General features: G+C 41.6%; 3 protein-coding genes across 4 annotated transcripts in view; all 3 read left to right on the top strand.

Moving 5' to 3' along the window:
• Window positions 1–3530, top strand: part of RAB39A (RAB39A, member RAS oncogene family) — a 23362-nt gene extending 19832 nt beyond the window's left edge. The window contains exon 2 of the mRNA XM_034758841.1: window positions 1–3530. This exon is cut by the window's left edge and continues 286 nt beyond it. Coding sequence (XP_034614732.1) covers window positions 1–141 — 141 coding nt within the window. The 3' untranslated portion in view covers window positions 142–3530.
• A 35295-nt stretch (window positions 3531–38825) lies between these two features.
• CUL5 (cullin 5) lies at window positions 38826–114271 on the top strand. Of its 2 annotated transcripts, none has more exons than XM_034758840.1 (19): window positions 38826–39105; window positions 63815–63924; window positions 68745–68844; window positions 70530–70706; window positions 73554–73695; window positions 74201–74346; window positions 76030–76110; window positions 77768–77861; window positions 81291–81421; window positions 85992–86099; window positions 86935–86999; window positions 92054–92186; window positions 92709–92840; window positions 95609–95732; window positions 95952–96127; window positions 96273–96434; window positions 97210–97328; window positions 98477–98600; window positions 114088–114271. In XM_034758840.1, exons 1-19 carry the CDS (start codon window positions 39082–39084, stop codon window positions 114091–114093), a joined length of 2154 nt encoding a protein of 717 aa, XP_034614731.1. In that variant the 5' UTR covers window positions 38826–39081; the 3' UTR covers window positions 114094–114271. The 2 variants fall into 2 exon arrangements, with proteins under 2 accessions (XP_034614731.1, XP_034614730.1); XM_034758839.1 differs by lacking the exon at window positions 114088–114271 and adding an exon at window positions 102565–104240 and having other exon boundaries at window positions 38827–39105.
• Window positions 114272–127743: 13472 nt separating this feature from the next.
• Window positions 127744–144179, top strand: part of ACAT1 (acetyl-CoA acetyltransferase 1) — a 26529-nt gene continuing 10093 nt past the window's right edge. The window contains exons 1-8 of the mRNA XM_034758838.1: window positions 127744–127875; window positions 131466–131513; window positions 133124–133241; window positions 133966–134061; window positions 134345–134445; window positions 137117–137260; window positions 139919–140069; window positions 141076–141171. Coding sequence (XP_034614729.1) covers window positions 127828–127875; window positions 131466–131513; window positions 133124–133241; window positions 133966–134061; window positions 134345–134445; window positions 137117–137260; window positions 139919–140069; window positions 141076–141171 — 802 coding nt within the window. The 5' untranslated portion in view covers window positions 127744–127827. The remainder of the gene's footprint in view (window positions 127876–131465; window positions 131514–133123; window positions 133242–133965; window positions 134062–134344; window positions 134446–137116; window positions 137261–139918; window positions 140070–141075; window positions 141172–144179) is intronic.

Here is a 144179-nt window from a genome sequence, read left to right as displayed (position 1 = left end):
ACCCGAGACATATATGAACTTGTAAAGAAAGGAGAAATTTCTATACAGGATGGATGGGAAGGTGTTAAAAGTGGCTTTGTTCCAAATGTTGTCCATTCATCAGAGGAGGCTGTAAAGCCTAGAAGACAATGCATCTGCTAAATTCATAGAATGCCAAAGAGCATATCAGGTGTTCAGAGAGTGATACCAACATAAATAACATCATTCTGAAGACATAATAGATCATGATGTAGTTGAATCACCAAATGATAATTCGTTTTTGTATCATTTTGTCTAATTCATAACTTCATAAAATTTAAAGTGCTTTTTTCCCCACAATACAATAACTTTGAGCAGTCTTCAAGAAAATAAATTCGATATTGCTTAAGGAAAAATATGTGCTAAGTAGCAAGATGTTGAGAAAGTGCAATAATCATCATGGTAGCGTCCTTTATGGGCTTTGGATTTTGAACAGAGTTTAAAATCAAGCTCTTGTATATAGGCTAAGTGCTGATAAGCTCGTTGCTCCAGTTCATCCTGCCTCCGTTTGGGATAAAAAGTATTATAACTTGTACTTTTTTTATTGTGATTCTTCATTCATGAAGAATGGATTTGCTAAAAGACAGCTAAGATTTAGAGCACTGTAGAATTTCATAATATAAATCACTTTGAAGAAAGCAAACTGAAAGATTGCTCCATCAGCAAACACTTTTGTTATGACTGTGAATACAAGCCTTATTAAAGAAAAAGAATGTATTTGAGAAGACTAATATATTTATATACTAAAACAGGGAATAGAAGAAATGAAGTTTAGTATGAAATATTTTCTGAATCACCAGTGTAACTAGATGTAATGCAAGAAATGGTATAGCTGTTATTCTAGATGCATAGAAAATAGATTTTCCAACTACTAGAAGCTAGATACCAAGAAGGTAATTTAAAATTTGTAAAATGTAAAATTTTTGTTCAAAATAGGAGTTGCTTTAGGCAAGTATGATGATTATATATTTTAAGGAATCAGTTTACACTTCTGAGCTATAATAATTAATTCATCCATGAAAATATTTATCACAGTTGATAACCTAATATTTATTGGGCCAGATCCTCAGCTGGGATACTTGGCGTAAAGTTACACCAATTACACAAGCTGAAGATCTTGCCCACTAACTTTAAAGAATAATTCTGATTCTGTCTAGAAGTAAAATTCAAGAAAATATTTAGGGCTGTGTCCTCAGGGGACTCCTGCCCTGAATATGGAGAAAATAGGGATTGGTTTATTCTCAGCCACTCTTTGTCAATTGTGGTCCACAGAATAAAAGGTTCTGAGAATCTAGCAGTTAGGAATTGGCATGTTGGAAGGGGAGGGAGTCCATAAGAGGATTTCACTCTTAAGAGGTAGACATAGAATGAAAAAGGTTGGAGGATTCCTGTTCTCAGAAAACAAACACTGAATCTTAAACTACGAAATTTGACCCAGCAAGTCTGCTGCATTTTAACTGACCTTGGGCCCACCTTCCTGACTACCTATGGGCATAACACATACTTGCTTTGTGAAGAATATTCCCTTATGTGTCACTAATATGCCAAGTAACCCGATGTCACTTGTATCTTGGCGGCAAAACAGATGGATGGCTCACACTTGATGAGTGTTCACCTCTGAATCAACTGCACTAAAAATCCCTTGACTTCAAATGGCATTGAACTGAACTCTTCAAGGGCCTGATTCTTATTTATATTAAGGCCCCTTTATACTGGCAGAGTGATATAAAGGGAGCTTAGTATAAATGGGAATCTGGCCCTAAGATTCTAGTGCCATAATATAGCAGTTAACATAAATCTGCTGTGTGCCATGAACCAACCTATTCCTGTGTATTACATGCTGCTAGAGGCAAGGGGCCTGATTCTCCACTGACTTTCACCTTTTAGAGCTTGTCTATACAAACACTTAGTTTACAGCTAGCCGGGGTGGTGCAGCACATTAAGGGCATGTCTACACTGCACAGAAAACCCCATGGCATCGAGTCTCAGAGCCCAGGTCAACTGACTTGGGCTCGTGGGATTCAGGCTGCAGGGCTAAAAATAGCAGCCTAGACATTTGGACTGGTGCCATGCCTCCCACTTTTTAACATGGGTGTAGTTTTGGGGGGCAGGGTTGGCCTTGGGTTTACAGTTTGGGGGGGCAATACTGCCACCAAGCGCAGCCCCTGCCAGCACCACTCCGCACCTGCAGGAGGCTTGCAGTTTGGGGGGGCAATGCCGCTCCCTGCTACCCAAAATATGACCATGTTAAAATGGGAGAGTGCATATCCCCCTGGTTCTGGCATCACCCTCCCACTGTTACAAAGGTTCCAGGGCCCTTGCTTATAGGTCTCAAAATATTTCCTCATAGCTTATAAGGGAGACAGCATAGTCCAATGGCTAAAGCATCAGATTGAGAGTCAGAAGACGTGAATTCTGACTCATTGTGTAACCATGGGCAAGTCACTTAAGCTCTATGCTTCAGTTTCCTCATCTCTAAAATAGGAATGATAATTCTTACTCACCTTTGCAAAGCCATTGAGATGTAGCACGACTATAAACACATGGGGGCAGGGACCCTTTTACCTGTGTGATTGTACAGCACCTGTCACAATGGAGCCTGGAGACTATGGCTTCTACCACAATGCAAATAATAGTTACACAGATGAAAAGAGCTATATAAGTGCTAAGTATTATTATTTTAAGTCTACATTTAATTGCAGGCATCCACAGGCCAAAGTTGTTCATTTGTAAAAAAGATTCCTGAACCCTCTGGAGCCACCACACTTTTCTTTCTATGTGGAAGATTTTGGGTGTGGAAACATTGGGGAAATATGCACAGACGAATGAAACAATCAGCTGAATACAGCCTTAATGATCTCTATTGGGAATGTTGTAGTCTTCAATTAATTATGATGGGAGGAATGATTTAACCAGATTGGACTGTGTGAGGAATTGCCATAGCCAATAAAACCAGAAAGGATTTGCAATGCATTTTAAAGTACTGTGCACATATTCATCTTATTTGTAGCACCTATAACTGTAGAGTAATGTGTAAATTCAAACATTGCATATCTAGATAACATTAAAATGATACAGTACTGTCTCACTACACACGTTTAATAGAAGTCTCTGCTGTATAGCTGACTTGATGAAATGTATGAACTTGCTTTTATATGTTTTGCAGTGCAATATAGAAGTAACAGCTTGAGCACGTTGTAGATATCTGATTATATCTTAATGCACCTTAATTCTTTTTTCAAGAAAGTTTAAAGATAATCACTTGAAACTAATAGTGGAGCTTAATATTGTTCTTTATAGATCATTTTGCCTGCCAAATTAAAACATAGAAATGGTAGCGGGAAAAATAATCCTTTACAATTAAATATTTGTTCTGAAGTATTTTATGTATGGTAAGTCCCATTTATGGATAAGTAGAATCCTAAAAACAAGTCTGTCTGCATTTGGATTCCAGTGTCCACTAATGCAGTGGTTCTCAACCAGGGGTATGCAGAGGTCTTCCAGGGGGTACATCAACTCATCTAAATACTTGCCTAGTTTTAGAACAGGCTACATAAAAAGCACTAATGAAGTCAGTAGAAATTAAAATTTCATACGGACAATGACTTGTTTATACTGCTCTGTATACTATAGACTGAAATGTAAGTACAATATTTATATTCCAATCATTTTATTTTATAATATGGGAAAAATGAGAAAGTAAGCAATTGTTCAGTAATAGTTTGCTGTTACACTTTTGTATTTTTAAGTCTGATTTTGTAAGCAAGTAGTTTTTAAAGTGAGGTGAAACTTGAGGTATACAAGACAAATCAGACTCCTGAAAGGGGTACAGTAGTCTGGAAAGGTTGAGAGCCACTGATCTAAAAAATTCTGGCATCCAAAACTTTGGTTTGTGTCCCGCCACTGCAATTTTAAAAATGTAATTAGAGCTTTAAGATGTTTGAAAATTTGCTAGTGAAGAAAAATAATCTTGCTCTGCTCACTGAAATGCTTTACGCAGTAGAGTTCTCCAGATAGCTGTGGCTTACAATGTGCCCTAAGTGGCAGCACATAGCTTAGGAACAGATCAGAGAATGAATTGTGACTCAAATTTAGTCAGTTTCTCCCCTGCTCCCCAATCCTCTGAGAGGGAGGGCAGTATATCAGGTAGCCTCTTTTCCTGATGCAGCTTGCTCCCCACTGTGCATCCAGCCAGCCACTCTGGCTGGCAGGTGGAGAGAACAGAGCCTGGGCTCCTCTCACTCTCCACTTCTTGCCATCCTTGCTCTCCCACAGGAGCTGGAGCCATGGCCTAAGCAGCCCTTATTCAGCCATGTAGGGAAGAAGGGGGTGGAGGGGCAGGGCTTAGTCCCCTGCGTGTAAGAGCTGTGGCAATCTAGCCAAAATGTTTTAAAATATTTTTCAAAACCACCTAGGACAATTGTTAATAGTTAAGACTCTTCTTGCTGGTTTTGCAGAGACAATCTTTTAAATAATTTCATGGAATGCTGTTCCCAAAACAAAATATTTGAATGTAGTAATATTTACAGCAATTCCTAATTACCAAAAGAACCACAAGTTAACACCACAGTAGTCTGACAGTAATAATTATGAATTTCAAAGGAACAGGTACTATCCTTTATGGAATTGAGTCTACACATATTCATTTCAGAGACTGTGTACTACAAAATAATAAAGGTTGTAACCAAATTATTTGTATAATTATATAAACCACTTTAAAAGAATTAGTTGCTATGATTTGCACAACAAAATAAAGAGATTATGAATGTGCTAGAAGAAAAATCTGATTGCTTGTCAGTGATTCTTTTTTATTTATTTATGTATTTATATTGCAATAACACCTTGAGTCCTAGTCATGGACCTGGCTAACAGGATAAGGAATAGTGTGGCCAATTTCTGAATGTATTTAGAAATAGGAGTATTTGTGTTGAATGCCACATTCAGCTGTCCATCCACTTAGGAGGAAAAAAACTTCCAAAAGCATATCTCATTGGCATACCGACACGTTCTATTGGCTGGCTCCCAATTCTTAAACTTTAAAAGTGTGGCTCTCTGAAAAATGACTCTATAAATATGGCATCCTCTTACTCAGCAGTTCTTTCCTCAGCACTATGGCGCTAACCCATCTAAAACAGAGCGTTAAATTCTATTTTGTGCGCATCAACAACAGAATTGTTTACTCAATTACAATTGCTGCGCAAATCTGGTGAAGGCAGCGAGGTTGCAAAAATGTCACTGGGGCCATAATACGAAGACGATATTACACAGGTGTAATTGAGAACATAATTTGGCCCACAGTACATTTATTACTGGTGACAAAACAGGAGAAGGAAAATACCTAAGCTGACTCTCAGATTCCAGGTTCCTTTTGCGGGGCAGGGATGGGAGTTAGAAAAACCTCCTTTTTACATAGAAACTAGGCACATTTGATGTGGAACCACTGAGACCACAGGTGCCGACTTTCTAATGTGCCAGGGGGTGCTCGATCCCAGCCCTGCCCCCACTCTACGGCTTCCCCCAAGGCCCCACCCTGCCTCTTCCCACCCCCATGCCGCCCCTGCCCCATAGGCATGGGAACTAGGGTTGCGGGGGGTGCTGCAGCACCCCCAGGCTCCCAACTGCCAGCCCCTTACCCGGGGCTCAGCTGCCGCCCCGCACCCAGGGTCCCGGCTGCCAGCCCCACACCCAGAGCTCTGAGGGCACCCCGTGCCTGGGAATCTGCTGCCGCCCTGCACCCAGGGCTTTGCTCCCGGCCTCAGTTCTGGGGGGCCAAGAGGGGGTGGATGGGGTAAGGGGGCTGGCTTTCAGCACCTCCACTATTAAAAATGTTTCAGTGCCACTGCCCTGCCTCCTCCCCCAAGCACACCCTGCCCTCTCTCCCCTCCTGCATGCCGCAGAACAGCTGATTGCGGCGCGAGGCACTGGGAGGGAGGGAGAGGCGCTGATCTGGGGGCTGCCGGTGGGTGCTCAGCACCCACTATTTTTTTCCTGTAGGTGCTCCAGCGCTGGCGCACCCACAGAGTCGGCGCCGATGACTGAGACACAATGAACATATTGCTCCACACAGCCATCTTTTTCATCAAAATATTTTTGTTACAGGCACAAGGGAACAGTGAAATCAAAATCTCACAGGAATAAAATATGCTGTAATACTCACTTATAGGACCACGGGGATTTATTGGAATACTGGAAATACCAACTCCAGCACACACAAGCAGGACTCAACTTCCTGCTAAACCAGGTCAGCTACAACAACATAACATATCACACAACAACTACACACTAAGATAAAGATACAGCACAATCTAGTGGTGGAGGTACTGCCTACACTAATCATTACAACTTTCCCCTCTCTAGTTAAATAAGAATTCCAGTGAATCTCCCCCCACCCCACACACAAGTTTCCTATTGGTCTGTCTGCTCAAGTCCTATATTCAGTCAATGAACCATCACTAGTAGTTGGATCTAGATTATCAGCAAGTGCAGGAGTCATGTCCTTTTGGTCAGTCCTATCCATTGTGTCTGCTGAACTCTGCAGTGTGTTGAGATCCCAAGGACAGCCTGGCAATTCTTCCTCCACAACTGGTCTCCTGCCAGGAGCCACAGGAACCTGCTAGGGTACTTCCAAATCGTCTTCTGCATCCCTCTGGGATGGTGGTTGAGCATCCTCAGTGTTTGCCCTCCCCTTTCTGTCAATGAATCTGTCCACCAGTTCTCAATGTGCTACAAAGGGATGAGCTTTTCCTTCTAGTATTATCAGCAAGGATAAGTTGTTTACGTTTTTTTAATTACCATGCAAGGTCCCAGCCAAAAAGGAGTACATTTGGGATATTTTCCAGTTGTGTAGCCACACCTTCTCTCCTTCCTGGATGGGCACATGATTCTCCTCTTTCCTGACTCCTGTGTTTCCTGCTTATCTGTACCTCCACCATCTGGAATGCTGTCCTCAGGTCACTGATATAAGACTCCACTGCAGGGGCATACAGAGGCTTTTGGGAGCCCAGGGCAAAACCTGAAACTGAGCCCCCCACCCTTCAAAAAAATACCATGGAGACAAATGAGTTTAAGAAGAATACTCCAAAAAACCAAGAAATCAAAGGTGCAAAAACACTGTCCCCCCCCAGAAAATGAGGTTTGGAGAGCAAGCCCACCCCACACTCACCCTGCAACAGTGGCTCCTGTGATGGGTTTCTTTGGTATTTCCCCCCTAAAAGGATGTTAAATTTAATTACATTATGGTTGCTATTATAGAGTGGTTCAGCTATGTTCACCTCTTGGACCAGCTCCTGTGCTCCACGTAGGACTAAATCAAGAGTTGCTGCTCCCCTTGTGGGTTCCAGGAATAGCTGCTCCCAGAAGCAGTCATTAATGATGTCTACACATTCTATCTCCACATCTCATTCTGAGATGACATGTACCCAGTCAATATGTGGTAGTTGAAATCACCTATTATTATTGAGTTTTCTGTTTTTGTAGCCTTTCTAATCTCCCAGAGCATTTCACAGTCACCATCACCATCCTGGTCGGGCGGTTGTATATTGCTATGGCTATACTCTTATAATTCAAGCATGGAATTTCTGTCCATAGAGATTCTATGGTATTGTTTGATTCATTTAAGATTTTTACTATATTTAACTCTACGCTTTCTATCACATATAGTGCCATTCCCCCACCAGGATGACCTATTCTGTCATTCCATTATATTTTGCAAACTGATATTACCATGTCCCATTGAGTATCATCATTCTACCAAATTTGTGTGGTGCCTATTATATCAATAATAATTATATTATTTCAGAAATAATCTAATAAAGAAGAGCGATGGATATGCAAAGTCAACAAAAGGTGTCTTCATACCCCAGTCTCATTGGTCTTCACTGACTAAGATTCTAACCAATGCTGCAGTTTACTCTCTCCATTCCCCCATTACTCACAGGATGAGAGACACTGGTCCTCACCTTGGTTATCTGGAATTGTCAGCAAACCTTGTGTAATAACTGTGATTCAAATTCCTTCCCCTGATCACTGCAGATGCAGCTTGGTGGGCCAAACTACAATACTACATGTTTCTTCATTGCAGCTGTAACTGCCTCAGTTGTTTTATCTCTCAGTAGCTGTGCCACCATAATTTGAGAAGGTGCCATACACTACCAAATACTGATTTTCAAATGGTGTTTCTTGTAACAGGCCTTTTAAGTCAAGCTGTATGCACTTCTAGGGCTCACTAGGTTGGGGTTTTTCCCCTAAAGGAGTTCTGCCTCTCCTTGCCAGTGCTTTCCTTTCTTGACAGGAAAGTATCCAGTCCTTAGCATCTGCCTCCAAGCCCAACCAAGAAAATCTGTTGGATACCAGTCTCAGTGTCTTCATAACCCAGATGGCCTGCTGCTCAGTTATCATGAAGACCCTTCCGTACCATTCTCTGAAAGATTACTGGAAAGACATTTCTGTTACCTTCCTACACCACCAAGTTGGTAGCAGGATTAATGGATAATTGCTCCTGAGCTGCGTTGAACCTCCCTAGTCTGGGTCTCCTTTGGTAGAGCTGTTGGCACATTGAACATAATTCAGAGTCCTTAGTCTGTTTTTGCCAGATGTCCTCATAAGACCAGTCTGACTCTATTCTCACTGGTCTCACCTGGCTGACAGCATCTGTAACCACATTTTGCTTTCCAGGTTTATGGTGAAGAGAGAGACAGACAGACATAAGAACATAAGAATGGCCATACTGGGGCAGACCAATGATCCATCTAGCCCAGTATCCTGTCTCCCACCAGAGACCAATGGCAGATGCTTCAGAGGGAATGAATAGAACAGGGCAATTATCAAGTGATCCATCCCCCTGTCATCCAGTCCTAGTATCTGTCAGTCAGAGGCTTAGGGACACCCAGATAATGGGGTTGCATCCCTGACCATCTTGTCTGTGAATCCATCTCCACAGGTATTCTTCTGGGTTGTGCTTGATAAGGAGCCTCTGCAGGGCACTGTGGTCTATGTTCACAGTGAATTCTGTACCTAGTAAATTGGGATGATAGGCCTCAAGGGATCCACAGTAGCCAGATACTCCAATTGTGTAGCTGAATACTTGATGTTAGTAACTGTGATGGGGATGGTCATGCCTAGTGGTTGGAACTGTGGCAGTTTTGCCTAGTGGTCTGAGCCAAGAGTCAGAGCTGGAATCGGGAGTCCAGAGTGGGGTTTGAGTGAAGCCAGAGTGAGAGCAAACCCAGAACAGGACGGGAGCAAGAGCAAGGCCAGAGCAAGACTAGGAATAGGACTGGAGCAAGCTAAGGCTTAGTGGCACCAGATGCCCCATAAGGCAGGAGAGAGTTCCAAGCCCTGGAGTGACATTGAGCAGACTGAGCTGCTGTTCTTCCTGTGAGGCTTATATACCTGCCCTGAGAGTCACCCGATCAGTTCCTAACTTGTGGATTGGCTGGAGTATAGCACAGGAGTGACATCATCTTACATTTTGTTTCCCTCTCATTTAACTTACTACCACCAAAAGCCACCTACAGAGCTCATCAATTTGTTCAAGTGCAACCTTTGAGGCATCACAGGTTACTATAAATGGGTGAGCTGGATCTAAGAAATTAAGCCCAGCATAATTTAGAAGTCCTTCCTTCAGTGACTCAAACACTTTTTAATCTTCCTCCATCCAGACAAGGCCACCCCTGGTTAGCTGCTATAACGGTGCTGCCCGCTCTGCAAATTTTTTTACAAATCTATAGAATCTGCAGAGGTCTACAAATGGCTGTACCTCCTCCCAGCTTGTAGAAACTTTAGTCCTTTATAACATTCAGTTTCTGTGGTTGGGGTTCCAACCCAATCTCACTGACTACATATCCTTGGAAGGTGATGCTGCTCCTCACAAACTGTCATTTGTTTCCTGAATGTTTAAACCCTGACTCCTTAAAAAGCTTTAGAATCCTTTCCACTCCTACCAGATGTTCTTCCCACATCATCTAAGTATGTGAGGATGTCTTGATTGCTCAAAATTTGGGTTAGATCATCTACTACCCTCTGAACATCCCTCATGCATTCATGGGTCCAAAAGGCATTCTGTGGAATTGAAACAGTCTATAGGCATTAGCGTAGCTAAGGGGGGGAGCAGGGGAAGCGTCTGCTCCCCCACTGAGCACATATCCAAAAGTGGCGCCTTAGGTGCCAACTCATGGGTGCTCCAAAATTTGGTGGGTGGGTGCAGAGCACCCACCGGCAGCTCTCTGCCCCGCCCACCAGCCCCAGCTCACCTCCGCTCTGCCTCCTCCCCTGAAGCGCCACCCGCTCTGCTTCTCTGCCCCCTCCCACTCCCCCCGCGAATCAGCTGTTCGTGCGGGAAGCCTGGGGTGGAGAAGCAAGCGGCGGTGCGCTCAGGCCCAGGGAGGCAGAGGCGGAGCAGAGGTGAGCCCCAAGCGAAAAAAAAAAAGCAAAGGGGCGCAACTGGAGGAGCGAGGCAAGGATGCGGCCGCAGGAGCCAAGGGGGGTGTGGCACGTCCGGAGGCAGGGCCAGCTCCAGACACCAGCCCACCAAGCATGTGCTTGGGGCGGCACCTGGATGGGGGAGGCGCAGCGCTCCGGCCCGAGAGCGGGGCCATGACTGGGCTCGCCGCCCTCCTCCGGCGCTTTGGCCGCCAGGATGAGCGGAGCCGCAGCGGGCTCGCCACCCTTCCCCCTGGAACCAGGGAGGGGGCACTTTTTTTATGTGTTTGCTCCCCCTGCTCTTAGAACCTGGCTACACCACTGCCTATAGGGTGTCACAGAGACAATTTGTCACTACAACCTGATACGCTAGTGGAATCTGATGGGGGGTGCCTCACAAGAGCACTCCCTTTCTTAAGCACAATCTGATGTTACCCCCAATCATCTCTCCTAAACTCTTCATTATTCTTGGAGAATACACTAGCATACTGTAAGAACAGCTGTTCTAATCACTTCCTTTTGTTGCCTTCTGCAGCTTCTTCCATCAAGTCATCCCCACCCTAGTTCTTTTACTGATTGGGCCACTTCACAGCTCTTGATCTCTGGCCCCTGTGAGGTTTGAGATACCAGCTACATTGACCACTGTCCCCATGGTCTGATTTTTCATCAGCTGCATTTCCTGGGCAGTCACTTTAATTGCTCTTACACAGAACCGTTTGATCCAGCTTGAAAGAGGATTCTACTAAACAGCATTCCTGCCTGGATATTGGTAGCTTCAAATACTCCTACAGATTCACAGCAGGACCTTTATCCTTCGAGGTATTATTGCATGATGACCTGGCTTCACCACAACTTTATTCCAAGCCTCCACATGCATCTGGCATGTAAATACCTTGCAACACCAGCTACAATAGTACCATGTGAATGCTTGTTCTCACTTTCAGGTGACATTGTAATTAAGAAGTGGGCAGCATTATCTCCCGTAAATGAAAACAACTTGTTTCTCTTAGCCATTGGCCGAACAAGCAGTTGGACTGAGTGGACTTGTAGGCTCTAAAGTTTTACTTTTTTTTTTAGTGCAGTTAGGTAACAAAAAAGCCTACATTTGTAAGTTGCGATTTCATGATAAAGAGATTGCACTACAGTACTTGTATGAGGTGAATTGAAAAATACTATTTCTTTTATCAGTTTTACAGTGCAAATATTTGTAATAATAATATAAGGTGAGCAGTGTTCACTTTGTTCTGTGTTGTAATTTAAATCAATATATTTGAAAATGTAGAAAAACGTCCAAAAATATTTAATATATTTCAATTGGTATTCTACTGTTTAACAGTGCGATTAATTTTTTAATCGCAATTAATTTTTTGAGTTAATTACGTGAGTTAACTGTGATTAATTGACAGCCCTACAAATTATGCCCTCAACCATCCCTGAAAAGCTCAGGCATCTGTATTACATTTTCAAGGCCCTTGTTGGAAAAATCCCTTTTAAAAGGTGGCAGAACCCTTAAGATGCTGCAGAAATCTTTAGAGAGCTAGGGAATGATGGGAGAGACAGGCCATCTGCACAGGCCATCTGCACTGGGCCTCTTGCTTATCCCTCAGGATCTGAGAATTTTGTGGACAAGTTCTTAGGCCCCCTCCTGCTGGTTTTCCTCATAGGAGAACATTATTGGGTGCTGTATTTGGAACTTAAATATTAGAACTATGGGCCCCCTGGGAATACCTATGATAGAAACCGATTGCCATCCTAGTATATTGATGTTTAGCAAGTACTGCTAAATCAGAGAAAAGAAAAATAGAAAATTGTCAATTTTCTTTACCTAATGGTAATAAGAAAATTGCAGACCTGGCACTGCTTCAGCAGCATATTGGGAATTCCCACTTTTGGTTACAGTATTCAGAGTCAGGGAAATAGTTTAGACATTTAAAAATGTTAATTCACTTATGTAGTTATTAAAGCATATCCAATTATATTCACTTTCATAATGTGAAGAATATGGTTTTACTGGATAACATCTGAGATCATTATTTATGTTTCCTGGAAACGACCTTATAAGGATCCTTTAAAAGTGTCAGTGAATAAGAACTCTGCTTTTTCTCTTCCAAATTCTTCAGCTTTCCTACCCATCATTTAAAAGTTTTGGTCTCATTAGTGAGTGAAGCATCTTTATTTGATTCTGGAGAATTTTCAGAGATAAAACAAACATATTACTTGCCACTGTTAGTCCCCCTTTTTTCTTGCAATGCAAGCGCCTCTTAATCTTAGAACAGGCTGTGTTTTAAAACATGTTAGCAAATACATGCTTATTAATCTGTTTTAACCATCATTTAGCATCTAGTGTAGACAAAGTACAGCTGGGCGAGCTAACACATTTTAGAGGTATTAATGCCCTGTCCACATAAGTGTTTTAAAATGTGCTAGTTAAAACAGGTTAGCTAACATAATTTTAAACATAACCTATTTTCCTAGTGTAGACATTGTTAAACTGAGTAAAAAACTCAAGATCTTTATCAAGCATTCTTAAAACTACAACACCCACCTTGGGAAGTGAGGAAACAGATTGACAAAGCGAGATGGGTACTCAGAAGTCACCTACTACAGGAAAGGCCCAACAAGGAAAATAACAGAACATCACTGGCCATCACGTACAGGCCCCAGCTAAAACCTCTCAAGCACATCATCAACAATCTACAACCTATCCTGGAAAACGATCCCTCACTCTCACAGACCTTGGGAGGCAGGCCAGTCCTCGCTTACAGACAGCCCCACAACCTGAAGCAAATACTCACCAGCAACTACATACCACACCATCGAAACACTAATCCGGGAACCAATCCCTGTAACAAACCCTATTGCCTACTCTGTCCCCATATCTACTCTAGCGACATCATCATAGGACCCAACCACATCAGCCACACCATCGGGGGTTTATTTACCTGTACATCTACTAATGTGATATATGCCATCATGTGCCAGCAATGCCCCTCTGCCATGTACATTGGCCAAACTGGACAGTCTCTACGTAAAAGAATAAATGGACACAAATCAGACATCAGGAATAGTAACATACAAAAGCCAGTAGGAGAACACTTCAATCTCCCTGGACATTCAATAACAGATTTAAGAGTAGCTATCCTTCAACAAAAAAACATCAAAAACAGACTTCAAACAGAAACTGCAGAGCTACAATTCATTTGCAAACGTAACAATTAATTTGGGCTTGAACAGGGACTGGGAGTGGCTGGCTCACTACAAAAGCAATGTTCCTTCTCTTGGTATTGACACCTCTTCATCTATTATTGGGAGTGGACCACATCCACCCTGACTGAATTGGCCTTGTCAAGATTCATAGATTCATAGACATTAAGGTCAGAAGGGACCATTATGATCATCTGGTCTGACCCCCTGCATGCTGCAGGCCGCAAGACCCTTCCCTGTACTCTACCGTTGAAGTCCCCAGTCCTGTGTTTTAGTGACTTCAATCGGCTGAGACCCTCCTGCTAGTGATCCCTGCCCCATGCTGCGGAGGAAGGCGAAAAACCTCCAGAGGCTCGGCCAATCTACCCTGGAGGAAAATTCCTTCCCGACCCCAAATATGGCGATCAGTAATACCCCGAGCATATAGGCAAGAGTCTCTAGCCTGACCCTTGTTGGCCATTATGTTGTTCATGTACCATTGCTTGGTTTTCCTTGACTACTATGTTTTATCATTAAACCATTCCCTCCATAAACTTATCCAACTTAATCTTAAAACCAGACAGGTCCGTCGCCCCCACCGTTTCCCTCGGAAGGCCGTTCCAATATTTCACCCCTCTGATGGTCAGAAACCTTCGTCTAATTTCTAGCCTAAACTTCCCCCCGGCCAGTTTGTATCCATTCGTTCTCGTGTCCACATTAGTACTAAACTGGAATAATTCCTCTCCCTCCCTTGTATTAACCCCTCTGATATATTTAAAGATAGCAATCATATCCCCCCTCAGCCTTCGCTTTGTCAGACTAAACAACCCAAGCTCCTCTAATCTCTTTTCATACGACAGGTTTTCCATTCCTCTGATCATCTTAGTCGCCCTTCTCTGCACCCGTTCCAGTTTGAGTTCATCTTTTTTAAACATTGGAGACCAGAACTGCACACAGTACTCCAAATGAGGTCTCACCAGTGCCTTATACAACAGAAGCAGGACCTCCCTATCTCTACTAGATATACCTCGCCTAATACATCCCAAGACCGCACTGGTTCTTCACTTGTAAGGTAACTCCCTTCTCTTCATGTGCCAGTATATGCATCTGAAAAAGTGAGTTTTTTTACCCATGAAAGATTATGCCCAAATAAATCTGTTAGTCTTTAAGGTGTCACCAGACTCCTTGTTGTTTTGTGGATACAGATTAACACGGATACCCCTCTGATACTCATTTCTCCCAGGGGGATGGTCTTTACTTCCCACAGTGTTTCAATCCCTGATAAACAGCGGGGGTATTATTAATATGAATTTCTAGGCATTACTCCCTATAACACAGCAAAGTTGCTGCATCATCCAGACATTATGTGCGCATGTAATCGGACATTATGGAGTTCATAGCTTCCCAATGCCCCCACATTTTGAAGCAAAATGAAGAATTGTAAAATAGAAAGACTGTTCATGAGAGAGTGATTCTAAATATACATTGTGTATAGTAAATTAAGTCTAAAATGTTCCTTTAGTTTATTATAATATTTAACACTTTTCATCTACATATCTCAGAGAGTTCCACATATGTGAGTATCATTCCCTGCTTGGGGAAGAGGTTGAGAGAACAAACACCACATGACATGTTAATCATGTCATTTAATGCATACTGGAAGGCACTCAGATAATATGGTGGTGTGTGCAGTATAAGAACCTATGCAGAATACAATAGAACAGATTTTCTCAAAAAATATTTACAAACTCATATTTTAACCAGAGGGCTGTTAAAGTAACCAGATACATGTAATCGATTAACTATTTAAAGTACATGGTTGCAGTAATAGATGGAGTTTTAAAACTCCTGAGACTCATCTGATTGCTTTTTAAGGCTAAATAACATATTTGAATTACTCTCGTTACTTTTTGGTGATCTAGTCACATATATAAACAATGGTCATAGAATCAGATCACAAATTAAGGCTGGAAGGGACCTTGTAGGTCATAGAAGTTAAAGATCAAAGGGATCTATTCAATCATCTGATACCTGTCCCTGTCAGGGCAGGATTACTCCCTAAAATATATTTTCAAATGCTTTGCCTAGTATGGTTTTTAAAGGTCCAAGAGATGGACTTTCTATGGTACCACTTCCCTTGGTATCTTTCTCAGCCTATGTGACATTCTCTTGGTGTTATCTGGAACGGTGATCTGTTAGGTCACTCCAATCCTTTACTCTGGGAGCCAGCCTTACCCTGCTCTGCTGTGAGAACCCCCACTCCTGAGCTGTTCATGCATTGCCTCTGGCATGTAAGCTGCTTGGATTGTGCAACCGAATGACACTAGCCAATATCTCCAGTCTCAGATACAACCCTAGGAACCTCCGTCTTGCAGTGTCCAGTTATGCCCGCTGGACGCAGCAAACTTATATGAGTTTGTCAATTTAACAAAGAAATTGATATGCACCAGGTTTGTTATCCCAAGGGGATTCTCTGACACATTTCAAACCAAATGCACTGCTTCCGGTAGGATAAACAAACATTTATTAACTACAAAAGATAGATTTTAACAACAAGATTTTAACAACAAGTCGGATTTGGTCAAATGAAATAAAAGCAAAATGCATTCTAAGCTGATCTTAATACTTTCAGTGCCCTTACAAACTTAGATGCTTCTCACCACAGGCTGGCTGGTTGCCCTTCAGCCAGGCTCTCCCCTTTGATCAGCGCTTCAGTCACTTGGTGGTGATGTCTGTAGATGGAGATGGAAGAGAGAGGAAGAACATGGCAAACGTTTTTCCCTCTTATCATGTTCTTTATTCCCTCTTGGCTTTGCTCCCCCCGCTTCAGGGTCAGGTGAGCATTACCTCATTGTGGTCCTAAATTGTCCAAAGGAAGCAGGGTAACTCACTCAAGAGTCCAACAGATCCTTTGAGGCTGCCTAGGCCAGTGTCCTTTGTTCCTGTGAGGCTGGGCTAGATTTGTCCCATATATGCCCTGATGAAGTGTGAACTGCCCCTCTGTTCCTGGAGAGTTTTACCTGGGCTTGTTTTAAGCCATGAGGACACATTTTCAGCCTCATAACTATATACATGAAATTACAACCTACAACCTTACTATAACAACCATGCTCAGTGCATCACGAGCCTTCCAAAGACACCCGACATGACAAACTTTGCATTGGATACCACAGTCATATTATAAGGATGAACATGGGGGTGCAGGGTGTTCCACTGAGGTACAGAGTGTCGCAGCCTAATATTAGGTTGTTCAACCCAACCCATTATTTCTAATGCAGGTTACTTCCCAGACTACTACATTAATCCTGTCAGTGTTATTTTCTCAATAGTCATGATAGCCATTATGACCCAGTCTCACTGTGCCCCTCTCTATCAATGGATGCTCCACAGTGTAAGTGTTACCAGTACCTAATTTGTGCCAGGGCTTGCCAGGGCTGAGCCCCAGCACCTCTAGGCTTGGCAGTTCATAGCCCTGGCACCTCTGGGCTTGCTGCATCAGTTACATGTAAAAACATTGTGTGACAAAGTTCCTCCTCTATCTTGGTGGGTCCTGTGCTTATTGGTGGATTTTCTTGCCGCAGAGATTCGCCATGTGGGTTGGGGAACAGCCCAGAGACCTTCCCCTCTGGAAGAACCCACAGTCCAGGTCAATTGGGAGGTTTGGGGGAAACCCAGGCCCGCCCTCTACTCCGGGTTCCAGCCCAGGGCCCTGTGGACTGCAGCTGTCTATAGTGCCTCCTGTAACAGCTGCATGACAGCTACAACTCCCTGGGCTACTTCCCCAGGGACTCCTCCAAACACCTTCTTTATTCTCACCACAGGACCTTCCTCCTGGTGTCTGATAACACTTGTGCTCCTCAGTCCTAAAGCAGCGCACCCTCTCACTCTCAGCTCCTTGTACCTCTTGCTCCCAGCTCCTCACACTCGCCCCACAAACTGACGTGAGCTCCTTTTAAAACCCAGGTGCCTTGATTAGCCTGCCTTAATTGATTCTAGCAGCTTCTTCTTAATTGGTTCCAGGTGTCCTAATTAGCCTGCCTGCCTTAACTGGTTCTAGCAGGTTCCTGATTACTCTAGTGCAGTCCCTTCTCTGGTCACTCAGGAACAGAAAACTACTCATCCAGTGACCAGTATATTTGCCCTCTACCAGACTCCTGTACCCCACTGGTCTGGGTCTGTCACAATTGCTTGAAACCCAGACCTCTTTCATTACAATTTAAGCACTCTGTTTTGAACACATTCAATATGACCTATACCCATTGTTGTAAATTGGCTCTGAGTGCACCTTTTGTGTATTTTTTTCTTACCTACATTGAGATACCACTAACCTTTAGTGCATACAGTCATGATACAAAAGTAGAAGTACTCAGTTATAAGAAAGCAGACAAAACTAGATAATTATGTTTGGAGCCAATAAGCAGTAATAGATACATTTGAAAATTAATTGATTGTGAATAACTTCAATAGTCCAGCAGACTCAGAACTACACTAATCTTCAGGCTATATATTCCAGATCATGAATCTGAGAACTTGCTAGAAATAGGACATGTTGCTAAACTTTTTAAAGCAATAATGGAAGGACAATGATTTGTAAATTTAAAAAGTAAAAAATGCGATAGACATTCCTGTATGTAAAACAAATAAATCTGATGCTGGTCCTTTTGAAAACCTAATATCTGCTGTGCTGCACCTTTTCCATCTTTGCATGACATATAGCCATGCCTTCTGCAATAAAAGAGTGAGCTGTGAAACTCCTATTTCCCATTGGCTTTCAATTAAATTTATGCACCTAAGGGCCTAAGTCACTTTTGAAAATGTTACCATTAGTTATTCCAATAATACACTATGTAAAGCAAATACATAACAAAGAGCATTGAGAGTCCATCAGTGAAAAGGAGGGAAAAGAAGTCACACACTGTATTATCATAAACAATAATACTATAAATTATTTTTAAGCAAGTCACCACAGCAATCCTCTAATTTGCATTCACAGAAGAGTAAGGCGAGGTACTAAACATTTATTTTCACAGTTGTGAAAGAGAGAAATACATGTGATGCGTTAAGAACAGTGTGACGGATTGGACCCCCCCTTCCGGGGTGCCCCCTGATGTACTGGGGTCCCATTGAGCCGCCTGTTCCACCAGCCTGGACTCCCTCACCCTGTCCTGCTGCACATACACACACACACACAGGTAGGGACGCACCCAGCTGTAGAATCTCACAGTCTGAAATCAGCTCTGTGTGAGAAGACTCAGCTTGGGGAATTGCCCAGCACTCTAGTGCACACACCCTCTGGACTGCAAATCCAAAATTATATTGTCTTACGCTGTATAGAGATCTATATAGCGTAAGCTCATGGAATTCGTCCCCTCCCTCAATGTGGAGGAAGATATGCACAACTTTTTGTCCCCTCCCCTTTCCCTCCCTCCCCCCGTTATGAATTGCACAAACTGGGTTTTGGAATAAACAAAAAACAAGTTTATTAACTACAAAAGGTAAATTTTAAGTGACTATAAGAGATAAGAAACAGAACAAAGCAGATTACTGAGCAAATTAAAACAAAACACGCAAACTAAGCTTAAAACCCTCAGGAATACTGGCTACAAATAATAATTTCTCACCCTAAATGTTGTTTCAAGCAGGTTGCAGAATTTCTTGAAGGTAAACTGCACTGCTTCCAGCTTAAATCTCCAGGGATTCCTTTTACAGGCTGGCCTTTCTGACCTTTCTCACCTGGGCTCAGCCCCTGCTCCCCTCCCAGCTTAGTTCCTTTGTTTCTTTAGGAGTTTTCAGTAGTCTTCCTTCTTGGGTGGGGAGGTAGTGGAGAAAAGCCCAGATTAACTCACTCCCCAGCCTTAAATAGGATATGGCGGGACTCCTTTGTTTCCCATCCTGTGGAAAAATACCAGCATTTTAAGATGGTATCCTGTACCAGGTAACTTGATCACATGACCCTGCAGTGTCAAAGCAGCATCCCAGGAAACTTCTCAGGAAGGAAGGAGATTAGTAACTTCAAAGTCCTATTGTCCTTCCTAATGGCCCACCCCAGGCTGATTGCCTACTGTCTGGTGGGCATTCTCAAAGTACACACAGAGTTATAATTGTTATATAGTCAATATTCCTAACTTCAGATACAGAAATGATACATGCATACAAATTGGATAATAATATTCAGTAAATCATAACCTTTCCAATGATAACTCACATGACGCATCTTGCATAAAACATATCTTAGTTATGCATATTCATATCATAACAATATTTCTATGAAGAATACGGAGCGTAATGTCACAAACAGTACTAAAGATGAAGAGAGCTTGTTTCATGAACTCTTCACTTCCAGACTCCCCTACATAAAGAGCTGTGTGTATATATATTAGGGCTGTTGATTAATTGCAGTTAACTCACACGATTAACTAAAAACAATTTAAATGCAATTTAAAAAATTAATCGTGATTAATCGCAGTTTTAATCACACTGTTAAACAATAGAATTCCAATTGAAATTTATTAAATAATTTAGATGTATTTCTACATTTTCAAATATATTGATTTCAATTACAGAATACAAAGTGTACCATGCTCACTTTATATTATTATTTTTTACACATATTTGCATTGTAAAAATGATAAGAAATAGTATTTTTCAATTCACCTTATACTAGTACTGTAGTGCAATTTCTTTATCATGAAAGTGCAACTTACAAATGTAGAATTTTTTTGTTACATAACGGCACTCATAAACAAAACAACGTAAAACTTTAGTTTACAGCCTACAGTCCTACATCTTGTTCAGCCAATCACTAAGACAAACAAGTTTGTTTACATTTATGGGAGATAAGGCTGCCCGCTTCTTATTTACAATGTCACCTGAAAGTGAGAACAGGCGTTCACATGGGACTTTTGTAGCCGGCATTGTAAGGTATTTACGTGCCAGATATGCTAAACATTTGTATGCCCTATCATGCTTCCGCAACCATTCCAGAGGACATGCTTGCATGCTGATGACACTCATTAAAAAAATAATGCATTAATTAAATTTGTGACTGAACTCCTTGGGAGAGAATAGTATGTCTGCTGCTCTGTTTTACCCACATTCTGCCATATATTTCATTTATGGCAGTCTCGGATGATGACCCAGCACTTGTTGTTCATTTTAAGAACACTTTCACTGCAGATTTGACAAAACGCAAAGAAGCTACCAATGTGAGATTTCTAAAGATAGCTACAGCACTCGACCTCAGGTTTAAGAATCTGAAGTGACTTCCAAAATCTGAGAGGGATGAGGTGTGGAGCATGCTTACATAAGTCTTAAAAGAGCAACACTCCAATGTGGAAACTACAGAATCCAAACCACCAAAAAAGAAAATCAACCTTCTGCTGATGGCATCTGACTCAGATGATAAAAGTGAACATGCATTGGTCTGCACTGTTTTGGATTATTATCAAGCAGAACTCCTCATTAGGATGGATGCATGTCTTCTAAAATGGTGGATGAAGCATGAAGGGACATGTGAATCTTTAACGCATCTGGCATGTAAATATCTTGCGACGCTGGGTACAACAGTGCCATGTGAACTCCTGTTCTCTCTTTCAGGTGACATTGTAAACAAGAAGCAGGTAGCATTATCTCCTGCAAATGTAAACAAACATATTTGTCTGAGTGACTGACTGAACAAGAAGTAGGACTGAGTGGACTTGTAGGCTCTCAAGTTTTACATTGTTTTATTTCTGAATACAGTTATATTTTGTACATAATTCTACATTTGTAAATTCAACTTTCACGATAAAGAGATTGCACTACAGTACTTGTATGAGGGGAATTGAAAAATACTATTTCTTTTGTTTTTACAGTGCAAATATTTGTAATAAAAATAAATATAAAGTGAGCACTGTATACTTTGTGTTCTGTGTTGTAAGTGAAATCAATATATTTGAAAATGTATAAAACATCCAAAATATTTAACTAAATGGTATTCTATTATTGTTTAATTTTTTTTAATCGCTTGACAGCCCTAATATATATATTTATATATACAAACCAGTTTACTACACTTTCCAGCAGATAGCAATTTGCTCAGCAGCTAGCGTGGGTGAGGGACTTCGATATGAAGAGAGAGTAAAATGATTGGTGCTGCTTGGTTTAGAGACAATTTACATAAGAGAGGATATAATAGAGGTAAATAAAATGTGAAGGTAATTCTGGCACTCTAATTTACCTTTTTTCATAATGCTAGAGCAAGGGGTCATTAAATTAAATTCAAAAGTAAATACTTTAAAACTGATAACGAGAAATACTCTTTGACATAACACAATTAAACTGTGGAATTTATTCCCACAAGACATTGAGAGCAAAAGCTTAGTACAATTCACAAAAGGATTAAATATTTATATGGATAATGAGAACATCCACAGCAACATTAGCTAGGAGGAAAAAAATGTATAAGAGTGAGAAACCCTCATATTTCAGGGTATATGCCAATCACTTCTAATGACATTAGAAAAGAAGTTTCCCTATGTGGATGTCATTCCATAGTTGTCCTCTATGACATTTCTTGCATCCCCAGCTGAAGAACCTTACACTGACAACTAGAAGAGACAAGAAACAGTCCCAGATGGAATGATGGTCTGAGCCAGCATGGTCATTCTTATGTATGTTTTTGGGCCACCCTGACTGTAAATATGGAGGTCTTTCCTGGTTCTAAGGTGGTACTTCCCGTCCTCTCACAACCATAACAACCACTAACTAAAATCCTTTCCATGTATAAACCAATGTGTTCTTTTATTACAAATGTAGTGCTTTATACATATCAAACTGAAAAGTTCTTTGTACTTTGGGTAAAACCATAGTGGATGAGCAAATGAAGAAATGCATGTAGTTAATAACAGAATGTGCATAACCTTTAATCTGACCCTGTTAACCCATGGAGAATTGTGTCCACATGTCCAGAAAGAGACCTCTGGTGACTAACAAAGGATACCTGTGTGACACAGACATGCCCCTGCATACCCAGGCAGGGTACGTCTATGTCAAACCATCTTCTTGATACTACATCAAAAGGGGTCATGTGTGGTCTCTGCCGAAAGCTAAGAACTAGCTGATTGTCATGGTTATTACAAGATGTTTGTATGGGAAACAGTTTTGTCAAATGTAGAATATGAGCTGGCAAAACTATTGAAGTGAGACTTATCATCTGAGGCAAGGCAGGTTCAGCGCTAATTCAAACAACGTTAAGAACAATGGACAGCTATGGAGTCAGCACTTTGTTTAGTTTCTGGGTTTCTGGTCCAGGTAGAGAGTTGAACATTGTCAAAGAAAAAGAACCCCAGGAGGGCTCTCTGAAGGGCGGGGGGTGGGGGGACAGGACTCAGGCTATGTCTACACTACGGGGAGGATCGATTTCAGATACGCAAATTCAGCTAAGGGAATAGCATAGCTGAATTCGACGTATCTGATGCGACTTACCCTGCTGTGAGGACGGCGGCAAATCAACCGCTGTGGCTCCCCCGTCGACAGAGCTTACTCCTACCTGGGCTGGTGGAGTAAGCGCGTCGATTCGGGGATCGATTATCGCATCCCGACAAGACGTGATAAATCAATCCATGAGAGATCGATTTCTACCCGCCGATCCGGGGGGGTAGTGAAGACAAGCCCTAAGAGACAATAGTCTGTATTGGTAAAAGAGCAGAAGAAACAACAGAAGTTGTTACCCATCACAGGAGGAGACTCTCTGCCAGCAGGAATGTCTCATGGACAAGCACTGCAAGGAATAACTTTTGGGTGAGAAATACATTGTTAGACAGGAAAGTAACCTGTTGGTAAGTATAGGCTCTAGATTGCATCTTATGTTTTTCTTTTTCCTGTAACCTTATGTTTCCAAATCCTTATCCTTGCTTTTATTTGAATTGCTATCTCAAGCTCTGTTAAATAAACTTTAATCTGGTTTTACTATAGACTTGTCTAAGTAACTTGCGCTCAAGAGAGCGTTGAGCTGAGGGGAAGCCACTGAACTGGGGTGCACTGCTTCACCAGAGACAGTGAATCAGTGTATACTGCAGATGAAGATAAGGGACTGGGCACTCAAGTGTAACAAAGTGGGGTGTGTAAATTGCTAGCCTGCATAGACAGAGGGCAGGGCTTGTGGAGCCTGGAACAGAGCGCTTAAGTTGCCATTAGCTGGTAGTTGGGGAGAGTTTCTTCTGGTGGGTGCAGAGGAGTCCCTGTCCTGCTGTGAGCAAGTGGTAGTGATTCACCTGGACACCTCGGCTAGCCCAAAAAAGTGTCAGAGGCTCTTATGACAGATCTGTGTTGTAAAAACAACGCAAGACTGTCAGAAACCAAGGCGAGGCTGGTCATGCCTAGGGGTTGAAACAATGTTAGTCAGGCCTACGGGTCAGAGCCAAGGGTCAGCACTGAAATCAGAAGCCAAAAGCAGGTTTGGAACACGGCAAGTGCAGAGCTGGGAGCCAGGCTGGAGCAAGACTAGAGACAAGACTGGAGCAAAAGCTGGGCTGAGGCCTGCAGAATCTGTCACATCAGGCAGAGTAGCATTCCACCCCATGGAGCAATGTTGAGCAAACTGAGCTGCTGTTTCTAATCCTGTAAGGTATGTACCTGCTCTCAGAGTCACAAGACCAGCTCCTGACTTATGGATTGGCTGGAGCCTAACACAAGAAAGACTCATTTCCACATGTTGTTTAATTAGGCTATAATTCAGGGATGATTCATCACTTCACTAGGACAGTGTGATAAATAACAGGTACTTATCCAAATATGTTCTGTGATTGGTAAGAGATATTTGTTATTGTTTTCTGTGATTTATTAAATAATGACCCCTTGAAAGATGTTTATAACTCATTAGGAATTGCTAGTTGCCACACATGTTCTTAGTAATAATGACTGGATTAGAAATCCCTATCAGGCATGTGAACTGTGATACCATAAAAATAGTTCCATAAGTAATTACGTAAACTGAGATATCGAAAACAACACATAGTGGGATCAACTGTGGGAAATTAGCTTCTCTTCTCCCCAAAGGAATATCTTTGTCCCATACCCTATAAAAAGGAAAAGTTAGCTATGCTGAAAGTGGACAAGTTGCTATTGCTTCACCAGTTACAGAGGATTTAGTAAACTATGCCTTTCTTTCTGTATCCCATATTGTGCTACTCTCCCGTATCGTACTAATAATCTTCCATTAAATAATTCCAATTGACCCTATCTGACATCTTGTGTTACTAATATTATCATTATTAAATTCATACACAAAACATGCTGATTATGATTGCTTCTTTCCCACGGGTGCTGGTTATGTTTTGGGTTGACAAGCCAAGTATTGAATGTCATCAGATGATTGACTGCATACATGTGTTCTTTCTGTGTGCCGCACTGGCTCTGGCCAGTTAGCCCATACAGCAGGCTCCGATCGAACTGCCCAATGAGACCACAAGACCTGTTTTAGTAGTGAAAGAACTCAGTCAGGTTTATTGCCAACAAAGCACAGTCCTAGGTTCCTGGATCAATGCTTACACTAGCACATGTATGCTTGTGACGATGGACACAGCTCAGTCAGTGGCAGGACTTTCCACTGCCCCCTAGGCTGGACGAAAGGTTAAAGCAAGGTATCCCAACATTTATAGACTGAGACAAACAGCTGGGATAAATAATGTAGGTATCACCTTATGTGTTTCATGACATGTTTGTTACCTCCCCTTGATAATCCCTAGGGAGCTAGAGGGTTCCTGGCAGCTGCAGTTCCCAGCATGCCCTGAGGGAAGGAGAGGGCGGCGCGCAGGAAACTCCGTGCAAGCTGGGACCCAACATCAGGCTGTTTCTCCCTCTGGATCCCTGGGCTCTGGGGAGGGAGGGGGGCTGGTGTCTGGGCTGGGGGCGGGGGACATGGCTGCGCTCTGGTGGGGAGGGAGTGTGGGTATCTGAGCAAGTGGGGGCCCCATGGCTGGGCTTGGAGGGGGCGGAAGGTGGCAGAGAAACAGGAACTGGGTTGTCATAGGGGTTTCTTTAACTCTCTACTCCTGGGGGGAAATTTGTATGTGTCTGTATTGTTACAGACATATTTGCTGACAGGTATTTTGAAATAAATTACCAAAATAATTGAAACTGGCATGATCATCTAGTATTATTTTGACATATTTGCAGAATTTTAAAATGCTATGTGCAGAATTTTTAATTTTTTGGTGCAGAATGCCCCCAGGAATAATGTTTCAGAAAAAATATCACTATTCATCATTTTTGTCTAACCATTTTATCGTGTGCTAGGTTGGGGTGTTCTTGTGCTGGCCAGGTGGAATGTGTTACATATTCAGTATGTTTTAGCAATGCTACCTAGTGGTGCCGAGTTCGTGTACCAGACACTGACTTGCAGGCAAGCAGCTGCTTTTGCTAGGGTCTGACTGTTGCTCATAGCATAACTTTTGCTGACTTTGGTTCAGGCCTCAGGCCTTGCACCAGGCCCATGCTTCAGGTCTCTCTTTCTACTACATTCCCCCATTTTTTGTCTTTTTATGGGGAGGACGTTTACCCATCATCCCAGACAAGCATAATGCATGGACTGAAGATGACCCAGTGGACTAAACACTGTTATATGGCCACCTCACTTTATCATTCATCCATTCATGCCCCATCTGTCCCTTGGGCTGCACATTCCCTCGTACAACTGATGGACAGATTTTATTTTTTAATTGGGTTTAGTTTTTTATGGTGGGCCTGGGAATGTTAGGCCCAGGACTTTTATTGAGGAATGTAGTTTTATAATTGAGCCTTGGGGGCACATAAACTATATGTGTAGTTTATATGGGTATATATGTATAGTATGTGTGTGCACATATGACACCACCTTATATCCAAGCATGACAATCCTTTTCCAGTCTGGTGTTGTAGTCTGGCCCTTTTACTTTTGTACCACAGATAGCCACACACTCCTTTTAGGGCAATTATAGTAACCACCTGTATCATGAGTAGAGGCTGAGTGTTTTGATATACTGGGCTAGGTATTATTACAGTATAATAAAATAATAAATTATGTGTCCCATAGTGCTATGTATCTAAGAAGTAAAACAAAAATTTGGAGTAGTGACATTACAAATGAGGCCTTTACGTATAATATTTTTATAATTAGTTACTACACAGTACTGTCCATCCATATTATAGGTTACCCTTACTGCTGGTTGTCACCCTCTGGTAAACTTTTCTGGGCAGGAAACAGGAGCAGCTGGCTTCTCTGTTCCATTGGTTGCGCGGTTCTGTGATACACCAGTAGTTGACATAGATCCAGTTGTTTCTTATAGATGCTGTTTTCCAGATAATCTACAGAATAGACAGTAACCAATATATTGAATATTGCCGTGCTAGGATTTAGTATTAGTACCCAGACACTGAACGAGATGTTTTTGAATTACGTGTCTCAGTTAGGATGCAGTGTCACTGACCCCAAATTGTGACTATTACTAACAGGGAATTTGTTTACCTAATTTGTAGTTACTATGTAACTTAATTTCTTTACCAATTTCTTTTTCTTGACTTCATGTTGTTTCCTGCCATTCATTTATTGATTTTTACCTGTGTTTTGGTTAAATAGTTTAGCAATGTTATGCACATTGTAAATGTTGTACAGCAATAATACAACAATACAGCAATAATGCAGTAATACAGCAATAATACAGATGCTTTTATACAATAGCCAAATTCAAATTAAATGACAGTTTAACCTGGTCCAGCTAGTGGTTTCTAGCTGATTGCCAACTTAATTGACCATATATGGTAGACTGAGGTGTAGTTGACCAGTGTCTTATTTATAAAGCACTTCATTTTGCTTTTTTTGACTCTTGGGGATTCCTTCACTGTATACTGATGTCTTCTGGTGTCTTTGTGGTGTGATATCTTCTGGTGTCTTTGGTCTGTGGGATGCAACCTTAAACAGCTTAAGTTAGTTAACTTAATACAGTTTTTGCTTGTTTGTTTACATTTTTCTTGTTTTCAGTAACCCAAAATACACAGATTAACTTAGTTTCATTACAATATAATAGGGACCAAGTCCTTTATAACACAAGCTAAACTTTTGCAATTGTTGTATAGACATTTATTTTCACTTGAGGTGCATTACTAATATTTTATACTAAATTAGGGCTGTCAAGCGATTAAAAAAATTAATCGTGATTAATTGCACTGTTAAACAATAATAGAATACCATTTATTTAAATATTTTTGGATGTTTTCTACATTTTCAAATATATTGATTTCAATTACAACACAGAATGCAAAGTGTACAGTGCTCATTTTTTATTTAATTTTAATATAAACATTTGCACTGTAATAACCAAAGGAAATAGTATATTTCAATTAACCTAATACAAGTACTGTAGTGCAATCTCTTTATCATGAAAGTTGAACTTATAAATGTAGAATTATGTACAAAAAAAAACTGCATTCAAAAATAAAACAATGTAAAACTTTGGAGCCTACAAGTCCACGCAGTAATACTTCAGCCAATCGCTCAGACAAACAAGTTTGGTTACATTTGCAGGAAATAATGGTGCATGCTTCTTGCTTACAATGTCACTGGAAAGTGAGAACAGGCATTCTCATGGCGCTGTTGTAACCGGCGTTGCAAGATATTTACGTGCCACATGTGCTAAAGATTCATATGTTCCTTCATGCTTCTACCACCATTCCAGAGGATATGTCGCCATGCTGATGACAGGTTCTGCTTGATAACAATCCAAAGCAGAGCAGACCGATGCATGTTCATTTTCATCATCTGAGTCAGATGCCACCAGCAGAAGGTTGATTTTTTTTTTTTTGATGGTTCGGGTTCTGTAGTTTCTGCATCAGAGTATTGCTCTTTTAAGACTTCCGAAGGCATGCTCCACGTGTCATCCCTCTCAGATTTTGGACCGCAGTTCAGATTCTTAAACCTTGGGTCGAGTGCTGTAGCTATTTTTAGAAATCTCACATTGGTACCTTCTTTGCGTTTTGTCAAATCTGCAGTGACAGTGTTCGTAAATCAAACAACATGTTCTTGGTCATCATCCAAGACTGCTATAACATGAAATATATGGCAGAATGCAGGTAAAACACAGAGTAGGAGACATACAATTCTCCCCCAAGGAGTTCAGTCATAAATTTAATTAACACACTATTTTTTAACAAATATCATCAGCATGCAAGCATGTCCTCTGGAATGGTGGCTGAAGCATGAAGGGGCATACGAATGCTTAGAATATCTGGCACCTAAATACCTTGCAACGCCGGCTACAAAAGTGCTATGCGAAAGCCTGTTCTCGCTTTCAGGTGACATTGTAAATAAGAAGCAGGCAGCAGTATCTCCCATCAGTGTAAACCTGTGGTTCTCAAACTTTTATACTGGTGACCCCTTTCACGTAGCAAGCCTCAGAGTGCAACCCCCCATTTTTATATATTTAACAAAATTATAAATGCTGGAGGCAAGCGGGGCTTGGGGTGGAGGTTGACAGCTCGCGACCCCCCATGTAATAACCTCATGACCCCCTGAGGGGTCTCAACCCCCAGTTTGAGAACCCATGATGTAAACAAACTTGTTTCTCTTAGCAATTGGCTGAACAAGAAGTAGGACTGAGTTGACTTGTAGGCTCTAAAGTTTTACATTGTTTTGTTTTTGACTGCAGTTATGTAACAACAAAAAATCTACATTTGTAAGTTACACTTTCGTGATAGAGATTGCACTACAGTACTTGTATGAGGTGAATTGAAAAATGCTATTTCTTTTGTTTATCAGTTTACAGTGCAAATATTTGTAATCAAAAATAATATAAAGTGAGTACTGTACACTGTACTGTACACTGTACACATTCCGTGTTGTAATAGAAATCAATATAATTGAAAATATAGGGAAAAAATCCAAAAATATTTAATACATTTCAGTTGGCATTCGATTGTTTAACAGTGCGATTAATCGTGATTAATTTTTTTAATCGCAGTTAATTTTTTTGAGTTAATCGTCTTAGTTAACTGCGATTGACAGCTCTATACTAAATATAATGCTTGACTGCTAAAATAGATGCTCACAACCTTTTATGAGAAGATGTATTGCTTTCCCCTGTTGAGCACTGTTTTAGCAAAAAAGTTAGTAACAGAATTTTTACCCAAACTTTTTAAAGTTAATTTGCTGGTGATACCAATTCCACTTTCGTTAACTGTTTAGAAGCACAAACTTTAACAACCATTACTTCCCTTTAACATAATATAAAAGAAAAGCATATAAAAAATTAAACCAAAATGAATTTTAAATGCAAGTTTCTGCAGACACTTTGAGGGTACTACATTTTCATGACACTTTGTTGTGTTTGGCAGCCAAAGGTGGGATAACCACACATAGCAAAATTGTTATATTTTTAACATTTTTGCTATAACATTCTTATAATTATATGTATAAAATACTTGATAAAGGTGTTGTCAAGGCTGCTTCCCCACTTTGAACTTTAGGGTACAAATGTGGGGGCCTGCATGAAACTTCTAAGCTTAACTACCAGCTTAGATCTGGTCCGCTGCCACCACTCCCTGGGTAGCCTTGAGAGACTAATTCCCTTCCCTGGGTAGCCTTGAGAGACTCTTCACCAATTCCATGGTGAATACAGATCCAAACCCCTTGGATCTTAAAACAAGGAGAAATTAACCATTCCCCCTCCTCCCTTCCACCAACTCCTGGTGGATCAAGATCCAACCCCCTTGGATCTAAAAACAAGGAAAATCAGTCAGGTTCTTAAAATGAAGGCTTTTAATTAAAGAAAAAGGTAAAAATCATCTCTGTAAAATCAGAATGGAAAATAACTTTACAGGGCAATCACACTTAAAGAGCCCAGAGGACCCCCCTCTAGCCTTAGGTTCAAAGTTACAGCAAACAGAGGTAAACACCCTAGTAAAAGGTACATTTACAAGTTGAGAAAACAAAGGTAAACTAACACGCCTTGCCTGGCTGTTTACTTACAAGTTTGAAATATGAGAGATTTGTTCAGAAAGATGTGGAGAGCCTGGATTGATGTCTGGTCCCTCTTAGTCCCAAGAGCGAACAACTTACCAAAAACAAAGAGCACAAACAAAAGCCTTCCGCCCCACTCCCACCCCCAAGATTTGAAAGTATCTTGTCCCCTTATTGGTCCTTTGGGTCAGGTGTCAGCCAGGTTACCTGAGCTTCTTAACCCTTTACAGGTAAAAGGATTTTGGAGTCTCTAGCCAGGAGGGATTTTATAGTACTGTACACAGGAGAGCTGTTACCCTTCCCTTTATAGTTATGACAGGTGTAAAGAAGTTTATAAAACCCAAATAGAAGATTGGCATTTTGTTAATATTACCTTTGCCTTAATGTTGAGGTTATATGTTGGACTGACAAGCCAAGAGTTGCCAAATAGCAATGGAACAGGGCCGAGATCCTCAAAGGTATTCCTAATTCTCATTGAAATCAGTAGAGTTTAGGAGCCCAAATACCTTTGAGGATCTCGGCCAAACAGCTTTATTGAATACATACAGCCTGATTGGAGGGTGACATAAAAATGACTAAACTCCCATCAAATGTTCTGTCCCATCATGCACTCAGTAAAAAGTGGGATAAATTCTATACAGGTTGTGCATAACATGCTGATACTAAGTCCTGGTAAGGATCTTAATGCCCCAAATTTATCTCTGATGTAAATCAGTTAACGTCAATGGAATTACACCAGGGATAAATTCGGCCCAATATCTCTAGGACATTATATCCAATATTTATTTCTGTCATCTGCCAAATCTTAATTAGCTAATGTTTTGCAAATCACTTTGAAAGTGTACAGTGCTAAATATAATTCATTATTATCTTTTACATTCATGCAATATATTTGTAATTGTCAATCAATATAACACCATGTACTCATTAATAAATTATTAATCTTTTGTCACCATCATCATTTAGTAATAATCAGCTTGCAATCATTAAAACTAATAAGACAAAATTATGTCTCCTTCATTATTGATACTTATATAACTATTGAGGCAGGTACTAAATAAACAATAAACCATGATGCTTAAAGAGCTCTTCCCTTTCCAGCAAAAATACTCTATAGGCCTTATAGAAAGATCATATAGATATTGTCAAAACCATGCAGAATAAATTAAGCTTTATTTTATTTATTTATTTTTGTTATCAGCGGGAAGTACCATTATTTCTTTACCTTGCGTTTTTTTGTTTGTTCAAATACCCTTTCTTCCCTAGCTATCTTTACTCACAAAGCTTATTTCAGAACAGATCTAATGGTATGTGCTCTCTCTATGCTAACGCTTTCACTCTTGCAGCACTGGTTGAACCACACCAGTGCTAGAGCAATGGTGGGAGAATTTTTTAAAATGTTTATGCAGACAAGAGCTTGCAGGGTATTCAGACACTTCTGCAACCTGAGTGCTCTTACATTTGCCCTGCAGCATTTGATATTTTTACAGGGAATGTGTAATCACTGTAAGCTACAGTACATGTAAAAACCCTATGGAGGAAACAAACTTGTTTTATCAACACCCACCACAAAAGCTCAAGAGGACATAATGAGACAGTTCAAGCACCACCACTGCTTGTCAACCTGCATCACTAAGGGAGAGAAATAAAAAGATAAATAATAATTAGATAAATAATAATAGATGATAAATAAAAAGCAATGTATGTATCTCCTTGGTGAGTTTGTTGTAAATCATAACATTAAAAAAATCTTGCAAGTTCATCCTGTTTGAATGCTGGATAAGCAAAATTTTCAAGTCATGAAATTCTGATGAGTTGCACTGTGGTTTTGTACTACAAACTCCGTGCCAATGTTTGAGAACTGAAGTCATCGTCTGCATATCAATTTGCATTTTGGCTAAAATCCTTTCTCAAAAGCAAAAATCACTAAAAAAATCACTAATCCTCACAGTATCTCTATAAGGCCAGTGTTATTACTCCCATTTTTAAAAAAGAGGTAATTTCAATTAATAGATTCATAAAAACATAGATCCAATGACTTGACTCATGTTACCCTCTCTATCCTGAATTCTGCAAACATTTATGCAGATGCTTAACTTCAGACACATAGCTAGTCCCACTGAAGTACTTGAGGAGTGACTGGTCTAGTAAAAGAATCTGGACAGGCACCAGCCAAGCATGGACTGAAGGGAAGTATTGTGTTTGGGTTGGAGTTGCACACAGAACTTTCAAGCTATGAGAGGAACCTCTGAAAAATTAGTTATATGGAGAAGAATCTGAGCTCTGATGGAAAAAGGGACAAATCCTGAAGTCTTCGAGACTTTTGCCTGAATAAGGACATCAGAATTTTGCCTGTAGAGAACTGTACATTAAGACTTTGGTGAGAAAAGTCATGGATATGAGTCCACTTTTGCAAGCTTGAATTTTGCTGTCTTTGCAATTAATTCCCATTTTTGTTCAAAAGTCTGGGAACTGTGCATTTGTAAATAAAAATGGATTAGGATCATTTAATACTCCAGTGTCTTCTGACCACTAATTTTCTATCCTAAAAGGAATAACCCACCTCTTGGAACATAGTGCATTAGGACCCAGATCCAAAAAGAGACATGAGTGCCTAAGCTCCAAATTTAGGTGCCTAAATCCCAGTTTTAGGCTCCACTGAGATCCACAAAACCCCTGCTCGGTTGCCACTTTCCCTGTCTCCCACACCTCTCGGGTGAGTGCTTTAACTATTTTCTTCCCATCAGGAAGAAGGGGCAATTGAACCTAGGTCTCCCTCATCCCAGGTGTATGCTCTAACTAATGGGCTAAAAGTTATAATGTAGAAACCATCATCACCACCTCCTCCTTCTCCTTCCCTCCCCATCCCCATTTTGTGTGGAGTTAGGCAGACACCTGCCTATCTCTATCTCGTTCTTGCAAGAAATGCCTTAGGCGCTAAAGCTGCCTGGCTCGGTTGTTGATCACAAGCAGAGAAAGCCACCTCCCTGCAGCCCAGACTTAGGTGCCTATCTCCATGAAAGGGGCAGGGCTTAGGAAACACCCTTATTGTTGACATCTCCCATTGGGTGCTTAGGCAGCTCCTCACAGGGACGGCTCCCGGCACCAGCTGAGCAAGCAGGTGCTTGGAGCGGCCAAGGGGAAGGGGCGGCACGTCGGGCTCTTCAGCAGCAATTCGGCGGAGGGTCAAGGGCCTGCCGCCGAACGCGATCACAGCTTTTTTTTTTTTCCCCTGCCACTTGAGGCGGCAAAAACCCTGGAGCCGGCCCTGGCTCCTCACCTAGCATGCTGGCTTTTGTGCATGTAATTCTTAAGCACCTAGCGTCCCCTCAGCATACATTGTATAGGGAGCTAGGTGCCTAACTCAGGCTTTGCGAATCCCATTGTTGTTCCAGTGGTTTTCTAGACACCTAGAAGTTGGGTGCTGCAATGTTGAGCATCACAATGCCTCAGTCCCTTTGTGGATCTGGGCCTAACTAATTAATGACTATGCCACTATCTTAGTCCTGTTTCCTTTTCCACTTAATGCAGCTTTGCTAGGGCGACAGGGGATGGATCACTTGATGATTACCCGTTCTGTTCATTCCCTCTGGGGCAACTGGCACTGGCCACTGTCGGAAGACAGGATGCTGGGCTAGATAGACCTTTGGTCTGATCCAATATGGCCGTTCTTATGTACAACATATAGACTGTAAGTTTTTTTTCAGGGAGATGAAGTATAACTTGAGAGACTCCATTTTGCTTCTTCTCCCCATTTACCCCCTCTCTCCCTGAGGCCCTCCACTGCAGTGACCCTGCTTCCAGTTCAGAGAGACTGACTTCTTCTAGAGGTCCATCTAGCCCAGCATCCTGTCTTCCGACAGTGGCCAATGCCAGGTGCCCAGAGGGAATGAACAGAACAGGTAATCATCAAGTGATCCACCCCCTGTCACTAGGTGACCAGATGACAAGAATAAAATATCGGGACACATGAGGGGGGCAGCCACAGGCTCACAGCCCCCACCCCACTGGAGCCATGGGGGAAGGGGATTACACAGCTTGAGGAAGCTGGGGGTCGGTGGTGCACAGTCCTCGCTCCAGCCCACAGCCCCACTGCAAGCCGCGGGCGAAGGGCCCCAGCCATAGCCCTGCTGCTTACCTGGGGGACGGTTCCCACCCACTGGGAAGCACCTGGCAGGTTCCTCTGGCTCCTAGGATCAGCGATGGCCAGAGGGATCTCCACTCCACATGCTGCGCCTGCCACAAGCACTGGCTTCAGCTGCCATTGGCTGGACACTGTGGGGCGGGACTTACTTGGGGGCGTGAGTAGCACACAGCGCCCCAGGGTCAGGAGTAGCTGGGAGGGTCTGCGCTCTGTCCGCACCCGCAGCTCCCATTCACCGTGATGGAGCCAGCGCTTGTGGTAGGTGCAGCATGCAGAGACACCCCTTCGCAGCCGCCCCTGTGCCTAGGGGCAGCAGGATCCTGCTGCCCGCCATTTCCTGGGAGCCCCCCCCCACCAATAAGCACCGCTGGGGCCCCAGGTAAGCGCTTACCAGTGAACTCCTCCAGCCCTGAGCCAAAATATTGGGACAAATGGCATCCCGACCGTACATCAGTCGGGACACGGGACAAACAACTAAATATTGGGACAGTCCTGATTTTATCGGGATGTCTGGTCACCCTACCTGTCGCCCATTCCCAGCTTCTGCCAAACAGAGGCTAGGGACACCATCCCTGCCCATCCTAGCTAACAGCCATTGATGGACCTATCCTCCATTAATTTATCTAGTTCTTTTTTGAACCCTGTTATAGTCTTGGCCTTCACAACATCCCCTAGCAAGGAGTTCCACAGGTTAACTGTGCATTGTGTGAAAAAATACTTCCTTTTGTTTGTTTTAAACCTGCTGCCTATTAATTCCTTTAACTTCCCACAGTTTTCTTTAGTCTATCTTCTCTTGGAAAGTAACTGTAGGGGCAAATTGTGCTCCCCACACTCCACCCTTGGAGGCAGCTGTGACACTGCACGCCATGTTCTTCACAGAGATATGATTATGATATGATTATGACATAATCATAATGTATTTTATGCAAGATAAGTCATGTGAGATGTCATTAAAAAGGTTATGATTTATTGAATATGATTATCCTATTTGTATGCAATTATCATTTTTGTATCTGAAGTTAGGAATATTGACTATGTGTCTGTATTAAAAATGTGTTTACACCTGGGGAACACCCACTAGACAAAAGGCTGTCAGTCTAGATGGCTGGCTGGGAAGGACTCATTCAGGTTAATGAGCCATTAGGAGAAAACAATAGGTCTTAGAAGAAGCTTATCTCCCACCTGGGAGCTTTCCTGAGGATGCTACAGACAGCCTCCGAGTTATGTGCTGCTGTGACACTACAGGGACATGTGACTAGGTCACCTGCTGCTGGACTCCATCTTGGGATGTCGGTGTTTTTCCACTGACTGGTGTGGGAACCAAGCTTTGAAACAAAGGGTTCCCGTCATATGCAAAAGCTATTTAAGGCAAGGGAGTGACACCATCATGGTTCTTCACTGACTCTCCACCCAAAGAGACTCCTGAAAACACCTGAGGAACAAAAACTGAACTGGGGGAACTGCTGGACCCAGGCTAAAGGGATTTCAAGCTGTAAGCCAGTGCAGCTTGCCCCTTAAGAATCTACAACCTGCTTGTATCATCACTTAGGGTGAGGATTTGCTATTCATATCCGATCTATGTAGTATATTAAGCTTAATTTGCATGTTTTGTTTATTTGCTAGGTAATCTGCTTTGATCTGTTTGCTATCCCTTATAATAACTTAAAATCTATCTTTTGCAGTTAATAAACTTGTTTTTGTTTTGTCTAAAACCAGTGTGTGAGAATCATAACTCGGGGCATAAAGTTGTCGTATATTCCTCTCCACATTGAGGGAGGGAGTGAATTTCATGATCTTATACTGTATCGTTCCCTGTGCAGTGCAAGATGGTATAATTTTAGATTTACTCTCCAGAGGGGGGTGCATGCCTGAGTAGCTGGGAAATTCCTTATCTGGAGCCTTCCCATGCAGAGCTGATTACAGCGTCTGCATGTAACTGCAGCTGGGTGTGTCCCTACCTGTATGTGTGCTGGTGAAAGTGCAGGCTAGTCACAGCAGTACAGTGTAAAGGGAGCCAAGGCTGGTGGGTCAGGTGTGTTCAGTGGTACCCCAGTTCCAGGTGGCACCCTGGGGGGAACCCGTTATAGCAGCATACAAGGACATTTGCAAGACAGCTAGGGAAGGGGCTAGGCTCATGGACCCACAGCTTGAGAAATGACAAAAGGAAATACTTTGTCATCCACTGTGTAATTAGACTGTGGAAATCGTTGCCGCACAGAGTCATTGAGGCCAAGAATGTAACAAGATTCAGAAAGGGATGGGACATTTATATGGATAACAAGACATAATAACATAATAATTAATGGCAGTCGACGGGGGAGCGGCAGCAGTCGATTCGCCGCCGTCCTCACGGCCAGGTAAATTGACCTAAGATACGCGGACTTCAGCTACACTATTCACATAGCTGAAGTTGTGTATCTTAGGTTGACTCTTCCCCAGTGTAGACCTAGCCTAAGATACGCAACTGTAGTTACGCTATTCGCGTAGCTGAAGTCGAAGTATCTTAGTTCGACTTAACTGACCGTCCTCATGGCGGCGAGTCGACTGCCACAGCTCCCCCGTCGACTCCGCTTACTCCTCCTGCCGAGGTGGAGTACAGGCGTCAATTCGGGGATTGATTTATCGCGTCTAGACGAGACACAATAAATCGATCCCTGATACATCGAACACTACCCGCCGATCGGGCGAGTAGTATAGACGTACCCTTAGACATAGAAAGTTGAAGTGTAATGGTACAAACTTGGGTCTGTGACTATGTATAGTCTTTATTGCCATAAGCAATCATGCTATTAATAGGCATAGGAAACTATCCACCTCAGTTACCATATGCCTATTTATCATGTTTGCAGGAACCAGCCCTAATTCTGCAAAGATTTATACACATGCTTAACTTGGATTTCAGTGGGATGATGAATGTGCTTAAAGTTAAGCACATACATAGTTGTTTAAGATGCCTAGAAATGCCTTGGGGTACGGATTCTGTTAACTGTTCAGCATATTTACCACATTATACAGCTTCAGATACGTTTGCTGTACACATACAACTACATCACAACATTAGCAATGTCAAGTGTTCAAAAATCATGACCCCTTGGGGGGCTGAGCTGCAGGGGCCTGGGGTCTCTCTGGGGGAAGGTGGAGGGAGCTGGGGAGGGCTGCAGGGGGCTGGGGTCTCAGACCTCAACTCTATTTTCCCTCTGCAAATTTGTGTACACAGAGTCAATCATGACTAGTAATTTAAATTAAATCCACCCTGCCCACAAAAAGTTAATCCGGCCCTGCCCGGCACTGGGCTGGGCTCAGGGGGCAGGGGTCTGCCGGCATTGGATAAGGATGGGCTGGGCTGTAGGGGTCTGGGGTATCCTGGGGGTAGATGGGGGTCTGGGCTCAGGGGTCTGCCAGTGATGGATAAGGGTGGGCACTGGGCTGGGCTCAGGGGTCTGCCGGGGATGGATAAGGGTGGGCACTGGGCTGGGCTCAGGGGGCAGGGATCTGCCGGGGATGGATAAGGTGGGCACTGGGCTGTAGGAACCTGGGGTGTCCCAGGGTAGATGGGGGTCTGGGCTCAGGGGACAGGGGTCTGCCGGGGATGGATAAGGGTGGGCACTGGGCTGGGTTCAGGGGTCTGCCGGGGATGGATAAGGGTGGGCTGGGCTGTAGGGGGCTGGGGTGTCCCGGGGATAGATGGGGGTCTGGGCTCAGCGGGCAGGGCTCTGCCGGGGATGGATAAGGGTGGGCACTGGGCTGGGCTCAGGGCTCTGCCGGGGATGGATAAGGGTGGGCACTGGGCTGGGCTCAGGGCTCTGCCGGGGATGGATAAGGGTGGGCACTGGGCTGGGCTCAGGGCTCTGCCGGGGATGGATAAGGGTGGGCACTGGGCTGGGGTCTGCCGGGGGTGGATAAGGGTGGGCACTGGGCTGGGCTCAGGGGGCTGGGCTCTGCCGGGGTCGAAGGGAGTCAGGGCAGGGCGCTCCCTGCGAGGCGCCGCCCGGCCAGCAGAGGGCGCTGCAGACGGAGCCTCCCGCCCCAGCCTCTCCCCTTGGCGGCGGAGCCGGCTCCTCGGCGCCGCATCATGTGGGCCAGGCCAGCCCTTGCACGGAGCCGCGGCCGCGGCCGAGTGTCTGCTGGGTGGGCGCCGCCATGAGGCGCTGAGCGGCGGCTGCGTGGGGAGGATCGAGCCGGCCGCAGCCCCGAGTCTCCGCCCGGCCTTCTCCCGAGCGAAGCCCCGTCCGCTGCGGGGCGGGTCCGGCCGGCGGGAGCGCGGGGCCATGTGAAGCGGAGCGGCCCGGAGCCCGCGCCCGGAGCGAGGAGCCGCCGCCGGCCCCGAGGGGCCCCCGCGGGGGGAAACATGGCGACGTCTAATCTCTTAAAGGTGCGACCCGGGCCCGCTGCCCGGGCAGGGCCCGCTGGGGGGCCCGTGTCTCGGTCCGCCGGTGGCGGCGGGGCCTGGGGGCAGCTCCTGGCGGTCCCCAGGGCCCGTCGCTGCGGGGCGGGGGAGGCGGGGAGCGCGGCGGCCGGGCAGAGGAAATGTGGGGGAGCGAGGGGGCAGCCTGGAGTGGGGGAGGGGCTGGGGTGTAGGGAGAAAGGGGGGAGCAGAGGAGAAGGGGGGGACAGTGGTGACGGTGGGAGGGACAGGGGCTGTGCGGGGTCAGAGACCTGAAGGGGGAAGCATAGAAGAGCTTGTCTCTGAAGTTTTAGTGTCCAGTATGTTGTAATATTTTGGGGTTGGGGGGGAGGGCTTATAAAAACCTTCATCTTCCCCTATGCTGGTGGCTGTGTGGGCTCGAGAGACACGGATTTCTCTCCCCTGTCCCCTTCCCTCCAGTACTAAACTTCACACAGTCTAACGCCCCCGATCAGATAAATGTGGGGAAAGTATACGGTGACATATTTTAGACAGGACACTGTTTAATTCTATTCTGCATTAACAAAGAAACTCTAGACACACAGCAAATGATTTTTAGATAGAGTTTGAAATGATTGTACTGTGAGTAAGTATTGTTTGCATCACCACCATGTTCAAAATTTGAGGGGTGCAGTTTACCTGGAAGGAAAAAAACACTGAATATGTACCACTTATTTAAGCAACATTTTTTACATAATCTAGTGTTTCCATAAATTTTTGGTATATGATGATAAACATCAGTGAACATTGACATATTACTCCTGAGGGCATTCTGTGCCAAAAAATTAAAAATTCAGCCCACAATATTTTAAAATTCTGCAAGTTTTATTAATAAATAAATGCAGAGGCTCCAGCATGGCGGTGGGGAGCACGGGCCACTTGCTGCACGAAGGTGGGAGATGACCCTACAGCCCCCCTGGGACACGGACTCAGTGGTGAGGCTGTACCCGACCCTGACACAGCACAAGGCCTGGGCCTGCCCCAAAACCACCCTGGGGCCTTGCCCTTTTGTGCCAGGTGCACCAGGTGTGGGGCAAGCAGGTTCAACGAGGCAGGATCCAAGTGTGGAGGGGATCCAGGTGTGGAGTGAGAGGATTCTGTGTGAGACAATCTGGGTGTAGGCAGTTCAGTGGGGGGGGGTTTAGGTGTAGGGGGATCTGGATTCACAGAGGCTTGTTGGGGGTGGGGTTCCAGGTGCAGGGGCAATGGGACTCTGTTGGGGCTTCCAGTTGAAGGTGGTTGGGGCTCAGTGGAGGGGTCTGGGTGTGGGCTTCTCAGCAGGGGGGCCTGGGTGCTGGGGGAGTGGAGCTTAATGGGGTTGGGGTCTGGGTGCAGCTAGTTGGGGGTCAGTGGCATCGGGGTCTGGATGTGGGGACTCAGGGGGGGTAGGGCTCATCAGGGTGGGGGTTTGAATGCAGGGAGCTCTGGGGGGGTGGTCTGGGTGGGGATCTGGGTGCAGGGGGCTCCAAATGCAGGGGTTGAGCTTCAGTGGGGTGGGGTTCAGGTATGGAGGGCCAGGGGGGTTCTGGGTGTATGGAATGAGGCTTGGCGGGGGTGTCTGGGTAAGGGCGGTCTGGATGTAGGGGGTTGGCCAAATGGGACAGCAGCTCCCCGCAGCTGAGGAGCGATGGGGGCAGGAAGCAGAGGAGGATGCTGCGCTTCCTGCAGCCGGGGGAGGTTTCTGGGGATGGGTTTGACACAGCCCGAGCCACTCCTTGCAGGGGAAGAGGAAGTCCAGTCCTCATCTACCTCCAGCCCAGCCATGACTAGCAGCTGATCCCGACTCAGGGTAGGAGCCCCTGGCTGGGGTGTCCCCAGCCCTGCAGTGATTTACCTCTCTGCCAGCTGTTCAGGATACCTGAAATGATGTAACTGTGTTGCTAGAGTGGTGTGTGACTGCTCTTGCAGCTTCCCTGTCAGAAAGTCATTTTTCTTCAAGGAAGCAAAGAAATCTGCGGGAGACAAGAATTCGTGTGTGCAGAATTCCCCCAGGAGTAATAGCCCTGATCAGTTAAAATTGCAGAATTCCAAAACCACTGTGTTGCTATGAAACAAAATGCCCAAGAGGGGAAATGGGGACATAGTATGATTATTTGAAGGAGTCCTATTTCAGAATGCTAGGTCCAAACAGCCTATATATTTGGCCATGTTTTACTTCAGCACTGTGTGTGTTGTTACTTATAGTATGTTTAGGGATTTTGAATAGATTAATGTTTTCCCAAAGCAAATGTCAATTACATGGTCTTATAAACAGATGTAAGAAAGTTTAGCATCTCAGAGTTGATAGTATTTCACTTTAAATCTTCTAGAAAATAATTCCTACAATTGGGGGAGAGTGCAGTGTAAAGCCCTGATTCTGTTAGTTGTAGATTGGTAATATCTGCAAAACTGGTTTTGAAAAAGTGTTTATAATCACATGCTAAATCTACAAAGATGCAGGCTCAACACAGATGATCTAGATATAGATGCCTGGTAGATAACTTGCTGGTGTCTATAAAGCTGTTAGATAATTAAGTTAGTAGTAATTGAATGGTAGTTTGCCTTTTCCATCAGAACATCTCAAAACCCTGCACAAAGACAAATATGAACCCTTTTTACTAAAGGGGAAACTGAGATAGAGATTGATTTACAGGAAACCACACAGCAGTCCATTGAGAGAGCTGGGAGTAGAAACATTCTTGACTCCCAGTCTTGAGACTTAAAAAACTACTACACTTAAAGCATATTAACACAAAACTAAGGTTGACTGGCAGTGTCTCGTATCCTTTCAGAATATAAGATGCACCTATTCTTCAACCTTCTGAACACTCTACAATACAGAGTTCAACTTAGGCCAGGTCTACACTAGCGAGCTTACTCCGGCACAGCTGTACTGATGCAGCTGTGCTGCTGTAAGATCACTTGTGTAGCCACTCTATGCCAATGGGAAACGTAATAAAACCACCTCCGATCGGCGGTAGCTATGTTAGAGGGAGAGCATCTCCTGCTGACATAGTGCTGTCCACGCCAGCGCGTCTGTCGGTGTTTTTTTTTTTCTCACAACCCTGAGCCACTGAAGTTATACTGACAAAAGTGCTAACTAATGTAGACATAGCATAACATTTCACCCCCTTCCTTTTTGGGGGGGAGGTGGGGGTTGTGGTATGCGGGAATTGCAGAACCGCTAGCTTTGTTATCAGTCACCTCCACGTCCTGGCATTCCACTAGGCATGTCCAGAAAACAAGGGAATACGAGTTGCACCACATTCTAACCCTCTTGCATATTCTCAGTGCTCAGCAGAACCCCATATCAGTACCCATATTCACGCATTGCTCTGCATCCTTTCTGTCCTCTGTGCTGCATTGTGGCTCTGGGGAGTTCCAGCTGTTTGGTGGCCCACATCTGATACTACTGCTATACAAATAAATAATAACTGAAGGTGTTGTCCCATAGGTAATATTTAGGATTAGAAAGAAAAGGTGTTAACATTTGGCTAGTCCTTGGAGGAGGGAGAAGGCCAAGTGGTTGAGTGTAGGTCTGATTTAGGTAGCTTCTGTTCATTAAATTGTACCTTTATTGTAGTAAATACAAGACCTAAGAGTTTCCCTCTCATTCCTTGTGCACTTTCCCAGGGTTCTCTATTTGCTTGGGAAGTGAAGTGAAATGAAATATGACTTCCCCACGGAGGCAGTGGATGCCTTGACACTAGCTGAGTTGAAACCTGACTGGGTGATGTCAGTTTGGAATGGATCAATACAATAATTTGAGTCTCAGATATGCACTTTCCTTCCCCCGCAAAATGAAGAATAGTAATTTTGATATCACATGAATTTTTTTTATTGGGATGTTGTGTTTTGAAAACACTTTGCTCAAACAACCTCAAAGTTGGCCAACTAGTCCTTCCCTGGACCATGATGAGGCACAGCAAATTTCAAGGCAATCTCAATATACCTGTGGATTTTAGAGCACTTATCAAAATCAGTTTGTTTTGTAAATCAGTAAGATGGTCTCTGCCTTATCTGTAGTGGTGCTACACTCCTCTAATATAGGACTCGGATTGCAGGAGGCAGTTCTTTGTGTCTGTATTTAAATATTTCTAGAGTTCATTGCATAAAACTGGAGCAATTATGAGACTTACATGAATTGTGGTTATTTCAGAAGTATATTTGCTACTCTGTAAATGACTGCATTACAAAACGTAGTAAAGATGCTCAAACTAGTGCAGGGATCTCATACTTGCTTTCTGGAACTTTGAAGTAGAGAGAGGCCAAATACATAACAGGATTTTGAACTCCCAAAGTTCAGGCATGTTCAGATCCATGGTTTTCATTCAGATTTCACAGTATATCAATACTGTGGTCTCAGAGCCCTTGATGGTACAGGGAGCAAGAAAATATGGTCCCTGATTGTGCAATTGGATCCATGTGGACAGAACCTTGTATCTATGTAGATCAGGGGTAGGCAACCTATGGCATGCGTGCCAAAGGCGGCACACGAGCTGATTTTCAGTGGCACTCACACAGCCTGGGTCCTGGCCACCAGTCCGGTGGGCTCTGCATTTTAATTTAATTTTAAATGACGTTTCTTAAACATTTTAAAAACCTTATTTACTTTACATACAACAATAGTTTAATTCTATATTATAGACTTACAGAAAGAGATCTTCTAAAAACGTTAAAATGTATTACTGTCACGCGAAACCTTACATTAGAGTGAATAAATGAAGACTTGGCACACGACTTCTGAAAGGTTGCCGACCTCTGATGTAGATTCTCATAGGAGTGAAAGGAGCTGCATGCAGGTGTAAGTATACCCTTGCAGATTTAGTTAGGGATTGGGGCATAAGCTTAGTCCGGATTCTGTAGGAAACCTGCTATGTTTTTTCCACTTCCCCTGTTTAAATCCTGTATCTTATCCCATTTACCTCTTATTTCAACCATTCTTCTCCAACCTCTCATCCCTGGCAACCTGCAGTATACCAGCTAGTTTTGATCTCTATAACTTACAGTAAATATTTCCAGCTGCATACTCTGGGTGTCTCGTCTTGACTATTTCGTAATAGGACTTCCTTAAAATGTCAGCAAGGAATATATGCCAATTGCCGTTTTATAGTGGAGGCCTTCTTGTCGTTAACATTGCCTAACCCTCAATATCTGCTGGTAAAGCCCCATTCTTCGGCTTGTCGATAGTTGCTCGGTATTCAGTAGTAACTGCAGTGCAATCACAGCACCAATTGTGAGAGCTGCCAGACAGTAGAGGTTGGTCAAATTGCATGCTAAATTTGAAGTTGATGTGAGAGCTGGATTTAAGCATCCTTTAGGCCCCATATTTGACATCCAGGAGCTAGTACAAGACCAGCACAGTAACATACATGTTAAAAGAATTAGGAGTCCCTGTGGCACCTTAGAGACTAACAAATTTATTTGGGCATAAGCTTTCATGGGCTAAAACCCACTTCATCCAATGCATGCAGTAGAAAATACAGTAGGAAGATACAGAGAACATGAAAAAATGGGAGTTGCCGTACCAACTCTAACGAGACTAATCAATTAAGGTGGGTTATTATCAGCAGGAGAAAAAAACTTTTGTAGTGATAATCAGGATGGCCCATTTCAAACAGTTGACAAGAAGGTGTGAGTAACAGGGGGAAAATTTGCATGGAGAAATAGTTTTTAGTTTGTGTAATGTCCCATCCACTCCCAGTCTTTATTCAAGCCTAATTTAATGGTGTCCAGTTTGCAAATTAATTCCAGTTCTGCGGTTTCTCATCGGAGTCTGTTTTTTTTTTTGTTGAAGAATTGCGACTTTTAGGTCTGTAATTGAGTTTCCAGGGAGGTTGAAGTGTTCTCTGATTGGTTTTTGAATGTTATAATTTTTGACGTCTGATTTGTGTCCATTTATTCTTGTGGGTAGAGACTGTCCGGTTTGGCCAATGTACATGGCAGAGGGGCATTGCTGGCACATGATGGCCTATATCACATTAGTAGATGTGCAGGTGAACGAGCCCCTGATGGTATGGCTGATGTGATTAGGTCCTATGATGGTGTCCCTTGAATAGATACGTGGACAGAGTTGGCAATGGGCTTTGTTGCAAGGATAGGTTCCTGGGTTAGTGTTTTTGTTGTGTGGTGTGTGGTTGCTGGTGAGTATTTGCTTCATGTTGGGGAGCTGTCTGTAAGGGAGGACTGGCCTATCTCCCAAAATGTGTGAGTGAGGGATCGTCCTTCAGGATAGGTTGTAGATCCTTGATGATGTGCTGGAGAGGTTTTAGTTGGGGGCTGAAGGTGGTGTTCTGTAACTTTCTTTGTTGGGCCTGTCCTGTAGTAGGTGACTTCTGGGTACTCCTCTGGCTCTGTCAATCTGTTTCTTCACTTCAGCAAGTGGGTATTGTAGTTTTAAGAACGGTTGATAGAGATCTTGTAGGTGTTTGTCTCTGTCTGAGAGATTGGAGCAAATGCGGTTGTATCTTAGAGCTTGGCTGTACACAATGAATCGTGTGATGTGGTCTGGATGATGTGAATGACCACACAACACCATCAGGGGCTCGTTCACCTGCATATCTACCAATGTAATATATGCCATCATGTGCCAGCAATGCCCCTCTGCCATGTACATTGGCCAAACCGGACAGTCTCTACGCAAAAGAGTAAATATATCTCTTCCTATTGTATTTTCCACTGCATGCATCTGATGAAGTGGGTTTTAGCCCACGAAAGCTTATGCCCAAATAAATGTGTTAGTCTCTAAGGTGCCACAAGTACTCCTCGTTCTTTTTGCTGATACAGACGAACACAGCTATCACTCTGAAACCTGTCATACGTGTTAAAGTTAGAGACAAGGAGGGTGAGGTAATATCTTTTATTGGACCAACCTCAGTTGGTGGAAAGAACAAGCTTTTGAGCTTCACAGAGCTCTTCCTCAGATCTGTGGAAGGAAGGAAACTGAAGTGTCCAAGCTAAATACAAGGTGGGATAGATTGTTAAGCATAAAGGGTTCACACATGTTGTAGGACAGTGGTTCTCAACCTTTTTTTACCCAAGGACCCCTAAACTTAAATAGACAAATCTGCGAACCCACAATCGGAAGCGATGCGTAGAGGTGTCACATGCCCCCAAGATTTCTGCCTTCCATTTGTCCCTGCTCACTGAAGTGCTGATGTAGCAGGGCAGAGCTGTGGTGTGTCTCCTTGGCTAGCTGCTGCCTGCTCGTGGAGTCAGTGGCTGTGACGCAATCCCTTTTGATGGCAGGGGGAGAGCTCTCTTCTGCTGTGATCCTGCAATTTTTGGTTGCATCCCCCGCAACTCCCGCCCCAAACCCAGACAGGCTGGGTGGCCTGCTGAAGTGAGTCAGGAGTGGAGGTGGCACTCCCTCCCTGAGTTCTGCTACCTGGGGCTGACACCTGGTTTATTTTGTCAGAACCCCTGAAACCTGCTCGTGGACACCCCCCCCCCCCCCCACACACACAGTTGAGAACCGGTGTTGTACGAGACCACTTAAAATGAAATTGGCAACTAACACCCCTACAGTTCTAGAACAATGGACGATTAGTAGATAGCAGGGTATGTAGTAAGTAGGGCTGTGAATTAATCATGATTAACTCGCGATTAATTCAAAAAAATTAAGCGCGATTAATCACGCCTATAACAATAGAATATCAATTGAAATTTATTAAATATTTTTGGATGTTTTTCTACATTTTCAATATTGATTTAAATTACAACACAATACAAAGTGCACAGTGCTCACTTTATATTATTTTTGATTAAAAATATATACACTGTAAAAAAATAAACAAAAGGAATAGTATTTTTTTTAGTTCACCTCATACAAGTACTGAAGTGCAATTTCTTTATCGTGAAAGTACAACTTACAAATGTAGATTTTGTTTTTGGTTACATAACTGCACTCAAACGAAACTGTAAAAGTTTAGCGCCTACAAGTCTACTCAGTCCTACTTCTTATTCTACCAATCGCTAAGACAAACAAGTTTGTTTACATTGACAGGAGATACTGCTGCCTACTTCTTATTTACAATGTCACCTGAAAGTGAGAACAGGCATTTGCATCACACTTTTGTAGCTGGTGTTGCATGGTATTTACATGCCAGATATGCTAAACATTCATATGCCCCTTCCATGCTTCAGCCACCATTCCAGAGGACATGCTTCCATGCTGATGATGCTTGTTTAAAAAAAAAAAAAAAGTGTCAATTAAATTTGTGACTGTACTCCTTGGGGGGGAGAATTGTATGTCTCCTGTTCTGTTTTACCCACATTCTGCATATATTTCTTGTTATAGCAGTGTCAGATGATGACTCAGCACATGTTCGTTTTAAGAACACTTTCACAGCAGATTTGACAAAACGCAAAGAAGGTACCAATGTGAGATTTCTAAAAATAGTTACAGCACTCGACCCAAGGTTTAAGAATCTGAAGTGCCGTCCAAAATCTGAGAGGGACGAGGCGTGGAGCATGCTTTCAGAAGTCTTAAAAGAACAACGCTCTGATGCGGAAACTACAGAGCCCAAACCACCAAAAAAGAAAATCTCAACCCTCTGCTGGTGGCATCTGACTCAGATGATGAGAATAACATGCGTCAGTCCGCACTGCTTTGGATCGTTATCAAGCAGAACCTATCATAAGCATGTCCTCTGGAATGGTGCTTGAAGCATGAACGGGCATATGAATTTTTAGCATATCTGGCACGTAAATATCTTGTGATGCTGGCGACAACAGTGCCAAGCGAACACCTGTTCTCACTTTCAGGTGACACTGAACAAGAAGCGGGCAGCAGCATCTCCTGCATATGTAAACAAAACTTGTTTGTGCGATTGACTGCACAAGAAATAGGACTGAGTGGACTTGTAAGCTCTACATTTTACATGGTTTTATTTTTGAATGCAGTTTTTTTGTACATAATTCTACATTTGTAAGTTCAACTTTCATGATCGAGAGATTGCACTACAGTACTTGAATGAGGTGAGTTGAAGAATACAATTCTCTTTTTACAGTGCAAATATTTGTAATAAAAAATAACCTAAGCACTGTACACTTTGTATTCTGTTGTAATTAAAATTAGTATATTTGAAAATGTAGTAAACATCCAAAAATATATAAAATACATTGTATTCTATTGTTTAAAAGTGTGATTAATCACAATTAATTTTTTAATCGCTTGACAGCCCTAGTAGTAAGTTGTTGTAATGGGCCATGAAATCAGTCTCTCTTTTAAATCCATGGTATTTGATGTTCAGTAGTTACAAATATAAGTTTCCTTGTCTCTCTCATATCCTGGGACCAATGTGGCTACAACACTGCATGTAACATTAAAGTTAAGGAAAATGAAGTAATAAGTGTGAGGGAAATGCAGTGCTATCTACCAAAAATAACTGAGATGGGTGGGTGTGCTCTCAGTATAAAGTGTCTCATTCTCTTTTATTGTATTACAATAGTGCCTAAACCCCAACTGAAATCTAGGCCCCATTGTGCTAGACGTGATACAACATGCAGTAAGAGACAGACTTGCCCCAAAGAGGCTACTATTCAGTGTTTAAAAAACAAAACAACAACCCACTACATGAAGGCAGAGTTCAGATGCACACATGCGTGCCTGTTTGTGTGTATCTTCTAGATTAATACATAGCCTTACTTCAACAGGCAGTTTTGCATATATATACAGATAATAATGCATTATTGTAATACACATAGCTCATGCAGTGTATTGTATTTTCCTAATAAAACAAGTTATTGTTTTATATATTTAAATGGTACACAAGTAGGGTGAGAATGAGAAAAAACTGAATAATACTTTTTGTAAAACCAATACAATTCCAAAATCACAAATGGGGAAAAATAACGGTCCAGTTGTAATTTGATTTCTCATGACTAAAAACGTCTAGTTCTCTCATTCTTTTCATTTTACGTATCTCCTTTACCCATTTTTGATGCTGATAATGTGAGCATCAAAGCTTTCTGCAATCCTATTAAATTTGTTGTGTACTTCTATTTTCATTATTCCCTTTTACCTTTGCCCAAAAGGTTAGATCAAATACTTCCATCCTTAAATGTACAGGTGCTTCTCTAGTGGCTATGTGCAGCACACACACTGGTGTTGTTATCGTGCATATATGCCAGTTGCAGAACGTAAGCCTGGAGCAGTTCCAAGTTTCTAAGGCCTTGTCTACACTATGGGAGTAAGACCACTTAAGTTAAGCAACTCCAGTTACATGAATAACATAGCAGCTTAGGTCCACTTACCGCAGTGTCTACACCACGCTGAGTCAACGGGAGACACTTTCCCGTTGACTTACCTTACGCTTCTTGTTCTGGTGGAGTATTGGAGTCAATGGGAGAGTGATCTGCAGTCGATTTAGTGATTCTTCACTAGACCTGCTAAATCGATTCCCTGGTGCATCGCTTGCTGCGGCGTTGATCCCTGGTAAGTGTAGACATGCCCTTAGGCTATGGCTACAATTCAGCTTAAGATGACATAAATTAAGTCTCTGAGAGATGTGAATTAGCCACCCTGCTGAGCAACATAACTTATGCCAACTTAAGGGTGGGTGTGGACAGTGCCGTGTCTGAAGGAGAAGTTCTCCCACTGACACAGCTACCGCCACTCGCGGGGGTTGGAGTAATTAAGCTGATGGGAGAGCTCTCTACCTTAGCTTAGAGCGGCTATACGGAGAGCTTACAGCAACACAGAGTGTTTTTTTTTTTTTTTGAGGCTGAACCAAAAGCTTGATATCTGTAGTCTAAAACTAGTCTCAAGAATAATACATTATTAATACCTTCTTATTTGCACCCCATTTGCTTCCAACAACACTTTAAAGTAAGTTCATTCTACTTTTTTGCACCTTATCTGTGACCTTTCCAAGTTAATTTATTATTAAACTCTGCTCCTAGAAATATAAACTTTTGAACTATCTGAATTTTTTCACCATAAAGAAGTAAGTCCCTGTCTTCCCTAATTTTCTTCCTGCTTAAAAACATTTCCTTAGTTTTTTGCAAGTGAGAATTTAAATCTCCAATCATATCCTGACTTGAAATTCTCTAGTGATTTATTTTTGACTTTTCCACATCTACTTTTAAGTCTTCTATCCTTAGTCCATGTATTTGTATCTAGTGTTGTAGCTCTGTTGGTTTCAGAATATGAAAGACAAGGTGGATGAGGTAATATTTTATTGGACCAACTTCTGTTGGTGAGAGAGACAAGCTCTTGAGCTACACGGAGCTCTCTTTCAGGTCTGGAAAATGTACTCTGTGTCACAGCTAAATACAAGGTGGAACCGATTGTTTAACATAAGTAGATAACATATTTCAAGAGACTATTCAAGGTGAAGTGGCCCATTAACACCTCTCCAGTCATCAGGGGGTGGAAAGCTGGGGGCTGGAGTGGGGATTAGTGGGTTATAGATAGTTGTAATAAGCCATAAAGCCAGTGTTTCTATTCAGTACATGATTTTTAGTATCTACCAAAGTTATGAATTTAAGCTTCCAGGCTCATCTTTTGAAGGAGTTGTGCAGGTTTCCTTTGAGGACGAGTAAGGCTACGTTTTAGTCACAGGTACTTTTAGTAAAAGTCGTGGACTGATCACAGGCAGTAAACAAAAATTCACGGGCCGTGACCTGTCTATGACTTTACTAAAAATACCTCTGACTAAAACTGGTGTGGGGGACTCGAGAGCACCGTGGGTACTGGCGGTGGGGCTAGGGCAGGCTCGTTACCCAGCTCCTGGGAAGTGGCAGTCCCAGCTGCCCCTGCTCGGCCCCAAGCCCTAGTTCTGCAGCTCCCATTGGCTGGGAGCTGCAGGGGTGGTCCCCGGCTGCCAGCAGAGGCAGCATGTGGAGGAGCTAGGGGAGCTGAGGGAGAGGAACCTCTTCTCCTCCCCCCAGTAAGCAGTGGTCCTGAGGGTGCCCCACCAAACTCCTGCTGCTGGGGGTAGGGGGCCCCTGAGACTGCCCCAGCAGCAGCCAGTGTGACTGACCCCAGGGGCCACCCGAGCTGCTCAAGCAGCCCCGGGACCAGCTGCACTGGGCTGCTGCAGAAGTCACGGAGGTCACAGAAAGTCACGGAATCCGTGACCTCTGTAACAAACACAGCCTTAAGGACGAGGTCTGAGGTCAGATATAGAATGATCACTTCAGTGAAAAGCTTTCATCCATAGCTGATACAGTGTTTTTGTTTATCCTTTTTTTGCATGAGTTCATCCAAGAGCATAGTGATTGTCTCATTTCACGCGTGTAGTTGTTGTTGGGGCATTTAGTGCACTGGATGAGGTACACCACATAGGTATGTGTAGGACAGATATGCAGATACGTCATCTGGTTCTGCTTTGAGTTACTGGATCCTGGTTTGTGGGGATCTTGCTTCTGTTGAGGAGGTTGGGGAGTTGTTTGAAGGCCAGAAGAGGAGATTCAGGAATGTGGTCCTCATCGAGTGCGAGTTGTAGTTGTTTGATGATGCCCCATATGGGTTCCATTGTGGGGTTGTAAGTGACAATTCACATATCAAATCCTGGTAGATTTAACACAGGTTTACTTATTAGCCATGTTTCTTGCACACATATTACATTAGGCTTTTTTCCCCAATTCTTAACTGCATTATTAAATTATGCACGTTCCATCTGTAAGGATCGTTAAGACCATGTTATTTAAGATGTATTATTGCTTTAATTTAAAATCATGTGAATGCGGTCTATTGAGAGGTTGTCTATCTTTAGATATCTTTCTGCTGATTTTGCTATGATTTTAATCATTTCACGGTTTTTTTTTCCTGTCTGCAAGATTCAGTTAATTATTTCTATAATGAACGCTATAAACTGCTCTTTACTTACAAGCAGGACATCATCTCCTATTCCTTTCATATGCTCCTCCCTGACCAGAGATGTGTTCTGCTGCCCATCAATTTCTTGAGTATTTTTCTTCCTATTTTCTGCAGTGAGTACCTTTTGGTAGCCTCTACTTATGACACATACAAAAAATTAAAATAATTCTAAATATATTTCGCTAGCTTGTTTTGCTACTGCACATCCTTTATATTCTGCACTGTGCTTTCCCCCCATGATTGCTGCATTTAGGTTCTGTCCCTTCTACACCGTTCTCATAGGAATGATTTCCTCCACATTTATTACACCTTATTGTTCCCTTACAAATGGCTGCCACATGTCCAAAACTTTGACAATTATAGCAACTTACGGGGGGAGAAGGTGTTAATATATGGTCCCTTTGGGAAGGCAAGGTGAGCATCTCTCAAATAAATTATTCTTAAGGCCCTTACACAAAAAATAATCTCTCAGTGCTAACAGTCTTGCCCTGTCTCTAAAGTTTTTGGGGGGATGGAAAGTGGGGAAGATTACTGAGGAGATTGTGATACTGCCACTCTGGCACATGTGAACTTTTTTTACCCCCTTCAGTCTTATGTGTGTTATGGAGACTATGCTGGGCTTGTTGGTCTATCATTTCCTTCTGGTGATGAACAGAGATCAAATGTCTCTGCTAACTTAGGTCCATCACTGCTTTTGATCCTGTCATCGACCACAGTTGATTGTGTCAACTGTAGAACCTGGCAGAGATAGCCAGGGTAGCACTTGAGTGGCTTGGTTCTTTTCTTTTTGAGAAGAACCAGAGGATAGCATTGTGTGATGGATTATCTGTCTGGAGATCTCTCTCATAGGTGAACTCGTAGGGTTTTATTTTGTCATCTTTCCTTGTTTTGTGTCAAACTGCTGAGGTGATTTCAATTTAGTGTGCATTTACATGAACATGCTAGATGCTCAGCTCTTTCATCATCTCATTGGACCTGCATAGTAATGTTATTAGCCATTCCTCATACTATGATTGGAAATCAAATAAAATTTGTCTGCAGATACTTGCATGTTAGATGGAAGTAATACTATTTAAGTGAGGAAACAACCAGAATTAACTTCTCCAGTCACGTCTATACCTAAAATTTAGGTCAACTTAGGTCAGGGGTGTAAAAAATTGACACCTGTGAGAGACTTTAAGCTGACCAAAGTCCCGGTATAGACGCTGATAGGCCAAAGGAAGAATTCTTCCATTGACCTAGCTACTGTCTCATGTGGCAGTGAATTAACTAAGGTTATGGAAAAATCGTTTCCATCTGCACTACAGTGGCACAGCTGTGCCATTGTAGAGTCTGTAGTGTACACACCCTCCCTCTTTGAAAGGGTGAATTCCTCTGTGAATATGACTCCCAAATCCCAGAATTCCAGTTGGTTCTGGTAGGAATCCCACAATGCAGTGCAAGAAAAAACCCAGAATGCATAGGCTAGTGGTGGAACATTGCACCATGGGAAAATCTGCTCAGAATGCGGTGCGGTTATTTTGAAAAAGCACAGAGCTGTCTGGACACTAACATGGGAAGCAGTCTAAGCGGGCATCAACAAAGTGTTGTGGGTGCATATTTTGGTATAGTTATATTGGAAAAACATATACTGATAAAACTTTCCTGTGTAGACAAGACCAGACTTTTTGGGTTGGTGAACTCTTCTCTTCAGGTAGCCCAGCACTTGTCTTGGTTGCCGGTCAGAGCTTTCCCAAGCAGTATTTAGAATAAAATTGACATGATTATTAGTTTCACAACTGTATATTCTGGATAGTAACAGTAAAAATAGCTAGCCTTGACATTTTCACTTTGCTAATGCTTGTGAAATCTGGGATCTGCAGCAAAGGCATTGGAACTGTCGGTCTGCTGATTCAGTAGCCCGTACTGGATGGATTCAGATTTGGAAGATTATTTTAAGAAACTCTGAAGGCTAGAAACTTTATATAAATATAAGCTTACATCTGTCAGAAATTGTTGGCTTAGTGACCTAATCACCAAGGAACATACTGTGCTCACCACTGGCAAGTGGCTTTTCCAAGGCTTATTCTGAGGGAGGCTGGGAGCAGCCTCAAGGTTTCAGTCTTCCCTTTGCTCCCTCTTTCCTGCCCCTTGTAATGGGAGTGTCTGCTTCTGTACCCATACACTCTCCGCAGCAAGGAATTGTGTTATATTGATAGTGTCTTTCCTCAGCGCCAGCAATGAAAATTACAAAGGTCTCATGGGTTTTACTAGTGCTCAGAACCATAGGCCTAATGCTGCATTCCTCAGGCAAAACCCTTAATTCTCTCCATTTGTAGTTCTCTCTGCCTGTGGCGTACAGAATTGGGCTCTTAAATGGCAATGAAACTCAACACATTTTTGTAAACATCATTCTTTTGCTCTGGAAATTCATGACTAGTGAAAATATGGAAGACAGATGGGAAGAGGATCAAAAATAGGCTGGTGAAGAGGAAGAGTGAGGAGGACTCCCTGGCTTTTTGCAGTAGGCAGGAAACAGTAGTGTGGGAGGATAAGGTTTTTTTCCCCCCTCCTTCTAAGTATCATTGTGATGTGTGTATGGGAGGAGACACAATGTATTCGATACCTGAAGGTAAAGGGCCATGCCAGCCAGATGGATTCTGCAGCAGAATGAATCTAAGCCTTCAGCAAGGTCCTGGCATTCTGTACCGCTTGGGTGATTGGAAGTTCTGCAGAAGCTTTCTGTAAATTTAAAAAAAAATGAAGTATTGAAGAATATATATGTGACAACAAATGATACAATCAATGTAATAGCCACCCTTTATATTTAAATAAATTTCTTTATCATTTGCATTGTTCACACTCTCTTTTGCAGACTTCAGTATTAACACTTAGCTGCATTGTCGAAATAATCTGGCTATTTCTTCTGAACATTAGATACACTTATTTTTTTTTTTTTAAAAGTGGTTGTTACATTATTATTCACCACCTCAGTGAATGAATATGGGGTAGTTCATAACTCTCAGAGCTACTGTTTCAGGCTGTCTGTAGATTCAGGCAGACAATACTGCAGACTTCAGGTCACAATTTCATGATTTTTTTCACAAAACTGAGAACTGGAAATACTTATTTTAAATGAAAGCCTGGAGTGCTATTTTGCCATTCTGGAGTGCCATTCCGCAACAAGGAGTAAATTCCATTTCATCACAGAATACGGGGAGCCCTGGTTAAAGTCTGAGACTCAAGTACTCAAAAGCAGGGTCCAGAGCCATTGCTTTGGTGGGAAGCCCAGTGCTTCTCCTGGTCTCGTGCCCTACTTTCTAGCAGTTGGGAATGGAAGACAATGCTAGGCTTCTCTGTAAGGTACTGTACTGTGCTTCCAGGTAGGAGTCTCTTTCCTATTGGATTGCAACTACAGCTGTTTCTCTGTAGTGTGGATGCACTTTACGTGGATCTATGCTTGACAACCACTTGAAAAGTTCAGCCAGTACTACTTATTTGCTTACTTAGCCTAGGCAATATATTCCTTGTGTTTAAAACAACTATGTACACAATACAGCTTACCTCGGTATAAATTGTGTTGCTTGGGTGTGAATATCCCCGCCCCGAGTGATGTAAATTATACCAATCTAAGCGGTGGTGTGGTCAGCACTTCTCCCACTGACATAGCTACTGCCACTCACAGGGGCTGGAGTAATTAAGTCCATGGTAGAGAGCTCTCCCATAGACTTGGAGCGTCTGCACTAGCTAGCAGTGCTACAGCAGCACACCTGCATCGGTGGAGCTGCGCTGATGTAGCCATGTCTCTAGAAAGTAGGGCTCTCATTTTTGCTATAGGTTTGGTGTTGATTTAATCTCCTTTCCTATGAGCCAGCATGGCAGTTAAGATCTATTTTGGCCTGTATGCTAACTTTCCTCAGATGTGACAGCTGAGGATTGGTGATAGGGAGGCTGTGGAGGACCATTGTGTCCGGAATTGCCTCACCTTGTTGTGCCAGGCTTTGGGGACATGGTTCAAGGCTGATTTTATTCATTCAGGTTTTTTCTGGAGGGGGAGCGTAGGGAGATGCTTTGGGCAGAGAGCCCTTTTTGTTGATGTGTTAATTCTAATTGTATGTTACATTTAAAACTGCATTTAATTTTATATATGCTTAAAACTTACAAGATAATCATTGTTACACTTATTTATCTGATTTACATGTTCAGGTCCTAGCTATATTTCACCACACTTAGTAAAAGAAGTTATTCTTATTCATACAGCCAGGTGCAAAGCATGAGATTTTAAAGTTCAGCTGCATTTGTTTCTTATTTTCAAACAAGTCTGAACAGTTGTTTTCTCCTGCTTTAAAAAACAAACAAAAAAGTGTATTCCTATTCCTCTCTTAATCCTAATGGCTGAACAGGGTTTTCTCCACTTACCAAAACACCCACCTTTGGACTAATACCATACTTGTGAAGTTTCAGCCCAGAACTAAATCTTTTAGAACATAAGAACATAAGAAAGGCTGTACCGGGTCAGACCAAAGGTCCATCTAGCCCAGTATCTTGTCTACCGACAGTGGCCAATGCCAGGTGCCCCAGAGGGAGTGAACCTAACAGGCAATGATCAAGTAATCTCTCTCCTGCCATCCATCTCCACCCTCTGACAGACAGAGGCTAGGGACACACCATTCCTTACCCGTCCTGGCTAATAGCCATTAATGGACTTAACCACCATGAATTTATCCAGTTCTCTTTTAAACTCTGTTATAGTCCTAGCCTTCACAACCACCTCAGGTAAGGAGTTCCACAAGTTGACTGTGCGCTGCGTGAAGAAGAACTTCCTTTTATTTGTTTTAAACCTGCCTATTTTCAGGAAGTTCTAAGTGCAAACACAAGTTTATGATGGCAAATCCTACTCTATTAAACAATTGGTCTGTCAAGTCTGTTATCTTGTTGCGAGAGCAGCTGATCGGGACCAGAAATGCTAACAGAAGTTGAAATCTTGCCATAGGAACAAGAAAATATTTAAGCAGGCTACCTGTGATTGTCCAACAGACTTAAGAAAACTGAACCGAAGTAGGAAGAACCATGCGGTTCGTGATTTTCAAAGATACTATGTGGAATTCAAGAAGAGAGTTGTCCCTACTTCAGACTAGGGTGGGGCATTTGATCAGTCCAAAAATAATTGGTCAATTGATCTGACAATAATTTGACCCATGTTTGACCGATGTCAAAAACTATGAAATATTTTAAAGTTCTAATTTATTAGAACAGTAACAAAAAGGTCTCCAATGGTCTTAGTCTTAGATATACTTATGCCTAATTACAAAAAGTTACCGTATACACTCTATTATAAGCCAGTTTGTTTATAACCGACATCCCCTTCCCCCCAAGATGGATAAGTAAAAATGGAAAATTTTTATGACCCGTTCATAAGCCAACCCTATAATTCAGGGGTCAGCAAACTTTGGCTCCCGGGCCATTAGGCTAAGCCGCTGGTGGGCCGAGACGGTTTGTTTACCTCAAGTGTCCACAGGCACGGAGGTAAACCAAAGTAAACAGTGTCCCGGCATGCCAGCTGCTTACCCTGACGGGCCGGGACAGCAACTGGTGGGGAAATTTTTTTGGGGGGAGAAGCTGGGGGTCTGGGGAGTAACCTCGGTGACCACCCCCCACATGACCCGCCCCTAGCCCGGGACCCCCACACTCTCCCGATCCTATCCCTTCCCACCTTATCTGGGGAGGGCCAGGGGAGGATTTATCTGGCCTGGCTGGAGCTGCTCCAGCAGGCCAGGCCGGGCGGCGGGGCCGCAGCGTGCTCTAGCCGGCCGGGCCCAGCGGCTGCAGCCTGCCAGCCCCAGAGCTGCAGCTGCTTCAGAGGCTGGGGGGAGAGCAGGGGTGGCCAGAAGTGGAGAGACTCTGCCCTGCTTCTTCCCTTCTGACTGTGCTGCCTCTCCTTGCTCCCTCTGTTGTGGGGAGGGGCTGTGTCCCGCCTCTTACTCTCTATACCCGTTTATAAGCTGACCCCCTTCTCTGGTGCTTCCCTTTTTTACTAAAAAAAATTTGGCTTATGAACGAGTATATATGGCACTTAACTAGTTATTCTAACTCAGAAAAATATGAAACATAATGAATTTCTAAAAAATGAAAGAAAAAACTGAACAGTTACAAAACAAAAGAAATTAAACAGAAATGGAATAATACATAACAATAAAAGAAAAGTAATTTTAAAATGCACTTATGCTAGGTAGGCAACAGACCAACTCGAGATGCATCTTACTTTTCATTATCTTTTTCTTTTTTGGTTTCAGCTGCTTCATCTATATCTTTGTTGTCATCAAATTCATCCGTACCTCCTCCTTCCTTTTCATCTGATCAATATTGAGTCAACGCTTCATCTGCCATTTTCTTCTCTAATTTTAAATTTTGATACACAGTCACCAGCTTCTCAGCACTAGAGGTCTTCAGTCGATTTCTGGATTTTGAATGTATGATTTCCCCAAGTTGAAAAACGTTCTTCCATACATGAAGTAGTACATATAGTGTTAAAAGAATTACTGCCACTATAGCTAGAGTGCAAAATAGACCCCCACCGTTTCAATCATGATGAAGTAGCAAACTGTCTTGATTCAGCTGCTGGGATTGTACTCCATAGTGTTCTACGACTGAACAAGCTGCTTCTTATTTTATAATTTGCTACTTCCATCAGAATTTTGGTCGCTTGGAGATCTTTTAAAATTTGCAACAGTCACTACAAGGTTACAAACTGAATCAAATTCATCATCAGAAAGGTCTTGGTCCTGGGAGTGTGGATCAAGAAGGTAGGCAGCATTACACGGAGGGATTTTTTTCAATCCTATTATTTTGGGTTTTATCTTTTTCTCTTCTGCTTTTGTAAGTGGGCTGTTCAGTATTCTCACAAATGTTTCTTAACCTTTAGGAGCTTATTCTCGGCATCAGACAATGTAGAACGATCATTTTTCTATATTCTGAATGGATTGAGTTTTGCATCCAAAAGATCTCCTCATCAAGAATGTCAGTGCGGATTACTCAGGAGCAATACCCAGCCACCCCTTTTGGAACAGCAGCTGATTGCTAGAAGGCTGTTAGTATCTGAAGATTTTTGAGACATTTAATAGAAGATGCCCCTTAAGTATGACAGGGCTTACTTAGTGTAGATGAATTGAGTGCTGTAGTAAATACTCCTCTACCCTGATATAACGCTGTCCTCGGGAGCCAAAAAAATCTTACTGTGTTATAGGTGAAACCGCGTTATATTGAACTTGCTTTGATCCACCGGAGTGCGCAGCCTGCCCCCCCGGGAGCACTGCTTTACCGCGTTATATCCAAATTCGTGTTATATCGGGTTGCATTATATCAGGGTAGAGGTGTAATGGTAAAAAATGACTGCTGGTATTTTGGCTTTTAAAAAACAAAAAACTTGTTAGTGTGTTTTCTCTCCTGACATGATGAGAAAGTTGTCAGATATTGAACATCGCTAACAGAAAGCTGCATTACATGGGTTGCATGTCTGTAACATAAAAGATGTGAATACTCATTTATCAATAAAACCCAAGCAGCTTTCATATTAGTGTCATAATCTTCCATGGACCCAGTTTGTTGTTTTTAAACTGGTCAGCAATATATTGGGCAGTGTGTTGATGCTTAGCTGTGCATTGGGATGGATAAAATGCTGATTGTGAAGTTTATTATGAAGTTGAAAACACCCTCATTGTGATTAGTGCTCCAGCCATCATGGAGTAAAAATGCCAACTCTTTTTGGTCCACTTTGGCATTCAGAAGACATTCTGCAAACCATATTTTGTAAACTGGGTACTGCTTGTGAAAAAAATTCTAGCATATAAGGATTTTAAACTATATGAAATGGTGGGTGTATTACTGGCATAAATACCTCTAGCATACATATGGTCAAGTTCGTGTTTCTGGTCATGGGATATTGCATGCAAAAAAATCTCTTGATCCCAATTTGATGGACATCTGAAGGCTTTCCAGGAGTAAGGAGTTTTCAGTGCTGAAGCAGATGGAGTAGTAAAATTCTTATTAGAAGAAATGGAATTGGCTTCACTTTCATTGTCATTCATATCACTATCTTCAACAAAAGACTCCATGCTTCATGATGCTGCTGCCAAAGATGAAGTTAGAGGAGAATGCAAAGAAGAAAGCAAATTTTGTTCCAGACTGGTTTTCCCTTTCTTTCTGTTTGAGTGCAATAATCTAGATTTGACAATAGGTCGACAAACATCACAAGAATTCAACAAATGTTTCTCCATTCTATCTATGTGTCACGCTTTCAGAAGAACAGAACTTGCACTTAGCTTGAACAGTTTTTCCATACAAATGATTTTGGCTTTCCTTGACTGTATAATTTATTATGTCACTGTTAATGTCTCACTACTTCTGGAATGCTCTCTAGATTATGAAGTATCTCTCATATTTCAATCATCAGTAGCCACTAAGTTTGATTTCTAACTTCTGGTATTCCAGAAAATTCCAGCCCATCAAAATGTTTTTGGGCATGCTGCCCCCATCCCCAGGACCTTTGCAGACTCCCAGATCACATGGAGGGTGAGGTGGAGAGGCGGCGACTCCTTTCTGCAGCAAATATAGTGGATTCTTAAGCAGGCTCAGGAGGAGGAACAGAGCAGAAAAAGCAGGAGCCTTTATACTCAGCGCAAAGCACAGAAGAAAAATAAGGCATACACAGAATCACAAAAATATTGCCAAAATTGGCGCAGTTGTCACAGCAGTGATGGCCTAGTACAAATATTGTATGTATATCTTTGTTTGTATGCTAGAAGATTGCAGCCAATCAAGATGCTCAACTTTCAATTGATTCTCCTTTTTCTCCAAAAGGTGACATTAGTATATGAGAGAGAGAAGGTGGGTGAGGTAATATCTTTTATTGGACCACCCACTTTGTCTCGCTATCGTCCTGGGACCAGCACGGCTACCACAACACTGCATACATTCATATATAGTAAAGTGAATGATCAAGATATTTAAGTAGACTTGCTAACAGATGGCACGACCATGCTGTCAAAAAGTAGGCTGCTGCCTATATCAGGCCATTCTTGCTGGAATACTTGACAATATTTGACCATGATCAAATACGTAGTCAGTTGATATTATTTGACTGGTCAATTGGGCCAGCTTACAAAGCCTACATCAGACTTTCCAAAGAGTTAAAATTTTATTAGTGGAATTTTGTAGGTTATATTTAAATAAGTTGTAAATCATTGTATCTAATTGTTATGATTATAGAATAAGAAATAGGTTGATAGCACAGGCCATTGTTTAAGTGGGTATATTAGGACGTCAGAAAGTTCAAACAAGACCCCATGTCTTCAGCAATTCCCAGGCCACAGAATTTGCTACAGAAACCAAGTTTGTATTCTTAAAAGAATGTTTGTTTTCTATCCCATAGAATTTGTTTTTTTCTGGAAAAAGTCGGGGGCTGTGGTCAGGCAAGATTACAACATGTACAGTAAATATCCTTTATTGTTTTTATATCCTTATCATTTATCTCCCCCCCGCCCTCCCCCCCAGTCTGTATTTTTGCTAGGGTTCAGTGCATCTATAGGACCTGAGTGTGGTGTAAGAGGTCAGGGTTTAAATTACTTAGATGCTTTTGAAAATCCAGATCCTCCAGCATAATGTGGCCATTTGGACTGCACTGCTTGCAGATTCTGGCTGCCATGCTGATGTGCCTGCCCCTGGAGAATCAGCCTGATGGAAGGAGGCTCCTTTGGTATAGAGACTCCTCCACTTCCTTGTTCTCTCCCCCTTTCTCTGCTGTTAGTGCAGTCTGTGTAGTCTTATGGCATTTGTTTGGTTAATACTTTAAGAAGCTTGCTGCCTGGACAGCTTAGTTTAAGAGTGAGTTTGTAGAAGCCTAAAGGACAGTAGTTGGTTAAATATGAGGGTAGGAAACCATCCTATGGGAACAAAATGCTCCTTTTTTCAAATGAGATTGCGGTGCAGCAAGGACACCCAATCTGAGGAGGAACATTCATTACAACATCTGGAAAGATTAAATGTTTTATGAAAGGATGAATGTGCTTGGACATGCAGTATGGTAAATAGTCAATCTTAATGTTTGCTAAAGAATTTTTGAGCTGGAAGCTCAAAAGAACTGTCATTTCCACTAAATGTTTTAATCTTGGGAATAGTCTGGTTCTGAGGTTCTCAAACTTCATTGCACCGCAGCCCCCTTCTGACCAGAAAAATTACTGTGTGACCCCAGGAAGGGGGACTGAAGCCTGAGCCTTGCCCCCGATGGGGGGGCCAAAGCCCAGGCCCAAGGGATTTAGCACTCGGCGGGGGGACTGTAACCTGAGCTCTGCCACTCAGGCTAGGGCTGAAGCCTGAGCCCCGCCGCCTAGGGCTGAAGCCCTTGGGCTTCGGCACCGGATGGTGGGCCCTGGGCTTTGCCCTGGGCGGTGAGGCTCGGGCTTCAACCCCGGGGCCCCAGCAAGTCTAACACCAGCCCTGGTGACTCCATTAAAACAGGGTCGTGACCCACTTTGGTGTCCCAACCCACAGTTTGAACCACTGGTCTGGCTCTTAGAGAAAATGCCATTCTGCATTTTAGCCTTGGCATATGTACTTCATGATAACCAAGAGATGGCTTTGCAAATAGTGTCATGTGCAGCTTATCAGGAAATCTAGATTTCTCTGGCTACTTGGGTCTACAAGGAACATAGGGGTGACTGCCAATCTATGAAAATACAATGTATACAAATTTTTGACAGTGAAAGTGATGTAAGCTGTTTTGGGCTGGGGCTGTCTCTGTATGTGTTTTTTTTATAGGGCCCAGCAAAATGGAGTTCCAATTCTGACGGGGCCTCTGAACACTACTACAATAACATTAGATTTAACTAAATTTTGTCTAGAGTTCGCTACAACTACTTTACATGGACTCCCTAAAATGTGCCTTACAAGAACTTTAGACTTTTTTAAAAAGTTAGAAAATTGGGGAATTTCAGAGTTAAAGTTGCATTTCATGAAGAAGTGCTTCCCTGTATTAATTCACTGGGGAAGCAAGGGTTCGTATGCACATGGATGGCCTGAGTGCATATTTTCTCTAAAGAGTGTTGGAATTAAAAATGAACATTAGGAAACATTATGGGCATTTAGAGTTCAGGTTGTACTTCTTAAATAAGACAATCGATGTATAGCTTTTTCTAAAAATCACTTATTAAATTTTATAAAACAGCCATATCTCAAGTGACATATAGAACAAAGTTTATAGTTTAGAATCATTAACATAAATATGAAACATTCACAACTGGCCATTCTAATATACTAGAATGCATGACCATCATGTACTCCAAATACAATACAGAATTTGTAGGTGTACATGGCATTTTACAAAAAAAAGTCAGTCGCTGTCTTGAAAAATTTAGTTGAACTTGAATATTGTAGATCTAACAATTCAAATGGAAGGAAATGTGAGACATCTGTGACGAGATCATAATATTTATTGAACTATAATCCATTGAGGCCTGTACTTCTTAGAAGTAATTTTAAATCACAAAATTAAGATTCTTTTAGGTATTAAACATACATATTAAGTGTAAGTTACTATAAATTATTATTTGTAAAAATCTTAAATAGGAAACCTACAGATATGGAAAACTTTATAACTGTTCTTTTATATCTATTCTGTGAAGTAGGTCATACCTCACAACTCTTAGAATTAACTGTTTGTTAATTTTACTCAAAATTGAGTGTTAATTTGACTATTTAGCTTCTGTTTATAGTAATCCTTAACTTGAAGTAAAAGGAAGTATTAGAAAATGTGGAAGCTCTCAAACTGTCCTAATTGACTTAGAGGTTCATTTTTACTTGATCTGCATTTAAATTATGCTTTTTGTTTCTTCTTTAAAGAATAAAGGTTCACTTCAGTTTGAAGACAAATGGGATTTCATGCGCCCCATTGTTCTGAAGCTGTTACGCCAGGAATCTGTCACAAAACAGCAGTGGTTTGATCTGTTTTCGTAAGTGATTTTTTTTTTTAACTTCCAGTTCTTTGGTAACAGGATGGAAATAAAATTATAATATTGCTTATAACGTAGAAGTCAGATGTAGGAGGGCCATGTAGAAATGGATGCATTTACAAGATAAGAGAACAAAAAATACTGGTTAATTCTGTTTCATTAAATAGTAACACTGCTTCTCTTGAATACAGTTTTGTAGAGTTGGTGTTTTACTGAGACACAGGCCTCCAAAAATAGAACACAAAAAACAGCACCACTTTCTTATTGTTTTTACAATTTTGTTTTACTTCAGCTGAAGACGATAGGCTTCTTTTGTACCCTCCCGCAAACCTTTCACTCTAATTGGAAATGGGGACTAGATATTTTGTAGTGCTTTGACAGTAAAGTCTGCATATATGACCAATCACTTCATACAGTATTACTCTGACAATAAATGCATATGACTTGCAAGTGGTTTAGCTTTAAGCTGATTGTGGCGTCCTTGAAAAATGAAATAATAATGCAATTTTACTGATATAATTGGAGTAATTGTATACTTTTAAACATAACGCTTATACGATTTTTTTTCCTGACACTGATTGCAGCATTATACTTGTAGCTTTTTTTATTATTATTTCAGTTTCACTATGATACAAGGAGTAGATAATAAACCTTCTATTATATAAATCAGGCCATCTCTGCTCTGTCAGCTGAAATTATAAATGACTTATGATAGATCAAAAATTAAGATTGATCTTGGGGAGGCCCTGTTTTAATTACAAAGTTCTAAAATTATTGGTTCCAGCAGGGATATCTTGCACCAACTCCTGCAATGGAATATAGGCATCTTCTGACATTCCAGCTACTGGTTCCTTTCTGACCCTGATCAGAGGACAGTGTGGTCTCAAACGGATGAAGAGTATTCAAAGATCTAGCCCTTGTCTGCATGGGAAATTTGCACTGGTTTAACTTTAATTGGCTTTTAAACTGATATAGTTAAACCCTGCTTAGACGCTCTTAAGCAGAAAAAAAACCACTTCTCTAAAGAAATGTGTGTTTATACAGGGGTTTGCATCAGGGTAACTATATTGGTGTAAACCCACTCCTTAGATTATACAGTACAACTTTCCCATGTAGACATGGCTGTAGTATCCCAAAAGGTGGTAATGAAGCAAAGTGATGCTCGACATAGCATGTTTTACGTGACTCATGATGATATAACTGAGGGCATAATTTACCTGCAGAATCTCTATTATTAGTGGTGAGAAGGAAAGAGCCCAGCTTGACTCTTAAAAGGCCAGGTTGAGTTTGCTGGACTGGCAATTAGGAAAAAAAAATGTTTATGTTCCTGTGGATCAAATTTGTTATGGAATTAGTGATGCAATAGTGCCATTTTTGTTTCCTTTCCAGAGGAGAACCACACTTTTAAAAGCCACCCATGCCATGGAACATTTCTTGACTAAAGTGCCTCTTGAGGTCCCTGATTATCTGTAAGCTCAAATTTCTTACAAGGAAGGTCAATTTCCAGGCAATGGTGATTCAGCTTGCTGAACAAGTGAGCTTCAAGCTGTAGTGCAGCGATTCAGAAATTTTTCACAGCTGGGACCACATCTTCATAGAGTGTTTCATGAAAAGCTCTCATCTTGCTTAGGATTGGTCAGTGTCAATGTGGCAATGACGGCAATTGCTTCTAGGTAAAAGTAAAGTTAGGAAAGTTATTTAGATGTTTTTAATTTAGTAAGTGTTCCTGTCCCTTTTGAAAGAAAATAAGCCTCCATTTGTTCTTCATTTTACACTCCCTTTCCTCCCATCTGTTCTTTTTCCCCTACCTCCTACCAGGTGCCTGGACATGCTTCTGTAACCTGGTCCCCTTCTCTCTTATTGTCTGGTTCTTTTCTCCCATTATGTGTTTCCCTACCCCCAGTTTTGTTCTCCCATCCTTGCATGTGTTAATGATCTCCCTGCTACCCCAGCTCCATCCAACTCACAACTGTCCTTTCCCTGATTCCTTGAATTTATTGCTTGGCTACTTGTTTACCTCTCCTTTGCTTCCCTGGATGTTCTGTTTCTAATGGGGGAACCACTAGTCCCATTGGCAGCTCTTGGGTTCAAATGGTGGCTGGCGGCTGTAATCCCTAAGCATATTCTCCTCATATATAGGAATGGCTTCTAGTGGAGGCTTGCTCCTTTTGTTTCCAGCTGCTTCTATAGATGTCAAGACTCTTTGCAATAACTGGAAATGAGGCCTCAGCACCCTGATTGGTCAACAATAACGTGAGCCACAGATTTGAGAACTGTTGATTTAGAGAGAGAGATCCATTTTGTACCATCTCTAGACTCCTTCAGAAGATGGTGATAATCCCATCTTAATCAGTCAATCCCTCTGCTGATGTTTTCCCATGTCTGCATGCCACTCCTGTTAGTCCTCCTTCTTCAGATGTTTCATGTTAAAAAAAACAACTAAAACTTCCTTAAAAGCGATCCAGCTGTTTATTTTGGTACTAAATGAGTATGTTTTGCTGTTTCCAAAAGAATCATATTTAAAATATCTGAGTGAATCTGTTAGACTGCAGCATATTGGTGCTTTAAAGCTTGCAATGACTATTGTCAAGTCTGCTACATTAGAAAGCTTCTAATTTGTTGCCATCCAGGAGATTTGCAAGATAGTCATATATTTGGAGTTCTTTGAACGCATTCACTAAATGGTATGGTATTGCTTAGATTTGGCATCTAGATATGAATTAAGACTTGATCTGTCAGTGTTATAAAAGCCCCTTTACAAGGGAGGTTTGACCAACCATTTCTTAAAATATTCCCCAGATAAAGTGAAATTACATCCTCTTCCTGTTTTGAGAGGTATCATATTTCTCACTACATAAAATCTCTTCATTAGAGCCCCAAAATTGCCTACTTTCTGATTCAGTGACTAGATTGCTTTTTACTCTCTGCAGTGCCCAGCACAATGGGTCATAAATCCTGATTGGGGCCTCTAGGACTAAAGCGATACAAATAATTAGTACTAGGTTATGATTCTGCTTGTTGTAGTACCTTTAGAACAAATTAGTAGTTTTAGAAGTTGGAGTTCCCACCTTGGTTTGCAAAGGAACAGACTCAAGAGTGTTGATACTTATGTGGTAAATATCTTCAGAAAGTAATATGTGAGTGAATAAGTCTCTTTCTTGTCTGAGTACAGTAGAACCTCTGAGTTATGAACACCTCGGGAATGGAGGTTATTTGTAATTCTGAAATGTTCGTAAATCTGAACACAACGTTATGGTCGTTCTTTCAAAAGTTTTCAGCTGAATGTTGATTCAATACAGCTTTGAAACTTTACTATGCAGAAGAAAAATGCTGCTTTTAACCATCTTAATTTAAATGAAACAAGCCAGAAGCAGTTTTTTTACCCTGCCAATTTTTTTAAAACTTCCCTTTATTTATAGTAGTTTAACACATTTTGTACGGTAGAGTATTTGCTTTATTTGTCTCTGCTGCCTGATTGCGTACTTCCAGGTCCAAATGAGGTGTGTGGTTGTATAGCATGGATTAGTTCTCATTAAGATGTGCTGCCTTTAAATGTTTTTAGTTTTGATAACTTAAGTAGGAACATTTGGAGAAGGCACTGTAGGAAAATATATAAAGTTCAAAATGCATATTTAAGTCCCAGTCTTGCAACCAGCTCCACACAGGTGGACAATGGATTCCCATTAAAGGCATTGGGTTTCCATGTAGGCATAAGTGTCTGCCCGTGTTGTTCCAATTGCAGGACTAGGACCTTAGTGTTCATACTGGTGCAGCTGTTTATCTGTGCATACCAAATGATAGTTTTTCATTCTGTCGAGAAGCTGTGGAGATCGTCTTACTTGTTGGGAGTGGCAGACAACCTTTTAGTTGAGGGCAGAGAGTCAGGAGATGTAGGCTCATTTCCTGGATCTGCCACAGAGTTACAGCATGATCTTGGCCAAGTCATTTAAACCTGCTAGGTCTCCACTTTCATATCAGTATAATGGGGCTATTTCCCTACCTCAGAGTGGTGCTTTATGAACATTAATGATGCCCCTATGGTATACTCAAATGGAAGGTGAAGGACAAAGTGTTACTGCAGTTCCTGACTTTATACTGCTTGACTGTCAAATTTCAGTGTTACATTTAATATTAAGGCATCATTTTGGGTTTATGAATTTCATTTTTCAGGGTTTATTTTTAGCAATTTTTGCATTTTATGTAGATGTCAATAATTGGGGAGGCTGGGTGCTTTCCTCTTTTTTATAGACTAATGAATAATGTGTATTATATACATTACTCATCGTATACAGTAATGAGTAATCTCTCTGTATTGTTTCCTAGTGCACTTTAGCATACTACTGTTTCAAAAGCACTATGTTAAAGCACACAAGGGAATCTTTAGTGCTTACCAGAAAGCCTACACTGACCAATAAGTATGCAACACCCTTAGTGCTTCAGAAGTCACACCTCCATAGACTGCATTACTGCTCCGTGTAGACAAGCCCTCAAATACAAGTACCCATTTCTGGTGTGATTTGGATCAACACCTATTTATTTTATTCTTTCTTTTTTTTTTTTTTTTTTCCAGGGGTGTTTATCAGATAAAACCTAAAATTACATGTCAAAATAGTTCATGAAGAGCTTTTTAGAAAAGAGGAGGGCATGTGCCCTCATTCACAAACAGTCACTGTATTGGTGGGATTTCATTTTTAGTGTATGGAATGTACACCCATTTCCTTTGAGGAACTACTTCAATATAACTGTTTTTAGACTTCGTACATTTCTGCATTAAATTCTAAGTGTAGTTCTTACTGAAAGATATATAAACTGTTTTCTAGGGATGTGCATGCAGTTTGCTTGTGGGATGACAAAGGTCCAGCAAAAATTCATCAAGCTTTGAAAGAAGACATCCTTGATTTTATTAAACAAGCACAGGCAGTAAGTTCTCAATCTTCAATAATTTACACTGTCCTTTTAAAAAAATAAAAGTATAATCGTAAACCTCTTTGGATCCCACACATGACTTGTTCCAGTAATTTCTAACACAATGGAAAATTGCCTTTTAGGCATTGGTGGAACTTGTTTTGAATATCACAATTGTACTGAAAACTTTTTATTAACCGATTCATTTTATCCTGAGTGTTTACCTTGACCAGAAAGATTAAGTACTTCTCAGTCTGTTCTTGAGAATAAAGAGGTAATAATTGTTATATACTGTGGAGGAGATTTGGCCATTATTGGATAAATATTTTTGTTCATCAGGGAGTCTCCTTGGAAATATTCCTTCACTCGCTTGCCTCTTTGACATATAAATAAAAGCACTTACTGCTGAATCTTTGACTTGAGGCAAAGTTAAGCATCAAAGTGATCTCTTTTGTATGATTAGAGAGAGAGCTGGAAAAGGAACAATAAACCCCCTTTTCTAGTTCTGGTTTTTATTGCCTAGAACATTCATTTCTGGGGATGTGATCTGCAAGCTGTCTAACTTGCTACAGAAGTAGCTAGAATATTCTAAATTTAGCTATCAGTGAAGAGACCTTTAATGCCTATCAAAAAAGATAAAGAGATCAGATCAAAGATATTTTAAATATTTTTCAAAAATTACCAATATTTGCTTGACTATCAGATTGATAAAGCCAGAATTTGTGTTCTATAAGAAAATGTCTGGAAATAAAGATTAACTCTTAAATGCAAGGAAGTTCTTTAATTCTTTTAGCTGGCTTCAATACTACACTAGCATATTCATGAGTTTGCTTAAGAAATGGTCAAATGTATAGTCTTCTGACAGAATACTAGTGAGTTAACAGCTTGACAAGCTCCATAGGCCATTTGTATTTCAGTAGCTTTGGTCTACTGTTGACTTGACACCTGGATTTGAGTTTTTTCTAAATTAAAATACATATGAAATAGTGTTGTAGTGTGCTCATAAGAGTTTTTGTAGAGTGTGAAAGATGTGCAAAGACAAAAATTTGGAAAATAAAAATAAATCTAAAATGTGTTCCTACAAACTCAGAAAGGGCCTTTTACTCAAACAAAGCCTTTTCTTTGCTAGGCCCAGATACAGCAGACTATCCCTATCTGGCAAAGCTCTTAAACGTGCTGATGTTCCTTTGACTTTATTGGTACTTAAGAATGTGCTTAAGTGCTTTGTCGAATTGGGACCTTTGGCATGATCTGTACTGGTAGCTGTTTTTGTAAGCTTATGTTTATGCAATGTCTAGCCCATCGTGCCTAAATTGGCTGTAACCTGTAGGAGCTAGTGCAGCATAAATGTTAAAAGTTCAGGTGTCTAAAGCCAGATCAGTAGATCACATTGAATTCAACCTTCTACTGCATATAAGGTAGAAAATAGTCCTTGTGAAACTTTCCTGTAGACAGGCTATACTGATATAACCCCCATGTGGACATTTATTCTGGTGTAAGAATAAATAAAGCCAAATCTCTTCACAGGCAACATAACCTAACCCAAAAAAGCCATTCTTATACCAGAGTGGTTACATGGGGGATTATATCATTTTAAATTCAAATCTTAGGTTATACCAAAAATACTTGTACCATGAAGACAAAGCCATCTGTTGTTTATGTAAAAACTTATTTACAACTGAGCTGCTCTTTTCTTCCAGAGAGTACTGAGTCATCAAGATGATACAGCTTTACTAAAAGCATACATAGTAGAATGGCGCAAATTCTTTACACAGTGTGATATCTTGCCCAAACCATTTTGTCAACTAGAAATTACTTTAATGGGTAAGCAGGGCAGCAACAAGAAATCCAATGTAGAAGACAGTATTGTTCGAAAGGTAAGTGACACTTTCTGATCAGAGTTTTGTAACAGAACATAAAAGTTTTAGTGTTGATGCCTTCCACAGCTGAAGGATGAAATTGCGCTAACCTCACAGTATTGGAGTATCACTTTGCTTAAATCACCTTGCAACTTTTACTCCTCTTCCCATAGTTTTCCTCTGCCACTTACCGAATATTGCCCTAACCCTGACCATTTCCTTCATCTGTTCAGAGCAGCTCCCTGTGTTTTAAAATAGTTGTAGATCTCTGTAAAATGATTTATTTAACAAAAATACTTCTGATCTTGCGCCCTTTGCAGCCTGAGATACGTGAGGTCAATGAGCTTACATTTACTGGACCATTAAGGAGTAGTAATGACGTGTTACAGATGAAGCTCTAGTCAGTACTTAGCAAGGAGCCGGACAGCTGTAACTGAGGGCACTTAATGGGGCTATTCAAGGGCAATCCCTCCTGCTCCGTAGAGAACACTTCCCTACCCTTTGGGAAGGAAGAGAATTTATACTTTTAAATAGCATGGAATTTGCTGTAACCACCAGATACAAAAACTGCACAGAATTACAAAAGGGAGCTGATCTGGCAACTGAGTAGAGGAGATCATTAGTGTAAAATAACAGAGGCTGGGAGCATGCACTGATTATATCTGGGTTTTTTTGGGTTTTTTTGGTTGTTGCTCAAGATAATGCTGATCATGTTTTCTAAGCATCTATTAACTTGTTTCCCTGGAATTCCTATTGATTTTTTTTTTTAATGCAATTTAAAAAGTGTACTGAGGTGGATAGCTAAAAATATTGAAAAACAGTCTTTGCTGAAAAGAAACCTCTTCCTCATCTCCATTATCGATAAATCTCTGAGCCAGTATTATTGTTACTTTAAAAATTGTAAATTGGAAGACTGCTTTTTGGAATGCTTGAACTATGATCATGCATTTTTTAGAGCTCTAAAAAATGAACCATTTTGTTTTGAGTAGCAGCCCAAAAATTTCACTATCCTGTGGCTTTTAAATTTAATTTTGTTTGGACATGTTTCGCTAAAATCTCAGATAAGTGGCATACCTACTGTACATCTTACCATTACTATAAATCCTTTAGAGTTGGTTGTTAGGACAGTGTGATGAGCTCACATTGAGAATCCCTAGCTTTTTTGGCTTCCAGGTGTTAAAAAATGAGCATTTATTCATTTTGAGTGCGAGATTCCTCTCCAGTTCCAAGAGGTGACCGTCACAGTATCATGTTAAAGCTCACAAGTTGTTCTTGAATAAATCCTTGTACATCCAAATACAAAGTTAAGTATTTCACCTACCTTCTCTGAAGTGAAATTTTAAAAGAAAAGCAACTGTAATGTATACATTTACTCTCTATTTTGACATCTTCATTTTAAATTTCCTTTTAAATATGAAAGGAGAGCTAAACAAAAGAAACACAACTTAAGAAAATTCTTTATTTTAATGACACTCAAAAATTACCTTCTGTCTTCTGAGCATTAATTCAGTTCCAACATGTCTGAATCTGGCATGTTTAAGAACAAAACACTGAAGTTAAGTCAGGGCAGATTTTGGTTTTATGGAGCAGCTCAGGCTAAAGGTTTCAGAGTAGCAGCCGGGTTAGTCGGTATCCGCAGAAAGAACAGGAGTCCTTGGGGCACCTTAGAGACTAACCCATTTATTGGAGCGTAAGCTAAAGGGTGTCTTTATGCTCCTTAACTTTTCCAAACACTCATCTGCATTTCATTAGATACCCACTATAGTAAATTATATGATGCACAGAAATTGACATTTTTATCTTTACCAAACTTGCCAAAAAATTAGGCTCCTAGAAAATCACTATTGGAATCACTTAAAGATAAGACTGTTCACAATCATCCTTTAAAAACAAAGTTGATTCAATATCTTCTACAGTGATGACAGTGAAAAACAAAACTGGAATCTCAAGTAAGCAGTTGGTGCACTTAAAAACTTGAGACCATAGCAATTAATATAAAGCACGGAGATACTATACATTAACTAAGCCAGAGTTTAAAATATGAAATTTTAGGTATTCTGTGTGGCAGAAAGAAGAGAACCAGGATTTATAAGGAAAGGTTATTACAGACAGTTTAACTTTAAAATGACTAATATGCCATTTACATATATGCTGCTTAGTTGTAGAATTATTGTGCTTGACTCTGTACAAATATGACTTCCACCAGGGAGCTTTCAGTGGTGTTCAGATGTAACACATTGGTCTGATCTTGAGGTTTAGCACCAAAATCTTAGGGGTCTTGCTGCTTACCAGAACCAGCTGAAGAGACAGTCATCCAGTAAAAGTAGTGAGACCCTTATCTAACGGTAACTCTTTTTAAATGGGGACTACATCATTGACTGAACTGTTCATTGCAATATCTATGTAGCTCATTGATTATTTTTACATTGTACTCACAGAAACAAGTGATCGCATGGCATTGGATGCTAATAGCTTAATCTAACTGTCATGAAAATCTAAGGCAATCCAACAATTAATTACTTTTTTTGTATACCCTTTGCTCTCTTACTAATTGCTATTTTATCTTAATTTTTCTACGTAAGCCTTTGGGTCTGCCAACTGCTGGACCACTATTTGACATTTAGCTCCAAGGTTAACTCCTTTGTATTGAGAGACCTGTTACGTCCTTTAGTATATCAGTGCGCACTTAGGGAACTTCTAGTGCACGTCAGCAGGGTTCATATAGACAATTAGTGCAAGGCATGATTGAGTTCTTCAGATTTACACCCCAGCTTGCTGTGCAGTAAGTGCTCATGTAGACATGCCCTTAATTTGAAGTTCTGCCCATCCTTTTCTAACTGACTTTTTTTCTTCCTTGTTATTTAGCTCATGCTAGATACTTGGAATGAGTCCATATTTTCAAATATAAAGAATCGACTTCAGGACAGTGCAATGAAGCTGGTTCATGCCGAAAGACTAGGAGAAGCTTTTGACTCTCAACTTGTTATTGGAGTTAGAGAATCATATGGTATGTCTTATCCAGTGTGATCTCAACTGCATCTTCCTTTCTAGTTCACAGACTTTCATAACATGCCTTCAACTAGATGTTGACAAAAGGGGTATGTTTGGAATGATCATTATAATGTTTTTGTATTGATTATCAGTGGGGTAAATGCACTTGCCAATGGCAAGTAATAAACTTTTCACTGGCAGGTGAGGAGACTGCTCACCAATTTCTGCAAAATTGAAATGTACATTTTAAATAATAGTTTTAGCCCTTAATGTTGCAAAGAGACCCCTCTGAATGTGACACCTGGCAGTGCAGTCCCAGTCCTAGAGCTTGGGCTCCAGCCTGAGCCTGGAAGTCTACCTGACCCAGAATTGACTGGCGTGGGTCAGCTGCAGGTTTTTCTTTGCTGGCTAGACATACCTCATTATCTTCAAAAGAAAAATTTAGCAAGAGAAATAATTGTTTTTTGGTCAAATGCAAAGCACGAAAAACTAGAGTAAGATCTAACTTTTTCTCTTTATAGTTAACCTTTGTTCTAATCCTGAAGATAAACTTCAGATTTATCGGGATAACTTTGAGAAGGCATATTTGGATTCAACAGAGAGATTTTATAGAACACAAGCCCCTTCTTATTTACAACAAAATGGAGTACAGAATTATATGAAATATGTAAGTATAAAGTAGGGCTGTCAAGCGATTAAAAAAAAATTAATCATGTGATTAAACAATAATAGAGTACCATTTATTTAAATATTTTTGGGTGTTTTCTACATTTTCAAATATATTGTTTTCAATTACAACACAGAATACAAAGTATACAGTGCTTGCTTTACATTTATTTTTGATTACAAATATTTGCACTGTAAAAAACAAAAGAAATAGTATTTTTCAGTTCACCTAAAAAAGGTACTGTAGTGCAATCTCTTTATCATGAAAGTTGAACTTACAAATGTAGAATTATGTACAAAAAGATAACTGCATTAAAAAACAAAACCATGTAAAACTTCAGAGCCCACAAGTCCACCCAGTCCTATTTCTTGTTCAGCCAATCGCACAGACAAACAAGTTTTGTTTAAATTTGCAGGAGATGCTGCTGCCTGTTTCTTGTTCAGTGTCACCTGAAAGTGAGAACAGGCATTCGCTTGGCACTGTTGTCGCCAGCATCGCAAGATATTTACGTGCCAGATGTGCTAAAGATTCATATGCCCGTTCATGCTTCAACCACCATTCCAGAGGACATGCTTCCATGCTGATGATGGGTTCTGCTTGATAACGATCCAAAGCAGTGCAGACCAACGCATGTGCATTTTCATCATCTGAGTCAGATGCCAACAGCAGAAGGTTGATTTTCTTTTTTGGTGGTTTGGGTTCTGTAGTTTCCGCATCTGAGTGTTGCTCTTTTAAGACTTCTGAAAGCATGCTCCACGCCTCGTCCCTCAGATTTTGGACGGCACTTCAGATTCTTAAACCTTGGGTCGAGTGCTGTAGCTATTTTTAGAAATCTCACATTGGTACCTTCTTTGCATTTTGTCAAATCTACTGTTAAATGTTATTAAAATGAACATTTGCTGGGTCATCATCCAAGACTGCTATAACATGAAATATATGGCAGAATGCGGGTAAAACAGAATAGGAAACATACAGTTCTTCCCCAAGGAGTTCAGTCACAAATTTAATTAACGCAGTATTTTTTTTAACGAGCATTATCAACATGGAAGCATGTCCTCTGGAGTGGTGGCTGAAGCATGAAGGGGCATACGAATGTTTAGCATATCTGGAATGTAAATACCTTGCAATGCTGGCTACAAAAGTGCCAATTCCATGTGACATTGTAAGAAGCAGGCAGCAGTATCTCCCGGAAATGTAAACAAACTTGTTTGTCTTAGCGATTGGCTGAACAAGAAGTAGAACTGAGTGGACTTGTAGGCTCTAAAGTTTTGCATTGTTTTGTTTTTGAGTTCTGTAACAAAATAAACCTACATTTGTAAGTTGCACTTTGAAGATAAAGAGATCGCACTACAGTACTTGTAGGATGTGAATTGAAAAATACTATTTCTTTTGTTTATCGTTTTTACCATGCAAATATTTGTAATAAAAAAATAATATAAAACTGAGCACTGTACACTTCGCATTCTGCATTGTAATAGAAATCAATATATTTGAAAACGTAGAAAAACATCCAAAAAATTTAATAAATTTCAATTGGTATTCTATTGTTTAACAGTGCGATTAATCACAATTAATTTTTTGAGTTAATCATGTGAGTTAACTGCGATTAATCGACAGCCCTAGTCATGTGATAACTGTTCTGTTGTTGGTACTTAAAATGATTGCTGTTCTGCTTCTGCACAGGCAGACGCTAAATTAAAGGAAGAAGAGAAAAGAGCATTAAGGTATCTAGAGACAAGGCGCGAATGTAACTCTGTAGAAGCGGTAAGTTTAAAAACTTAGTTGTATATGTAGTAAAATCATGTGCAGTATTTCAATAGTAGTAAAGGGTTCTGATGTCAGTTTTGATCATAATTTGTCTTGCATTTTTATTTTAACACGTAATTGTAGTCAGAACATCTGACGTACTAGAAGCCTTATTTTTATTTTTATTTTAAATCCACTATTAGTTTTACTTATTTTAAAAATAAAAATCAGTAGGCCCTATTTCAAAGGTCTCCAAAATGTGGGGTGTGTCCCCCGAGGGGGCTGGGGAGAAACATTCTGGGGGGATGGTGGGCCCGGGCCAGCCCCCACGGGGGGCGGGAGAGAGCACCACCCAGCTCTGCTTCTGGCCCTCATCCCATCTGCCAGGCCCTGCCTGCAGGCCCCAGACGAGGCTCAACTCCCAGCTACGCCCTCAGCTGTGGCCCCAGTCTCAGTCCCCGTACCCATCTGTGGGGCCCCTCCCAGAGCCACGGCCTCACTCCCGGCCCTGGCTCTTGGGGGGGGAGGGGGGGGGCGTGGACAAAAGATAAGGGAGGAGCGTGAAGTAAAACGTTTGAGGACCACTGCTCTACTTTGTAGTTTGGAGTCTTACTAAACGTTCTGTGGAAAATACAGTAAAAGTACATATTTTTAATTTACAACTCTCCTGTTTTAGATTCAGTACTTGATTGTTGGATTGGGAATGGGTTTGCCATTTTTTTAAATGTAAGTTAGTACAATTTATGTTGCACTTAGTGGGTTATAGTGACTTGGGAAGTAGGTAGGCAGTCCTAGGAGGTAAAAGGTTATTCAGTGCCAGCTTACAATATCTGGAAAAGTTCACTGTTTATCACATGAAACTCCCCAAACACTTCATAACTGGTAAATGACTAAATTTGCTCCCTCCATAACTGAAATGTAACCATCTCTGGTGTGAAGTACATCAACGGTTTACCAGTGCTCACCAAACAGCTTAAGAAGGAAAGTGAAAAATACTTTATCAGGGTGAAACTCCAGGGAGAGATTTAAGTGCAGCAAGAAGCAATTTGTAGTTGCCTGTGCTGAAATTTGTTCAGAACAAAACTATTTTAAACAAACACCCTAAGATCTGTAGTGGTCAGGATTTGCTTGGTCGCATTCTGCATTACATCATAAGTGGGGCATCCCTAGCTAAGATGAATGGTAAGAGGTATATAAAATTGTCTCATCTGCCAATCTCTTGAGTGTAGAAGTAATTTCTGCGCTAGAATTGTCATTAGGCTCTTGTTCAAAGCAAACTAAATCAGGCCAGGTAGGGTACACTGGAATGAACTATTCTTGGCTGTTGGAAGTGCATTTGGAAACTAAGTAGGGTAGTTACTGTTCCAGAACTGATACTTCCTTGTGAGGAAGAGGCCACAGAAATATTAAACTGTTCACTCTTTCATGAGAGAAGCTACTACATTTCCCATGCTACATGCTTTAAAGGAAAAACACCTATGAACTGAAGTATTACTTTATTTCGTGGTGTCATAATTTCTGTATTAAGTACAGCCTATGAGCATGAAACATTTTTCTGAGCTGTAGTGCATGAGGAGAGGCTAGTATTTATATTGAACATGAACTTAGAGAGAACAAACTGGCACTCAAAGGATTGTACAGTAATAAGCTAACTATATTTCTTAATACATTTCAGCTTATGGAGTGCTGTGTGAATGCTCTGGTGACCTCATTTAAAGAAACTATTTTAGCTGAATGCCAAGGCATGATCAAACGAAATGAAACGGAAAGTAAGTGAAGCTTAAAAAATATTGCAGCATGATCTCAGTCAGCTAGGTTTAAAAAAAAAAATTCTTAATAAATGTATCTGATTACCATTTTGTAACTGAGGCGGCTACATGTTTCTTTTTATTGCATATGGAGCCCTTTCATTCCACAAACAGCATATGCTTCCATGTGCCATTGTAGGGAAATGTGTTTTTAAATGTGTTTATACTCTGTACCTTCAATACCCCAGTTTGACTGACTGGATAACTCTTCTTTTCGTGAAAGGCTAATTGTGACGAAGGATTTTTTTTTACACACATTTATTGTTCTTTCTTTTGCAACAACCTGCTTTCTCCAATTTTAATCAACTTTGGGGCTCTTCTTCAGAGCATTGCATCCTCTTGAACTTGAGTAATTTTAAAAATAAAATACCTCTCTCTGGAAATCTCTCTCCTTTACCAAGATATTGCTTTTGAAGGCAGGGAAAGCGTTGGGTGTTTTAATTACTATTTCTGGTCCAGGACCAACATTTGGAAGAATGAACTGGTCAGCGAATAAAGTACTTCTGCATGTCTTTCACCTGTTTGACACCCAATATCTCAAGACCTGAGAGAGCTGAAGATTAATGCTGTATGCCATTTAAAAGATGGTTTGAAGCGTTTGCTTCTAGGGATTTTGAGAGTGGGGTGATTGAAGTAGGAAAGATTTGTGAAGGTGCTGATCTGCTGGCCATTCAAGATGATAGCTACTAAAATGTCAGAAATGAAGTAGGGGAATTGACAAAGAAAACCAGAAATCAGTGTGGTTATTTTTAAAAGCACAGAATCCTGCAACCAAATTGTTGAATTTTTGTAACTGTATGAATCATAGAATATCAGGGTTGGAAGGGACCTCAGGAGGTCATCTAGTCCAACCCCCTGCTCAAAGCAGGACCAATCCCCAGACAGATTTTTGCCCCAGATCCCTAAATGGCCCCCTCAAGGATTGAACTCACAACCCTGGGTTTAGCAGGCCAATGCTCAAACCACTGAGCTATCCCATTTTCATTTCTATACACACGTCAGAACTGGGGTTCTCAGCTTTCAGATAGTCTTAAGATCAAATATGTTCTGAAATGCCAGGTCTAGAAGTGAATGTTTTATACTACATCAGACTGATCCCTCCGTCTAGCAATACTTTCTTGGCACTAGACCAGGACTGAATATAGCAAAGTCCCCATTTGCTGCTTGGCTTGTACTGAGCATGCTTGCAGGATTGAACATGCTCAGTAACACTGGTGAAACTGGCTGCCCTCACTTCCCCCTCCCCGCAAATTGGCAGGCACGGGTCATGTCTGCTCGTTATAGTATAACTTTCAGTCCCCAAAGGAGTACAGTAGGTTTATTTGAACCCAAAGCTATAGAGGTACTTCAAATAAGATACTTTCTTTAGAAACTTTGCTAGTTACTTACATGCCTCTCTGTTCCTTTTTTCATGCTAGAGACACAAGTTGGGTGAGGTCCAGTAAAAGATGTTACCTCACCCACTTTGTCTCTCTAATATTCTGGGACCAACATGGCTACAACATCTTTCCATCATGTTCTTTATGCCTTCTCTTGAATTGATCTGTAAGGCTACTACCATTTCTTTCAGATCTCTTCAAAACTCACCTCTACCCTATTGACTATAAGAAATCAGCCACTTGATGGCTGGGTTAAGGAGGTAGATGGAAATAGCTGAATCTTAAATTAAAAGATGCAACCATGCCTATAATGTATTCTGCCACCTTTCATATTTCATTTGTCATTTTATATTGTAAGCTGGGGTAGCCAATAGGCAGACTGAGGACCAAATCTGGACCTCCAGAAACTTTTGAGTGGACTTTAAAGGTCAAACGGGCTGGAGCCGTGCAGAGCAGTGTCCACTCCTCAGCGCAGCGTCTCCCAGCAAGGGGTGGGCAGCTGGGCTAGGCTGTGGGACGCAGTGTGTCCCAGGCAGCTGCTTGTTCAGCCACAGCTCCTTCCTCCACTGGCCGGCAGCAGCTCAGGGATGGGGCAAGTGGGCCATGTGAGCGAATGAGCAGGTGCTGGCATTCAGGCTCAGTGAGTGGGACAAGCAGGGAACTGGGCCGCCCAGCCCACCAGGTGAGCAGAGCTGCCAAGTGCCTCTCGGCCGGGCCGGCTGCTCCATTGCGGGGCCTCAGAGCCTGGCCAGGAGGGGTGACAGAGCCAGGCCCCGACTCCCCACTTTGGGGTGGGGGGAAGCCCGCAGGGAGGTGCTGACTGACGGGCTGGCACTGTGTCCCTCACTCAAGAGTGAGGCTGCAGTACCCCCTCCCAAACCCCCCAAATAGTCCCTCCCAGTACACATGCACAGCAGTATCCTCTTTTTGGGAACTTGAAATATGGTAACCCTAAGCTGGGTAGGGGACAATTAAGGGGCATGGGGAGGGGAGCTGGGTGGGGGGCAATCGAGGAGTTTTATACCTACAATCATTTTATTTGTCAAATCTAAGTTGTTAATCTTTGTAAACTCAAAACAAATTAAAAACTTGAAATAGTTGTCAAAGTGTTTTAATGCTAATATTTGTATCTCTGACATTTTATCTATGTACTTTCTCAAAGGCTCAGATGTAATTTATTACATCTTTCTTGGAGGTTATTATTAGGGGAAAAAACTAGAGAAAGGTTGGAGATGCCTTTGTTACTCTCCTTGTGGATGCAGTGGGGAGGAAGAACTAGAGAGGATATTGATTCAGAAAAAAGGGACCAAAGAATTCTTTGCCACAGATGTTTTTTGGGACAAGCAGCAGGACCAAAACAATACAACCCTGCTTGTATAGCAGTTCCCAATCTTGCTTCTAATTCTGAGATCCATTGTTACTAGGAAAGTTGAGGCAACTGGAGAGGATGAGTGTGATTGAAGGTGGGAAAAGGGGTTCTAGTTGTACCCCAACCTACTTCTTCATGAACAAGATGACACAAAAATGGGATGTGGGACGAGAACTGCTTATGATATGAGATGCATTTAGTTTGAACGTGTGTGTGTGTGTGTACAAGTAATCTAGCAAAAAAGAAAATAAATTAAACACTGAGAGAAGGGGAGGATAATGCATATATGTTGACCTATTCCTGGTTGCCAGTGATTTTTTTATTATAGTTTTTTTTTTATTGGTGAATACAGAAAAGTTTTTATTCTCTAACATTCTACTAAGCATTTTTACTAACTTCTCAAAGAGAAGAATCCTTTCCTTGTGGAGTTCACATTTTGAAGAAGTTTCAGTAATATTAATATAAAACTATTTGAGGGGATGTATGGTTATTGAGATCGCTTACTCTACTATTTTTGTGATTTTTATGTCCCATTTGAGATATTCGTGTGAACAGAACATATACAAATTTTACTTAAAGCATTGTCTGGTTGTTACATATGGAGTGACTAGTGGTTTCATCAGTATTTTGTGTTTTTTCCAGAGTTGCATCTAATGTTTTCACTGATGGATAAAGTTCCTAATGGAATAGAGCCCATGTTAAAAGACTTGGAAGAGCATATTGTTAGTGCTGGACTAGCAGATATGGTAGCAGCTGCTGAAACTATTACTACTGTAAGTGTATGGTCTTGAGGGGGGGGGGGAAATTTCAATAGTCAGCAAGAACCTCTTGCAAAGGAAAACAAAAAATGCCCCCCCCCCCCCCAATAGTGGGATTACTGGGTATATTACATGCAAGTGTAAACATATATTTTTTAAATTTAATAGATATGTCAACAAACACTTTGACTTTCTCTTTAAGAGATCAGAATTTAAAACATCCTAAAAGGAATTTTGTACAATTATACCTGAATCCTTGTTTGGATGTTTGAACTTACAAATACTGGATCCATATATTAAAACATGAAATTTAAAGAAAATGTGCAGATGATAAATTGGAGGGAGCGCATATCAATCCCTATAGTTAGATGTATTAGCAATTTAGTTATAAAGGACTTTTTCAATTACTTATAACTTTTTGAACCTGTTACCTTTTGAGATTAAAATTTGGCATGCTTGTTCTGAACTAAGGAATGGTATTTTTTTTGTGTGGAAGTTTCTCAGAAATGTTTGTTTTTCAAGCAAGAGGAAAAAATATATTTTTCGGTTATTTTTTTAAAAATCCTAGATGGTGGGGGTTGTTTTTAATAGTTGTAGCCACACAGGAGACATAATAGACACATGATACTAGGTACCACCGCCCTGCCTCTGGAGCATAGATATCCCTCCAGTGAAAACTGATTTGATTTGGCATTTATAAGGTTTTTAAATACTCAATGTACACATACACATTTTTAAGTAGGAAATTTCATACCAAAAACTACATTAAAAGAATGTAAAAATTGCAAAGCCAAAACACTTAAGTTAGGGAAATACAGTTAACGTTGCCTACTCGTGCCTTACCTATGCATGTGTATTATGATAGTCTCTAATTTCTAATGGTCATTAATTACGTGATCACATATTATTCTTTGAGGAGTGTCCTTGTGGGTGCTCCACTTTAGTTGTCTTGACGCCCTGCACTTGTCATCGGAAATTTGTGGTAGCAGTGCCCGATTGGGCCACGCATGCGCCATCTCATGCCACTGCGGGCAGTTACATAGTGGTGCGCGGCTAACGGTCCCTCAGTTCCTTCTCTACCACCTTCGGCTTGAGTCGAAGTGATCAGCAGCGGCCCTCTCTTACCTTTGATAAGATTAGCGTTTAGGTAGTTCATAGTTGGTAGTATAAGCAGTAGTTAGATATTCTACCTTTATACTTATTTTATTTTACTTTAAAAAAAATTTTTTTCTTCCTTATCTACCCCTCAGTAGAAAGATAAGTTTATCCTCCCGTAGGATTACTACCATCCCTTTTTGTTGGGGGATAGACTTTTGCAGGCATGCCCGGACCACCAGGCTTCAAATGCTGCCTGACTTGCAGACTGTCAGTCCAGGTTTCTGAGAGTCATGCACAGTGCGTCAGCTGCCTGTCCCAGCGCCAGCCTGTCAGTCAGTAACACTTATTACTCAGAAGTGCCCACACTGCTGGAATCTCAAACTTAAATTCCTTATGATAGAGAAATCACTCAGGCCGGCCGTGGACCCTGAGTCCAGGACACCTCCGGGCCAGCGGTCGCCCACTCCAGCAACATCTATGAAGGAGTCTTTACCCAAGAAGGCTACCAAAAAGTGGTCCCAGAATTCTCCGCTTGGGAATCAGCCAAGGAAAAGCAATCCCCGCCCGAAAAATCTACCCCAGTACCGATGGCACTTAGTGCATTGGACCATGAGACACTGGGACCCTCCAGTATTGAGAGTCCTCAGAAAGCGAAAGACCCTATGAGGGCAAGCTCGAATGGAGGTTCACAGAGCAAAGTGAAACCTTCCACGTTGGCACCCACAGAGGCGAAAAGAAGCTTGGCACCAACTGGCATAGTGGCGCCACCTGTGGTTCCTATGCTGCACTACTCGAGATCTTTGGCACCGGTGGCTACAGTTTACACTCCCAGGCTGTCAGCAACACCATCCCCAGTACCAAAGCTCACGGTTCTGCAACAGTTCATGAGACATGTGGATCTATTAGTCCCCTCTACTCGGTACTGAGGGTACTCCATCCAGATCGGTACCGAGCCATTCGAATATTCCACCTAGATCAGCTCCACCTCTGTCTAGTGACGAGGATGACCCAGTCACATATACTCCTCGTCACTCCTCACCCAAACGTGGATCGTCTCATCTATCAGAACACCACTCATCTGCAAAGGCATGTGCCTGGTATGGGCCCTGCCCCCCGTGCCATTGCCACCAAACTTGCCATACTGGAATCCATGGGCTATATACAGGGCCCAACACCACAGGTCTACTAGCCCGCTAAGATTGAGAGCTGCACAATTCCTATTGCCAACTATCCCAGCACCCTCAGAAATACAAGAGGAAGTGACTGAGGAAACCGAAGATGTATCCTATCCTATTTCCTAGAACTGGAAGGGACCTTGAAAGGTCATAGAGTCCAGCCCCCTGCCTTCACTAGCAGGACCAAGTACTGATTTTGCCCCAGATCCCTAAGTGGCCGCCTCAAGGATTGAACTCATAACCCTGGGGTTAGCAGGCCAATGCTCAAACCACTGAGCTGTCCCTCCCCCCCGACCAGGAAACCTCACCACATGCACACCTCTCATCTTTGTCATCGGATGAAACCATAAGGCCACCGTCCCTAACCATTGGGATGATTTCAAGGCCTTTCAGGACCTCTTCAAAAGGTGGCAGAATCCTTAGCTATTTCATTAGAACAGGTACCTGAATCTCAACATAAGTCACTGGACATACTCCAGTCATCCCCGTCAGCAAAGATAGTATTACCGATCAACGATGCTATTATGGAGCCTGCCAAAAACATCTGGCAGACACCAGCAACAGCATCATGCAAGAGATTGGACAAAAAATATTATTTGCCATCTAAAGGAGCTGAGTTTTTATTTACACACCACACCAAACTCACTAGTGGTGGAGGCAGTAAATGAGAGGGGAAAACAACACCACTCCAGAACAACCCCATATGATAGACTGGAAAAGATTAGACATCTTCGGCCGCAAGGCCTTTTCCTCTGCGACACTTCAGTTCCGTATAGTAATTATGCAGCCCTACTGGCAAAATACACACATACACTATCTTTTCAGAAATGTCAGGATTTATTGATAGTGTGCCTGACAATAAAAAAAGAACAATTTAAAGTTAATATCGCTGAAGGACATCTCATCGCCGAACAGCTTTATAGGCCTCTCTTGACTCCGTAGACATGGCTGCATGGTCCATTGCGGCTGGCTCCCTCACTCAAGGTTCCCTATGGAGGTCCAGGCTACAGTCGAAGACTTTCCCTTTGAAGACCCAAAATTATTTGTGGCTAAAACAGATGGGTCTCTCCACACCCTGAAAGACACATGGGCAACTTTGAAATCCATGGATATCTACATGCCTGCAAATAAAAAGAAACAGGACAGGTATTATAACCAGGGAGCCTGATCGCCTACATACACACAACATAGAAAGTATGACCAGCACTGCAAACAACAGCAAACCAGACGTTGACAGACCCAAAACCAACCTTCGACGTCCCAACAATCCAACACTAGCGAGCAATTTTGAAGGTGTGCTCGAGGGCACAAGACAACTGCACGTTCTAATGCTAGAAACAGACACTATCTCCCAACCATTCGGAGATGGATTGTCACATCGATGGCCTTCCTCATTGCCATCACATCTGCCAGATGAGAGAGAGAATTAGGTGCCTTAATGGAACATCCCCCATACACAGCATTCTTTAAAGATAAAGACTGGACATCCAAAGAGCATTAGCTTCTACACTGAAAGAAACAAAAGTATTCAGAAAATCACCAAGACTATCTGTCTCCATAACAGAATGCTCGATGGGTCAAAACATCTCAAAACCGAGACTATCCAAATGTATATCAGCATGCATCCACCTCTGCTACCAAAACACCAACCTACAAGGCCCAGTGGGAGTCCGCACGCACTCTACCAGAGCACAGGCAGCATCTGTGGCCTTTCTTAGTAATGTCCCCGTCGCTAACCTTTGCAGAGCAGCAACCTGGGCATCAGCCATACATTCCCAAAGCACTATGCTAAAGAACAAGAAGTCAGCATCAGACGCTCACTTTGGACTCTGTGTTATCCAGCGTCAATATCGAAACTCCGAAGCCCCTCCCTTCCACTGAGGGGCACTGCTCAACAGTCGCCTAAAGTGGAGCACCCAAAGGGACACTTCTTGAAGAAGAGAAATGCAGTACCTGAGGTTCTTCATGATGGTTGTCCCGGTGGGTGCTCCACTACCCTCCCTACTCCCCTCTACTTCGGAGTTTCACGTAGATTCTCTGGGGTAGAGAAGGAACCGAGGGACAATTAGCTGTGCACTGCTATGTAACCGTCCATAGTGGCACAAGATGGCGCAGGCGCGGTGCAGTCAGGCACTGCTACGACAAATCTCCAATTACAAGCGCAGGGCATCAAGACACCTAAAGTGGAGAACCCGCAGTAAGAACCATCTCAAAGAACCTCAGTTACTGCACAAGGTGAGTAACCTCTCTTTTTTTTCACCTGGAGATTTTTTTTTGTTTTCATTTGTTTTGTTTTGCTGCTTTAATTTTAGGATTCTGAGAAATATGTAGAGCAGTTGCTTACATTATTTAATCGATTTAGTAAGCTGGTTAAAGAAGCTTTTCAAGATGACCCAAGGTTTCTTACTGCAAGAGATAAGGTATATGTTTTAATATAACTGATCTTTGTCTTCATTTATTTTAAATTGTTGAAATCCATAATAAATTATGCCTCTGAAATCCCATTGCCTGTTTATTGATGAGTCCTGAAGTCTGTTCTTATGCTAATAAACTTGTTGAATAAAAGTCTGGTTAGAATCTTTTTAAGGTAATTGGTAACCTGATTTTTATTATTTGTATTGTGGTAGTGCCCAAAGGACCCAGTCAGGCCTGGAGCTGGTAGTGTTGTTTAATTGTACAGCACCTATGAAGATGCTGACTGTGCTGAGGAGCTTATAGTCTAAGTGCCTGATTCAGCAAAGTAGTTATGCTCCAGGTTTTACGTATAATTCTGAATAGTCCTCTGACTTCAGTGGAACCCCTCACATGCTTAAAGTTAGGCATGTGCTGAAGTATCTTGCTGAATCGGGGCTTAAGAAAAAGCTGCTTTTCAGTACGGTAGCATTAGTCTGCGTCTAAGACATTCTTAGTGTTGAATCAATTGATTTTTAATTCATCAGTGCTATACATTTCCAGGGCCTGTCAGTGACATACAAGAATTGGGGAAATCACTGACAAGCCCTGGAAACGTATAGCACTGATGAGTTTAAAATCGATGGATTTAATACTAAAAAAGCCTTAGCCTGCTTCTAAGACACACATATTGAAAAGCAGTCTACAAACATATTGGACTAGTAAAGGACATGGATGAGAGGGTACAGACACTTGCTATAGTAAATTAAAAAATTGGAGATGTGAATTGTTTCATATTTTAATACATTATTAAAAAAAATTGAATGAAGTGTTTTATACTCTTATTTTAACTATTCATTTTAGGCATATAAGGCAGTTGTGAATGATGCTACAATATTTAAACTTGAATTGCCATTGAAGCAGAAAGGGTAAGCCATTTAAATACTAATGTGAATCAAGTATTTCAAATTTAAATTTGAACAGGTGAGTTCAATAATGTTTTAAAATGTTTTAAGAAGACTATTTAATGTCATACTACAGTTTACTTTGAGTGCTTTTGGGGTCAACAGAAAAGCAAACTAAAGGCCTGTTGGGGCTTTGTACCTTTTTTCATACTCTGAGGAACTTTTTCACATGACAGCAGATCAGTTATTAAATAAAAAATGTAGCCTATCAAGCTGGCTTTTACTTGTAGTATTTTGTTGCTTAAATATTTTTACAGTGTTTATAATGACTTAGAGTTGGGGTCTACATAAGTTTAGGACTGTTTAGGGATAGTGATTCTTTTTTTTTTTTTTTTTTAACCTGTCTTTATTTAAATGGTGTTTTTATTAATTATGTAAAGTTGCTGTTGAGCTGTGTATGTATCAATATACAAATCCTTGTCTCTCTACATATTGTTATTGGACTGCCACTATCCAGACTGATGGATAGTCCTTTTTCATACTGAGAGCTGGCAGTGAATGCCAAGCATTTTCATTCCCCTCAGCTAGGGTAACTACAACTTTTACTTCCCTCTACTGTTTTAATTTCTGTCATTGAATCAGGCAGGAAGGAAGAGGCCATTGTCATCACTTTCTGTCCTCCTGCACTTTTATTTTAAACACATTTGTTACTTTCTTTTTCACTGAGATAATGATGACAATAACGGAGGAAGTGGGATGAAAGAAGAAAAAAGACATAGGTGCACTGTGTGTGGGGAGCCTCGTGCAGTAGTTATTCACCAGGATTTTTGTGACCTGTGAGCAGACTGTGAATTTCCACAGCAAGGCAGCAGTTTCAAGCTGTAATTTGAAGGAGAGAACTTCAGTCAAAGAGACCACGAGATGGTCACTAGGTCCAGAAGGACCTGGTATCAATCAGTGCATGGTCTATTCTTGAGGTAGAAATGTCAAGGGCAGAAAAAAAATCCTTGTGTACAGACAATAGGAATCCTCGGGAAGTAAGCATTCAAACTGAGAATGCAAAACTTGGTAAGCTATAGAGACAACTATTTTGGCCAGGAGCCTCATTTGGAAAGATGAAATTGCCCATTCTCTGTCCTGTGGAACATCAACATAGGATTATATACAAACCCTGAGTATGCTGTGACAACCTGCATCTAAATTCTGTAGCCGTCTCATTTATAGGGCCTTACCAAATTCACAGTCCATTTTGGTCAATTTCACAGTCATAGAATTTTAAAAATTGTAAATTTAATGATTTCAGATATTTAAATCTGAAATTTTATGGTGTAATTGTAGGGGTCCTGACCCAAAAAGGAGTTGTGTGGAGGTTGCAAGGTTATTGTAGGGGGGGGTTGTGGTATTGCTATCGTTACTTCTGCTCTGTTGCTGGCAGCAGCACTGCCGTCCGAGCTGGGCAGCTGGAGAGCGGCAGCTGCTGGCCGGGAGCCCAGCTCTGAAGGCAGAACCAGCAGCAGCAGCAGCGCAGAAGTAAGGATGGCCTGGTATGGTATTGCTGCCCTTACTTCTGTGCTGCTGCCTTCAGAGCTGGGACCTTGGTCAGCCGCCACCACTCTCTGGCCGCCCAGCTCTGAAGACAGCAATGCAGAAGTAAGGTTGACATGGTATTGCCCCGCTTACTTCTGCACTGCTGCTGGCTGAGCGCTCAGCCAAGAGCCATTGCTCTCTAGCTGCCCAGCTCTGAAGGCAGCGCAGAAGTAAGGTTGGCAATACTGTGCTTCCCCCCCCCCCCCCCCAAATAATCTTGCATCTCCCTTTTGGGTCAGGACCCCCAATTTGAGAAACACTGGTCTCCCCCGTGAAATCTGTATAGTACAAGGCAGCATTTCTCAAACTGAGGTCCGCGAGGGTACTCCAGCGGGTCCGCCGGTCCCGCTGATCAACTCCTCCCCCTCTCTTCCAGTGCCCCTTGCACGCCTGGGAACAGCTGTTCAGTGGCATGCAGGAGGCGCTGGGAGGGAGGGGAAGGAGCAGGGACAGGGCATACTGGGAAGAGAGGTGGCAGGGATGGAGCGGGGGCAGAAAAAGGTGAGACCTTGGGGAAAAAGGTGGAGTGGGGGTGGGGCCTGGGGCTGAGCAGGAGGGTTGGGGGTCCGTGAAAATTTTTAAATCAAAATGGGGGTCCTTGGGTTGCTAAAGTTTGAGAACTGCTGGTATAGGGTAAAAACACACAAAAGACCAGATTTCACAGCCCATGGCGCTTTTTTCATAGCAGTGTATTTGGTAGGACCCTACCCATATAAAATGAATCTGCTTATAATAACCATATGATAGCTGTATCCTGTAAAAATGGTTCCTTCTTATAGATTACTATTATGGGTAGAGGCTGTATTTTTCTTTTAATTCTGGTTTTAAAATTGTGAAGTAATTCAGTATCTATTTTCAATTGAAAAACTGAAAACTTTGTATTCAAAGAAGTCAGGGTTTTTGTGTAATGATTTAAGTTTATGTAGAAGTCAATGTGATTCCTCTAAAACTTAAACATACAACTGACTATGAATGTCAACATGGTATGAATCTTCAGTACCCAATATAGCTTGTTGCTTTTTACAGGGAGTCTCTTAATTGTGAACAGTGTTTACACAAAGCACTGATGGGTGGGGTCTCTGACAGCTACTCATTGACAAACTTGTCAGCTCACGTGATCTGAAAACCACTTATTTGCAACAGTCAGAATTGAAAATTAAGAGCCCTGATCACTTGGGCAAAAACACTTTAGTTCTAATGTTTAAAAAGTTGCATTTTTAAGGGCAGAAGATAGTTACTGTTACTTTAAGCAAATAGAATCCTAAGACATAGTTCCTGACAACGGCGTATAGTGTGTTTGTCAGTTCTGGTTGAGCTCCCCTTGTTGGACAGTTACCAGACTGCTGTGCGTGAGGATCCAAGTGCTGAATCCCACAGCTTGTTGGGACTGGGTAGAGTTCATGGCTCACCCAGAGCCCTTGGCACTCCCAATACTTCTGATTGGCTGGGGCAGCCATTAGAGGGGATATTAGTATTGTAGTGCCTATGTCAAGTGAGCAGTTTCTCTTGCTGGATGAGGTGGAATCTCTATTCTTTACAGCTGCTGAAGAGAGGTGAGCTGTGCTTTCTCATCCATCCCCACTCTAGTTCAATGATTCATCTTGACTGACTACCCTGAAGCCATAGATTAAGGGGAAATTTCCCACCTTCGTTTTCTCTGCATTTCCCTAAGCAGTTGCTTTATACCCAGCTGGGGCTTTTCCCACATCTGCTGGATATCATGAGTTTGAGGGGGTGCTCTTTACCATTTCTCCCAGCAGGGTTTTGAATCCATAAGACCTTGAACTGTATCTTTCCCCCTGCTTCTGGCATGATTTTAGACCACCAAAATGGTCGACACTGATTTTCTTCCCTGGTAAAGGAAAACTGTCAGCTCAGCTTCTGGGCCACTGTATCTGGCCTTATTGGGTTTGCATCTGTGCACTCTGGGGTTACCCGGTTACACCATTTCCCACTAACAACTCAAAAGGAATATTTTCTCTGGTATTCCCACAGTCAGCATCTCAGAACATTCCTGGGTGTCCATATGGACTTGGGCTACAGGTAGGGCAATTGTTCATCATAGAAACTTTTACCCACATCTGTTTGCCTGTGAGTGCCTTATATGGAAAATTTCACATGGGATTTCACCAGAGTTGTGCAGCACCAGTGTCATGTTTTTGCTAACCTAGACTGGGGTAAACTATAGTCAGTAAGAGAGATTGCTATGCCTCCTAAATTATTAAAGGAACCCACTTGGCAGAAGCTTGGAGCCCAGTTTTCTCCAGGTAAGGTAATATAGAGAGAATTCCACTAGATTTTTCACTCACCAAAGTCCAGTTTCTTAACACAGGTTTCCAAACAAAGATTCCTGATTAAGTTTGTGGTTCCTCCCTAGAACCTACATCTAGTTCTTTCACAGTTTAGCCTTTCTACCACGCCCTCTTCCACCATTTGAACCACTAATGACATTCCTGGCCTATAGTTTTCCTAGAGGTCATAATATTAATGTGAATGGTAGAAAAACTGACTGTTTTGTCCTCTTCCTATTCAGAATTCTGCATGTCATTCATTCCATGAATTTGTCCAAGTTTTCTACCTTTTGGTCTGTTTTACTTTAACCAGGACATTTTCCTGCCTAGTTTGTACCCTAAACCTTGAGCAGACAAAATAAAGCTTTGATACCTGTTGAATGCTTCTATGGCCCGAAAATCAGCATGATCCCATCATTCAGAAAATCCTGAGAACTATTCCAAAGCCAAGGCTTCAAGACTTACAATAACCTAAAGGTGCTATACTTTCATTTCTGAGACCTTTAAAAGGCCATCAGATAACCCTGTACTACAAGATCCTTTTGTCCTAAAACCACTGAGTTGTCTGAAGTGTTCCATAAGAATACTATCTTGTGGCCCTTGCATACTTTGAGGCACTATAGTCTTAATATTGTAGTTCTGCTGATTCCGCTTGTAGCAGCAGGATTTCAGGTCTGCTGTCTCTGAACCACCTTCCAGTGGTTTGCATCCAATACTTCTTTGGTGTGTCTGTGACAATAATGGCTTGCTGTCTCGCTTCTATGAACTGCATTTCTCCGCATTGTTACTTGGGACCCATCAAATTGCACTAGTAACAGGAAGACACAGAAAATGCATTCCTTATTTGATCATTCTTTTCTGGAACTCTAACCAGTATGTGGACACCCACCTTTCAGATGTTTATGCAAATTACTGTTTGAAATTATTCCTAGCTAATTGCAGTTCTGAAATTTCCAAATAACATTAGTTGAAGAGACAAATGGAAACACTTGGTCATCTTTTGGTTACTGTTTGACTGAATGGGGTGGGGTTACCGGGAATGGAAGAGGGAATTACCTTTCATTTTGCAACAGTTTAATTGAGGTAGGATCGCTTACCTGGTCATTTATTCCCTACCCTTTAATCCTAGTTTCTAGTTAACCTGGTATAGCAGGTTTCTCTTCACAGTTTTATGGAGTTTTCGTTTCATGTTGCTTTTAGGGTTGGATTGAAAACACAGCCTGAGTCCAAATGCCCTGAACTGCTTGCTAATTACTGTGACATGCTGTTAAGAAAAACACCACTAAGCAAAAAATTAACCTCTGAAGAAATTGAAGCAAAGCTTAAGGAAGTGGTATGTGCATGCTCTCAACTTTTTTAATTAAGCTAAGAAATAATTTTTGCTGTTTTTCAGGATTTCATCTTCAAAAATGTTGCTACACTAGAATATTAATAGTTGAAACTGAAACCTCCACAGCGAATATTTATATGTCCATATGCTGTCACAGGACAGCAATGTCAATGTGCTAGTTTACAATTTACATATTGTGTATTACATATATAATGGACAAGAATCTGAAAATATAGACAGGAAATTAAAGTTTAAATACAAAGCAGATCTGATGCACCATTGAAGGGCTTGCTCCTCAGTGATTCAGTTGAAGAAATTGGTGATTATGATACTGTAGCAATTTTACAACTGGTGACTAGCTTGTAACATGATTCTTCTGTAAGGAAATCTAAAGTAGCCTTGCGCTAGTTTTATTTTATGGTGATATGTGGGACCAGTTTTGGGGGAGGGGGGGGGGGAGAACTGTAAATGAAGTGGTTTGATTTGGCATGGAAATAAATAGGCATTGAAATCTATTTTTAACAGCTTTTGGTACTTAAATATGTACAGAATAAGGATGTTTTCATGCGATACCACAAAGCTCACTTAACAAGACGTCTGATACTAGATATATCAGCTGATAGTGAAATTGAAGAGAATATGGTGGAATGGCTGAGAGTAAGTATCCTGAAACCTTGTTTGATTTCTTAGTTCCTGTTGATGATCAGTTTTTATTTTTCAATTTAAATGTTTCTCCTGTCATGTGTGACTTTTCTATTTTAAATTGTACCCAGTTTTGATATTTTATGCCTCTGTATTAGGGCTGTCGATTAATCACAGTTAACTCCCATGAATAACTCAAAAAAATTAATCATGATTAATCGCATTTTTAATTGCACTGTTAAACAATCAAATACCACTTGAAATTTATTAAATATTTTGTATGTTTTTTATATTTTCAAATATATTGATTTCAGTTGCAACACAGAGTACAAAGTGTACACTGCTCACTTTACATTGTGGTTTTTATTACAAATATTCTCATTGTACAAGTGACAAAGAAATAGTATTTTTCAATTCAGCTCATACAAGTACTGTAGTTCACTCTATCATGAAAGTAGGGTTTACAAATGTAGATATTTTATTTGTTACATAACTGCACTCAAAAACAAAACAATGTAAAACTTTAGAGCCTACCAGTCCTCTCAATCCTACTTCTTGTTCAGCTAATCGCTAAGACAAACAAGTTTGTTTACATTTACGGGAGATAATGCTACCTGCTTCTTATTTACAGTGTCGCCTGAAAGTGAGAACAGGCGTTTGCTTTGCACTTTTATAGCCAGCTTTGCAAGGTATTTACGTGCCAGATATGCTAAAACATTCATATGCCCCTTCATGCATCAACCACCATTCCAGAGGACATGCTTCCACGCTGATGACGCTCATTTAAAAAATCATGCGTTAATTAAATTTGTGAATGAACTCCTTGTGGGAGAATTGTATGTCTCCTGCTCTGTGTTACCTGCATTCTGCCATATATTTCATTTATGGCAGTCTCATATGATGACCCAGCACATGTTGTTCGTTTCAAGAACACTTTAATTGCCAATTTGACAAAACACAAAGAAGGTACCAATGTGAGCTTTCTAAAGATAGCTACAGCACTCAACCCCAGGTTTAAGACTCTGAAGTGCCGTCCAAAATCTGAGAGGGATGAGGTGTGGAGCATGCTTTCAGAAGTCTTAAGAGCAACACTCCGATGCGGAAACAACAGAAGACAAACCACCAAAAAAAAAAAAAAAATCCACCTTCTGCAGTTGGCATCTGACTCAGATGATGAAAGTGAACATGCATTGGTACGCACTGCTTTGGATCGTTGCCAAGCAGAACCAGTCATCAGCATGGAAGCATTTCCTCTGGAATGGTGGTTGGAGCATGAAGGGACATATGAATATTTAGCACATCTGGCACGTATCTTGTGACACCGCTACAACAATGCTATGCGAATGCCTGTTCTCGCTTTCAGGTGACATTATGAACAAGAAGTGGGCAGCACTATGTCCCATAAATGTAAATGAAGTTGTTTGTCTGAACAATTGGCTGAACAAGAAGTAGGACCGAGTGGACTTGTAGGCTCTAAAGTTTTACATTGTTTTTTAAGTGCAGTTATTTTTGTACATAATTCTACATTTGTAAGTTCAACTTTCATGATAAAGAGATTGCACTACAGTACTTGTATGAGGTGAATTGTTTTGTTACAGTGTGAATATTTGTAATAAAAAATAAATATAAAGAGAGCACTGTACACTTTGTATTCTGTGTTGTAATTGAAATCAGTATATTTGAAAATGTAGAAAACATCCAAAAATATTTAAATAAATGGTATTCTATCGTTTAACAGCGCAATTAATTGTGCGGTTAAGTTTTTTAATCATTTGACAGCCCTACTCTGTATAAATTCCAATATTTTGCAGATGTGGAACAGGACCTATGAATTACTTAAAAAAACATTTTCTCTCTCCAATAATGAAACTCTTAAAAAACAAAACAAACAAAAAAAACCTTAGCTACTGGTTAAATTTTAATTTATTATGAAAATGAGACCAATGTTTTATGAATTGTCATTTTAGTATATCGGATATAAAGGGTTATGTGGAGCAAAATGAGTTGTGGTTTAACATGGAAAAAAAGCCCAGACAGAACTGTTTTACTTTATGAAAGTTTTCATGTTCATGATGACTTTTTTACATTGGAATCATAGGCATTTTAAGGGATAATCCTGCATCCTGATGCAGAATGGGAATTGTGTACGTAGAGGTCTGTTCAATAGGCCATACGTGGGATTTGGCTTTCTCAAAATGATTCTGTAAAATCCTGTGCATATGTTCTTGTAACATTGGGTGATACAGTTAGGCAAACCATGTGACTTGAAACTGTCAGCAGATTAGTTCCTGCCCTATCAAAAGAACAGCCCTAGGGCTAGATGTGCAAAAGTTGTGAAGCCATCTGGTCTTTACATATCCAGATGACCAGATACACTGCTAACTGGTTGTTGAGGCATCAAAATAACAGATTTGTGAGCACATTCATGGAAATTGCATGTAAGTTAACTATACATTTTGCATGTTTATTTGCACACTTTAAACTTTTTGGTTTAAGACCCTTCAGTTTATAGGATCCATCAGTCTCTTCATGTTTTTACCTTTTTTTATGTTGATTCTTGAAAGTAATTGCATTTTCTTTCGGCCCTGATGTGAGATATATCTACAGAAAGATTGCGACTTGCTATCACAAAATGCCACAATCTTTTTTTTTTTTTTTTTTTTTTTTTCTCTGAAGTCCATTTATTTTTAAATTACTTATTGTAAACCTCAAGACTGATGTATGTAAGCTTTTTATCTTAAAGATTGTGGCTTCTTGGTATAATTTGTCATCTGTTTATACAGGAAGTAGGTATGCCAGCAGACTATGTAAACAAGTTGGCCAGGATGTTCCAGGATATCAAAGTATCTGAAGACTTGAACCAGGCCTTCAAAGAAATGCACAAAAATAATAAGTTGGCCCTACCAGGTATTGTTCTCAAATGTGTTTTGATATTTGTTTTACTCATGTTAAAGAATAGTTCTTTTAAAACTTGGAATTTCTATCATGTTTAGACTTCAGTTTGAACATAGGTTGTCAGTTAGAACACATCTTACTTTGAGGTCAAAAACAGTTAACATGCTCCTTTGCTATCTAGTTTGGTGTATTTTCAGATTAATATATTTTAATACTGTCTGGTTTTTATAGCTGATTCTGTGAATATTAAAATTTTAAATGCTGGTGCCTGGTCTCGAAGTTCCGAAAAAGTGTTTGTATCGCTACCCACGGAATTAGAAGACCTCATCCCAGAGGTAGAAGAGTTCTACAAAAAGAATCACAGTGGCAGAAAACTGCACTGGCATCATCTCATGTCCAATGGAATTGTAAGTATATTGAGTTTACTATTCATTTTTAATGTATAAAATCTGTATCTGTCTACAGCAATAAGCAATATATTTTTGGACTTAGAAAAACAACTGATGAACAAAAAAACCTAATGAACAAAAATATATTTTTTTCTGTTGTCAGATAACATTTAAGAATGAGGTTGGCCAGTATGACTTAGAGGTAACAACGTTTCAGCTGGCTGTGCTGTTTGCATGGAACCAAAGACCCAGAGAGAAAATCAGCTTTGAAAATCTTAAACTGGCAACTGAGCTCCCTGATGCAGAACTTAGGAGGACTTTATGGGTATTTTTACCTTTCTGTTGAAACAGATTTCTTCTTTACCTTTATTTAATACTTAAATATCCACCTTAAAAAATATTCAAGTACTAACTCTGGCTGTGCTTTTGAAATTGAAGAGTGAAAACCTTTCCTAACTAGCCTTTTAGTTGCAATGGTGCTTCTTTGTGCTTTACATTAATATATAGCCTTCACCTGTAGGCATTCTTTCCTATCAAGATTGCCCAACTTAAACTTTTAGAGGCAGCTAAGTCTTTCTGGCCAGATGTTGCTTAGAGGATGCAATTGTAATAGTTTGTTTTTGTTGTAGGACTCGTCAAGTTTTAGGAGTTCAGCAGTTACTACTTAAATGTACTTTATTTAAAAGTGACTTAATTTTTTGGGGAACACTCCTGTAATCCACTCAGATCAGCAGAAACTCTAGAAGAAGAAATCTTGAATGGATCAGATTTACCACTGGCCATTTCTGTGGCTGTGAGTTTATGCACTTCAGCTCTTCTGAATGATACTGTTTATATTAAAACATTTCAAAAAGAGGTGTGATAAATAATGTATCATAACAGTGTTTAATAAATCATTGACTTGATGCTGATTAGATTATTATGAGTGCCAACAACATGCACGAGTTTTTCCAATCAAATAAGACTACACAGTTCCTGTACCAATGAGCGTATAGTACAGCTCTCTGTTATGCAGTTAAATCCTAAAGGTTGGTTGGTTCTGTTTTAAGAGTCTAATGTTTCATTTTTATGGTCTCTTCCCCTCTCCCCTTTCTCTGTAGTCTCTTGTAGCATTTCCAAAGCTGAAACGTCAGGTTTTATTGTATGAACCTCAAGTCAATTCGCCCAAAGACTTTACAGAAGGAACTCTCTTCTCCGTGAACCAGGAGTTCAGTTTAATGTAAGATATTCTTTGAAAATGAAAATATATAATGTTTTAGTACTAAAGGATTTCTCTTGAAATGAGCTGATTTCTTAATCACTTAACAATGAGATGCAAAATTGAGGTTTTGATGACTTGTTACTAATGAGTCCACGGCACTTCAAGCAGGAATAATTGTGTTAGAAGAGAATCTGAGTAGAAGATTGATGCTATCTACATTTACCCTATGGTGTCAGAAACAATAGGAATGATATTTTCACTTCTTGTTCTAAATTGTTTAATGTTTCTGTGCACTGTTAAAAAGTGGCTCAGCTACTGCCTCTTACAATAGAGGTGACCATATTGCAGTGAGGAGTGTAGAAATCTCATATTCGTGCTTTGGGATCCTTCAGAATGAAAGATGCTATAGAAATAAAACATTAACAACATCTGATATACATTTGCTTCAGGGCACTTTATTTAGAAGATATTAGCTCTTTTTATCATGAATAACTATCAGTAGGGCTGGCGGCTTGCGGTGGGGATCAGATTCTGAGACTCTCTCCTATTTGCTGCTTGGCCTTGTTAGAGGGGGGATATCGTGACAACTGCTGCTTAGTCCCCAGTAGCTGCTGAGTCCCCTGCAAAGGGCTGAAGATGTCCCTGCTTCCTTCTTGGAACATACCCTGGGAGAACGGATGACAGAACACCGTGATACAGAGGAAGCAGTCCGGAAAAACGTTGGGGGTGAAAATTGAATAACACCATGATTATCATATTTACCATAATTTATCTGATTTTTTCCATATGTTTCTGTGATAGACAGACAGGCGGCCTCTATGATGAACAAGAAAGTAGCCCAACTTTCTAATTTTACTTTTGTATAACTCCTTGTCCAGAACCCTGAACTTAATATTGTACGTGAAGTATTTTTGTCTGTAAAACTACATAATACCACAGTCCAGCCTGTCAGTTTGACATCTGTTGTGTGTGTTTTTCATCTGTTGATGCATTAAACTAACCTACACATGTTTTGGGGGATGGGGTTTTGAATTGTGTATTGACTGCCAACCAGCCATTTCCAACCATTGCTGCAGTACTGCTTTGCTGAAAGTCTAATGTGAATTCCTTCTTAATGTAAAATGGGTATGTTTTAGCTTATTTTCATATATAATTGACTCTTTCAGAAAAAATGCTAAAGTTCAGAAAAGGGGTAAGATAAACTTGATTGGCCGGTTGCAACTCACTACAGAAAGAATGCGAGAAGAGGAGAATGAAGGAATTGTCCAACTAAGAATATTACGAACCCAGGTAAGTAAAGTTTAACAGAGCAATGTAAAACAGTCCCATTTCCTTTGGTGTACTATTACTACCATATGCCACCTCCGTTTCTGAGATGTTCTTCCATGAAAAGCTTATTAAACTGGATAAAAATAGCTTTAAGCTCAACCTCACAAAGTCTGCAGAGCACAGGGAGTTTGGGTCGTTATGCTGCTTTACCACTCTTGTTTAAAAGTACTTGTTCTATTCTGCACCACTTGAAAAAGGCTGTTTTCAAACTGTATTTCCTTTCAGATTTATTTATTTAGAACAGCGGTTCTCAAATTGGGGGTTGGACCCCAAAGTGGTCGTGACTCCATTTTAATAGGGTCACCAGGGCTGGAGTTAGACTTGCTGGGGTTGGGCTGAATCCTGAGCCAAAGGGGTTCAGCCCTAGGTGGCAAGGCTCAAGTTTCATCCCCAGGCAGGGGAGGCCTGTAGTCCTTGGGCTTTGCTGCCTCTCCTATCCATCCCCCCTCCCCCTCGCACCTGGGACGGTGGGGCTCCGGCAGGCTCAGGCTTCAGTCCCCCCTCCTGAGATCCTGTAGTAATTTTTGTTGTCAGAAGGGGGTTGCGGCATAGTGAAGTTAGAGAATCCCAGATTTAGACGCTCATCAGTGTAAGTGTGGGGGGGAGGGGGAGGGATTCAAAATGAGGTTGTTTTTTGAAAAGGGTTTACAATGCATGAATTTTTCTTTGGAGGGAAAGTTTCATAAATGTGTTCAACATGGGAACTATGTACTCCTCAGCATTGCTCCCAAATGTAAGTTTTCATTTAAAAATATCCAGTCTCTAGCCCTTATGGTTGTGAAGAAAATCTTCAGAATTTGAATCAAATGTGAACTTGTCCACTGAAGTCAGCCTGAAACAATAGCTCTGAGAGGTGTTTGCTGCCCAGCTCCAATTTATCTCAGTTAGGTATTAACTCAGAAACAAAAGACTGTTATAAATGACAATGTAGTTCAATGTATAAATGACTACTGGTCATTATAGCAGAAACATCAAGCTAATGTACTTCATTGTTGGATGTAGTGACAAATATTGGGATGGCGTGCAGTGGGGAGCTAGCTGCTATCAAGGGTCAGTGGGGGGTACAAAGTGGGAAATTCAACCTACCCTCCACTCCCCTTCAAATCTAGTGTCTTGTCTCTTCCCCAAAAGAGGGAGACTCATACCCTCCCATTATCAAATGCCTTGGGTGCTTCCTGGGTGTCAAAAAGCAACATTCCCAGTTATTGTTAGGTGCCAAAAGCCCATCTGTCCCCTGCTTACGTGCTGAAATCACCTGCTTACCCCGAGAGCATCTATAATGTAGTTATGTATTTTCAATGTAAAAATCTGCAGATTTTTGAAAATAACTAAATTCTGAACTGTTACCAATTTCTGTATTGAGCCTTTGAAGACTGTACTAGACGATGACTAGATGAGTCGAAAATCAGCATTAGATATCTAACTTTTCACCTAAGCAATTTGTTTGTATGCAGAACCAATCCATAGTTAATGAAAGCTGTTACCCATCTGATGGCTATCTGGTAACCTGTGTGAAAGGTGTCGATGGTCTAATTTATGGTCCAGTTCCCAGAAAGCAGGTGTCCAAATCATAGAAAACAGAGCTGTAGCTGATTTTTCTTGTGAGGGCTCTGGGCGGGGATGTCAAAAACTGACTGACTTCTGGAAGCAAAATTAATTTCTTGCTTGTAAAGGGGTTCACTCAGATCAAATTTAAGATTCAGTGATGGGATAGGATGGGGGGGATGCTTAGTTTTGACTTACAGGCTCCATCTGAGCCCTGGTGAGTGTCTATTTGTATTTGTTTACAGATAATATCGACCTTCTGTTCTGATGTAACAACAAACTGTCATCTGTAAATGGCAGAGAGCAATGCAATGGGAGTGGACACTTTGTAGTGGGGACAGTGGGATATTGAGTCTCACTCCAGCCAGGGCAGAAGTTCCTGACAAAGATGAAGAAACAGTGAATCATGGTTTTAATTTTTCTTTGACTGTTCTATACACAGAATGGGTGAGAGCAGCGTTCTTGTGAAACCAGACTTTAAGTACAAAAGAGAGACCTGCTTTCTTCGAGAAGCTTTATCGTCCCTTATTTCATTTAACTTCTAGAGAAGGTTTAAAAGTACTTCACAAATGTAATAAAAAATGCACTTCTATAAAAATACATACCCATATGGAAAGTCTCCAAGCTGATAACCCTCACTGGAGTCAGTAGAACTATCATACACTACCCCTTGCAGTGGACTCTCAACATTTTATATTAACTTCAACTTGTAGATTCTTTCTGATCATGATCGGGAATTAGAGCCCAGGTCACTGCAGCCAGCTGTCTAGCAAACTGTGCCATCTGGGTCCACTTGACATTTTGGCTCTTCTTTCAACAGAAAGCCATGACCATGCATAAAATCAAGCTAAGCTGATGAAAACTCCTTTTGAGCCCCATGATGCCTGAGAGCTTGTTTTTCAAAGGAAAGATAGTTTTTCTAATGACAATTACTTTAGCACACGGAGTGAGTGAATGCCTTAGTGGCTGACCCATGTGGTTTGTATACCAACCACAAAGTAGGGTAGCATGATGAATGCCTTCTAAATTCCTTCAGAAGTTGGTGACTGAATTCCATCATAACTCTTAATCATCCTCTCAGCAGTTAACTGTATACTCTCCATCCACCAACCTCTTCATGAAATATATTCAATATCTGGTTAGGTGAATTAAGAAGGATGGTTGTAGGATGTGACTTTCAGTTCTTACCAAGCTAGTTGACAAATGATTATTCAAAGTATAGATCTGTGTAGCATACTAACTTCAAAGATCTCTACAGTGCAGATCATTCCAAAGTAGTCTGTTTAGAGGAATTCTGTTGTAAGCCCAGGAAAAAAACAGCCCTTTTTAATGTTTTCCTCTTAGAGGTTATTAAAAACATGGAGTGTGCCCTTTTTCTTCAGTGAGCGACTGAAGGTACTTGGTCCATAACTGATATGGACAATAAAATCATCACTATTCCCATCTTAGATATTTGCTGAACAAAACGTAGTTTTAAACCAGACTTCATAGGAACATGGAGATTGCCATACTGGATCAAATTTGTAGTCTGTCTAGTTCACTGTCCTGTTTCTGACAGTGGCCAGTGCCAGATGCTTCAAAGGAATGTTAAGAACCCTGCAGTAGGTGAATGTGGAGTATTCTGCTCTCCACATTAGATCTTACCTTGGTCTTTAATAGTTTAGAGATGGGTTTAAACCCTGGAGCATAATGTTTAATATTCCTTCCAAAATCTTTGTTGGCATTACCTATTATAATCTTTGATATTGTTATCCATATAAATTTCCAATCTCTCTTTGAATTTTGCTAAGTTCTTGGCTTCTGCAACTTCGAATGGTACTGAATTCTACCGTCTAATTATTCATTGTGTGGAACAAGTATTTTCTTTGGTCAGTTTTTAATTGTTTCCACCTTTTAATTTCCTTGAATATCACCATGTTCTTGTGTTCCCAAACAACCTTCTGATTACCATTCCTTATTTTTTCCAGATGTTAAAGGCTAGTCATCTCACCATTTAATCCACATAGTTATTGCATATCACACTGCTTAAATATGCATATATGTGGAGGGATTTTCTCGTGGTAAGATCCTGCCCTCATGTACACCTATGCACATCCACTGAAGTCAGTAGGATTGATTGGACATGAACAAAAGCAGAAGTTGGCTCTAGGTTGCTTTTACTAAGGTCTACTATATATACTTTCTTTAGGATCTAATGTTATAACCTGACAGGCTAAATTTCCTATTAGCAACATATTGAGAAAAAAACATTAATTGGTGTTCATCAAACTGAATTGCTCTCTTTCCTTTCCCACAGCCTCCCAATTAACCCTGTGTATTCATTTTGCCACTTGTACCGGATATTTCCAAAAACATTTTCTTTTTTATCCCCCCCCACTAGGAGGCTATTATCCAAATAATGAAAATGCGGAAGAAAATTACTAATGCTCAGCTTCAGACTGAACTGGTAGAAATATTGAAAAACATGTTCTTGCCACAAAAGAAAATGATAAAAGAGCAAATTGAATGGCTTATAGAGCACAAATATATCAGAAGAGATGAATCGGATATCAACACCTTCATATACATGGCATAATTTGAAGACTCTGTAAGATGCCAAGACCACAAATTGAAGGGTGCTTGGGCAGACAGCTGCAACAGTTTTTTGTGCTGGAGAAGGACTCATTTTGACTTTCATTACATATTAAAATCCCTGCCTTATCTTACAAGAGGACTATATTTTGCCAATCTCATTCAGCTAGCATGATGGCATTCCCTTCATGATGCACACTTTAACAGCATGTTGTTTTGTGGGAAACTTGCATTTATGAAGAGCCCATTGTGAGCTTTTTAAAGTAGATTTGATTTACACCCACCAAGAAGAATACAGGTTTGGGTTTTTAGATGAACAGTACTTGCACACAAAAAAAGACCTTCCAATACTCATGCACTGAGAAACTGCTATTAAGTTTGTTTTTGTTTTTGTTTTTAAATGCAATTAGGACTAGAAGTAGCACTTTCACTTTGTGTTTTGGATCAACAGAGTAAATGTACTGTCCACCTTTGGTGATCCTTTTTATGTATAACATTTGAGAGAGACACAGATGCATCACAACAGATATGTATTTGTTACAGTAACAACCTGTTGGCTCAAGCAGTGCTTCAATATAGTAACTGGATTTTAATATTGACATACAAGTGACATAAAAATATTTCCAACTTGTGGATGTTGTTTTTCCTTAAGCAGGAGATCATTGTTTTATATTGTTTGCTGTAAACATATGGATATACATTGCTTATCTTATCTGAGCAAATGGTTTATTACAATCCTTTTGAAAGGTGAAGCTTTCTTCCCCATATCTGTTTCATGGCTGCGTCTGTTATAGTGAACAGAAATATTAAGTGTATTCCCTTGTACATTTAATATTTGTATTCCATATGTTTGAATATAACTAACTACATAAATCTGAAGGCATTAAAAAGTAACTGATCCACAAGTCCCTTATGAGAAGAAAACCCGTTGCAATTTCTGTACACATACAGTAGCATCATATCCGGGTATTCCAATGGCTTTATGTTTTAGGGATTAGACTCTTAGTTGCCTAAAAGTCAATCTTCTTTAAAATAAATAAATACATAAAGCAGCAACTGCCTATTGATTTGAAGTGAGCAGGAGATAAAGGATGTAGCTAAAGGAGACCTGCAAATGTTTAAGGAAGAAAAAACTCCCAGTTTTTGTGTGTGAAAAGAAATTGTCAAAATTCCTGATGTGTATTTGGCAAATTTTAAATGTTACATCTTTCTTCAGCCATGTTAAGTAGCCTCTTGGTAATATCTAACTCCTTCTCAAATGTTCCAGTGTTTATTGGACTGATGGCATCAGTACTGCTGGAGCAGAGAATCTGCCTTGGAGGGGTGGGGGGTGGAAGGTAAGTCAGCTTTTATTCAGTGTCATGTGAGTACTCTTAGATGCTATCAGGCAGCCTTGCAAAAACTGCCCTGAAAATTTACCAACCCAGGCACAAAATCTACTTGTTTTCTTTTGATGATCGATAATGGGGGGGACCCCTTAATTTTACACACTCTTCCAAAAAGAACCAACCTTTCCCTAGGTGAGTGGGGAACTGAATTTTGCATGGTTGCTGTAATGCATAAAATAAGAGCACCTTACAAAAAAGAAATTGTGGGGATGGTCTTTTACTGCCTTAAGCCGACTGTGGGCTTGTTGACACTTAAAATGCTGCTGCTGCATGCCTGCACTGCTGCAGCACTTCAGTATAGACACTGCCCACACCAACGAGAGGGGTTCTACTGTTGGTGTAGGTAATCCACCTCCCCAACAGGCAGTAACTAGGTAGACAGAAGAATTTTTCTGTCAACCTACCTCTGTTTACAGTGGGGGTTAGGTTGGTATAATGTCTCTGAAGTGTGGATTTTTCAATGCCTGAGAGATGTAGCTGTACTGATGTGAACTCCTAGTGTAGACCAGGGCTGTGTGTCCTACCACTGAAGTATGTGCCAGTGCAGGTTTCTTAGAACTGTGCATATTTGACATCTTGCTGAATAAGACATCTTCAGCTCCAGGAAGGCTTCATGGACATGCAAGAGAGCAAGAAAAACTGATATGTGGCAATATAAAACTCTGATTGAAATCTCACTGCATATATTTATATGCCTTTATTGATGCTTATAAATGAGAGCAGATACTGTGAAAGCGTATTTCACCTTTAAGGTAGCATGGAAACATCAGATTCTTAGCCCTAAAATGTTGCTATTCAGAATTAAAAGTAAATGGTGCTCTCTGTATTTTGCCAGTAACACATATGCCAACATTTTAAATTTAGAAAACTAAAATTAGTTTGTTCTAAGAATAGAAATCTTTTTGTATGGTGCCACAAGATTTTCAGCATTTGTAATTTGATATTAAGAAGAATAAATGCTCATTTGGGAATAATTGGGAAATGGCGAACAAGCCAGAATTTTAAAATAATTCTATTATGATGATCTGAGCACTTATTTTGAATCTGTAACAGTTTACAGCATTAAATCAGAGAATAATAGCCATGAAGTATTGTCACACACAAGGAAGTTAAATATAAAAGTGGGCAATACTAATTTCTAAACCCTAACCAAAATCTAGGAGACAACTTTGAGATTGACTTTCATAAACAATTATGTCCCAGTTCATTTTGCATCCAGACAGCAACAAACTTTTAAATGCTAGTTATTTACATTTCTCCCTTCCCCTCCCACTAGCATATACTAAAATTATAGCCTGTGTCATTATTTGGCTGAGGGGAATTTGTAATTAACAGCATATCTATAACATTGTTACATTTTCCTTAGGTTTATATTTAAAAATAGATGTTTTTAAAAAAAAAAAAAAAAAAAAAAAACTTGAATCTGAGAATCACACCAGCAACTTCCTAAAGATGCAGAATCACATTTAGCATCCTTCATCAGGTTACTTTCACAAACATCCATTTAAAGCTAATATTATCTGAGGCATAGGTAGATACTTGCAGTAAAGTGTTTTGGGAATGGGAGGAATTCCGATCTAAATAAAAATGAGATTCTTCACTTGCAATATGGCAACAATGCACTTTTAAAGCTGAAGTTTAGCAGTGACTATACATCTCCAAAGACCTACTTAAAGAGGTGCTGAATCTGAAACATATGGTGCCACTCATGGTGTCACAGTGAATAGGTATGGAGTAAAACTGACTACAGAAGCAAAAATACAGTTTATCACATTCTTAATATCTCATTGAATTAAGAAACATTGTTAAATCCTCCTCTGTCCCAATAACTTAATGAAGATCTCAGTTTTAATTCTGAAGTCTTCCATTTTTATCTTTCCACTGTTAGTGTCCATAGCTTCTGTTAGTCATCTAATTCTCTTGCACTTGTTTTGAGCGTAATACAATTACATTTAAAAAACAAAACACATGACTTTCTTGTTTTCACCTTTTCTTAAATGTGTAATATGTTCTGAATAGTCAGCATTTTACATTTATTTGCATTGGGATGTCATCCTGTAAGATGCAAATTTTAAAAACACAATGGGGTGAAAGATATAGTTTTACGGAAAGATTTGCTCTTAGACTCCAACAGTTTTCTATTTTCATCTAAATGACTGGGATGCTCTCTTTGTAAATTCAAGGTCATATGAAATAGTCTTTGTGAAATAAACAATACATGAAAGCTTTCCTGTCATATACACTATATGTAGTCTGGTGTGTTGAGCAAGCTTGAGTTCCTAGGTTGTAATATCTATCTACATATGGTATTTACAATTTTGAATGTGTGCCACTACATACTGAGATGATAATGCTGTACAATTTTGAATGGTAGCAGTTTCTTTATGGCAGTCCGGCTAAACTATTTTGATGTACTGCTTAATTTTTGAATTTTATTTTTTAAGTTGTATAATTTATTTTCTTGCAAAATAAAAATGTAATATAAAAGACTATTCATTTTAGCAAGATATGTTGGTGTCCTCCTCTGCAAATTTTTTAATGAGCATAGTACTCTTTCCTAGTTATTATATTAGAAATACTACCGTGTGTGAAATCCACCTATTCTAAATTCCAGTGTATATTACAAGGTGAGCAGAGGATCAAAAGATACAATGAAACAGTTTTCAGTCCTCCTTTCTCACCTATGTAATTTGATTTAAGTGTGTGGGTGTATGTACATAGAGACGGATCTTTTGCTGTCCTTTTTTTATGCTATATGTTAAATTCCTTTTTAAAGGTGAAATGTAAATCTAAAATGAAAGGTAATTTAAACCAAGAAATGCCAGCTGAATACCCTCAGTAACAGTGTTGCTCAGGAGTATACAGCACACATATGTTGTGATTCTTTTAAAAATTTGTATATGTCCATGACATTCTCTGGCACATCTTTGTTAAATACCTCCCAGAATAAATCACTTTGTGAAATCACTGATACCATTAGTTTACTGATTGTATCGTACTAGAACTATCTATCAGTGATGTCACCAAATTATGAAAACTGATGGAACTTTCAGGAAGCTAATACTGTATAAACAAACCAAGGTGAAGGAAAACTTTCAACCAAGGTATTGATTCTGCTGTGACTTTCCTCTTTGACTGTCCTTGCCTTCTTTTTATTATGTTACAATTCTTATATTTCAGCTTTTTTGTATTTAAGGTGCACAGAGTAAATTTAGAATGTTTTGTGCCTTCTGATATATGCAAAGATTATTCTTTCTATGGAATAAATACTATTTTTGAATGACTATTCAGTGCTCATGGCAGTTTTCAGACTGGCAACCCTTGCAGACAGACAGCTTCCTCATACCATACTGCCAGTGTTTCTCAATCCTGTTCACAAGAACTCAATGCAAAGGGTAAGTACAATCAGTTGCCATGTCCCACAAATCCTTGGGAGGGCGCTTCCGCTTCCGCTCCCACTTGCAGTAAGGAGAGTAGTTGTGATGATGGTCTTTGTGAAATGTGTCCACAAGAAATAAGACAAACAACTCTTACAGAAATTAATTGTGTAGCATTGGGTGGTAACCTCTTCAGCTTCTTCCAGCTTGAACCAATGACTTAAAGGTGAAAGGCTTTTTATCTATTTCAGTCTTCTGATCTATTTAGTTCCCTACTATGTTCAATTATGATTTTATCCATTAACATGTCTCCTATTTATAGTCGTGGGGGCAGGGGAGGTAAAATAACTTCCTATGGTGAGGCTGAAAGAGAATCTTCTGTTGTTCTCTGCCTGGGGATGTTCTTTTGTCATGTGACCTTTCCATTTCTCCTGGTTTCCTGCCTTAATTTCATACTTGGTCATTCTAGCTTCTGAAATCTCCCATGTAACGTCAATTGGATAATGTGATCCTGGGACATAATCTGGAAAGTACATATTACAAGCTGAGGGGGCAGGGTACTGCCCTCCGCTGATTCTGGGCCTGCTCCGTGCAAGGCCAGTCTCCAGAGATAAGTGTAGAGTCTGCTCCAACTTGTGCCAGCTTTTAGCAGCCCCGAGGGAGCCACAACCCTGGAAGCGGATAGTGTAGGAGACACTATGCCACCAAATGATGCATAAGGGTTGTATTCCCTTGCCTAGTTTTGCTGGCTTGATTGGCCAGAATCTGTCGTTCGTGCTGTGCAGCCCAGGATCTGACCCTTTATGACTTCCATTCCATTTCCTTTCATTTGATCGATGCTGCATTCAGAAATAGTGTTGCCAGTGATGATGGATATCTTAATATGTGAAATATTTAAAATATCCCATATTAAATGTTGCATAACAGTTTATAAAGTGCTTTTCTACCTTTTATGCAGAAAGTAATCATATACAGGTAAAATAATTATTCTCTTACTTGAAATGCTATTTTGATGTCTTGTCTTCTCTGCTTTCATTTTTAGAAGGTTTGGGGAATACTCTGTGATGCATATCATACTCACTGAATAGTCATCAAGTGGAGAATTTCACACTTTTTGCCTTCTAATTTATTCCTCTGTTACTCACTGTACTAGTAGTAATCATAGTAAAATGACATGCACAGCTCAGATCCCAGTGTAAACTAGTCTTTTATTTGAGAAGTCTGTCTTGTTGCTTAAGTCTTTGGTTTACAAGCAGTGGAGTGCTCAGATAACTTTATTTATTTTTGTAAATATAATGATGTCTTGTGTCTTATCTTCTGGGCCACGGAATTGCTATCCATTCTGCAGAAAACACTGATACATTATTGATACCCTTGCTCGCCTTTTGGCCAGGTACGGCATATTTACTCATTGTATCCTGACTCATGTTTTTTTCACACTAGCAGGGCAAAAATCATTCTAGTGTGGGCAAGAGACACAATCATCCATAATATTTGTGACTCTGATTAAAATACATTCATGTGAGAGAAACATTTTATAATTTTATCATGTTTTTCATGAGTGCAGTCAACATTGCTAAAGGAACCTGCGCTGCAGGAATAAATGTGAAATCAAGGAGACCTGGAAACTTGACTTTGTTCTTAATTATTCAACCTAAGCTTGGTTTCAGAATTTAGCATTAGAAAAGACACCCGTGTCCAACCAAGAACCTTCTTTATTTTTATTATATTACACTTCATTTTTAAATCTATTTTAATGCTGAAGATTTTTTAGCTGTTTTGAGCCAAGTTTTGAGCTTTGTTCCCTGAGTTATTTGTTCATATATAGTTAGTTGCTGAGCTATATGGCTCTGGATCAGAGAAATGGGATTTTTTTAAGAGAGTAAGAGAGAGCTGCTTGGCAGTAATTGTCATACCTGACTGCTTGTAAGCGGTTGAGGGCCAAAAAGCAAGGAGGTCAATGAATTGTGATCCTGCCCCTGTCTCTGTAAACTTCCCTCTTTAGAGAGCTGCTAGAGCTACTCAGAGAAAAAGAGGTTGTGGCCAATGTAAACAAAAACAAAAAAAAGGAAAAGGAAAATGGCACTCTACATCAGAGGGAACACTCAAGATGTATGTAGAGTGGGAGAAGAGAAAAAAATGTTGCCTTTATTTTTCCCCGTAGTCATATGACAATCTCCTCACCTATCCTATAACCAGCATTCTAGGTTGTGACCGGGGGGTTGGGGGATGGGGCTGAGATTGTTTGATTAGGGCAAACTGCAAAGAATGGGGCTGATAATCCCCCAAATTGGTGGCTTATTCCAATAGTTGGATTTACCAAGCCAGAAACAAAACAGCTTTCACGATGCTTTACTGGTTACCCAGAAGCCAAAAATACAGTTCCCTTAAAGCAACCCAGCCTTGGGTTCCACCCAGTCAGCCAAGTCAAATATGATGATGATTGAAAATCTTGTTCATCATATAAAAATTTCTACCAGTCCCAAAAGATCGGACACCTCCCAGATTAATGAATATTTCAGATCTTACCCAAATACACGTGTACAGCCAATTCTTATTAACTAAGCTAAAATTTATTTTAAGAGTGTGTATTGGTTAAAAGATCAGTATTCATACAGACTTGAATATAATGCTTAGGTTAGTTTCATAGAGCTGGTGGTCTTCAGAGTTGCATAGAGTTCTTTCAGAAATAGTCCATAGGTTATAGTTCAATGTCCAAATATTCAATATCAGGGCAGTCCAGATGGGACTGGAGATCTCAGTCTCACGACTCAAACGTCCCCCAAATAAAGCTTAAGCAGATCTGAGATCAAAGGATTAGGTGTCAAGAGTTTTTACAGAGATTTTTGCAGCCTCTTGACCATGCAGTCCAGGGATGAACAATAGTGTTTTTGAAGTAACCTATTTCCTAAACATCACCAGTAATTAACTGCATGGATTAATATAAGGTAATTATCAATTGAGCAGTTCGTAGACAGTTTACCACAAACTTCATCTAAACGTTAATATTCCCTTTTGATCTCCGAATCATTAGCTATAGTAATAGACAGGAACAGTCTGTTTACATGGCTAACATCTAACAAGATACAAGTAAACACATACAATTAGTATTACCTCTAATTCTCTAACAATACAGGTTTGCTTTTTAAAGCTCTAGTCCATTTAACATGGCTATGTTAACTATTTCTAAGGAATAGTCCTAATTATCATTTTATATCTTCTCTAATACGTCTTTAAAAGTTGAATTAGGGTCAATTAGCCTGCAAGTTGCTTAACCTTTTTTGGCCCTGTGTCACATGGATAGTTAGTGGATGTAATGACCAGTACCTGTGGAGGGAAGGTCTTGCCATATGGTGCCATTTGAAGGACCCTCTATTCAAAGGAGGTATTCTGGGATTTGCAGAGGTCCAGCTGGTAGTATTGTATGAAGGTGTGAGGAGATCAGCAGGTTGCTGCCTTAAATCCTCATCGGTTTTATTTAGGTGTGGCAGGTGAGAGGATGGGGGGTGTCCTGATAGATTGAGACTATATGAGGAGAGATAAATAGTGACCCTGTCCTGGGAATGCAGAAGCCAAGGGTTGGGAATGCTCTAGTAAGGTGGTGGTTGTCATTGTATCACCTCCCAGTGAGGAAAAAGCTATGAATAATCAGGAATTTTGTAAGAGCCTGGAGCTGAAGCAAGCCTGAAGGGCAAGGTTGTAAATTAAGTGGTTGTCCCCAAGAACACATTATAGGAAATGGCAGGGATGTGGTGATTGCATGCTGAGCAGGAAGGGGTGACTGATCTCAGCAGGGCTTGTTACCCCAAGGATTTCTCTCAGGTAGGGTGGTCTCAGGAATACCAAGGGGACGTGGCACATTTGTCCGATAAGTGGTTGACATAAGCAGTATCTCTAATTAAAAAAAAAAAAAAAAAATCTTAACACAACACAGCAGTCCCTGTCACAATAGACTAAGAGCACCCCGAATCGAAGTTACATGCAATTGGGAATGATGCTGAGTGGTGGCGCCCTGCTTCTGATGACCAGACTTCCATGGGTCACTGACAGCAGCTCCTTAGTAGTTCTTAAGTCTCTCGAATCAAGTCTTCCTTTTGGTCTCTTCTCTTTTATTTCTGCTCTTCCACACGCACCTTCTCACTGACTGACTGACTCTGATTCTTATACCACTCTTGTTTTTCTCACTTTTGCTTATATCTTTGTCAGAACCCTTGGTGCGCACACCAGCATTGCAACATATCTAAATGCACCCAACTTTAGGATTAACTGCCTCACCAGTACTTTTTATTTTCCCACCAGTTTTTGCTGCTACATGTTCTCTTACCTTCAGGTAATGGTGGAATGGTACCTCAGTGATGTGCTTACTTAACACACAACGGTGGCAAGATTTATAATAGGAGTAACTCATTCTCTGGTATAAGTAACCTCCTTGATGGTTGACGTATTTTATATACACTAAATCATCACCAATTAGTAGGTTCAGTGGTCCAACATTAGCTCCAGGCTCCCTTAGAGACCGAGCAGGTGTGGCTTCTTGTGGGCACAATACCTTATTACCCCTGGCTTTGCCTCACTAGGACGATGTAACCATTTCAATGCTTTTAAAGCACATATGCTGCAATTGCTTAATCCAGTATGCCACAATAACAGTCAGGATCACCACCAATATCTGAAACACTAAAAACATCGCAATGGGATGCAGAATTGGGAGCACTGTGGGAGACTATTTACCATTTATATTTTGTAACCCCTTTTACTTTCTTTACAATTTGTTTAATTTTATTAACTGTGTGGTGTACAGTTGTCATAACCCTGGGTGCATTAGCTTGAGCTTTTTGTAAACAATTTTACAAATTTGTATAATTTAACCCTTTTTTATCTTTAGATACTCTAAAATTTACATTTAATTACAGCAACTATATTACATAATTATAGATGTATTAGTAACACCACTTATAAGGCATGTATAAAAGGAGAGAGATTTAAATTATGGGTGATTAAGCCCTTGGCAAATAGACTATCCTAGCATGCACATTAAAATGACTTGGAGAACTATATGCATATACATTTTTCATAAAATCTGGAGGCACTGTTAAATGAAAATTTAATTTTCAGCTTTCATACTGAAAGAGCATTTGTATGCCATTACTTTACCACAGGCATATATTAATGTGTATGTGCTCAGTTCAGTTTTTTCCTTTTTAATTTCAACCTTTAACATTCAGTGTTCTGCCTGCTTGTTTATGGAACTTTGCCAATGCATTTCCTTTTTTCTAGCATTATTACAAAGTTCAACAACCTTTTGTTGAATAGTCCAAATACACAAACTTCTTCTTACTTTCAAATGCCTTCCTGCATAAAATGCAGTTATAACCAGTTTTCCTGTATACACAACTACAGATCCATTATGTGAGAGGATTTAATTGATAGTGGCATTTTTCTTTAAATAAAAAAAAGAAACTTAGAAGGCTGTACAGCATTACTGTTGCAAATATTTGCTGGATTACACAATGAATTACCACACTGCTTTGCCCTACTTGTGGGTCAATAATGTTTAACAAAACAGAGCTCTGGTTGGCAATGTTGTGGGTCCATTCCAGCAATATGGTGTCAGTTTTCTCCCTTTACCCGTTTAGAAGTGTACCACACTACAAATGCATGTAAGGGATTTTCTGAGTGTTCGGTGGCGGGTTTAGAAGGTATTTCTATAAGATTATGGAAGCTTGCAAATATCCCTGAGCCATTCATTAATCCACCATTGTCCTGGTTGATTTACCTACCCCCATCTGATTCTCTGCTCACTCTTTTGGGACCACCTCGTTGAGAAAAATCATGAGGGACGATAGTACCTGGGTTTGCAAGAGGGGCAAAGGAGATAAAAACACTTGCAAGTAGTGCCCGCAACTATATTTGGGTCACCTATGGGTCCCAGGGTAACTTCAGTGTACCAATTCTCTACAGCCTTTCCAATAGCACTGGGAAATGAATATACACAGCTGACATTAGTATGCGTAGGGACCATCGGGTTAGACCTCTACCCTAGACACGAGGAAAGAGAAGGAAAAGTGTAATGCAGGAAAGAATGAAGAACTGGTTTGGATGTACTGAGACTGGTCTGAAACCAGTTGGACAGCAACTTTATTCTAAAGGCAATAGCCCAACTACTTTTAGTTCACAGGAGGGGGATGTTAGCTTTGACTGGCCATCTTTGAATATTTGTGTGCAGGGCTGGGGAGGTTAAACTTGAGGGTCTGTGAAGTTAAACTTGAGGGTCTTTGTAGAAGATTAAAAGAGCAGGAATTACTCAATAAAGGCGTTGTCCATATGCTCACAAATTAAGTGCACACTAGCATGTTCCCTAAAGTCAGTTTGGTGGTGAGATTTTCATGGATGGGCCACATTCAGAAGTCATTTTGGTGCTTTAGAGCCCTCTTCTGGAATGTACATTGCCAAGGGCAGTCGAACACCTGGCCTTCAATGGTCTTATGAGGAAGACAGCGGGGCTTAGTCATTTTAGCAGCCGAGGTTTGTACATGAATGTAAATTTTGCTTGTTTCATTTTCTCAGAACTGACAATGAAGTAGCAGCTTGCTGGAAACATGCAGGAGTAACACACAGGACCAGGATAGCAGTCTCAGTAGTTGTCCATTACTTTCTCCAAGGGGTTAGGGAAAGGAAGGAATTGCATTAAACTTACAAAGGAATCCCTGATGTTAATTCCTATGTTCAATGCCATTTTCTTGCCATCTATTACTGTTCTGTCTTTTAAAATGAGAAAATAAAGGTTATTTTTGTGTACAAAACCTATAGCTATTGCTTTATTTTGTTTTTCATTCCTTTTCCATTTTTGCCATAACAAGTATAACAAACAATTGATCCACCCATTACCTACTTTTTAGACACACCTCTAACATACTTCAGACATGTTACATAAATACTGTTCAACCTCAATGAGTGTCAGAGGGAGGAGGAGACCAGGACAGTGAATTTGTGGCCAAATTGAGCAAAATATAAACACAATGCTTTTAGAAAGATTGGCGTTTACTGCCTGTACTAGTACATATTAAATGCTGAAACACTGGTCCATGCTGTAAAATATTTAAGTAGACCTATTCCTAGGCCTGAAAATCTTAGCCAAAAAGACAAGGATCATATACAGAATGTTTTCTCAGCAATAAGAGCTGCAGCAAGCAAATACCATCTGTCCATTGCTCTGTACCCTGGCTTCCCATAGAATATCAAGTCAAGTACAAGGTGCTCTGGGCCCAGCATATCTAAAAGATCAACTCAAGCTCTAGGATAAAGACTGATAATTCCATTCTGTCAGCGGAGTAGAGTTGTTTGTTTGAGACCAAATTACCAATGTCAGTCAGATGTATTAATACGGTATAGGCAAAAGGTTCTATATGATACCAGTCTCCAAAGAGCAGTCCCATGCAGCCATGTTATCATCCCCTTAGGAAGATGGTGTGTTCCCAAAGCTATGCCCCTAAAGCCATCCTTTTATACCCTACTGGTTTACCAGAAAAAGGTACTGTACATATCATTTAATTAGTCAGTTTTTTGCCTTGTTTGTTCTGGTACCATGCGGTGCCCCATGCATTCCACGTTACGATGCACCCTTCTCTTTGTTTTGAGCACACACCTTCCAGCTACTGGGGGGAATAAAGGCACCGCCTAGGTTTGTGTGAGCAACTCCTTTTGTGTTAGTTATGAAGAAATAATCATTTATCCCAATTCTAACAATTTTCCTATCTATTCAATCCAAGGTTTACTTCAATTGATACAAGGTGTTATGAGATACTTAGCATAAGTGTTCAGGATTATAATAAAAGTGCAGGCCACTCTAAATTGTATAGCTACTAATGCTTAATATGTATACGTAAATGTATACATAATATATGTATACTAGCCAGTGTATGTTAGTCAACAAGCCCCCATGTGTTGCCTTGATTGTTATAGTCAGGGCGGCACCTTTGCCAAATTAATACATGAAGCAATGGTGAGGCCTTTGTGTGATTTAAAGCATTTTAACAGACTACATAAGTGACAATATGAAATTAATACAGCCAATACAAATACACCTTGTAACACAAGCAAAGCTTTAAATGCAACCCCTATCCAGGTGTGGGAAATAAGTATTTTGAGATCCCGATCATGGATAAAGTCATTCAAGACTTGTTCTGCCTTGTGCATGTCATTGCTAATCTGGACGAAGTGTGCGTCTTTTCTGTTTAGCAATGTTTTTAAATTTGAAATGAGTGGGTATGATGCTCTGTACCTCGGGGGAACACCCAGCACCCCCATGTTCATCTTTATAAAATGATTGTGTGGTATCCAATGCAAAGTTTGTCATGTTGGGTGTCTTCAGAAGGTTCATAATGCACTGAGCATGGTTGTTATAGTGATGTTATAGTAATTGTTGCAATAATGTTATAGTAAGGTTATAGGCTATAATTTCAGTATTTAGTTAAGAGGCTGAAAATGTATCCACATGGCTTAAAGCAAGCCCATGCAAAAACTCTCCAAGAACAGAGAGGCAGTTCACACCTCGTCAGGGCATGGATGGGACAAACGCAGCCCAGTCTCACAGGAACAATGGACACTGGCTTAGGCAGCAACAAAAGAATCTGTTCGACCCTTGAGGGAGTCACCCGCTTCCTTTGGGCAGTTTGGAACTGCGATGAGGCAATGCTCACCTGACTCTGAAGAGTTGGGGGGCAAAGCCAGGAGGAAAGAAAGGACATGATAAAAGGGAGAGACATTTTGCCATGCTCTCTCTCTCCCACCTACATCTACAGACACCACCACCACCAAGCAACTGAAACGCTGATCAAAGGGGAGAGCCTGGCTGAAAAGTAACCAGCCAGCCTGTGGTGAGAAGCATCTAACTTTTTAAGGACATTGAAAGTGTTAAGATCAGCTGAGAATGCGTTTTGCTTTTATTTCATTTGACCAAAGCTGACTTGTTATACTTTGACTTACAATCACTTAAAATCGATCTTTATAGTTAATAAATGTTTGTTTATTCTACCTGAAGCAGTGTATTTGGTTTGCAGTGTGTCAGAGGCTCCCCTGGGAATAACAAGTCTGGTACATATCAATTTCTTTGTTACATTGATTAACTTGTATAAGCTTGCAGTGTCCAGTGGGCATAACTGGACACTGCAATATGGAGGTTCTTAGGGTTATGTCTGGGACCGGAGATATTGGCTAGTGCCGTTCGGTTGCAAGTAGCTAGGAGCAGCTTACATGCCAGAGGCTGTGTGAACAGCCTAGGTGTGGGGGTTTGCAGAGCAGGGTAAGGCTGGCTCCCAGTCAAGGATTGGGGTGACCTAGCAGATCATTGGTTTTGAAAAACTGGGATAGGCAATGTGTTCCACAGTCCTACGTACATGAGGAGTTAAACAAAAATTTGGAGTAGTGACACCACGAGTGAGGTTTCCATATATAAATTTTTTTGTGATTAGTTACTATGCAATATTGTCCATTCATATTATAGGTTATCCATACAGCTGGTTGTCTCCACTTGGTAAGCTTTCCTGGACAAGAGACAGGAGTGGCTAGCTTCTTTGTCTCTTTTGTGCTGAGGTGAGCTATTGTGACCACACAGTGGAGTGGCAATGTCAAAAACATCACACCGACACACATATTGATATCCCCTAATGAAACAACAAGCCATGTGTGGTTTTCTCCATGTTTGTGTCGCTGTGTGGAACACTAACAGTTGCAATAGATCCAGTGTTCCTTGTAGATGTCGTCTTTCAGGTAACCTACTTAATGGACCAGAATCAATTTGTCAGGATCCTGCTGTATCAGGATCCAGTATTGGTAGTGATACAGTATCACTATACATTTCTTTGACAGTAAAAGGACTGTTTTGAATAGCACATACCTTGATTGAGATGTGGTGTCACTGATCCCAAATTATTAATTGTGCTAAAAGGAATTTGCCTACATAATTTAACACGTTGATTTACTATAGATTTTGTTATGTACTAAGGAGAATACCATTCAGTTAATTGCTCATCTCTGATAAGGTCAGGCAGTTTTCCTTTTTCAGTATTCCCTAATTAATTGATTATGGTGGTTGGCATGTAATTTCTATAAGCAGTACATGTAATCTCCCTCCCAGCATGATTTTCGCTTGCCCTTAGGTTCTTTACTTCAATGAATTCATTAATTTTTACTTGTATTTGATTAAACAGTTGAGCAATGTCATGAATATTATAGCCCATATACTGTTCCTCAGTAGCCAGGCCTTCAGTGCCATAAATTATGGGGTTTCAGACTGTTTCTGCCACCTGATGCACAAAATAGCTAATGTGCCTTTTTAAATTTTCCATATCAGCCCTGTTCCAAATGGACATTCCAGATCCGAATAGTCTTGAAGTTTTCTAATTTGGAAGATTCCAGATGGCAGGACAGTCTCTTGCCTGGCTGCTGGGTTGCATGCATGTTCCTGATAAGAAGCTATTATATTGATTAACAAAGAATTATACAGAAGTGATGCATTTGCTTTTACACAGTAGCCAAATTCAGCCATATTTCAATGAGAGATTTAAAACTACAGATATATGCATAACCTGTATGTTCTTTATCAAAGTTCCAGGTACCAATGTGGCAGTTAAGTCACTAAGTGGCTCTGGATCTATTTGGGGACACTGTGCTACTTTTTCTGTTGGCGCCCTGGAACTATGTGGTTTATTTATAGTAGGACGAACAGAAGCTTGGATCACTACCATTAAAATAACTTTTGTTTTCCAGTTCCAGGTCCCTGTTTTACATTGATTACACATTGATTTATACCAGTATCGCTTTCAGCCAGATTGATAATTTTGATAGATGCATCTCCAGAATTTAAATTTGGATTATTAAAATTTATTCTTTCTTTTCAATTCCCATCCGTATAGACTTTATTTCCCGCTAATACAATCCCTTTGGTTTCAGCATGGATTAGGTTAGTCATTAATTTGACTCCACTCAGTGTTCACAAGTCCTTTATCTTGGGATGTATCTTGGTAAATTGGCTATTACCACTCAAGAAAGAAATCTCTGAGTCCATTGTGGATAGTTCTCTGAAAACATCCACTCAATTTGCAGCGGCAGTCAAAAAAGCGAACAGAATGTTGGGAATCATTAAGAAAGGGATAGATAAGAAGACAGAAAATATCATACTGCCTCTATATAAATCCATGGTACGCCCATATCTTGAATACTGCATGCATATGTGGTCGCCCCATCTCAAAAAAGACATATTAGAATTGGAAAAGGTTCAGAAAAGGGCAACAAAAGTGATTAGGGGTATGGAACAGTAGCCGTCTGAGGAGAGATTAATAAGACTGGGACTTTTCATCTTGGAAAAGAGACAACTAAGGAGGGATATGGTAGAGGTCTTTAAAATCATAACTGGTGTGGCGAAAGTAAATAAAGAAGTGCTATTTACTCTCTCATAACAGAAGAACTAGGGGTCACCAAATGAAATTAATAGGCAGCGGGTTTAAAACAAAGTATTCTTTCACATACTGTGAACTCCTGTGGAACTCCTTGCCAGAGGATGTTGTGAAGGCCAAGACTATAACAGGGTTCAAAAAAGAACTAGATAAGTTCATGGAGAATAGGTCCATCAATGGCTATTAGCCAAGATGGACAGGGATAGTGTTTGCCAGAAGATGTAAATGAGCAACAGGGGATGGATCACTTGATGATCTGTTCTGTTCATTCCCCCTGGGGCACCTGGTATTGGACACTGTCGAAAGACAGGATACTGGGCTAGATGGACCTTTGGTCTGACCCAGTATGGCCGTTCTTACACGTTGCTTGGCATTGCAGAGTTACTTCATCCCCTTCATTCTTGTGGATTACCTGAACTGGCATCTTCACTGTTAGGTGCTATTGCAAGCTTATGTCCATTTTCAACATGAATTGCAGTGGAGCATGTTCATGATAATGTGATTAACATAAAGTAGCTTCTTTAAGGGGGAAAAGAATTTACCCTTGAACAAGTTAAGATGGTTAGCATGGTACATTTTATTCACTTTTATTTCCAGTAATTTGAATTTTATATACAGATTTTTTTAATATAGTAGGGGTCAATGCATCAGTATCAGTGCTCTGGTACTGCATAAGCCAGACGCATAACTTGGACCCCAACTTTCCAGTCATTTTCTGCTACCTCTGTCAAAATAGGCTTTTGCCTTTCCCAATTTTTTCCCCACACAAAGATGCACATATTTGATATGTTCCTGTACCTTTTGCATAAATGCATCCATCTTAATTCCTTCTTCAGCACTAGCTTTCCACAAACAATCTTCTGGGGTTCCCATTTCCCTGCCTATCATTACTTTTGTCATAACTATAAAGGGAAGGGTAACAGCTTCCCTGTGTACAGTATTATAAAATCCCTCCTGGCCAGAGACTCCAAAATCCTTTTACCTGTAAAGGGTTAAGAAGCTCAGGTAACCTGGCTGACACCTGACCCAAAGGACCAATAAGGGGACAAGATACTTTCAAATCTTGGGGCGGGGGGAAAGCTTTTGTTTGTGCTCTTTGTTTGGGAAGTTGTTCGCTCTTAGGATTGAGAGGGACCAGACATCAATCCAGGTTCTCCAAATCTTTCTGAACAAGTCTCTCATATTTCAAACTTGTAAGTAAACAGTCAGGCAAGGCATGTTAGTTTATCTTTGTTTTCTCAACTTGTAAATGTACCTTTTACTAGAGTGTTTATCTCTGTTTGCTGTACTTTGAACCTAAGGCTAGAGGGGGGTCCTCTGAGCTCTTTAAGTTTGATTACCCTGTAAAGTTATTTTTTCGTCCTGATTTTACAGAGAGGATTTTTACCTTTTTCTTTAATTAAAAGCCTTCTTTTTAAGAACCTGATTGATTTTTCCTTGTTTTTAGATCCAAGAGGGTTGGATCTTGATCCACCAGGAGTTGGTGGGAGGAAGGAGGGGGATGGTTAATTTCTCCTTGTTTTAAGATCCAAAGGGTTTGGATCTGTATTCACCAGGGAATTGGTGAAGAGTTTCTCAAGGCTTCCCAGGGAAGGGAATAAGCTTTGGGAATGGTGGCAGCAGACCAGATCTAAGCTGGTAGTTAAGCTTAGAAGTTTTCATGCAGGCCCCCACATTTGAACCCTAAAGTTCTGAGTGGGGAAGCAGCCTTGACAACTTTGAAAGAGGTACATTTGATTCTGTGGCAGGAGTTGCCCAAGTTGCCATGAGGACTGATATGAGGCTTTCTTTTTCCTCTCCTCCCCCCCCCCCCCCATTTACTTTCACAAACTTTTTAAATATTATTTGATGGTTCTGTTTGTTCTTTCCACTTGGCATGAGGATTGAGGGAGATAAATAATGGAATTTTTGTTTAATACCTAAGGACAATAGATAATGTGCAGAACCTAGCCTGTAAAGTGAATTCCTTGACCTGATTTTCAGTTTCTCTGGTAAGCCACAACGTGAGAATACCTGTTCTACCAGTACACAAGCTGTTGCTCCAGCTGTGGTGGTGTTCATTGGAAAAGCCTCTGTCCATCTGAAGGACGGATCCACAAGTACCAACATATATTTATTTCCTTTAGGTGTTGTGGGTAATGGCCCTCCAATATCTATTTGTAACATTGAGCATGCTCCTGATGTTCGTTGTGGTCTGAGAGGAGCATTATTTTTACCACTGATTAGGTTAATTGTGCACAGGCTAGACAATTGTTTTTTCATTCTTAGATTCTAGGACTGGAAGGGACCTCGAGAGGTCATCGAGTCCAGTCCCCTGCCCACATGGCAGGACCAAATACTGTCTAGACCATCCCTTTCATCATTTTTTATACCTGACCACCACCCCAAGTTTTCCAATCTTTGCAAGTTTTTATCAGCTTCATGATGTCCTCCTGAGGGAATATCATGCACATAGTAAATAAATCTTTCCAAATTTGCTCCAGCACCACCCAGATGGATGACTTGGTTGTATGGTACACGAGCAAATGACCTTCTGCTGTGGGGGTTAACTTTGATTCATAAGGTTTTAAAGGTGAATCTTGTGGCAATTCCACCCCCACACTCCACCCAGCCTCTTCCTGCACCAGCCTTAATGCTTTAGATGCCCAATTTGTGCATGCTGCAGTGTTATGGGGTTCATGGCACAGTTTGCAGAGACAGGGTTCACAGGGTTATGAGAAAAGGTCCATTTGTCCCCCCCACTTGAGCACCTTGCTCTGCAAGCTGATCTGCCATGGAGCTTTCCTTATGAAAAGGAGCTGTTTTGCTTTGACCTTTACACTTGAGAACATAAGGAGGGAAGGAAGCGGCAGAGGGCAGGTGACACTATCTAATCAAGTAGAGAAATGTGAGTCAAAGGGGACCCATCAGAAGAGACAAAATTATGAGAATACCAGAATGGAAAAAATTCAGTAAGCACATTTCAAACCCATGCAGAGTCAGAAGTGAATAGTAAAGGTATTGTAGAAAATGCAAAGTGTTCCAATGCACATGCCACAACAGCAAGTTTGATATATGGAGTTGAATGGGAGGGGGTGCAAGAAAAAGAGAGGGAATGAAGAGGGCTGGATGGGGGAGAGGACATACAAACCAAAACTTGCATGTAGGTTGCCATCATTAAAAACTAGAACTGTCTGTAAAAATACCCACTAAAGAAGACATGTCAACTGACGGAGGAAAGGGTTGGAAAAACAGATAGTTGAGGTGAGAATAATTATGAGGAGGGCCATTGCACAGACGCGCATGTGGGAGAAGGAATGGGGTAGGTGAGTGTCAGACATGGTTTCTCCAAGATAAGAATATCAAAGATCAATGTGCTAATAGTGAGTTGGAGACTTGTCTGTCCTTTACCTTACCAGAAAGAAGAAAGTTGGTAGATTTATGTGGAGAATGGAGAATGCTAGATTTTAGTACCTCAGAGACATTTTCCTGTCATTTAGTTCTGTTTTAAACTCTACTCTATTTCGGCCACCCCTAAAAAAGACTTTCTCCAGAAGTGCCCAAGGGGCATGGTTCTGTACAATCATGAATAGATTCCCTGAGCTCCCTAATAGCATCATTTGTGTCAACAGGTGATCAAGTCTCTTTTTCCCTGGACAACTGTTACCAACTCTGTCCACATATCTATTCAAGGGACACCATCATAGGACCTAATCACATCAGCCACACCATCAGAGGCTCGTTCACCTGCACATCTACCAATGTGATATGTGCCAGCAATGCCTCTCTACCATGTACATTGGCCAAACCGGACAGTCTCTACACAAAAGAATAAATGGACACAAATCAGAAATCAAGAATTATAACATTCAGAAAACAGTCGGAGAACACTTCAACCTCCTTGGTTACTGAATTACAGACCTAAAACCCTGCAACAAAAAAACTTCAAAAACTGACTCCAACAAGAAACTGCAGAACTGAAATTAATTTGCAAACTGGACACCATGAAATTAGGCTTGAATAAAGACTGGGTGTAGATGGGTCATTACACAAAGTAAAAACTATTTCCCCATGCTAATTTCCCCCTACTGTTAGTCACACCTTCTTGTCAACTGTTTGAAATGGGCCATCCTGATTATCACTACAAAAGTTTTTTTTCTCCTGCTGATAACAGCCCACCTTAATTAATTAGTCTCATTAGAGTTGGTACGGCAACTCCCATTTTTTCACATTCTGTGTGTGTGTGTGTGTGTGTGTGTGTGTGTGTGTGTAATATATATCTTCCTACTGTATTTTCCACTGCATGCATCTGATGAAGTGGGTTTTAGCCCATGAAAGCTTATGTCCAAATAAATTTGTTAGTCTCTAAGGTGCCACAAGTACTCTTCCTTCTTTTTGCTGATACAGACTAATATGGCTACCACTCTGAAACCTATTTTCTGTATTTGTTTTCCATTAAATGTTTTATTTTACTGTTTAAAACTAAGCAAGTAAAGCCCTTGTATAGCCATGCCCTTTTGCTCTTTATCTCTACCCTTTTTACTTTGTTTTTCCTCCATTTCTGATTTAAACAGATTATATACATGACCCCCAGGATGGCATTTATTTACAATATTAAGTCCGAACAATGCACCGCCATGGTTTATAAATTGTACAACAAAGGATTCCAGTCCTACTGTCTTTCCATTTTATTAGGCATAGCTGTGATTTCTTTATATGGCTGTTGCCAAGGAAACACTTTAGGAATTCCTGGGCAAAGGCCATTTTGTCTATGCCCATGCCCATTTACAAAGTATGGGCGTTTCACCTAGAGTGCTTTATTATGCACTCGTTCTAAAACTCGTTACTTTTAACAAGGCATTTTGCCCTAGTAGCAATTTAAAAAGTTCCAGTAGCACCTCCTGTGCATACTAGAAATGTCTAAGCACTTATAATAATCTTTTGGCCTGGGCTGCTGCACAGGTGTACCAGAGATTCACAAACACTGGTGTCCTACCGCTTACTATGATCCCCCTCCACTGCTTGGTTTGACTGATGTTTTGGCTAGATGGCTCCTGGCTCGCCTCACCAATCTGTTGATAAATTGTATTGTCAACTGCTTAACTACATTTTGGTTTGTTATTTTGTTATGAAATATACTTGAGACCAAATAATCAAGGTCAGTCAGGCTTATTAATATGGGACAGGAAAAAGGTTCTATATACCAGTTCCCCAAGAGCAGTCCTGTGCAGTGATGTTACATTCACCTTAGGAAGATGGTGTGCTCTCCCAAGCAACTCCTGTAAATCCGTCCTTTTATACTCTATTTGTTTACCAGAAAAAAGTACAGTATACCTTTTACCTTATACTCATTAAATTAGTCAGATTTTTGACTTGTTTGTTCTGGTACCATGATGTGCCCTATGCAGTCCAGGTTATGATGCACACTTCTCTTTGTTTTGAGTACATACATTCCAGCTACTAGGGATGAAGGCACCTCCTAGGTTTGTGTGGGCAACTTTTTTCCTGTATTTATGAGGAAATAATCCTCTGTCCTAATACTGACAGTTTTCCTATCTATTTAAACTAGTTCAACTAGTGCATGATATTATGGGATGTTTTGCGTAAGTGTTCAGGATTATAATAAAGATTCAGGCCAGTCTAGGCTAAAAACTGCTATACTAATGCTTAATATGTATACTTGTGTAACCCTTCTGCCCATCTAAGTTGGCAGCAACAAGGGCCGGGTTCAGTATCTAGGGGTTCCGTTTCAATACCGCAATGCAAAACCGGCTCGAGCCCCCACCCAGTGACCTGGGACAAGTACATACCACCCCCTGGGTGCCTCTAAGAGGCAATACTTCCCCTCTCGCAAGCACGGAGTCTGAGTGTAACAGAAAATGTTTAATAACATGAGGTAAACGACATCAGCATTAAATTGGAAAAACACCACAAACAGGATTCATAACACTAACCATGAGCAAAAAACCCACCCCAGCAAATTGGGCTGTGTCCTTTCCCTTTGGTTCTTGAAACCAGCAACCCAAGAATCACCAAAGTCCCAAAAATCCAACAACCCCAAAGTCTCTTGGGTCCAGCAACCCAAGGATCACCAAAGTCCCAAAAGTCCAACAACCCCCCAAAGTCTCTGTCCCTGGTCAGGGCAGCCCCAGAGTTCAAGGGGGGGGGGGAACACGCAGGGTGTTAAGGGGCACCTTACGTGATCCGAGGCCGACCGGCTGCCTCTCCGTGGGGTTCCGCCGCAGCCTTCACCACGAGCCGCTCCACTCCACCAGCTGTCCCATGAGCCGCTCCTGCCGTCCCATGAACTGCTCCGCTCACCGACCTGTGAGTCACTCAGCTCCGCTCCAACCATCCCCGCGAGGCTCCACTCTGCCAGCCACTTAGCAATATAGCTTCAGGCTCCCCCACTAGTTAACACAGCCTCAGTAATCTCAGTTCTTAATAACTTTAGCTCTTTTGTGATTTCAGCTCATAGTAGGGGAGCCCTAGTGCTAGTGCACCATTGGCCCAAAGTGAATTCAGCTCAGCAGGCTGTAACTAGACTCCTAATGGAATCAAAGTTAGCTCTGACATTCAACAGTGGAGAGAGGAGGTAGCGCAATTGGTGTTTCAAACCCTCAGAGAGGGCCCATACCATCAGGTACAAATACCTATCCCCATCCTCTCTCTATTCACTGGGTTTTGTAACCCATGCCCCTTGTCAAACAAGTGCTACTTAGGTAATGGTGAAGGACTCACTCAGTCCTTCTGTCATACAACAGTTCCACTGGCCTTGATTCACAGAATCAGGGTAACAAAACTTTATTCTTCCTGCCCCAATAACAGAGAAAACTGGGGATCCCACACCAGCCAAAGTAACCACTTTGAGTTGCTGTTGTTTCATGCCAGGCGAGTGGGTGTGCCTATGCAAACAAGATCAGCCCCTGGAGTTCTTTTCCACACTCACCATAATTCACCAACAGATGTTCATCCTGACTCTGCTTACACTTGAATAATTAAAATAGGTGTAGTGTGGGTAATTATCACTATAATATAGAGGTGTATAGCCAATAGAGTGGTGACTGGGGTTAGAATGGATGGTATGCTACACCTGAAACTAGGGGTGGTAAACTGATGTGGGAAATTGAGAAGGGGGAGGTAGTGGCTAGACAGTGGACTAGGAATGTCATTTGAGGTGTGTTCAGATGGCAGGGCATAATGCTATAAAGAGGAGGGTGGGAAGGGTTGTGAGGCTGCATCTTTGGTAGGCTGAAGAGGGCAAGATGAAAAGTGGAGTTGTGTACAAAGGCTTGAGCTGTGAGGGTGGAAAGATTTGGGCAAAGAGAGAGATCTGGCAAAGGCAGTTAGAGAAAGAGCAGGGTTTCTAAGGGGCAGGAGAGAGAGATGATTTTTTGCAATGAGGAGGGCATGGAGCAAGGGGGGAACTTGGAGACATGTTGCAGACCCCAAGATGGGCCATGACCAAAGCGTGGCTAAGCGCAGGCCTGCCTTTCCCGATGCCTTTGCTTCTGGCTTCTGCGGGGCTGTGGCTACAGCACTGTGCCTTTCTCTAGCGTAGGCACGTCCTGTGTGGGGCAAACAGGTGCTGAGAGGAGGAGCTGGGAGGGAAGGATTTGACACAATGCGTGTGGGGAGTATAGGGGTAACAGGCTCACTGCTGCGTTACCATGGGTGTTAATTAGGCTTGCCAGGCATCCAGTTTTTGATTGGAACACCCTAGGGGGAAAGGCGTAGCACAGCAGGGATAAGGCAGGTTTCCTTCCTGCCCTGGCTCCGTGCAGCTCCTGGAAGCTCCCAGCATGCCTCGCCTTGAGTGCTGGCTCTGCAGCTCCCATTGGATGGGACCCATGGCCAATGGGAGCTGCGGGTGCGGTGCTACTGGTGCAGGTAGCCTGCACTGTGCAGAGCTGCCTGCCATGCCTCCGCCTAGAGGCTGGACATGCCAGCCACTTCTGGGAGGAGCTAGGGCAGGCAGGGAGCCTGCCTTAGCCCTGCTGCGCCATCAACCGGGAGCTGCCTGAGGTAAGCGCTGCCCAGCTGGAGCCTGCACTGCAAACCCCCGGCCCCAGCTCAGAACTCCCTCCCAGAGCCCGCATCCCAACCCCTTCCCCAGCGCACTCCCACACCCAAACTCCCTCCCAGAGCCCGCATCCCAACCCCCTGCTCCCTCCCACACCCACACTCCCTCTCAGAGCCTGCACCCCGAACCTCCTCTGCACCCCACCCCTCTGCCGTAGCCCTGAGCCTGCTCCTACATTTCAAACCCCTTGGCCCAGGTCGGAACCCCCTCCTGCACCCCAAATCCCTCAGCCCTAGCTCCACCCCGGAGCCCACAGCCCCAGCTGGAGCCCTTCCCGCTCCCTGGTCCCAGCCCAGTGAAAGTGAGTGAGGGTGGGGGAGAGTAAGCAATGGAGGGAGGGGGCTACGGTGCTCGGTTTTGTTCAGTTAGAAAGTGGGAAGCGCAGAGAGGAACGTGTGGGGGGAGGCCCATAGCACCCAGTGGCAGGGTGACCAGAGAGCAACTGTGAAAAATCGGGCTGGGGGTGGGGGTAATAGGAACCTACATAAGAAAAAGACCCAAAAAATCACAACTGTCCCTATGAAATCGGGACAGCTGGTCACTCCAGTGGCCCATTCCCGCCCCCCTGCAGGCAGCAGCTTCCCCCCCCCTCGTTCTCCCCTTCAGCCCTCAGGGGCGCTCACAAGCCCCGCCTCCCCCTCCAATGGCATCAGCCCCTTCCTGCCACGAGCCAATGGGGGAGGGGGAGGGCGGGGGCGGAGCAGCGGCTCCCGTTGGCTGAGGGCGGGGGCGGTGGCCGCGCTGAAGGTGAGGCGCGGGCCTGGGGCTCCTTCCAGTGACACTCGGGCAGCGATGGCGGCGGCGATGCTGGGCGGCCGGGAGGGCGCGAGGCTGCTGCAGGTGAGCGCGCAGGGGTCGGTGGGAAACACGAAGCCCCCGGCGCGGAAATGGGGCCTGTCACCGCCCCGCCCCCGCCGCGTCACGGGGTGTCCGGGGCCCCGAATCCACCCCGGCCTGATCAGCCCGCCCGCCGGGGCTCCAGTGTGGGGCGCCTGCCGGGCGCTGGGAGCTCGGCCCCGGGTGACCTGCCCAAGGGCAGGCGGAGGCGGCTGTGGCCCGAGGCCTAGCCAGGAGCCTGAACCCCCAAGGCCATCCTCACGCTGCCCGGTGGGGTGGGGGCGCCACTCCCCTACTCTCCTCCCCCTAGCAGCCCTGCCCCGCACCCCCACGTCCCCGCGCTGCGGTCCGGTCCCCAAGCCCGCCAGCTGCACACGGGCGCGGCGGGGGCGTGGCTGCCCTGGAGAGGGCAAGGCTGGGGGGGCTCGGGGCGGGCTGCCACGCCAGCACAGAGTCTGCTCCTTGGGTCGAGGGAGTTGGGAGCCTAAAGCGCCCATGGCAAAAGTCTGAAGTATCAGCAGCAGGGCCGGATTAACCTTTTGTGGGGCCCCATGGGGACGGGGGCAAGGGGCTGGCTGGGGGCAATGGGAGATGGGGCATGCCACAGAAGGGACAGCCCCACTCCACCGAGCCCAGTACAAGGGCACTGTTGACAAACCGGCAGCTGCCAGATGCACACTGACCCACCCGGCCCTGCACTGCCATTGTGCTTCTTCCCCTTGGGGGTGGGCCCACACTGCACTGCTGCCCAACACCCTTCTGATCCCCTATGACCAGTGCCACACCGCCCAAGAGATCCCCCCCCCACAAACATCTATGCCCAGTGCTCTCCCACAGACCACTATGCCTAGCACACACCCACCTAGAACCCCCCCCCCATCCTCTCACTGCCCAGTGCCCCCTAGCTGAACACTCCCACAACTGCACAGGACCCTGCACCTTCCTGTCCAGAGACCCCCCCCCTCCCCTCATTGCCCAGTGACCCCCCACAGCCCCACCACAACTACACAGTGCCCCGCAGACCCCCGCCCACTTCCCAGTGGTCTGACATACACAGAGTTCCCCCACTGCACATCCCCCCCCAAACACACAGATCTTCCCATCCTCCCAGCGCCCCCTGATTCCCCAGCACCCCAAAACACAAACCTTCCCTACTGCTGAGCACCTCCCACCCCCTCATTGCCCAGCACCTCCCCTCACTGCCTAGCATCCCCCCCAGACCTCCTTAGTAACCTACTCTCCCACAACCTGACCCCTGGCCACAATTGCTGGCCCTGATGGGAGGTGCCTGTGTCTGCCAGGCTGAGCCAGCAGCGCAGCCAGGGCTGGTCCTGGGGCAGGATAACTTCGGTCCCTTGGGAGCGGTGTAATCAGCCAAGCAGGAGCAGGGCCTGCCCGGGCCAGGCTCCCTCAGGACCCACATGTCTGGCACAACCCAGTTGAGCCGCCCCACACTGTCCCCTGTGACTGGCTGAGACTGGTCCAGCCTGTGCACCAGTCCCAGGTGGCTCTGCCCCAGGGGAGGCAGGTGGGGCCCCACAGGTCCCAGGCAGCAGAGACAGCTCAGAGCTGAAGCAGTGCTGGGGAGCTGGGCAGATCCCCTGGGACGTGAATCCTGAGATCCCACCGGGCCCAGCCACACCCACTGGCCTGGTGGACAGCAGTCCTGCCCAGCCTGCATGGTGGACCCCAACTGCTGGGTGATGAGCCCCCAATAGGCGAGTGGAACCTGATGGCTGAGAGCTGCTCACACAGCAAGGCCTGGGTGCTGGACTGCCCTGGGCGAGGGGCCAGACCCAGCTGTGTGAATGGATTAGAGGAGTCCGTAATGGGCCCCGTCCAGTGTGGGCCTGGTGTCACGGTGCCATTGGCACTATTGTAAACCTGGTAATGATCAGCAGAGGCCAGCCACTTTGGTCTTCAGCCCCCCATTGCGTGAGGGGCTGTGATGTTGCGTGTGTGCTTCTTTGAGCCAAATGAACATTAAAAACCCAGCCACTGGTGCAGCAAAGTATTGTGAGCCTCTGCATTGGAAAAGGGGATGAGGCAGGTGAAGCATCCAGACATCCTTGGTTTATGCTAGGATCAGGTATGTCCACAGAACCAAAGTTGAGATCTTATCAGCTACCAAGGCTAAAAAAAAATCTGTTGTCTGTACATATAGGTATGCAGCACAGGCAATGCTAGTTGCAATCAGCTATGTTTACTGGGTTTTTTGCTTATTTGTACAATTGACTGAATAACATGAACTGTAGATAGTATAAGATAAAAGGCTGTTACCCTTGTTAGTTGTCAGGTCATTCTAAGAATAAACGACTCTCTGGGATGTTCAAATAAAACCTTAAAGGGATGCAGTCAACTTTAAAGTTTACCCATTTGTCAGAAAATTTACACCTAAAATTGTTACAGATAATCATCCAAGTTGACTATAACTGAAAGACTAGAGGACATAATGTTGTTAAATGCATAAAATTATATAGGCAGTTTCCTTTTTCTTGCTTGTGAATTTGTTTTTCCTGCTGTGAAGCTAAAATTTTAAAGATCATCCTAACTGGCATGGGGACTCAAGGTGAGCATAGTAACTGAAAGTACTTTTTAACTTTTCTTAAAATGACTAGATTATAATTTATGGTGTTCCTTCAAAATCCTCAAGTGACTATTAATTTTAATTCACTTACCGGAATATATTCTTTCAGTAAAATGCTAGTGACTAGGATTCACTATCTATGAACTATCTATACACTGTCTAGTGAAATAGTTTTACTTTTTAAATTACTTTAAACTGCTGCACAAGGACAGGCGGAGGTGGCTGTGGATAACGATATCTTAAGATAATGTATCTTTTTCAAAAAAAAAATATTTTTTAAATATAATGAATTTTCATCCCACTGTGAGTACACCTAGTAATAGGATGAAGTTAACAGCCTGTGAATTGGTTTGCTGTACAGATTTTTGCTGGATTTGTTTTTCTGTAGTCATCTTTTGATGTTGAATCCTGTGTTCACCACCCATATTACAAATCACAAATGCCAGTGAAATTGAGCTCTAGAAATTAGCTACCTTTGTAATCCTAAATTTAGTGATAGCAGTGAAAGGACTAAAGGAACAATGGGGTTGAATAATCAAAACTTGTAATGTAGCAGCATTCCCTACCTGTTCATTGTATGTAATGATGATGAGAAATGCTGGAGTGCCTATATATGAGAAGTAGTTGTTACATGATTAAAACTGACAGAACTTTTTTAATCCATACTTTCCACAAATTGCATTTAAAAAAAGATACTTAATTTCTCAGGAAAGATTTAATCACAGATACTGTAGTGAGATCTCAGCTCACATATTTGAGACATTATTACTTTTAGAAAATATACTTCAGAATGTCTACCGTGTTTGTCAAATAAATGAACAAAGTCCATTTTGTGACATATTAGTTTTTTATTTTTTCCAGTGTTTCTTAACTTGAAAAATGCAATAATTCTTGGTGTTTCACTTGTAAGAAGAGCCCAATTTTCACAGTATATCTGTTACTGAACTGAAACATCAGGTCACCAAAAATTTGCAAAGTAAAATTCTGAAAATAATTTTATTTTCAGGTTTTGAAATACACAAACCGGGGTTATGCATCACAGCGTACTTTAAATGTAAGTATTAAGAAGCATATGGCTACAAGCATTGGTTATGATAAACCATCGCTACTAGCCTGCTTTTAGAGTCTGATCTTTAAAAACTTGAGCGCAACACACTTTCAATGTAGAGAATGTGTAACTTGGCCAAAGTTGCAAAGCTGGGAATAAAACCTACAGTCTCCTGACTCCCAGTGTCCTGCTTTTTAACCACTGGATTGCAAGGACTTCTACTTGAGAGAGATTACTTAAAAAAAGCATTGAAACTCTGCCCTTCCCCACCCTCTTGTAATCTGATGACAATTATATGTGATAAGCTTGAATAAGAATACTTGTTACCTGTCTCTCATCTAGTATCAGAACAGTGTTTAGATTTTTCTAAGATCTGTCTGTATCAAAATGTCAGATAACTTTAAAGTGGTCTGTGGCGCAAAGGGTTGGGAAGGCAGGGCATCGTGCTTCTGTTAAACTTACAGTGAGAAGGTCAATGCTATCTCTCTCATTTTGAAAATTTCACTCTGCATTGACCTGTGTCTGACCTGGTCTGTAACTGAGGGCAGCTGAATGTGTCTGCCTCTTGAGTTTGTTAATCCTATTACTGGTTACTTGTGGAGTGGGAGGAGAGTAAATCAAGTGACACAAGGTATTCCATCCAAAATCCTGCCTACCTCAGTGAATAAAGAACCAAGGGCCTGACACTGTATGGTGCTGAGTGTCTTTGACTCCCGCTGAAACATGGGGGTTGAAGGTGCTCATCAACACCACCGAGGAAGCATTCAGGAACAGGCCCCAAGTGGGGGATCCAGACTTTAGTCCCTTCAATGTCAGCACATCATACGGCCATCAGATTGATAGGCTAGCTTAGCAGGCAGACTTGTTGATGCGAGGGGGGCTGAGTAAAAATAGGGGTAAAAGCAATACAAATCATCATCCTACTTAAAATAACCCCATATTATGTTGTAATTCGAAGAAGTCAGATGCAGTGAGCTCCTAGATAAAAGGAGTTGAAAGTCATACCTTGTTTCATTCAAAAGTTTGTTTATGGTTAGCCCCACAAGAAGATCTCTGATATAACGTGACTAAAGCTACGTCTACACTACCCGCCTGTATCGGCGGGTAGAAATCAATCTCTCGGGGATCGAATTATCGCGTCTCGTCGGGACGCGACATTCGATCCCTGAATCGACGCTTGTACTCCACCAGCGGAGGTAGGAGTAAGCGCCGTCGACGGGGGAGCCGCGGAGGTCGATTTGCCGCCGTTCTCACAGTGGGGTAAGTCGGCTCCGATATGTCGAATTCAGCTACGCGAATAGCACATCTTAAATCGACACCCCCCCCCCCCCCCCCCAGTGAAGACGTAGCCTAAGAATGTCATGATAATTTAGCCAATGTCTTGTTTCTTGGGCAGGTGTCTCAATTACTATAACATAATAATTATTAAAATGTTTGCACTGCAGTGGCACCTAAAGTCCATGACCCGTTTGGCTCCCCCGTTGTGTTGTACAATTGTATACTGTACAAATATGAGTCACTGTTTAAAAGAGAAGACAAAATAAAGTGTGAACAAGTTAAAAGAAATTTTATGTTTTTAAATACTGTAACTCTTACCACATATTCTGTTCTACTAGGAAGTGGTCATAGCAAGTGCAGCACGGACTCCCATTGGATCTTTCCAGGGATCCCTTTCATCGTTGCGAGCCACTGAACTTGGTTCCATTGCAATTAAAGGAGCAATTGAAAGAGCAGGTATGTGTAAATATTTGTTCACAAAACAAAGTTACACATTGCCCCAGTGAACCGTATCAATTTGTATCTTGTTTTGAAAAAAAAAATTATGTTAAAAAATAAGTGTGCATGTGGGTGGGTGAATTTTTAATCTTAGAGATCTTAAACTTTTATCAGTTGATACTATTAAAAAATAAAAACAAAATCTAAGCATGAAATGTGTAAAGCAGTTAATGCCTGATATGAGTGCTTTTGTTTCAGTGTTGCTTTTAAGAATAGATTAGAATGTTAATCAGTGGCCTATGTGAAATAAAATGTTAATCTGGTTCCTACTGGATAGGTTTTGGGAGGTGGAAACCTATCACCACATTAGACACTGATTTATAGTCTGCATTGGAGTTAGAGTGGATGCACTAAAGACATGGAAATGGAATTGCTCTAATGTGTTGAAACACACTGCCCAGGAGTTTGTTGAAGGCAGCATTCCTGGTGCTTGTGCTGTTTTTGTTCTGTGGATGCCTAGAGGACTTTGGTCTCTAGAGCAGTCTTCAGAATTTTTTCATGAACCATAAGTGTGGAAACCCAGGAGGCTCTTGATGTAGGTCTGTGTGCTGTATTTTAGCCACACTGGAGTAAAATCAGTGCACTTTATTGCCAGTGTTAGATTGAAAACTTTATCTAAAAGATAAAAATACTAATGTATTGCTTCTCTCCCTTAGAAAAAGACTCTTGGTTTATTTTATAGGTATTCCTGCAGAAGAAGTGAAGGAAGTGTATATGGGTAATGTCCTGCAGGCTGGACAAGGACAAGCTCCAGCAAGACAAGCACTACTGGGTGCAGGTATTAACATACTGTTTTTGTTTCTGGGTTTAAAGATCTAGCGAATTTATACTACATAGAGCTGCTATAGAACTGTAGGCACAGATGATAACTATTTTACTTTAGATGAAAATTAGCCCCATATGAAATATTATAGATGGTGAAAGGCATTTTTTTGTAATGAGGGGCAGTGCAACAAGATTAGCAGCTAATAGTTGTTAAATGCTAAAAAAAAATGATGTAATTAGATTATAAATAGAATAATGTGGTTGTCTTAATTGATTAATATATTTACTTGTCTCAGGTTTACCAATCTCTACTCCTGCTACAACTATCAATAAAGTTTGTGCTTCTGGAATGAAGTCTGTCATGATGGCAGCACAGAATCTGATGTGTGGAAATCAGGTATGTGAATTTTAGTGCCTGATAACTTCAGACATGATATCTGATTGCCAAAATGTGGAGATTCTGATCTCTGAGAAATACAAGACTAATGTGGTGGTTTCCTGCCCATTATAATATACTACACTTTTTGGTTTTGTGCTAATATTGCTTAACTAGAATTTATATATATATATATATATATATATATATATATATATATATATATATAATTTATTTTACATCCTAATTTTGTAGATATTTAAATGTTTGTTTTGATAAACAAATTTATTAACTGTGTATTTAGAAATGTGTCTCGCATATATCTTAGGATACAGTTAATAGTGGAAGTAGTTGTGGTCAGTATTATAAGTTTTTCCTTTTAAGGGGAAGAGAGGAGAGGATAGAGAAGCAAAATACCTAGATCTGAACCAGGTTGCTTTGACTCGTGCCTCTTGTGTAGACATACAGGTAGTCAGAACTAGAGACTATTCCAGCATAGCCTTTTAATAGTCAATATATGCTGACAAAGGAGTTTTTCCTGTTGTTGTAGGAACACCACCTCCCCAAACAAAGTTAGCTGTGTTGTCTGAAACCCTCTTCTGTCAACATTGCTGTGTCTCGGGGTTTTGTTAGTATGGCTACATCAGTGGGGGTGTGATTTTATTTTTTTATCCCCAACTGACATAGGTATGCTGATGTAACCTTTTAATCTAGACCAGGCCTAGATTAGGAGGAAAAAAAATCTTATCTGCCAATTATGGTACATCTTTGGAAAACCTACCTGCTGACATAAGTATTCTCTTTTATTTCTTAAAATACATACATGCTCTCTCTCCTCCCTAGGGTAGAGTTACTGGTATCAGTGATTTACAACCGCTGCTTAATTCACACCAAACCCAATCTGACCCAGTATTAAGAGCTTGGTCTAGAGCCTGAAGTCAAGGGGAATCTTTTGCCCCTGACTGTACTGGTCTTTGATCAGGCTCTAAATGGTATTCTTGCCACTAACTTCAGTGGGATCAAGAACAGTTCCCGTACTTCTATTTCAACAGCTACTGCTGGGATTAGTAATTCACATTTAATGAATATTCATACCTTAAGTTTACATTTGATGGATGCAGGCCACACACTTTGTAGGGGCTCTCATATTTTAGAGATTTGACCTGAGGTGATTATGCATGCCTGCTTCCCACACAGTCTGTCACGGTCTCTCTACCCACTTTGCTGGATTCAGCCCTAATTGACTGTAAGTAGGTCTTAAAAACTATATTATTAGAGATTTTTTTCCCCCAGCTGCACACTCAGTAATTCGGATCCCATTACAGTCAGTGACAAAACTCCCATTGACTTCAATGGATATGTGATTAACGCTGTTTTAGAGCCTTTACTGGATTTATAGATTTTTTTTTTTTTTTAAACTGGAAGGGCTGGAGACATAAAATTATATAGGATCAGAATAACAAAGCTAAAAAAAGAACACTTTAAGAAATCTTCTTTTCCCTTCTCTGGATTCCTATTTCTGATTTCTCGTCATAATTGCCTTTGAGTTCTCTCTACTGTCCGTCTCATCTTCATGACTCTGTTGCTTTTATTGGATGCAGTATATACCTAATATTGAACAAAGCATCATTACTTTAAATCTTACCATAAAAAAACCTTCCTTTTCTTATCCCGTGACTGACTCCTTGTAAAGTATCCTTTATGAGGATGCAATATAAAAGTGTTTTACTGAACTTTTCTATAGACTACAGAAAAACATTAAACTTGCAATTTTTCTTATCCCTACCCATATGTAATACACTGCATTAAAAATGGTTACATGTATTCTTCATGATGAGAATCTAGAAACTTCATGTGTGAAGCCCCAGTGAATGGTCAACCATATCTTACAAAGGGTGATAAAACTGCAGGAACTACTTCTTGAAAACAATGTAGAAATATTAATGAATGCACATACTAATTAAATTGAATTTTTGGCTCAATGAGAAAACTGTTTAAAGTCTCCTGTTTGTTGCTGGCTTATTAACAGACAACATGGTAAACTGAGTTATGAAGTTGGGTCAGATCTTTCCACGCTGTGAGACAACACAAAATTGTATAGAGCAGCTAGTACTTCATGTGAACAGATCTCTCTTCTTTGCTGGTGTCTTAAATTCTGAAACAGCTGTTTGTCCTGTAGATCTAACATGTTGCTAATGGAGAACTGAAATGGAACAAATATGCCAAACTAAGACTTTTTAATCAGAAAATTCTACTTTAATCTTGGCGGCACTTACATTTCAACAGTTGAGGTATAGGAGAAAGAAAATACTAATTGATGTGAGGTGGCCAGAGCACCAGTACAGCGAATGAAAGATTAAAAAGAAATACAGACTAAGAAATTTGTCAGATCTTTTTTCCCCTCAAATACTCCATGTTGTAACTTTACTGTAACTAATCTTCAAGACTTTTTGCTTCTCAGATCTTTTGAAATTACAGCTCAGACACAGAACATTAGTCATGTTCACTTCCTGCGCCAACACCAATTAACTGTTTTCATTTTTTTCCTGTTTTAGTCATACAAAATTGCTTCTGTTTTTTGTAAGAAACATCTGTAACGTGTTCTCTAATCTTTTGTTATGTGGGAAGAAATTTGATATAAAATGGCTTTTATTGTAATTTACTTTAACATATGCTTGTTTTGTTTGAGAAGGATGTGATGGTGGCTGGCGGGATGGAGAGCATGTCTAATGTTCCCTATACAATGAACAGAGGGGCAACACCTTACGGAGGAGTAAAGCTGGAAGATTTGATTGTAAAAGATGGCTTGACTGATGTTTACAACAAAATCCACATGGTAATTATTGCTGTTCAGTACTGAAACATACAGCAACTTCATTTTTTTGCCTATCATGAGCCTACTACCGAACTCAGGAGTTTATTACTAACTGTTTAAATGTTGATTCTGGCATGCCTGGGAAATGAGGGACAGAACTGCTTGTGAGGAAAGGGTTCTTCCATTTTCAGGATTCTTACTGTGAGTGGTGTGGAGAGGCTAGGCAGAAAATTCAGGAGCAGGCCAAGCAGTGGTTTTGTGTCGCTGTGTTTGAGGCCTTTCTCAGAGTCCAGGACAGTGGTAGACAGTGACTCAAGACCCGGATGTCTGCTGTAGAATGCACAGTTGATTACTAATAGCTCACTATTCCTTCCTTCCCGGGGGGACCAATAAAGCTGCTCAGCCTCCTTTAGGGCATCCACTTGTGTGGCCCAGCACGGGGTGGGTGGGTGTGTGTGTGTGTATAAAATGTGGTTCCTAGAGGAGAATGAGATTTGAGACTATCGGTATGCTCTCTCACCTGATACTGCCTCATAATATTTGATTCTCCTGGTTCCATGTCAGCTAGCATCCTGACAATAGCTCACTGGTTTAAGATGAATCCAGATAAGATTGAAGTGAGGCTGGTGGGCATTTTGCGGAATTAATGATTGTTCTCCCCACAGAAGGAATTTTCCTACCCTTTGTCTTAGTTATTCACAGTCTTTATTGGATGAGTTGCTACTACTTGCTTCCTAAATAGTAGCAGTTGCACAAATAATCTTTTACAATCTTTGCCTAGCCTATAGATTATTCATAGATTCTAGGACTGGAAGGGACTGCGAGAAGTCATAGAGTCCAGTCCCCTGCCCTCATGGCAGGACCAAATACTGTCTAGACCATCCCTGACAGACATTTATCTAACCTACTCTTAAATATCTCCAGAGATGGAGATTCCACAACCTCCCTAAGCAATTTATTCCAATGTTTAACCACCCTGACAGTTAGGAACTTTTTCCTAATGTCCAACCTAGACCTCCCTTGCTGCAGTTTAAGCCCATTGCTTCTTGTTCTGTCCTTAGAGACTAAGATGAACAAGTTTTCTTCACCTCCTTATGACACCCTTTTAGATACCTGAAAACTGCTATCATGTCCCCTGTGTCTTCTCTTTTCCAAACTAAACAAACCCAATTCTTTCAGCCTTCCTTCATAGGTCATGTTCTCTAGACCAGGGGTAGGCAATCTTTCAGAAGTGGTGTGCCAAGTCTTCATTTATTCACTTTAATTTAAGGTTTTGTGTGCCGGTAATACATGTTAATGTTTTTTAGACGGTCTCTCTCTAAGTCTGGGGTGTGTGTGTGGAGGTGCAGGGCAGAAGGCTGGGTGTTGGGGGGAGGTCAGGACAGAAGGCTGGGTGTTGGGGGGGAGGTCAGGGCAGAGGGCTGGGGGTGTGTGGAGGTACAGGGCAGAAGGCTGGGTGTTGGGGGGGATGGGGGGTCAGGGCTGGGGTGTGTGTGGAGGGTCAGGGCAGAAGGCTGGGTGTTGGGGTGGAGGTTCAGGGCAGAAGGCTGGGTGTTGGGGGGCAGGTCAGGGCAGAGGGCTGGGGGTGTGTGGAGGTGCAGGGCAGAAGGCTGGGTGTTGGGGGGGAGGTCAGGGCAGAGGGCTGGGGGTGTGTGGAGGTGCAAGGCAGAGGACTGGGGTGCTCGGCTCATGGGGGTGCTCCCAGCCCCCTGCCATGAGCTGCTCATGGCAGGGGGCTGGGAGGGATATGCCCTGTTCCACCCCCTTCCCCAAGGCCCGTCCCTACCTCTCTCTGCCTCTTCTAAGGAGCAGCGAGCAGGCTGCTGCTTGGCTCCGCTCTGCTCCCCTCCCCCTCGCAAGGGCCTTGCCGGCAGGGAGGAGGAGGGGCCGGAATGCACCACGCTGGGGGAAGAAGCGGGGGAGGAGGGAAGCTTGGCTGCCGCAGGACCAAGCTTCTGCCTCCTACCCCTGCAGGGGAGAGAGTGGGGCTGGGACTTCTCATGTCTTGCTCACAACACACCTGTTAATGCATCCCAAAATGATGTTTGCTTTTTTTTGCAACAGCATCACACTGTTGACTCCTATTTAGCTTGTGGTCCACTATAACCCCTAGATCCCTTTCTGTCGTACTCCTTCCTAGACAGATTCTTCCCATTCTGTATGTGTGATTGTTCCTTCCTAAGTGGAGCACTTTGCATTTGTCTTTGTTAAACTTCATCCTGTTTACCTCGGACCATTTCTCCAATTTGTCCAGATCATTTTGAATTATGACCCTGTCCTCCAAAGCAGTTGCAATCCCTCCCAGTTTGGTATCATCTGCAAACTTAATAAGCGTACTTTCTATGCCAATATCTAAGTCGTTGATGAAGATCAGAGAAGTTGGTCCAATAAAAGATATTACTTCATCCACCTTGTCTGTCTAATATCCTGGAACTAACATGGCTACAGCTACACTGCATATATCATTACGAACATGGCTTTCTGGCTTAAATTACATCTGTCCAGAAAATTGCCCACTAACTTCTGTTGTGAAGTTCAGATTCCTGTAGCAGTTGTCAAAATAGAACCTTCTGGCAACTAACACTTAAAAGTTCACTTCAATGTCATATCCATTTCAAAAGATCCATCCCATCTACATTTCTGGTTCATGCTCTCAGAATGGTCTTTGTTTTTCCCTAGGGTAATTGTGCTGAAAATACTGCTAAGAAGCTTACTGTTTCACGAGAGGAGCAAGACACTTATGCTATAAATTCTTATACTAGGAGCAAGACAGCCTGGGAATCAGGAGAACTGACAAAGGAAGTTGTTCCTGTCACTATTTCACAAAAAGGTATTATGAAAATACATTCTAAAATAAATTTTTAATGTTAAAATATATTAAATTGTGCACTGATAAATACTAACATTGCAGCTGGAATGTGCAAATTTTGGGAATATTTTAAATTTCTGTTTTAAAAAAAAAACACGTGCTTTCTGGCAAACACAGTTGGTGAAAGTTTATGGTCATTTTTTTCCTATTTGTTTTTACTGAGGTACTGGAGTTATCCATCCTTCTCTTGTAACTTGCATGAGTGTTACAACATAAAATAAGTGCTAGCTAATGTGGCTTGTAATTAATCTCCTTTTGTTTTTTTTACTATTTTAATACCCCTAATTGATCTGTGATTTTTTTCCCCCCCCCTTCTCTCACCAGCCTGGGAGGATGAATTGCTAAAGGTCTTGTCTTAACAATAAACCTGTTGTGGATCAATGGGCTAAAGGAGCAAGCTTGTCAATTTTTGTGTCTCTTCACAGCTAAATTAAGTCACGTTCCATTTTTAGACATCCTGACATATTATTTCTATAAAATGTAACAGAATAAATATTGCAGAATACGGTGGGTCAGTGGTCCCCCAACTTTTCAGGATTGTGCTTCCCCTTACCCCGTCTGTCTCCTGCCCCCCTCAGGGCTGGGAGCAGGAACACTGCTTGTGTGTGGGGGAGGGCGGGGGGAACCTTGGACAGGGGTAAGGGAGCAGAGGCTGGGCGTGGGTTTAGTGCCGGGGCTGGGAATGGAGCCACAGCTGAGGGCAGGGCCAGAGCAGAGCTGGGAGCAGAGGGGGGATGGATAGTGCTCCTCCCCTCCCCTTGTGGGGGCTGGTCTGGACCCACTATGTCCCCCCTAGGTGGGTGTGCCCCACAGTTTGGGGAGTTCTGTTTTAGGGGCTACATTTTGGATAAATCATAACAAAAATAACCTGGTAAAATGTCACATGCATCAGTGTGCAACTTTTCATGCTAAAATGCCAAAAACTGATTGAGTTGGCTTTGATATGGCATCTTTGGCATTATTTCAGGGAAACCAGATATAGAAGTGAAAGAAGATGAAGAGTATAAGCGTGTTGATTTTAGTAAAGTTCCAAAGCTGAAGACTGTTTTTCAAAAAGAAAATGGTAAGTACTCTATATGGAGCAATTGGTGTTGTGTGGTTGTTTGTTTGTTTTAAACAGAGCAGATTTTTTTATGAAATATTTGAAGTCTCTCCACACTAAGCCAAGTAGCGAAGAACAGTTTCCAATTGAAATTACTAGGACATATATAGATATTTTATTAAACAGTCTTCATGCTGATTCCCAATATGTTACTGATGTGTCGCAGGAGAGGCAGAGATGTATCCAATTTTAAATTAAAGATTTCCATAGCTCTAGTTGCAGTCAAAGGTGAACTGCTTTACTTGAAACAGGGACTCGGGTGTTTTGTCTTTTTTTGACTGAGTTCCTCCAAAGTATGTTAGCAGGAGGACTGTGCTTATCTTCTATTGAACACAGTAGCCTGCTCTTGTTCAGGGCTTGACTTTGAGAGCTGTATATTCTTATGGTACTTAATTTCAAAAAATAAAATCTCAAAACTCTTTCAAGTTGGACTGTTTCGACAGGTGGGTGAATAACATATTCTTTCCACCCAGCCCCAATGTCAGTGTATTTGAAAACAGCTTAACTGGGTTAAGGTGAAGATGACGGAAAGCATAGGAATACAGCAGGCACCACTTACAGCAGCACCCTTTGTGTCCTGGATAATTGTTCTTATAACTGGACAATGTACAGCAGTGTTTCCTGGAGAAATGCAGGCTGTGTTAAATACTTCATTTTGTTGTGACATTTGGAAGGTCTGGTTTAGTGACAGGCTTTAATGGTTTCCACTTGAAAAAGGTGATGATTGTGGGGGAATCAAACAGCAAAGTTGGTCTAGAATTGCAGTTTCCCAAATGTTCTTGTAAGTGGAATGCTAACACTGAAAAGTAGATGTCAAGATGAGTGTCTTTCCTGGAGAAGTGGTACATGAGTGTGGGAGCTGTATCTGTTTTATTGTTGCACAGATCCAGCGGGAATTGATTTATCGCGTCTAGTCGACCCCCCAAGCGCGCTCCCATCGACTCCTGGGCGAACATTATTGCTTTGTGTGTTGATCCAGTCCATTTTTCGTTCTCTTCGGGCTTTAATTATAAGTTGAACTCCTTTAATTAAAAGGTTGCTTCTTCGAGCGGCTCTGCATATTCCCACTTACGGGTACTATGCTGCCTTGTGGTACCTAGCAGCAGAACCACCTAGCAGGGTCAGCTAGAGCATTCTTGCGCTCTCTGCCCCTCCTGTCCAGTGTCACTGATGTTCTGAGAGCGAGACTTGTATAGGGGCGGGAGTGCCCTCAGTTCCATCTGACCCTATGCCTGGATGGATGTAAACATCTCCAGTCTCTTTGGAGTTGGAGCCCTTTTTATTGTTAGAATAGTTAGCGTTAGCGATTATTTTTTCCCCTGTCAATTCTGGGTTATGTCAGAATCAAAGAAGTGGAGAAGGCCGGGATTCAAAAGATGCGTTTCCTGCCTGGCAGCAGGCCACTCACCTTCTGGGTGTTTGATTTTCTGGACCTTTACTCTGAGCCCACAAGAATAGGGAGAATTGTTTGTAGATCCTCCTTCTCAAAGAAGCTCTTGAATCTAGATCCTCTGGATCTGATCAGTACCCTTATTGAAGGTCTAACTGAGCAGTCTTGGCTCCTGGAGCTTTCAGCAGCTCTAAGTGACTGCAGGGTTCCAAGAGGCTGCAACTCTGTCGGAGCCAGGTCTAATTCCTGCAGCTCCCTCAGTCAAGCCCTTGAGGCTACATGAATCCAAACCAAGGGCCACATGGTCATATCCAACTGGCCCGGTTTCAGAAGAGATGTTGAGAGAGAGTTTGTCTATGCTCACTGGTGCAGTACCTCCTGCTTCGCAATTATCCAATCCTGACAGAACCCCTGCGGCCATGAGACCAGGGTCAGTTCCCACTTCCACTTTCAGTTCCAGAAGATGGATTTGAGTGGTGTGTCAGAACTGGGGCTGTCAGAGCCTTTGGTTCTAACTGTTGCAGCACCAAAGAACGTGAGACATAGGGACAAGTTCTTACCTAAGGTAGTATCTGAATTTCACATCAATCAGACAATTAATTCGTTGCCCGTCTCTTCTCTCTCTCCTTCTCCCTCGCCCCCCCCCCAAAAAGGGAAAAATAATTCTAATAAGGGGGAATCTGTTCTCCAGACTTTGGATGCTAGAAGAGTCCTCACTTGTTATTTAGGTAGAGCTAAACGTTTTAATAAATGGTCTAGATTGTGTTTTATGCTTAAAACTACATGGGTTGTACAGTTTCTTCCCAGACGCTCTTGATGGATTAAACAGTGTATTGCTGAATGTTAAAAGCCAACAAAATCTCCTGAACCTGCTTCGATTCTCATAGAATCATAGAATATCAGAGTTGGAAGGGACCTCAAGAGGTCATCTAGTCCAACCCCCTGTTCAAAGCAGGACCAATTCCCAGCTAAATCATCCCAGCCAGGGCTTTGTCAAGCCGGGCCTTAAAAACCTCCAAGGAAGGAGACTCTACCACCTCCCTAGGTAACGCATTCCAGTGTTTCACCACCCTCCTAGTGAAATAGTTTTTCCTGATATCCAACCTGGACCTCCCCCACTGCAACTTGAGACCATTGCTCCTTGTTCTGTCATCTGCCACCACTGAGAACAGCCGAGCTCCATCCTCTTTGGAACCCCCCTTCAGGTAGTTGAAGGCTGCTATCAAATCCCCCCTCATTCTTCTCTTCTGGAGACTAAACAATCCCAGTTCTCTCAGCCTCTCCTCATAAGTCATGTGCTCCAGACCCCTAATCATTTTTGTTGCCCTCCGCTGGACTCTTTCCAATTTTTCCACATCCTTCTTGTAGTGTGGGGACCAAAACTGGACACAGTATTCCAGATGAGGCCTCACCAATGTCGAATAAAGGGGAACGATCACGTTCCTCGATCTGCTGGCAATGCCCCTACTTATACAGCCCAAAATGCCGTTAGCCTTCTTGGCAACAAGAGCACACTGTTGACTCATATCCAGCTTCTCGTCCACTGTGACCCCTAGGTCCTTTTCAGCAGAACTGCTAC

The sequence above is a fragment of the Trachemys scripta genome, chromosome 1, assembly GCF_013100865.1.
Source record: "Trachemys scripta elegans isolate TJP31775 chromosome 1, CAS_Tse_1.0, whole genome shotgun sequence".
Classification (NCBI taxonomy): domain Eukaryota; kingdom Metazoa; phylum Chordata; order Testudines; family Emydidae; genus Trachemys; species Trachemys scripta.
The sequence above is the reverse complement of the archived record's forward strand: the minus strand, read 5'-3'. Positions and strand labels throughout refer to the sequence as shown.

Coding starts and splice junctions, on each gene's coding strand:
- CUL5 (XM_034758839.1), top strand. CDS start 39,082: ATGGCGACGTCTAATCTCTTAAAG. Junction 63,925..68,744: donor CAGTGGTTTGATCTGTTTTC/GTAAGTGATTTT, acceptor ACTGTTTTCTAG/GGATGTGCATGCAGTTTGCT. Junction 81,422..85,991: donor CTGCTGAAACTATTACTACT/GTAAGTGTATGG, acceptor CTTTAATTTTAG/GATTCTGAGAAATATGTAGA.